General features: G+C 40.4%; 1 protein-coding gene and 1 long non-coding RNA gene across 6 annotated transcripts; one reads left to right on the forward strand and one right to left on the reverse strand.

Moving 5' to 3' along the window:
• Nucleotides 1-3,051: 3,051 nt before the first annotated feature.
• POU3F2 (POU class 3 homeobox 2) lies at nt 3,052-8,448 on the reverse strand. Its single transcript, XM_089665240.1, has one exon. It carries the CDS (start codon nt 8,345-8,347, stop codon nt 7,205-7,207), a length of 1,143 nt encoding a protein of 380 aa, XP_089521366.1. The 5' UTR covers nt 8,348-8,448; the 3' UTR covers nt 3,052-7,204.
• A 228-nt stretch (nt 8,449-8,676) lies between these two features.
• Nucleotides 8,677-111,037, forward strand: LOC149470365 (uncharacterized). 5 transcript variants are annotated; one of them, XR_016309145.1, is made up of 12 exons: nt 8,677-9,188; nt 42,478-42,647; nt 47,026-47,112; nt 47,539-47,619; nt 64,796-64,925; nt 65,008-65,132; nt 69,559-69,707; nt 84,149-84,227; nt 86,537-86,990; nt 90,466-90,669; nt 96,649-96,745; nt 110,555-111,037. It is a non-coding gene; the product is annotated as an uncharacterized LOC149470365 (long non-coding RNA). The 5 variants fall into 5 exon arrangements; XR_016309144.1 differs by lacking the exon at nt 86,537-86,990 and having other exon boundaries at nt 65,003-65,132; XR_016309142.1 differs by lacking the exon at nt 86,537-86,990.
• The last annotated feature ends 33,142 nt before the right edge of the window (nt 111,038-144,179 follow it).

A 144,179-nucleotide genomic window follows, 5' to 3' on the forward strand; every position in this document is an offset into this window, starting at 1 on the left:
TATAGTATTATAAATATATACACACACACACACACACACACACACACACACACATATATATATATTATTTGTGTGAATATATATATATATATATATATATATATATATATATATATATATATATATATATCACTCTTGTAGTTCAAGTAATCAGATGTACTCTTTTCATAAAGAAGTGTTTGATGAGATAAAGCCACTGGCTGTCGTCTCAAATCAAGTAGAAAACATTTCAATACACTAATTACTGTAATTAGAATAATAAGACTGCGTATATGGGGGAAGACAATGTGTACAAACAAGTGTATTTAATATATACTGTTAATCAGTGATGCGTGTGTGCTTGAATGTTTAGTGCAATACAAGTAACCTCAGCCCGCCCAGACAATCAAAGCCAAATTAGTTTGTTAATGGATGTTCTGCAGAAAGGCTGCAAACCGCAGGCTGGCCATGTGCGTGCAGCAGGTCCCCCACTGACCAGAAATCAGTTCTTTAATGGTTGCTCCTGGAAGGCTGGAAGGATGTAGTGGGGTGAGAGAGAAAACTGCACAGGATGGGGGATCCCATCAAACTGAAAAGAGAAAGCTGGGAAGAAAGTAACGTTCCATTGAACGCCGTCCAATTCACAGCGCGTTATGTGGCGCTGTCCAGCGTGCTGAAACTCTGGCGGTGCTGAAAGCCCGCTCTTGTGCAGGAGACTTTGGGCTTTCTTGGCTCGCTCTGCTGTGAACTGCTTAGAAATGGAATCTACTGCTTACTTTAGTAATTTGCACCTATTTTCTAGCACTTCATCACAAATGTGCCAGAGTATAAGGACAGTATAGTTAAAAGGTTATCTAGGTACACATATTGCATAGCTAAATGTATGTATTCACAGGTCATTTTATATCTATCTACATATATATATATATATATATATATATATATATATATATATATATATATATAATTTGGTATTTAGTAATTATAAAGTATGAGAAGATAATAATATAATACATGAATATTTAGTAAACTTTAATGCAGTAACGTTAGCCTGCAAATATTTAAAAAAAAAAAAAGAGGTGCTAGAACACTTGACCTATTTCTTAAGGCAGATAACCCTATTATTAATTGCTACAGGAATCTAGCTCATTTTATAATTTTTTTAATTTTATTTAACTACAGAAAGTTGTCTTTGCCAACGTTTTGAAAAACTCCTTATCAAATAACACGTCCCCATTGAATTCGTTTAAACGGATTTCTATGATACTTGGGGCAAATAATGTATATGCATTTTTTATGACAAACGCATTAAAACTGTAAAAATAAAATATACCATTTTTTTTCAAATGATCTATACATCTTACTAAATTTCTGGAACACAAATATGTCATTAAAATAGATTTATCATTATGACTGTTTTATTCTAGAGAACAGTTTTCTAGGCAACCGTTTTAAACCGTTTTGTGCTGTTTTGAAGCGGCCACCTGCCCATGTTGCATTGTCTTTAAAACACTCTATCTTATTAAATATGTAAGGGACACGTGAGTCTGTTTACTAACTACTTAATTTTCTCTGCCAGCTGCAAATAAAAAAAATGGCAGTTCATTTTTTTTACCTTTCCCATGTTATAAATATCTCTGTAAGCATAATATCAGTGCAACTGATTTTTTTTAAGCCATTAATACTAAGATATTAAAAACAAAAACAAACAAATAAAAAAAACACCAAAAAAGCTTGGTGTATTGCTGGGAAGAGAACAGACAGGCAGATTATGGTGGAGCAGAAGAAGAAGGTTCCTGTTTACTAACAACCTGCCCAAGGCATTAGCAGTGTTAAACATCTGTGACTACTGCTAACACTGCTAGGCTCAAATCCCAGGCTGGGGCCCTGCGTGCATTCACCAATGAAACAAAAGTCATCTTTGGGGGCTACTGCTGACATACAAATGGACTGTGCACACAGAGCGCCAGGAAATGTCATAATATGTGATGGGCACAACGTTACCCAGTTGTTACTCCTAGCCTAAAAATATTAGAAAAAAATTAAAACAGCACAAAATAAATCATAAAAGGGCATAGCTAAGAAATAACACAAATAGGATTTAAAAAAATACAAAAAAGAAAAAGCAACAAGAAAAGAGGAGAATGAAAGAGTAATGCACTGTGTTGACTACCCCCACTTCTGTTAAAGTATGTGAAAAGCTCCATGCGGGGCATACAATGAGCTCCAGGCAGCCATCAATCAAAGCCCTCATCTCAGCAAGGGGAGGCAGCAAGTGAAAGCCCCAAATTGAGGCCTCTGTCTTATCACTAGTCCACTGAAACGTCCTGCAGAGGGCACATGCAGCTTGTTTTCTGAACACTCTCTCCCTGGGATATTGACCACACCGTTCAGATCCATACTCAGCTTAAACATTTTTACCCATCAGCATGTCTGCGGTCACAAAACACTTCTTCTTTCTGTCACTTTTCTCCCAGACTATTGATGAGATCATTTAGCCAAATCTCAGACGCGTGTAGTATTGACTTGGAGTTAGAAAAGATGATCAAATATAATAACCCGCAAAATGCAGCTGCATTGGCTCCTCAGATCCCATCCATCAAATATTCCAAATATCTGAACATTCTGACTCATAGATAGATAGATAGATAGATAGATAGATAGATAGATAGATAGATAGATCTGTGCTCATCTGAAATCCATATTTAAAAATGCAATAAAATAATGAAAGAAATAGAATGGGTGGCCCTATTAGAGTAGCTTGCACCAGAAAAAACTTTTGAGATGACTTAAACTGCACATATATTGATTATTTTGCCTCCTGATCATCAATAGTTGCAATAGCTGCCAAATTCTAGGTCGGTTTTTAAAGCATGACTTATGTATGGATTTCTGTGCACAGTTACTATTATTTTGATTTATTTTGTATGCAATCGAAATTAAAATAACCCTACTCTACACGTTCATGTTTACCAGATGAACAGACAAAATAAGGATTCAATAAAAGCGTCAGGTTAATCTGCATTTTCTGGTTTTATGTAGATAATAAAATATTACTTTAACATAAATATATAAGGATATCTGTATTTTATTTCTCCCCACAAGCACATTCAAAATATACCAAAACAAATTGTTCCAGGAGTCTGAAAAAAATGTACATCTTTATATAGATTTCAGCCACCTATTTGTTCAAATTGACAGGAAAAAAAAATCCAGAAGATTTTTTTTTTGTTTTTAAAAGAAATAAATATACAGTGAGTCAGGCCACTTTAAAACGATATGAAAAATATTTCCCTGGGCAGCATAAAAAAACATAGACAAAATTAACGTTTAAACTATTTTTGCATTTTATAAGACACATTTTTAAACATATGTACATAGTTAGCTTTCGATGCCAGAAAGGCGTCCACCTAAACAACATTGGGATACCTAGAAAATTATCCATCCCCCCACCCTCCCCCCGATTCTAGCTAAACAATCAGAAACTGCTGTACCAGGCGCCCCCAAAAAAACTCTTCAGTGAAGTTTGTGATCAGCTGGAACGAATGGGTTAAATCGCCAAAGTTCTAGCGTTAGCGGTGCAGTCAGTTTAGGGTTAAATAGCAATTACAAGATAAATGTTATATGAATTGCATTAATGGGAAATTAATTTGTGACAACACTGATGCCAGTAGGCCGGTCTACTTTTAACGTTGCCTCTGTTTCGTGCCTTTGAAAGTAGGCGCTTTAAAAAAACGTTACAATGCAGTATGTGAAGCCTCGCTTCATCGCCTCTAAAGCCTTTGTTTTGAGGATGCTAGAGGTTTACCTCCAAGATAATGTCAAAGAATTCAGCTTTCTAGACAATAGGGTGAAAAGAGGCTGAAATGGGGAGATCTTTTGTCCCCACAGCCCTCCTACCACAATGGATAAAAGAAGACCATGACAACACAAACATCTGGCGAAATAAAATAGAAAAAAAAAACAAAAAAACAAAGTGAAAAAAAATCTTTGATCGGGGCTTTAAGAGTTTCAATGCAAAAGTGAAATGGCAATTTGAAAAACAAAAGAAAAATCAATCATGTCTGTAAAGGCAGATGCTATTGGTGGTGTACCTGGCTTCTTGGGTTCAAGGATTCAAATAATTAAAAAAAACAAACAATATTTTTGGCAATCTAAATTCCCAATTAATATGACTAATTACTGTAAAAGCAGAAGCTGGTAAAAGAGGGGTACCTGCCTTGTGTGCAAGGGTGCACTAGTTAGGTAATAATCCTGAAAACAACATTTCTGGGACTTTAAATTTACAAATGATATTACTAATTATTGTAAAAACAGAAGTTAAAAGAGGGATACCTGCCTTGTTGTGTGTAAGGATGCACTAGATAGATAATAATCTTGAAAACAACATTTCTGGAACTTTAAATTTACAAATGATATTACTAATTATTGTAAAAACAGAAGTTAAAAGAGGGATACCTGCCTTGTTGTGTGTAAGGATGCACTAGATAGATAATAATCTTGAAAACAACATTTATGGGACTTTAAATTCAAAATTATTATTACTAATTAATGTAAAAACAGAAGCTGTTAAAAGAGGGATACATGCCTTGTGTGCAAGGATGCACTAGATAGGTAATAATCTTGAAAACAACATTTCTGGAACTTTAAATTTACAATTAATATTACTAATCAATGTCAAAGCAGAAGCTGTGAAAAGAGGGGTACCTGCCTTGTGTGCAAGGATGCACTAGTTTGGTAATATTCCTGAAAACAACATTTCTGGGACTTTAAATTTACAAATAATATTACTAATTATTGTAAAAACAGAAGTTAAAAGAGGGGTACCTGCCTTGTGTGCAAGGATGCACTAGTTAAGTAATAATCCTGAAAACAACATTTCTGGGACTTTAAATTCACAATTAATATGACTACTTACTGTAAAAACAGAAGCTGTTAAAAGAGGGGTACTTGCCTTGTTGTGTGCAAGGATGTATTACTTAGGTAAACAATATTTCTTGGACTCTGGGATCACAATTAATATTAATATTTTCTGTAAAGGCAGAGGCTGGTTAAAGGAGGTGTACCTGGCTTGCTGAGTGCATGGATGCACTTGTTATGTATTATCTATAGAAAAGAATCTTTCTAGGGCTCTAAATTCACAGATAATATTAATAATTGCTATAAAGGCGGAAGCTGTTAAAGGAGGTGTACCTGGCTTGTTAGGTGCAAGCATGCACTTGCTATGTATAATCTAGAAAGTAATCTTTCAGGGACTCTAAATTCACAATTAATATTGATAATTGCTGTAAAGGCAGAGGCTGTGGAAATGAGGGGTGTAACTCGCTTGATGGGTGCAAGGATACACTAATTAGATATCATCTTGAACTTGCAGGTGTAACCTAGAAAGTAATCTTTCTGGGATCCTAAGTTCACAATTATTAGTGATCATTTCTGAAAAGGCAGGGACTATTTAATGGAGGTGCAATTGCCTTGTAGGGTGCATGGATTCACTAGTTAGGGTTAGTCTTGAAAACAAAACTTCTGGGACTCTAAGTTCACAAATAACAATTGCTGTGAAGGCAGGAGCTGTTTAAAGGTGTACCTGACTTGTTGGATGCAAGGATGCACTAGTTAGATACATCTTGAAAGCAATATTTGTGAGACTATAAACATTGACAAATAATTGCTGTAAAGGAAGAGGCTGTTTAAAGGACGAGTACCTGGCTTGTTGGGTGCATGGATGCACTAGTTAGAGATAATCTTGAAAACAATATCTCTGGGGTTGATTTTCTAAAACTGAAGAGTGCAAAATCTGGTGCCAATCAGCTTCTAACTTCAGCTTGTTCTATTAGGCTTTGACAATAAAACCTGAAAGCTGATTGGTTTCTTTGCAGGGTTGCACCAGATTTTGCACTCTCAAGTTTTAGTAAATCAAGCCCTCTGAGACTAAACATTGACCAAAAATAATTGCTGTAATAGAAGGGGCTATTTAAATGAGGTGTACCTGGTTTATTGGGTCTAAAGATGCACTAGTTAGAGATAATCTTGAAAACAATATTTCTGACACTATAACTTGACAGATACGAATGGCTGTAAAGGCAGAGGCTGTTTATAAGAGGTGTATCTGGCTTGTTAGGTGCAAGGATGCCCCCATTAAGTGTAATCTAGAATGGAATCTATCTGGGACCATAAGTTCCCAAACTTTAAAGGCATGACCTAGGGTTGACTGAATTATCTGAACCAATATTAAAAGAAGGAATATGAATAGAATTCAATTCAGGCCCTCCTAAGCACCAATCCCCAAGTGCATTATTTTGAAGCACGTTCTTGGTTACACTTAACCTCCTCTAGGACCTAAGGCCTCTTTGGTAAAACGATTCAATCAGAGGCTACATTGATTTTTCTCTCCCTTTCCATCCCTGTCTCAGCACTGGCTGAAAATGAAGTTTACTCAACATTTTAAAAAAAAGTAACGGATGAGGCTCTCCTTCAAAAACCCTAAGTGCAGTCTTGAAAAGTTGATGTCACTCAACATCAATGGTCTTCATGGTGTGCAATCTGGTATACCAGATAAGCAGCCTTCTGGAAAGGGGAAGTGTGGGAGGGTGAAAATAAAATGTACACTGATTTTAAAACACATTTTTGTTTATAACAAATGTCCACAAACAGGTAACAAAACAAAAAAGAGCACTAGAACATGGTGTCCTTAACCCAATGGTAAACTGAAATAAAAAGAAAAGAAATTGCTCCCTGTTTCAATGTGCCAGTCTATTATTGTTTTTTTTTTTTGGAGAAATAAATCTTCCTTGAAGGGTTCATGTAAACTTCAATTTCCTCGCAGTGCAATTTAGACTCATAAATATTGTCAATGTTGTAATCTGCTTTTGTTTGTTAAAGGGCTCCGCATTAAATACATACAGCAGCTAGAATCATCACTGAGCATCCTCATCACCACCATCCTCCCAGGGAATTAAAGCTAAATCTCGCTTTAACCAATGATTCTGTTGAACTGTATATCTGAGTGGCTTTTTTTTTTTTTTTGCTAGACATGAGCTCCTGACATGTTTTTTTGTGTATACTCACTTCTACTCCATTGGCTGGGTAGTCGCCTGCAAAAAGGTCAAAATACATCCTCACTACACCTGCTACCATTTAAGATAGTCCAGTGATGAGACGCTTTTGTTCTGGGCTAGTATCAAAAAAAGGGACAATCAAAAGTTCTAAGTGATGGATGGTGGAGGATTCACTGGACAGGAGTCTGAACCCCATGGTGTGGTGGTGTGTCTCTACTCCCCCCATATACATCCTCTGCCCCTGGGATAGTCCCTCCTGGTGGGGTCATCCTTTTCTCTTTCTGTCTCCTGTTACAAAACCAAACTCTGACCACCTCCTTTTCTAGCTGTAGACTGTCCGCCAGCGAGGTGATCTCCTGGGCAGATGGCTTGGGACACTTGAGGAAATGACTTTCCAGGGCCCCCTTGACGCTGACCTCAATGGAGGTCCTCTTTTTCCTTTTCCTCCCCTGAGCTGCTATCTTGTCTATGCTGGTGGGGCTTCCAGAAGACGAGTCCGCCTCTTCCAGCCACTTGTTCAACAAAGGCTTGAGCTTGCACATGTTCTTAAAGCTGAGTTGCAGGGCCTCAAACCTGCAGATGGTGGTCTGGGAGAAAACATTGCCATACAGGGTGCCCAGGGCCAGTCCAACGTCGGCCTGCGTAAATCCCAGTTTGATCCTCCTCTGTTTGAACTGCTTGGCGAACTGTTCCAGGTCGTCGGACGTCGGGGTGTCCTCGTCGGAGTGCTCGTGGTGTCCCTGGTGCTGAGAGTGCTGCTGCTGCTGCTGTTGCTGCTGTTGGGGTGGCTGCTGGTGGCCGTGGTCGCCGTGGTGCTCCTCGTGGGCGTCCCTCAGGCCGTGGTGGTGCATGCTTTGCCCGGATGCCGGGTTGATCATGCCGTTGACCGTGAAGGAAGGCTGCGAGTAGATGAGTCCTTGGCCGTTGGTGGAAGCCATGCTGGGCAGGTGGGCTGAGGTGGTGGTCCTCCATGGCCCGGCACTGTGGTGGTTCCCATGGGCTGGGTGGACCAGGTGAGGAGCTCTACCCTGGTGCTGGAGGTGCTCCTCTCTGCTGGGCTGAACGCTGGGCTTGATGTCCTGCTGGCCCAAGGGGCTGGTGGACCAGGGCGCTCCATCCCCGTGAGACAGAGCCGTGATCCACTGGTGTGCGTGGCTCAGAGGGTGCCCGTTGCTCTGCAGCGTGTAGTCGCTCTGGACCAGAGTCCCCGCATCCCTGTATCCCGAAGCCTGCTGCATGCCACCGGGCTCGGCGTGGACGATGGACGAGCCGGAGCTCAGCAGGTTGTAGTGGTTAGACGCTGTGGTCGCCATGACTCTCCGAGCCCGACTGATAGCACTGGTTAAAGGAGCCGTGCATTTGACAGCTCCTTCTCCTCGCCCCGGGCGCCCCTCTCTCTCTCTCTTCCCTCCGCTGTGTGTCTCTGCCCCTCCGCTCCCCTGCAGCAAGCTTGTGCCTGTGCACGCGTCCCCGGCACCGCCTCCCCCGCGCTCCCATTGGCTCCCTCCCCTTTGATTTACGTGGATACCATTAGCAACGCTGGGCAGCCGGCAGCGTCTATTGGTGGAGCCCCCCTCCGCTCTCCGCCCAGCCGTCATCCCAGGCTGCAGAGGCTGCTGCATCCACATGGAAGGAGTGCAAACAGAGGGGCGCTTTGTACATCGCACAGTCCTGCAAAGTAAAACAATCCCGGCCACGGAAACTTTCTTTGTCTTTCCCTGCCAGGAGCTGCAACTCTTACCTTGCTGGCCATTTCTGGGCGTCCCATCTCTGCAGAAACTTTCAATAAAATCCGGCCAGTTGCTGGGGATTGATCACTGCCAGATGGGTCGCCCTGGAAACGGCGAGCTTTTACCCCCCCCCAGCAATCATCATCAGCCCCACACACCCCTCCATATCTTCCAATCAATTCATAACGATTATAAAGATTTTACTTTCAGATTAGCTGTTGTGTCAGTAGGCACTGCGACAAGTCATCAGCGATGATGTCACTGGGATGAAGGGAAATGTCATTAGGAGAGCCCAGCCGTGGGCAGAGGACGCCGCTGCTGCTGCTGGTCATGATGATGCTGCTGATGCTGCTGCTGCTGATGGTCATAATGATGGTGATGGTGCTACCCAAGGATGGGATGAGCTCCCAGCAGGTGACCACATGTAAGCATTGAAGACTAGCTGCAAGTCAGAAAGGTCAACGGAGGAGTCAGGAGCCCCTAATGTCCACATATTGGCTTACTGGCTCAATCAATATTGCAGTGTAGGTGTGTGTGTGTGGGGGGGGGGGGGGGGGGGGGGACCTCCGATCTGTCTGTCCGTCTGTGTGTGTCGGTGTAGATGTTGATTCTCATAAGAATGACGAGCAGCGCTCCCTGGTCCCGGGGTATGACTAACTCCAATCTTCCTATCGGAGCTGCTTGTAATGATGTGTTTATTTCTCTATCGATCCGTGCAGTACACGCTGCCATTATGTGTTCCTACACCTTGATTAGTTATTGGCGATGCTGTGTCTCCACACTCTCTCTATCCACTCCATCAAGGCAGCGACGCTGAGCGGTAACCCCTAGCAACAGGATGCAGCCGGTTGCTATGGGCTACTGCGTGCTGGCAACGGGCTCACCGTTCCTGTGTGCTCTGATCGGATTCTGTGTATTGGTATGAATGTGTCAGAAAGGAATGGAGGTCGGATCAGGAAAATGAACAATTGTGTCATTAGGAAGATTGAGATCGGTGGGGAATGCACCATTCCATGCTAATTCGACTTTTCAGACTTTTTACAAGTGACCTATCGAAGTACTGTACCTATCACAGAACTTTTTGCTATTGGAGTGACCAGCAAAGAATAGTCGGTTGGGATCTGTGTACTAATAACTAGTTAGGGTCACTTTGCTACCTGATCAACACTCTTTGTACAATCAGATTTACCAAAATGATGTGATATAAGGACCTACCTTATTTGTTCAATAAGTTTTTATCCAATCAGGCATCCCCTTGCACTACATAGCTGTTGGGAGATCAAAAGGAGATTGTACAATCAGCTATCCCCTTGCACTAGATAGTTGCTGGGAGATCTAAAGGAGATTGTACAATCAGGTATGCCTTTGCATTACATAGGTGTTGGAAGATCTAAGGGAGATTGTACAATCAGGTATCCCCTTGCACTACATAGCTGTTGGGAGATAGAAAGGAGATTGTACAATCAGGTATCCCTTTGCACTACATAGGTGTTGGGAGATCTAAATGAGGTTGTACAATCAGGTATCCCCTTGCACTACATAGCTGTTGGGAGAGCTAATGGAGATTATACAATCAGGTATCCCTTTGCACTACATAGGTGTTAGGAGATTTAAATGAGGTTGTACAATCAGGTATCCCCTTGCACTACATAGCTGTTGGGAGAGCTAATGGAGATTATACAATCAGGTATCCGCTTGCACTACATAGCTGTTGGGAGATCTAAACGAGGTTGTACAATCAGGTATCCCCTTGCACTACGTAGCTGTTGGGAGTTCTAATGGAGATTATACAATCAGGTATCCCCTTGCACTACATAGCTGTTGGGAGATCGAAAGGAGATTGTACAATCAGATATCCCCCTTGCACTACATAGCTGTTGGGAGATCGAAAGGAGATTGTACAATCAGATATCCACTTGCACTACATAGCTGTTGGGAGATCTAAATGAGATTGTACAATCAGGTATCCCCTTGCACTACATAGCTTTTGGGAGATCGAAAGGAGATTGTACAATCAGATTTTTTCTAGTTCAGACTCTATGTAAATTTCTAAAATATTTATGGCAAAACTGAATCTGCTTTTATACTCAAGTTATTACCTCAATGTATATCATTGTCGGTGTGTGGTCTAATAAGATAAATGTGACCATACACTATACAGTTTGATAGATCTACCAGTGCAAGGGCCTTCTTATTGTCATACTGAATGTTTTAGATTTGTCCTCCTATTTGGTAAAATCTAAAAGAGATTGCACACTCACCCTGTACAGTGTATGAACAGCTAAATTATAGCACAAACAAGTGTTTGTCAACTAGATAAGCATCTATGGCCAGTAGCTGTCATCTTAATACTTTCTAGTGTCTTTACAGCTGTAATACATTCCATTAGGTTCCCAGTACAGCAATAATACTGCATTGCTAAATGGCCCGGGGAGGAGAGAGTTAAATGCGAGGCAGCCTGTAATCACTAATAGGTAAAGTACAATCACAGTGTCAGATAACATCAAGCAGAAGACTGTCAGGGGACTGTATCAATATCCTGCCTACTGAATGGAGAACAGTGCAGGCGGTGCACTGCATGAACTGGATACATTGCACTGCTCTGCATCTGCTTTCCAGCCATCCACTCCACATCATTCCAAAGATTGGGGTTTGGGATAGGAGCTCCAGAGTTTTAGGTACCTGATAGGCCAAGTTACTTGGTATTTTGCACGTGTTAGTTGTATTCTGCTACTTACTGCATGCTGCATGGCTCATATCTTGCTGGGTCAGAAACTGAAAAGGAAGTCTAACACAGCAATCCAGCAGAACAATAATAATAATAATAATAATTACTATTATTAGTAATATATTATACACAACCTAGGATATATATATATATATATATATATACACATACACACACTACATGCAGAATCTAGAAAGCTAAGTAACATAAGCAAAGTACTGACACTTAATTCACATACAGGGATACAATAGCAATTTCTGAATTGGTAAAATGTAGCATTTGCTTGCTTAGTCTCTCTCTTTCTCTCTCCCCCCCCTCTCTCTCTCTCTCTATGTATATATATATATATATATCGCTCAATGGTGGATCTAGATACTATAGATATCTATATTTAGCTAGGTATAGGTTATGTAGGTGGATCTAGGCACTATATAGGAATACTATCTAAATGTATCTAGATACAAAATATGATTCTCTAGGTGGATCTAGATACTTTATAGGTTTACTCTATAGAATTATCTAAAATACTATCTATTCATTATCTGGGTGGATCTAGATGCTGTGTAGGTATACCACCTAGATGAACATAGTTTATCTAGGTGGATCCAGATACTATATAGCTATACCATCTAAATGTATCTAGATATTATATAGGAATATCTATATGCAGCTAGATGTTATACAGGTTATGTAGTTGGATCTAGATACTATGTATGTAGGTGGATCTAGATACTATATAGGTCTACTATGTAAAGATACTATGTGTACATATCATTTAAGTTATGTAGGTTGATCTAGATAATATATAGGTATACTATTTAAATGTAACTAGATACTATATAGGTTATGCAGGTGCATGTAGATACTATATAAGTATGCTGTATATAAGATTACATAAATGTGTCTAGATACTATATAGTGGATGTAGATAATAAATAAGTATTCTGTATATAAGATTATATACATGGATCTAGATACTATATAATGGATGTAGTAGATAGTACATTAGTATACTGTATATAAGGTTATATAAATATATCTAAATACTATAAAGGTTATGTAGGTGGATGTAGATACTATATAAGTATACTGTATATAAGATTATATCAATGTGTCTGCATACTATGTACTGGATGTAGATAGTACATTAGTGTACTGTATATAAGGTTATATAAATATATCTAAATACTATAAAGGTTATGTAGGTGGATGTAGATACTATATAAGTATACTGTATATAAGATTATATCAATGTGTCTGCATACTATGTACTGGATGTAGATAGTACATTAGTGTACTGTATATACGAATATTTAAATGTATCTAGATACTGTACAGGTTATGCAGGTGGATGTTGATACTATAAAAGTATACTGCATCTAAAATTCTTTAAATGTATTTAGATACTATATAGGATCATCTAGTTGGATGCAGATACCATATAAGTATACTATTTATAAGTTGATCTCGATACTTATGTAGTTGGATGCAGATACTATGTAGGTTTACTATCCAGATATATATAGGGTTATCTCGGTGGAAGTAGATACGACATATGTTGTTACATTTTATCCTCAGCTTGTTATTCAGACTCTTCCTGAGTTCCCTACCAGTGGATTTAGTAGTGATCCCACACAGTGCTGTTTCTTGTAGAGGTCCTGTAACACACATGGGATTGAGATGAAGTAAATGTAAATGAGGTTTCAGTGAGAGAAGTCCTAGGAGGTGAATGACAGAGGGTTAGGTGCGCTATTAGTTGCTCTGGAGATCCAGGCTCCTCTCATGTCTATGGAAGGTGAAGGTGATGCTGTGCCTGGGATACACACTGCAGAGCTGGGTTCAGCTTTTCCATTCTTCAAAGCAGCTGTACAAATACCAGGGCTGTGCTCCATTTCAAATATCCCAGATTTCAAACAGCTCCTACAAAGCTTTCAACTAGTGCATTATGCCTTCTAACTAGCCCCGGATTTGTCAGATACTAATACACGGACAGACACATGCCTCCGTCTATATCATTTGTGGATTAGGTGTACTTCTAGCAAACGTGTACTAAGCTCATCTGTCATACATTTGTACATCACCTGCATACCAGAACTCATCAATGCAAAGCAGCCTCTGCTTAAAAACATAAAATGCTCCAAAGAACCAGTTAAAGGTATAATAAATATAGGCAGGCAACATGCATGTACTGTATGTGTAAGTCTATCTATCTATCTATCTATCTATCTATCTATCTATCTATCTATCTATCTATCTACCCTTCAAATACATATATATATATATTCTTAAATATTTACAACTATTACCAATGTTTCTTTTATAATATGAATACAATGTGCTTATGATATTAGTGACAATATTGCAACATAGTGGCATTATTTGTATATGCATTTTGTTTTTATATTTGTATATTTTCCAAACAAATGTAAATTTCCTTCTCTGGATTATGTGTACTATCTATCTATCTATCTATCTATCTATCTATCTATCTATCTATCTATTTATCTATCTATCTAAAATTATTTACAACTATTAACACATTTTCAGTTACAATCTAAACACAATGTTTATGCTATTGGTAACAAATATTTCGACATAGTGGCATTGTCTGTATATGAATTTTGTTTTTATATTTGTATATTTTCTAAACAAATGTAAATGTCCTACTCTGGGTTTTGTGATCTATCTATCTATCTATCTATCTATCTATCTATCTGTCTATCATCAATGTATTATCTATCTATCTATCTATCTATCTATCTATCTATCTATCTATCTATCATCAATGTATTATCTATCTATCTATCTATCTATCTATCTATCTATCTATCTATCTATCTATCTATCTATCATCAATGTATTATCTATCTATCTATCTATCTATCTATCTATCTATCTATCTATCTATCATCAATGTATTATCTATCTATCTATCTATCTATCTATCTATCTATCTATCTAACATCAATGTATTATCTATCTATCTATCTATCTATCTATCTATCTATCTATCTATCTATCTATCTGTCTATCTATCTAATCTATTTATCATGAACATAGTATCTATCTATCTATCTATCTATCTATCTATCTATCTATCTATCTATCATCAATGTATTATCTATCTATCTATCTATCTATCTATCTATCTATCTATCTATCTATCTATCTATCTATCTATCATCAATGTATTATCTATCTATCTATCTATCTATCTATCTATCTATCATCAATGTATTATCTATCTATCTATCTATCTATCTATCTATCTATCTATCTATCTATCTATCTATCATCAATGTATCATCTATCTATCTATCTATCTATCTATCTATCTATCTATCTATCTATCATCAATGTATTATCTATCTATCTATCTATCTATCTATCTATCTATCTATCTATCTATCTATCTATCATCAATGTATTATCTATCTATCTATCTATCTATCTATCTATCTATCTATCTATCTATCTATCTTAAATTATTTAAAACTATTAGCACATTTCCAGTTACAATATAAATACAATGCATATGCTATTGGTAACAAATTATTCAACATAATGGCATTGTCTGTATATGCATTTGTTTTTATATGTGTATTTTTTTCTAAACTAATTTAAAACTCCTAGTCTGGGTTAAAATAACCAAAGCACATCCATGCTGCTATAAATCATAATATGATAGGGCACACATGTTGATTGTGTACACCATTAGGTCATTGGATTTGTTCTTTTCATGTCTGCAGTGCACCCTCCAGACCATTCAGCCTACATCTCAGGGGATGACCTTTGTCTCTCTTTCAGATATTCTCACATAAGTTAAATTGTTAGATGCTTAAGTTGACAAATAATACTGCTTTAATAACAACTCAAACTGTCTCTGCTATAATGCATACAATCTGCTCCTTATATCATTTTCTGATGTGATCATGTAGCTTCATCATGTTTATTTAAATATATGTGTATATTTTCAAACCTATATTTAAAACGTATATATGTATAGTTTTCAAACATTTGCTAACATCACAAAACAATTAACTATGTTATAGAAGGAATATAGACAACTAATGACTTTCCTATTAAATGCACGACGCTTACTTCCTATGTGTATAAACATTTTAATATGTAGACATTTCAATATTTACTTGATGTAATTTTAGTCATCATACAACACAATTACTTTGTTTAACAAAACACCATAATGAAATAAAAAGTTTATGCACCCATCAAAAATATGTCACTATGTTTGCCAATAATGGCAGCTGCCAGGGTCTCTGTGAATATCCTGGCTGGTGGGGGTAGTTAAAACATTTGTTTTGTTCCGTGGATGTGCTGAAAAACAGATAGATTGAACTGCGAGGAATAAAGTGTGTTTTTTTTTTTTACAGAAGTTTCCATTAGTTTTGTATGTATCGTATATCCATTTTTGGTTCACTAACTCTGGATTGGTGAAGGAATGGGGTTGAGGCTTTAGTCGGTTTTTCAATGAAAATGAAGGTGTCTCTTTGTAATGCATATCACTGGACGCATTTAATGTAACTATTGTGGAGAGTGAATGTTGTGGTCTCCCCCACCCTTCCCCTTTTAACCTTCCCTGTATGAGCCATTCAATGTCACACACTCAGTGCATGTCTCCAGTCCTGTTCTTAGAAGACAAGGAGGCTGATTTGGTGCCTAAACCCAGCTTCTGAATGGGTGTTCAACTTTAAGGGCCAAAGGGACAAAACTGAGGCCCAGGCTTCACATTTGATTGCTTTAAAAAAATCCCTACTGCACAAAGAAGCAAAAGAAGCAGCTGGCTTCTCTAATGAAACAGCTAAGACTACAGTATAAGGGATACATTTATGACAGGCCTATGGTAACACTTGCTACTTGCTTTTCCCCAAGGCATATATAAAACACATTTCAATGGAAGAGAGTGAGAGAGAAAAAAAAAGTCTAAACAAAATGGGTATAAATGACTGATGCGTATCATAGCTCTTAACCGGTATTAAAACATATTTCCTATGCATATATGTATCAGTTTTTAAATTGCCCACTTTCCAGGTGATTCAGTGACAGGATATTTATTCCCATAAGACAAATAAACGGAGGATTTTAACTAAAGTTCCTAAAGTTACTTTGAATGTGTTCACCACTACCATTTTTCATTGCTGTAATTTCAGAGGCATCTGTATCTCATGCTTTGGTAGTCATATATGATTGTCTTGAAATGTATATATGAATCATAAAGATTCCTTTAAATCACAAATCACAAGGGTGATGTGTTTTGAGCTGTTGATATTAATGCTATAAGCCTTGCATTGATTTGAGATAAAGTCTGCTTGTAAGTTGGAAGGAAATAGGTAAACTTTACATTTTAAAACAAAGGGCAACGTTGTCTCCAAATATATTTTGCATATTGGTTGCAGTCACTAATCTCTTATTTTAAGCTCGCCTACCATAACATATTGCATATTGCTAGTTTAGCGTTACAGAGACTATATATAATTGTGTCACAATAGCTTTGAATTATGTTGTTGGTAGTATGATTTGATATTCCAATATTATCAACTTAATGTCATTTGTGATGCAGTATATGTCTAAATATTTCAAAATGGAGCATTACAAAATATTTAGAGAGAGATGAAATTGGAGTAGATTTATTCATAGCTGTTTTTTTTTTTTTTTTTTTTTTTATACTGTGTGACTTTCTTTGATTCTCTAGGTAACTGCAGGTTGGATTGGCCTATTGCTGTCAGTTCCCCCCAATTAATGTATATGTTGGAGCTGACTAATCTGCAGCTCTCTTGATATCACCGTGCACATTCAGGCATTATGTGTGCATGGTAATATACAAATTGTTTAAAGAAATAATAGAGGTGGGGCTATGCTTATACATTCCTCCACAGTTCATTATCTATTACTTGCTTTATTCTTATCCAAGAACTAATGCTTTGCTGTGTTTCTAATGTAGGCAGTGTATTTTCTTTTGCTTCTGAGAACCCATATAGCCATTTGGCTTCATCAGTTAGCCCTTGGTGACCAAATTACCTGTCTGCCAAGGTCATGGCTTAAAAATTCACATAGTGTGGATATGTGGATGTGGATATGTGGATGTGGATACCCTAGGTAACTTAATTTTCAAGAGGTCGAACTGAGCTTTATAAGTATATATATACACATTGGAATACATTTTTTTATCTTACTGTTCTATTTAGTACATTTTATGCAATGTTTGGAGAACCATTCACATCAATGTTTGCCCTTGAAGCTTACAATCTAGTGTTCCTACCCTGCTCATAAAACATTCATATACTAGATCCAGTCTAGTTAGAAATTATAACTATGCTGACAATATCTTAGACAAGCATATATTGTGTAAATGGCTAAAACAGTAGTTTTTATGCCAGAGACAGGAAAAGGTGTGTTGCTTTAGGGCCAGTTCACACATAATGCATTTCAGTTGCTTTTTTTCTGCATCCAAAATGCACAGAAAGTTGATTATATGGTTGTCAATGTCATAGTTCCCATCAGTGCTTGCAGTTCCACTGTGAGTGCGTTGGAGAAAAAAAAGTAGAACATGCTGCATTTTTTCTGCACAGAACTGCACTGGAACGTGGTAAAACACATAAAAAATGTACCGGAATGCATTGGAAAGCACCAAAATGCACTGGAACGCTCATGTCCCTATTTTAATTGAAGAAAAAGAGAGGGGAAAAAATGAACTGGAATGCATAAACAATGCACTGGAAAGCTTAAAAAATGAATCAAAAATGCACTGGAATGCGTAAAAATGTGCATGCGAAAACGCATCCGGAACGCATCTGGACTGCGTTTCTATAGTGTGAACCAACCCAATATAGAACCTTTTCTAAACCTGAATAGGTGTCTGACTCAAATGAAGGTTTAGTGGATCAATTTAAAAATTCTCCTTTGAAAATAATATCCAGAATGTTTATATCTAAGGCTATTGGGTATACTAAAGTGAAAAGTGTAGCTATCATTTGTAAGATCAGTTAGAAATCATAATGTCTGTGATGTGATGACTTTGTTGGTTTATCATCACCAAAAGTCTATTATCACAACTATTATATTTGGTGGTGTGTAGGTAATATACACCAACATGAACAGCTAAGGGTGAAGTAATGGGAATCTGTCATACTTCATCTCATTAAAGTGAATGTATAATATATTTTGATTGAGCATATACAGTATTTTGAGTTATCACAGTGTTTACTTTAAATTCATTTTTGATGAGAGAGGAATTTATAAATTATCTACCATTGGTAGCTCTTAGTGGCTCACTTAAATCTCACTACCTGTGCTATTGATATATCAGCCAAAGAAGGAATTAATTGTTTTCAGTGAGTTGTTTGAGTCATGGAGGCTGATTTACTAAAGCCATCGTGAATGTTCTGAAACCGAACAGAAGTGTAACTGTGCAAAATCATAATTCATTCATCAAACTTCAGATCAACCGCAGTGCAGTACACTCCACTCCAACAATAACCTAGGTGAGAAAAGATGTTAAGATGTGCACTTCACGCAGTTATATTGTGGTGCAGCTCTGTTTAAAATTGATTTCGAATGCAGGTACATGATTTTTTTGACTATTCATACCTGCATAAAGTACAAGTTGAACAGACTTATACATGTCTAAATAAACACAAGGGAAGCACCTGGATTCCAAAAAACATACAGAATGGGAGGCTGTTGCATGCGCAGTATGTGACTGGCAGTAGTATGGCTGATTTTTGCTTGCCAAAGCAACGTTTCATGGATTTCTTTGTAAATGCGTGGTGAGAAGGAGCAGTAAAGCACAACCACCGTTTAGTGTTGCAAAGCAGAAAGTATAGCTTGCGTATGTAACCAGCAAATATGGCTGCCCCATTAACATATATTTGCAAACTATACACTGAAACATATTTTTTAAAATATTTAAATGCATTGCTAAGAATTTTTACATTTTAAATTATACATTTTTAAATATTTACCTTTAAATTAGCCTAAAAGAATATTATGGTTTGGCATAACCCATGGTTTAACTGCTACTTCTTCAGTTGGTCTAATACTAAAACTCCCTTCATCCTCTACTCCAGAATGACAACAATTGCCATTCCCTAGCTGCAGATGTATGTACGCCAACTTAGCTACTTTTTTGTAGGGCCCATCCTGTTACCACAGCCTTATGAGACTACAAATGATATAGTGAAAGAACAATGCTACAGATGGGGCGCCCTGCTTACAGCACCTCAATGATTTATATTGAGTGTACATGCTATATCAGGAGAGCAATACATTTAAACGATAGTCTGTCTACATCTCAGCAGTTCTTGTAACACACTGCATTAATAATAAAGCAGCCACCCTCAAAGTATTCTTTTCTCTGATAACATATGATGTTCTTTAAAAGTTAATCAGTTCATAAGAAAAGAGGAAATGGATAATGATATTCACACTTAGAAAAAAAAACTGCTTGAAAGAAATCAATGTAATGAAGAGAACATTTGTAGTAATTTGTTGATAATTATCAGAATCACCAAATATTCGCAGAGGCTTTAACATTACGTGTTAAAAGAAAAGGAAAACATATTATTTTAATAGTCTGATATGCAAACTATCGACCATTCAATTACAAGGCTTAATAATGCATACATGATGTGATCTTGTTATTTAGACGAGGAGGTCTGCAATAATTCACTCTAAAAGACCGAGTGTGCTCTTACATCAAGTGAAAACCATTGCTGAGGACCAGGGGCCCCTGCCAAACTACAGTTAAGAGAATAAAAATTAATGGCTGAGAATCTGAGCGTTAAATTAACATTAATTATATGACCTGCCTGCTGGAAAGATTAAATTTCTTACGCCCTAATTAGATAACGTCTCCTCATACATCAAACAATTTCCATTTGCATTTTCAGATTTCTGTATTAAAATTCAGAGAGGGATTTCCTGCTCTGTTTTTCTTGTGTTTTGAGCCCAGAGAACAACAGGCTCGTCTTGTTATATCTCCTGGTTCCTGTGTGGATTGCGAGGTAATGCAGGCAGTGCAGTCCTGCTGTCCTCTGCTTATACCACCCTGGTGTATAAACTGGACCACTGCCATAGATTTTAATAGGGACATTTAACATATGCCAGCACAAGGGAGGAAGCATATAGTGTTTTGTATATTCCTGTAGGTGAGATCCTATAAGCTAATAAATAATACACTATGTGTAATTTGTACAACTCTCATTGTGCCATTTCAGACTTACCTGATAAAGTAAGGCCTCAAATCTATAGCAGTTATCAGGTATGGTCACATTTTAAGCAATATAGTATAAAATAATAATAATAATAGTAGTAGACCTTCCTACATAATTAGTCCTTAATGAACTGTACCAGAGACTGCAGGATTCAAAGTTAATTTGAAAAGTCTGTCTCCACCCATGTGCCTTAATATCTATCTATATATATATATATATATATATATGCAAAAAGCATACACATACACTCACACACAGTTAATTTGAAAATTCTATCTCCACCCATTTGCCTTAATATCTTTCTATACAGTCTCTCTCTCTCTCTCTCTCTCTCTCTCTCTCTCTCTCTCTCTCTATATCTGCATAAAGCACACACATACACATACACAATATAAAATAATGGTGGGTATGACACTAATAATATTTTTTATTTAAATGTGTGTTTGCGTATTAGGATGCTAGCCTTAGGTAGTATTTCTGATGGTAAAGACATGGCAAAAAAAAGGAGAAGAATGCAAGAAAGAAAAAAAACAAAGTCTTGCTTGGAAAATCCTGACAACATCTTTTGATAGAGCAGCCAGTTGACAGGTGGCCGTGTGTATTCTCGTATGTGATATAGCTATTTATGTGTTATATATAACTCATTGCTGTCTACTATATTGCTACAAAGGTGACAATTTTGCAGCTGCAATACCCTTTTAAGATACATCTCTTATTGTAACCCTTATACTTCAAGTAGAGAGATCATTTCTGTTATTTTGGTTTGGCTGTGGGCTGTTGCATGCCAGATAGTGACAGAACTATCAAGAGAGCAGGGACTCTCCATAGCTAGCTCCATGCTGGCTAGTCCCTCTTGTGGTTAGATTCACACTTTCTCTTTTCATTACAACTATCTATTTTGTGTGCCATTTTAGGGTACTTTAATTCACTTTTAAGTATGATTTAAGGTTCTATAAGGTTGGTTTTCTCTTAAAGAGAAACCATAGTTTTTTTTCATAGATAGGATTATTATTTACACATACTATTATCAAATGTATTAATGCCTTTAAAATAAAAAAAATGTTCCTAAGTATAATCTATACTTAGAAACATTTTTTTTTATTTTTATATTTCAATATTTTTATTGAAAAAGTGAGATACAATAACAAGAACAGAGAAACATTGCCCACCTACATGGTGAGTTGAGGCGCATAAACAGGTTCATGAATATATAGGTACATAAGAGGTATCAATCAGTGATGTTGTAAACAGGAAAATACAACCCCCATATGGAAGCAAATATTCCTTTAGTCAGTAAACATGGGCAGTTTCATATTACCATTTAACAAAATAAGGAGACCAGAAAAAAAAAATTAGATAACAACGGTCAAGTAAAAAAAAAAAAATCAAGAAAATAACAGAAGGGAAAAGAAAAAAAAAGAAAAAAAGGGGGGGGGGGGGCGAGAGGAAAGAAGAAGAGGAAAAAGGAAGAGAGAGGGTCAGCCTAAGTTTCATTAAATGATAGAGATATACCTAATCCATGGCTCCCATGTAACCTCAAATTTAGAAGTATTATTATTAACAATACTCGTAAATTTATAATTTCACATAATCCAATTGAGTTTTTGTTTGACCCAATCTAGCGGAATAGATGACTGTCTCCAACATCTAGCTATTGTAATTCGTGGTGCTAACAAAATATAAAGAATTAATTTAACCGATTTCTTAGGAATATCAGTGGGCAATAGATGAAATAGGGCTACAGTTGCAAGAAAAAGTATGTGAACCCCTTGGGATTACGTAGAGTTTCATGAATTGGGCATAAAATGTGCTCTGAACGTCATCTAAGTCACAACAATAGAAGAACACAGTCTGCTGAACATAATACTACACAAACATTAGATGTTGCCATGGTTTAATTGCATATAACATGTAAACATTCACAGTGCAGGGAGGAAAAAGTATGTGAGGCCCTAGCTTAATGACTTCTCCCAGAGCTAATTGGAGCCAGGAGTGAGCCAACCTTGACTCCAATCAGTGTGATGATATTGGATGTGTTGCTGACAGCTGTCCTGCCCTTAAAAAACACACACCTGTTTTGGGTTTACTAGTTTCAAGAAGCACTGTCTGATGTGAACCATGCCTCGCAGAAAAGGGCTCTCAGAAGACCTACGATCAAGAATTGTTGACTTGCATGAAGCTGGAAAGGGTTACAAAAGTATCTCCAAAAGCCTTGATGTTCATATCTCCACGGTAAGACAGACTGTCTACAAATGGAGAAAGTTTAGCACTGTTGCTACTCTCCCTAGGCGTGGTCATCCTGTAAAATGACTGCAAGAGCACAGTGCAGAATGCTGCATGAGGTAAAGAAGAATCCCAGAGTGTCATCTAAAGACCTACAGAAATCTCTGACACATGCTAACATTTTTGTTGACACATCTACAATAAGGAAAACATTAAACAAGAATGGAGTACATGGGAGGACACCACGGAGGAAGCCATTGCTGTCCAAAAAGAATATTGCAGCACGTTTGAAGTTTGCAAAAGAGCATCTGGATGTTCCACAGCACTACTGGCAAAATATACTGTGGACAGATGAAACCAAGATTGAATTGTTTGGGAAGAACACACAACACTATGTGTGGAGAAAAAAAGGCACAGCACACCAACATCAAAACCTCATCCCCACTGTAAAACATGGCGGAGGGAGCATCATGGGTTGGGGCTGCTTTGCTGCCTCAGGGCCTGGACGGATTGTTGTCATTGATGGGAAAATGAATTCCAGAGTTTATCAAGACATTTTGCAGGAAAACGTACGACCATCTGTCCGCCAACTGAAGCTCCGCAGAGGATGGGTGATGCAACAGGACAATGACCCAAAGCATACAAGTAATTCAACAAAACAATGGCTGCAACAGCACAGAATACGCCTTCTGGAGTGGCCCAGTCAGAGTCCTGACCTCAACCCGATTGAAATGCTGTGGCATGACCTTAAGAGAGCGATTCACACCAGATATCCCAAGAATATTGCTACACTGAAACAGTTTTGTGAAGAGGAGTGGTCCAAAATTATACCAGATTGTTGTGCAGGTCTGATCTACAACTACAGGAAACGTTTGGTTGAGGTTATTGCTGCCAAAGGAGGGTCAACCAGTTATTAAGTCCAAAGGTTCACATACTTTTTCCTCCCTGCACTGTGAATGTTTACATGTTATGTGCAATTAAACCATGGCAACATCTAATGTTTGTGTAGTATTATGTTCAGCAGACTGTGTTCTTCTATTGTTGTGACTTAGATGACGTTCAGAGCACATTTTATGCCCAATTCATGCAAAACTCCACGTAATCCCAAGGGGTTCACATACTTTTTGTTGCAACTGTACTTCAGATGTTATACGAATATTGATTCCCGTTACCGAATAAAGAAAATTAAACAGTCGGATCCAAAATCTATAAACCATCGGACAGTTCCACCATATATGGAGCATAGTGCCCTCCTGTCCTCAGTGTCGAAAGCAATTGGGTGACACGGATGGGTACATTTTAGCAAGACGTGTTGGAACTAGATACCAGTGAAGACGTGTTTTATAATTGGATTCGATAAGAGTAGTATTAATCGAAATTTTAGATAGGGTATTGGCCATAGTCCGCCAAGTGTCTAAGTCTAGTAAGCTATTTAAATCCCTTTCCCATTGAATCATATAACATAGCTTGCTAAGTGGATCAACAAGGGACGCATAGATAGTGGATAATCAACCTTTCATCCTCCCAGTAGCCCCACAGGAGATGTCTAGAGGGGTGAGAGCCATAGAGAAATGATGAAACAGGTGGAGGAGACTAGGTAATGATGTTCAAGGGTTAGATATATACATGAGAACATCATCAGAAACTAAGGCACATTTATGATTTCGTTGGCCACAGTGGATGCCATAAATAGTGGGATCAGAGCGGATAGCTATAGCAAGTGGTTTCATTTCCAAAGCAAAAAGTAAGGGGGAAAGGGGACAGCCCCACAGGGTCATACCATGCTCAATAGACAGAGAAGCTGATTTGTATCCACAAATGGAGATCTGAGCTGAAGGAGTAGAATAAAGAGCTCATATTAACCACTTGACCTCCAGAGGATTTACCCCCCTTAATGACCAGGCCTCTTTTTGCTACTCGGCGCTGCACTAATTCAACTGATAATTGCGCGGTCATGCAATGCTGCACCCAAACAAAATTTACGTCCTTTTTTTCACAAAACAGTTTGAAGAAAAACAATATTTTTTACTTTCAGCTATAAAAAATATATAGTAAACTCAATATATAAATAAATTTAGGCTAAAATGTATTCTGCTACATGATTTTGGTAAAAAAATCCCAATAAGTGTATATTGATTGCTTTGTGTGAAAGTTATAGCGTCTACAAACTATGGTATAGATACTGCAATTTACGCCATTTTTTTGCTATACAGCGCTGCGCTAGTTTAACGGACAATTGCGCGGTCATGCAATACTATACATAAATGAAATTTACATCCTTTTTTTTCCCACAAATTGAGCTTTCTTTCGGTGGTATTTGATCGCCTGTGCGTTTTTTTTTTGCGCTATAGTTACAAGCTTTTTTAAGCCTTGAGGAAAGTTGAATAATAAACCCCCTAACTGAAGCCTTATGGGCTGCCCAATTAATAGCCGGATTGGTATCATCTGCTTTGTTGCTTTCAAAGTACATTTGTAGATGTGAAGAAATATCCTGACAATAGGAAGCATTGCCCAAAATTAAGGCGCCAATGAGAACCGGTCCTACCATGGGTCCAGGAGAAAAGTGTTAGAAAAATCGGGTCGTGATCGGACCAAGCTGTGGAAAGAATTTTAGCAGTCTGGGGAGTGAGTGTGTATATACGAGGAATACAGTTGTGTTCAAAATAATAGCAGTATGTTGAAAAAAGTGAATAAAGTTCAAAATCCTTCTAATAGCTTTTATTTCTATACACACACATGCATTGGGAACACTACACATTCTATTCCAAATCAAAACATGAAGAAAAATATATCAAATTTGTGTTGTTCCTCTAAACAAATTTAAGAAAAGTGAATATTAGACTGTTCAAAAAAATAAGTGTTTGTATTCTTCTTTACAAACTCAAAACATTCACTATATAAACTGAAAAATGTTTGAAGATTTTGCTTTCCTTTGAATCACTTAATTAATATTTAGTTGTATAAGCACTGTTTCTGAGAACTGCTGTACATCTGTGTTGCATGGAGTCAACCAACTTCTGGCACCTGTGAACAGATATTCCAACCCAGGATGATTGGACTACATTCCACGGTTCTCTATTTCTTGGTTTTGCCTCAGAAACTGCATTTTTGATGTCACCCCACAAGTTTTCTATTAAATTAAGATCCGGGGATTGGGCTGGCCACTCCATAACGTCAATCTTGTTGGTCTGGAACCAAGATGTTGCACGTTTACTGGTGTGTTTGGGGTCGTTGTCTTGTTGGAACACCCATATCAAGGGCATTTCCTCTTTAGTATAAGACAGCATGACCTCTTCAAGTATTCTGATGTATTCAAACTGATACATGATCCCTGGTATGCGATAAATAGGCCCAACACCGTAGTATGAGAAACATCCCCATATCATGATGCTTGCGCAACCATGCTTCACTGTCTTCACAGTGTACTGTGGCTTGAATTCAGTGTTTGGGGGTCGTCTGACAAACTGTCTCCGGCCACTAGACCCAAAAAGAACAATCTTACTTTCATCAGTCCACAAAATGTTGCGTCATTTCTCATTAGGCCAGTCAATGTGCTCTTTGGCAAATTGTAACCTCTTCAGCACATGTCTTTTTTTTCAACAGTGGGACTTTGCGGGGGCTTCTTGCAGATAGTTTGGCTTCACATAGGGGTCTTCTAATTGTAGCAGTACTCACAGGTAACTTTAGCCCTTCTTTGATCTTCCTGGAGCTGATTGTTGGCTGAGTCCTTGCCATGTTGGCTATTCTTCTATGAACATGCCCCTTTCAATTAGTGATTCAATTACACAGAATCAGCAGCATGCATGTCATGACTGTTGGGTCTGTTGGATTTCTATTACTCTACTACACCTGCTAGTAAATTATTTGCCATGTAGAAATATCATTTCTACCAAAAACAGTGATTGATCAGCTTAGTGATGTCTGACTGCTATTATTTTGAACACAACTGTATACGATCAATACGAGAGTAGCAATTATGAGCCCTAGAGTAATGGGAATAATCTCGAGAGGTTGGGTTAGCTTCTCTCCAGGCATCAACAAAGTCGTAATGATATAGTAGCTGGACAAGCTTACGACTCTGTCTAGAAGGGAGCTGAAGCATGGCAGTTCGGGAGCGATCCAAAATCTGATCTAATGTTAAATTGGAATCACCAGCTAAGATAACATCGCCATCAAATTCCGAGGCCAATGAACTCAATAAAATATGAAAAAATTCCACCTGATTGGTATTTGGAGTGTAGTAAATCAAAAAAGTGAGTAGGTGTCCGCCCATGTGGCCTTTCACCAGAAGATAGCGTCCTTCCTGATCCCGGACAATTTTAGATTCAGTGAACGACAAACGGTGGGACAAGCAAAGGGCAACCCCTCGTTTCTTCTCTGTAGCATTAACAAAATAGCAAAGGGGATAGTCTTTGTGGACATATCATGGGGTAAAAGAAGGGGGAAAATTTGTCTCCTGTAGGGCTACAATTTTTAGCTAAAAAGTATGTGGCAGCATCTATATAGCTATAAATGCAGATGATTTTATTTTAAGTGTACCAGGGACAAGCTCTTTGATTAAAAAAATGCCTTCTCTCTGCAATACCTAATGATGTCAAACACCCATAGGACATCTGGTAGCCAAAATCCTTCTTAGCTGATTTGGCATTGCTGAGGTTCTTCTATTTGATATACAGTATGTGAAATGTAAATTTTAATAATCTTCATATAAAATGCATCATGCGGTTGTCATGTGCTCACTTTATTTAAGTGGCCTTATCTGTATGGTTAATAGCATGATACAAATGCAGCATGCCATTGGGCATAGTTGAATAATGCCTGTGAAATCAGAATTATTTTGAATGCAATGCTTTTAAACTGTGGCTTAAGGTACATGCAGGTGCTAACTGTGAATCTAACTTCAGAAGGCAATAAAGAGTACTTCCTAAAATGTGCAGCCATAATGCTGTCGAGCAATATTAGTGGCCTAATTTTTTCAGGCTCTTTAATTTGTGTTTGTTTTCAGAGTTGACAGCAGCATGAACTTGTTGACACAGAAATAGTTGCCCACTGTTAGCAGCAAACTACTGAAATATTTTTTTCCAATAAAACATCTCATCTACTTATTGCCATGGCTATTAATAAATTGGGGAATGATCCATTACTAGGAGGCCACAGGGCAAAATGGTGGTTGGGTCACATCTTCGAGAGACAAGACATAAAACATCTACTTTGTTTTCTGGCAATGGGCCTGTTATACACCCAGAACATTGGAAAGAGGTGGTGGAGTTGATAGCCAAGTTCTAATCATCCCAGACATAAAGTAGTGCAATGTCATCAGCAGCTCAAAATGTGCCCCATCCTTCTTCTTCATTCACATGTAATCCTGGTGTTGCCCCACAAACTGACATAGATGAATCAGCTGAATTATTTCAGCATAGTTTCAGTCACTTACTGTAGGATGCTGCACAGCAATTAATTGCATCTATGGTTTAGGAGGGGAGCATCAGGATTATAGAGGGAAGGGACAACAGGAAATTAATTTTCTGCAGCTGTAGCTTACTGCCAAGGTGGATCCAACAATGAGGAGGGTGGGAATGATGAACTCTCAGACTATACCTTGGTGCCAGAGATAGAAAAGGAGGAAAGTAAGGGAGAGGCACAACATCACTTGTGCTAGGAAAGGTAATGTGTGAAAATGGCACTATCCTTCTGTCTGTCATTTGGCAGAGAATATTTACACAGGTGCGTTTTCTGGTTTTGGTTCTGGTGATTCAGTGGTTCCTAGTTAAGTACTCTGACTTACGTGATCTGATAAGACAGGCCAGAAGAATGTGTACGCATGTCAGGCAGTCATACCTAGTTTGGTTGGCTTAAACTCAGCGGCAACTCAACCTGCCTGTAAACCACCTAAAACTCAATACACCCACAAGCTGGAACTCCACTTTGTCCATGCTTTAGTGGCTCAAAGGATCGGGTTTTTTTCACCATGTCTGTGGCGCAACCTACCGGATGTATGTGCCATTTTGTCAATGGTTGAAGAAACAACCATAATGGTGTGCCACAATGAGTTGATGATCAGTGACATGATCCATGCTCAAGCACACACTGTATGAAGGATATTCTGCTGTCTCAGGACCTTCTTTACCATGTCACTGTGAGGCAGCACCAGGCACAAGAGGAGGAGGGTTGTGAAGTCAGTGTTAATGAGGAGGAGGACATGGAGCAGGCTTCCAGGGTTCCAACCCTCCGTCAAATTATGGGAGTTTTTTGTGGGCGAGAGGAGATAGTAGATGACACTGTTGTCCTCAGTAACCCCAAAGAGTTGGGTTCCTCTGCCTCGAGAAATTTGATGCGAATGGGTTCATTCATGCTGTAGTGCCTGTGAAAGGAGCCCAGGATTTAGGCTATCGAGAGTAGGGGACCATTACCAGTTATTCACCCTTTAGGATAAACATTATAGAGCTGTTGTCCAGTGGTCCACACTCTCAATATGCCACATTTCATTTTTCTGAGGCTGTTTCTAAGTTGTAAAAACTTGTTTTGTAGGACAAATTGTTAATTTTTTCTGCAGGGTCAATCTTGTGTTGATCAATAATGTTTGCATTACAAAAAAGGTGCAACATTTAATGTTTCTTCATACAGCTCCTCAGTTTTTTCCTGGTTTGATGCAGACCAAATCATGCTGTTTGGCTCCATTTTTAAGCCAATTTCAGTACACTGCTTCATTCAAGAATTTTTGTAACTATAGTCTCTTTTAGATAGTGTAGCCTAACAATGATTCCTTCATTATAAAATGCCTGACCTTCCCCTCTGAAATGTCACATAAAAAAGGCTTAAAAACTGTTCATCAATAAAGAATATTTCTGTCTATCAAATCTCTATGATTTTCTGGCTTTTGGTATTGAAAAAGTACACTATACCCTTACTTGATAAAACATTCTTAGACTGGCCCTCTTAAATGATATCTTACCAAGAAACGATTACCTACTATATGTGAAATCTGTACAATTTGTGTTTCAGAAAAAGGGCACTTTAATGTTTTAATTCCAAATGAAATCTACCTGCTCCATCCTTCTGAAATTGCAACCTATTAAAAGGATAACATACTGTGCATCAAATCTACCCCTTTTTTCTGTCTTCTGTCTCAGAAGAAAAGGATACTATGTTTTTTTTTCCAAATTAAACCTGCCTGTTCTATCCCTCTGAAATGTCACCAAATTAAAAGGAAAATATCCTGTGAATAAAATACTTGCAATATTTTGGTCTTTTGTCTCAGAAAACATAAATTATAATCTTTTATTTCCAAATTTCCAGATGAAATTTGCCTGCCTCTAATTGCATCCTATTAAATAAATAAATAAATAAATATATATATGTATATATATATATATATATATATATATATATATATATATATATATAGTGCTTAACATTAATGAGTACACCCCTTTTGAAAAGTAAGATTGTAATCAATATATCAATGAACTCAAGAACAATTTCCATAATTTTGACAAAACTGAACATTATAGAACATTTGTTTAGCTCGTTACATGAAAGTAAGGTTAATAATATAACTTAGATTACAAAATCTTCAGTTTTACTCAAATGAATTGATGCAAAAATGAATACACCCCACAACAACAACTACTACATATAGTATTTTCTATGACCTCCATTATTTGTAAGGACAGCACCAAGTCTTCTAGGCATGGAATGAACAAGTTGGTGACATATTGCAACATCTTTTTCCATTCTTCAAGAACTACCTCTTTTAGAGCCTGGATGCTGGATGGAGAGTGATGCTCAACTTGACTCTTCAGAATTCCCCATTGGTGTTCGATTGGGTACAGATCTGGAGACATACTTTGCCACTGAATACCTTTCACCCTGTTCTTCTTCAGAAATGAAACAGTGGCCTTAGATGTGTGTTTTGGATCATTGTCATGTTGGAAAAGTGCATGATGACCAAGAGTACAAAGTGATGGTAGCATCTTCTCTTTCAATATAGAGCAGTACATCTGTGAATTCATGATACGATCAATGAAATGCAGCTCCCCGACACAATCAGCACTCATGCAGCCCCACAGAAGGATACTGGCACCACCATGTTTCACTGTAGGCACCATACATTTTCCTTTGTACTCCACACAATGCCAACACCAACGCCATACAGTTTTGAAGCCATCAGTTCCAAAAACATTTATCTTGGTCTCATCACTCCAGAGTACAAAGTTCCAGTAGTCTTCTTCTTTTTCAGCATGGGCCCTGGCAAATTGTAGGCAGGAATTTTTGTGCATGGGCTTTAGGAGAGGTTTCCTTCGTGGATGACACTCATGCATGCAATTCCTCTGCAGTGTACACCATATTGTGTCATGGGAAACAATCACCCCAATTTGGCTTTCTACTTGTTTAGCTAACTGTAGTGAAGTTGCATGGTGATTTTCTTCAACATTTCTCATCAGAAGATGCTCCTGTGGAGATGTTAACTTCTGTGGACAGCATGGATGTCTTTCTGAGATGGTTGCAGTTCCACCTTTTGTTAAATTTTTGCATTGCTTTTCCTAGAGTATTCTTACTGATAAGTAAGGCTTTGCTGATCTTCTTGTAGCTCTCACCTTTCTTGTGTAAAGAAATTATTTTCTTTCTCAGGCCTTGTGACATTTCTCTTCCATGTGGTTCCATTGCTGACAGCATCAAATGGTAAGGGGTTTTCTTTGTTAAGTAACACCCTTTTATAATCAACTGTCTGCTGGACACCTGTTTAATGAATATTTAGACTCACCTGTAGTTGAATTGTTGTTAATTAGGATTTTGTTGTCTAAAATTTAGCTTTGTTCCTACGACTTTCATTGGGGTGTATTGCTTTTTGCAACATGGTCTTGAATGAACTTGTTAAAAAAAATACCTTTTTGTGTGTGCAAATTAACAAAACTTGTTTGCAATCAATGGTCCACATTTGTGGGAGTATTTTGTAGTATAGTGTCCCATAAAAATGTTGATTCTGAAAGGAAAGTTTTTCTGACAAATCTGTTGTGGTATTCTCATTTATGCTGAACAATGTACATATATATATTATATATATATATATATATATATATATATATATATATATATATATACAGAGAGAGAGATCTACTGTGTGTCAAATCTGTGGAATTGTTCTGTTTTCTGTTTTACAAAAAAATGCACTGTCATTTTTTCATTTATAGTTGAAATCTGCCTGCTCTCTCTCTGAAATTACTTTTTAAATAAAAGGAGTACAAAATGTGCATCAAATATGTACGATTTTTTTGGCCTTTTGGTTTTTAATGGTTCTGAAAAAAATGTTACTTTCCTGATAATAAAATAAAATAGAAAACTATATTTTTTTATTTACAGAGGAAATTTTCCTGCTCTGTTCTTCTAAAATTGAATCCTATTAAAAAGATAACATGCTGTCATCAAATCTCTATAATTTTTCTGTCATCTGTCTCAGATAACAATTAAAAAAAATATTTTTTTATTTACAGATGAAATCTGCTTGCACTTGCCCGCTGATATTGCATCCTATTAAAATGAGTATATATTGTACATCAAATTGGTATAATGTTTCTGTCTGCTATTTTACACCAAAAAGACATTGTAATGTTTGATTTTCAAATACATTTGCCCACCTTCTACCTCTGAAATTGCATCCTTTTAAGAAGGTAACATCTTGTTAACAAAATCTTTCTTCTATCTTCTGTCTCAGAAAAAAAGACACTATACTTTTTTTTTATTTCCAGGTGAAATCTGCCTGTTTTTGCCCTGTGAAATTGCATCCTATTAAAAGGAGTATGTACTGTGCATTGAATCTGTACAATTATCTGTCTTCTATTCCAGAAAAAGGGCGCTATTATTTTTTATTTCCAGGTGAAATCTGCCTGATCTCCCTCTCTGACATTGCATCCTATTAAAAAGATGTGCAATATTACTGCATGACAAGGAAATGTTTTATTTCTAGATTCAATCTACCTGCCTTCTCCTTCCTTAACTGGAGATCAAATCTTTATTATATTTCTGTTTTCTGTCTCAGAAATAGACACTGTAATTTAATTTTCAAATTAAATCTAACTATTCTTTCTCTCTTTCTGAAACAGCATCCAAATAAAATGATAACATAATGAGCATCAACTCTGTACAATTTTTCTGTTTCAGAAAATTATTTATTTTTATTTCCAGAGCAAATCTGCCTGCTCCCTGCTTCTCAGCAAAAAACAGTAACATACTTATAATTATTCTGGACATTTTTTCTGACTCTGGGCTCTGAAAAAGTAGATTTTATTTAATAAATAAAGGTTACTTTACATAGTGTGCAGATATGAACAGTGTTTATGGCTGTATGTCTGAAATGACACTGGTCTCTCAATCTTTATTGGCAGTTTAAGAAAAATGCTGAAGTAAACACGTCAGTGCAATATTTCTGACTTTTGACTCAGATATAATAAACTGTCATTTTTCACAATAAAAACTCATCTATCCCTTTAAAATAAAAGCAGTGGCCAAGAAAAACTGCTTAAATAATCTGCAATGGTTCTATACAATATTTCTAGCTTCTGTCTTTGAAATAACACACTTTAATTGTTAATTCTTGATGATAAATGGCTCATCTCTCATACTTTGCTGTCCAGTGCCCAATCAAACTGTTCACATACTCTCCAGCTACCGTGCTGTATGTTTGGCTATTGTCTCTGCTAGATGGCACTGTCATTTTTATTTCAGAATAACAACTGCCTCATCTCTGGAATATGGGTTTGTGATTTTATCAACTTCAGCTCTTTGTATGTCCATCCAGAGAGTGAAGTGTTAAGCACACCCTCATGGATGCAGTAGCAGCCCTAAGCTTGTGCTTGTTTTGTTCAGCCAACTCATGTTTGTAAAGTAAAAGTGATCCAGGCAGCTATATAGCTGCCAGATCACTTTTACAGTGCAAACAGTTCAGATCCCCTGGCCGCCGCACCTGCTCCTCTATGGTTCCTGGACTCTCCCACACTTCTCTGTAGCCTTGGACCACATTGGAGGGCTTCAGGATGGTGAGTGAGAGGAGAACATCTGCAGTGAATAAAGCAGATGTGATGATGACTTAATAAAGAATAAAGATGTATCTGTCACCTGCCCAGTGCTATAATATGGGGGTTTGTTAACCCCCTAGTGATAGCAATAAAGTAAAAAAAAAAAACTAAACTCAACAAAAGTATAATAACATTTATTAGAAAAACAATTAAACATAAATGTCTGTTGCTCTGCACACATTTACAAATGCAAATGTGTGCACTGGGTGACCATGTGAACAACAATTGAGCCGTACATGTGGTATTTCTGCGAATGTCAGAGTTAGAGACAGATTCAGAGAGTTTGTTTAGTTTCATTTCAGATTACTTTTGTTTTGTCATATTCATTGGGTTAGAATTATTTGTTTTTGGAATTTGTTTTGTTTATTCAGATTTGTTTTATATATTCATTGTTCCAAATAAATTTGTATTTTCGGAAGTCATTTAGGAAGATTCGGGTTCATTCATTATGTTGTTATTTTGGTGACTTGCTTGTGACTTTGATGAAACTTGCTTGCAACTTCAATGTGACTTGCTTATGGCTTCGATGTTTTCTGGCTTTGGCCCATCATAACAATACAGAGCGTGACTCATATTATTGAACTTACAAAACCCTCTAAAGTCGCAAATGAACAAAATTAATGAATACAAATGAATTTGTTGTTTTAGTTATAATTTATTTCAGATTCATTGAAATTTGTTACTATTATGATACATCCAGATCTCCAAATAAAGAAAAATTTGACTGATTTTCAATTAGCAACTAAATTAATTGCACATGTCTAGTCAGAGTGAGAGCACACATTTTAGCACAACAGCTCTTAGTTAACTGTAAAAAATGGGCATGGTATTGTAAATGTTTATACTGAAATTCTTTTCATTGCATTTTTTTCCTGATAAACAGTTGCACAAATATTGTGCAACACAAAATATTACAACTACTCTCTTTTTATTCTACAGGTCCTCTGTTTCAGAAAACACATAATGTTCTGGGTTTTTAAATAATTATATGGCCAAAAATGCAGGTTTTTAAATGCATGCAAAACATTTTAAAAATCGTTCAACAGCCGAACTGGCCACAGTGCTATGAAACTTGTTTTTCCACTGTTTGACAATTTACATGAAGTTGATGGCTTTAGCTTTATTTCTTTCCAAGTATATACCTTCTGGTAGATTTAAGATCTAATGTGTCTGATACTCCTGCTGCTCAAATCTGCTTTTACTGCTACATAAAAACCTGTTGCCTTTGCAAAAACCACCTAAAAAAACCCTTTTTTTTTATTGGAAGTCGATCATACTGGGTTGCTGCTGTTGTATGTAAGCATTGAAATAATGTAAACGTAAACAATATTATCATTATGCATATCATTATCATTATATTGGGTTTGCAGCCAGCTAATCTAAAAATGTTCTAAGCAGGGGCGGACTGACCATTTGAGCACTCGGGCACTGCCCGAGGGCCCGGGGTCAGTAGGGGGCCCCATGAGATGCCCCTGGTACCTTTCATTGGCTTTTTCATAGGCTTTTTTGGGTGTGGGCAAGGACACAGGGGCCCCATGATCCCCTATTGCCCGGGGGCTCCATGAGTTGTCAGTCCACCCCTGATTCTAAGCAAACATTACAACCCAAGTGTATGCATACACATCTTTGTTTTCTATTGCACATGCTTAAATGTGAGTATTCCTGGCTTGCGGATTATTCTGGTTATTCTGACTCTGAATCTTTAGGTAAACATTTGGAGAAATCTTGTTGACTGATGGGATAGTACTATTTCTCATCTGCTGGCAAAAGAGGCTTAATTAGCATTGTGATAGACCAAGGGAACCCTGAGGAAAGCAATATTTCAGAGTGTATATTGTGTTGTGGTGTATGGTGTGCATGGCCTAATTGCTTTGTGTTGGAAGCAGGGGTGGATTGACCCATTGGGTTCTCGGGCACTGCCGGAGGGCCTGGTGCCAGTAGGGGACCCCATGAGAGGCTCCTGGGGATCAAGCCAGTGCCTGAACAATGCCAGTAATGCGCTCCACTCAGTGAGGTAAGCATCCTCAACCCAGTGAGGATTCCTGTCAGCTCCGCTTGCCTGTACTCTCTGCCTTCATATCTCTGGCTCTTCAGCTCAATCTCTTTATTAGTAATTGGTAGCTAGGACTGCCGGTGTCATAGGAAATCATTACATGCTTTTGCCAGTGTACAAACACTGCGTAGGGGAGGAAAGTAGCTGTAGAGCTGATCCTCCTCCCAGCTCTGCCCCCCAACTCCAACTTTCACACTTCCTTGCTCCTAAATCTCACTGGAAAGGCAGTATAACTTGAGGTCTTAAAGAGGACAGGGGGTGCTGACATAAGGGGGGGTGTCTTTCTGATCTCTGGATGTCTCTAAGGATGAGGAGAGCTGATATAAGGGAACTGTGAGCTAATGGGAGTCTCTAAGGAGGGGGGCTGACTGCAGATCTAATGGTTGGTGACCAACCATTAAATTAGCAGTCAGCAGCACCCCCCTATACAGACCCCCCAGGAGATCAGAGTCACCTTATATCAGCTCCAGGGATGGACTGACCATTCGGGGGTGGAGGTGGGAGAACAAATGGGGTGGCAGTTGCTAGGTGACAGTGGCCCAGTTACTAATGACAACCTAGACGTTACCGCACCTGCCAAGCCTCCCAGGAGGGCAGAATGATGTGATCCCCACCACCTGTAACCCTTATGATCAGTCATGAGCAAGCTAAGCTGAGACTCAGTGATCAGCTTCATAATCAGGAAGGTGGGGCTGCGTACCAAACCAGCAGCTGATGGAGCATTTCAGGCCCTTGAGGCCCCCAATGCCAACCACCAACTCTGGAGAAGAGATCAGCCAGAGTCTTGCACTGGGAAGGAGATCCCAGCTGACCCAGGCACCAATGGAGATCAGAGGCAGAGTACAGGGGGTTTGGTGGGGGGTATAATGGACTGGGGTTATCTAGGAGTGAGGGATGTGGGGGTGGGGGTCTTGTATTATCTAGGAGTGGGGAGGTTTAGTGGTTTTGGTGTTACCTAGGAATGGGGGATATACTGTAGTGGTTTTGGTGTTACCTAGGTGTGTGTGTGTGTGTTTGTGTGTGTGTGTGAAGGGGGGGGTATAGTGTTTTGGTGTTATCTAAGAGAGGGGGGGGGGGGTATAAGGGATCTGGTGTTATATAAGAGTGGTGGGTATAGGAGGATCTGGTGTTATCTAGGAGAGGGGAGTATAGGGGGTCTGGTGTTATCTAGGAGTGGGGGAATACAGGGGGTCTGGTGTTACCTAGGAGTGGGGGGTATAGTGGTTTGGGTGTTAACTAGGAGTGGGGGGGCATAGGAGGTCTGGTGTTATCTAGGAGTGGGGGTATTGTGGTTTTGGTGTTATCTAGGAGTGGGGGTTATAGTGGATCTGGTGTTATCTAGGAGTAGGGGGGGGGTCTGGTGTTACCTAGGAGTGGGTGGTATAGTGGTTCTGGTGTTATATAGGAGTGGATGGATGCAAGGAGTCTGGTGTTATCTAGGAGTGGACGTTTAGAGGGGCTGATGTTATCTATCAGTGGGGGATACAGTCTGGTGTTATATAAGAGTAGATGATACATCAGTTCTGGTGTTATCTGGGATTAGGGGGTCTACTAATCTGGTGTTATCTAATAATAGGGGCTACATGGGTTTTTATATTATCTTCTAGTAGGAGAATACAGGAAGTCTGGTGTTATCTGGGACTGTGGATACAGGAATCTGATATTATCTGGGATTGGAGGGGGAGAACATTTGTGAAGGGGATTAAGGGGGCCTAGTTGTATTTGTGAAGGGGTGTTCAGGAGGGTCTGGCATTATCTATGAGAGGGATCTGGTGCTATTTGCAAAGGGGTATTATTTGGAAGGTGAGAAGTCTATACATATACCTCTATCATTTTCTATATGACATCTTGCATTGTACACCGTAATGATGATCTAGCACACCTTGAATACTTGCACACACCTGTAGTGAGTGACAGACAGTCTGATGGTCTTTCTTTAATGAAAGTTTATTTTACTTTATTTTCTTAACTTATTAAACATTTATTTTGAGCATAGTGTGGAAAAATTCTGTGACAAATGTGTGTATTGTGGGCAGTGCAATATATAGGTGGGGTTTTGTGTGAGTGTGGCTTGAGCGTGGGCAGGGACACAGGGGGCCCCATGATCTCCTATTGCCCTGGTTGGAGGGGCTTAACAGAGGTATGATTAACCCCTTCCCACTTTGCTTAGGGACACATATATACGGCCGCTCTGCGTTAAAACCCAACTGCTGAGAGGACGTATATCTGCGTACAGCTGGCGTGAAGTGGAAAAATAAAAACTACTCACTGTAAATATAGCACCCATATACTACAATCCTTCATTACCCACAGAGCATGCCTTCATCACTGTACCACAAGCAAGAATTTTACAGACATAACCCTAACCTCAGCACCTGGAGCCTTGAAAAATGAATACCTACAGTGCTCTTGCACCTTGGCAAAGGGTGGGTGTGGTAAATTGCAATGGATATTGTGCATAGTCTAAAGAAACATGTCTAAGACTACTTGCAATACACACAGAACACATATGCCACAGTCCTACAAAAGACTCCTTACTGTACCAATAGTGAGAGCTTCACAATCACGCATAAACGTAAAAGATCCTCTTTAACAAAAAACAAACATGACTTGGGTGTCAGACCTTAGTTATCCACTTGCTGACTGTAATACACATATGTACGTTGTGGTTTGCAAGTGGGTTATGGCTGAAGATACACTATATTGCCAAAAGTATTGGGAAGCCTACCTTTACCCACACATGAACTTTGATGGTATCCCAGTCGTAGTCTGTAGGGTTTAATATTGAGTTGGCCCTCCCTTTGCAGCTATAACAGCTTCATCTCTTCTGGGAAGGCTGTCCACAAGGTTTAGGAGTGTGTCTATGGGAATGTTTGACCATTCTTCCAGAAGTACATTTGTGAGGGCAGGCATTGATGTCGGACTAGAAGGCCTGGATCGCAGTCTCTGCTCTTATTCATCCCAAAGGTGTTCTGTTGGGTTGAGGTCAGGACTCTGTGCAGGCCAGTCAAGTTCCTCCACCCCGAACCATCTCATCCATGTCTATATGGACCTTGCTTTGTGCACTGGGGCACAGTCATGTTGGAACAGGAAGAGGCCATCCCCAAACTGTTCCCACAAAGCTGGGAGCATGAAATTGTCCAAAACGTCTTGGTATGCTGATGCATTAAGAGTTCCCATCACTGGAACTAAGGATCCAAGCCCAACCCCTGAAAAACAACCCCACACCATAATCCCCCCCCACAAAACTTTACACTTGGCACAATGCAGTCATGCAAGTACTGTTCTCTTGGAAACTGCCAAAGCCAGACACGTCCATCAGATTGCCAGACAGAGAAGTGTGATTAGTCACTCCAGAGAACAGGTCTTCACTGCTCTAGTGGTGTTTTACACCACTGCATCCAACACTTTGCATTGTACTTAGTGATGTAAGGCTTGGATGCAGCTGCATGTCCATGGAAACCCATTCCATGAAGCTCTCTATGCATTGTTGTTGTGCTAATCTGAAGGCTACATGAAGTTTGAAGATCTTTAACTATTGACTCTGCAGACAGTTGGCGACTTCTGCGCACTTTGCGCTTCAGCATGCGCTGACTCCACTCTGTCATTTTACGTGGCCTACCACTTTGTTGGCTGAGTTGCTGTTGTTCCCAGTTGGTTCTGCTTTGTTATAATATCACTAACAGTCGACTGTGGAATATTTAGTAGCAAGGAAATTTCACAGATGGACTTATTGCACAGCTGGCAACCTATCACGGTACCACATTTGAATTCACTGAGCCCCTGAGAGTGACCCATTTGTTCACAAATGTTTGTAGAACCAGTTTGCATGCCTAGGTGCTTGATTTTAGACACCTGTAGTTATGGAGGTGATTGGAACACCTGAATCCAATGATTTGGAGAGGTGTCCCAATACTTTTGACAATATAATATGTACATATATATATATATATATATATATATATATATATATATATATCTCATGGATAAAAATAACATTACATTTTTTTTTCTTTTTCTTAGTAAATTTTAAATTTTGCATATTAAAATTTTGAATTTTCATAGGCAGCCATCAGGTGGAGCTGTTGACACATGACTTCTAAGCTTTTCTTCAAAGACTTGATACTGAGCTCAATAGCTCCACCTGACGTAACTCAAAGCAGTACCCTGTTTCCATTTCTTCTCTTTTCAGACAGCTCAGTATTAGAATTCTATCAAACCAAATGGAGAAATGAAATTATAAAGAAACCAGCTCAGTTGTGTCCCCCCTTTCTGTCCTACTTGTGTTTATATACGTAAACACAATTCTCAGGCTAGAGTCTGTGCAGTCCTCAGCACTGCAGCCTAAGCAGGGCTGAGCACCACCTATCATTGCCCAGTAACTTGCCAGCTGTACAGCACTGTACATGGCCTACCCATAATCCTATTGGGCTGAGACTTACCCCTGAATTGTTGTTCTCTGAGATTTCTGTACAGAAATTTAGTGAGGAGGGTTAGAAGGAAGGGTGCGTTTTGGGGATAGCTTCTATTTTAATTTCAGTATTTCTTTAAACTATAATGTGTTGATAAACAAAATACCCTTTTCTCCTAATTATTTCAAATTCAATGTCCACACCATAGACTGTGGTGTATTATGTTTCATAATTAAATCTGGCTGTCACTAAGTGTTTAAATTTCATTTAAAGTTTATTAAAATTGATCCTAATGGAAAGTCTTCAGCACATTACATTAATTGAGCCCTCTGTGCTTCCGATTATATTTTAAATCAACTTTTCACAGCATTAAAAGTGACAAAAATAACTATTATATAGATTATGTTAAAATCTAAATGATCAAGAATGACATTTGTTGAAATATACTACACTTAAGCCTGACATAAAAATAACCTTATTAGGGAAAGTAAAGGATAGTGTAATTTATGGAGCAGGATGGGCCTCAGCCAATAAAGATTATCAGCAAGGTTGAGGAAGCTTCCGAATGACACACATTCCTTACAAGGACAAAGAATTGTTACAAGAACTGCTGCTACCAACTCCTTAGATGTAACTAAAGCAGTATAAAGACACTGTGTAATACACATTTTAAAGCTTCATTATTTTTTAATGTAATACGTTCAATTTGATTTTGCGACACATATACAACAGCCACCTTGAGAGAGCAGGGTTTGCATTAACTAAGGTTTCTGAAGCAGACTAGGCGAATTAAGATATTTTACCGGGCAAAATGTGGAAAGCTGGATGCCAGCCACCTTCTACTAAAGTATCTGGAGCCAAATTGAGCATAAACATATCCAAACTCTTCTGATCTCAACTACCAGAGGTGTTCGGCCCTTCATCCTCAAATAGCCACTAAAATAAACTATAATGTATTTTTAGGCCTAATGGTTGGGTGAAGATGAAGGGCCCAATGCCTCTGGTGTTTGAGATCAGAAGAGCTTGGGTATGTTTCTGCTCAGTTTGGTTCCAGGAATTTTAGTGGTAGGCATCCCACTTTCTCCAGACAAGTTGATACATGACAGTGGTGGTATGTACCTGTATATGAGGCAGCTTCCACAAAGGGCAGATTTGGAGAACATGGAGAACATCTAAGAAGCACTTTTAGCAGTAATGGCTTACTAATAGGAGAACTATGGCTTTGTGGTTGTCAGTGGTGGAGGCCATGGGAAGGTGTAGAAATGGAGACATTCATATCGCAAGACAAAAGGTGATGCCACATAACTAACATTTAATCAACATGCAGAGTCATGTTCAGGACCTCTATGTCCATAGCTACAGAATAAAGCTTCACCTAAAAGACCTTCTGGAATTGATAGACCAAGACCAAATCCCAGTAGACCTCAAAGGGATCTTCAATGGATAATTGGGATCTCCTACTTATTTTGTAAGGCCCAGAAGATGTGACACCAACCCACCTAGAGATATTTTATGCTGCCTTACAGGCTACCAGCTCACATAGCGGGATTCTTCAGAAAAACAGCTCTGAAGGTTATATTTCTTATTATACAGTGAAAGTTAACCCTGAGTTACTGAGTGGCTAGGCACAGCCCCGAGGAACATATATCAAATCAAAAACAATTTTTTAAAAATGTAATTTGTCCTATTTTTTTAAACAGACTTTAAGTCATTTGAAGATAATATAACCTCTCTCTTTTACCTGCTTGTGGCTCGCATCACAATAACACCCCAAGAGGGCATAGATAATTCTCATTGCAGCAACTACAGATGGATCTTGCTCCTCATAGTTTTTAAAATGTATGCTTAAATTGGCTAACTGCCTTCTTCCTTTCCCTCCCTTGTTTGATCTAAACCTAGTAGGTTTCATCCCAGGTGAGAAAGCAAGAGATAATATAACTAAATGCTGAATCTCACCCACTGACCAACTAAATCCATACAACTTTCTCTCTACAGATGTCGATAAGAAATTTGACAGTGTGTTCTGGGATTATATGTCAGCAGCCCTTCAACATCCCGAGATAAAGTCTAAAACAAATTCTGATACTGGCACCTTACTTCATATTGCAAGCCTGAGTAAAGATCAATAGCTATATTACGGAGGTCTTCAACATCTGCATCAGAAGGTTTGTCCCTGTATCCCTTGATCTTCATACTGATACTGGAACCCTTTTTTAGACAAATAATGGCCAAACAAAATATTTATGGGCTGACTGTGGCTGGTAGGGAATATAAATGAATGGCCTTCGCAGATGACTTGTTATTCAGTCTCACACAGCCACCTATCACCTTCCCTAATTTGCTGAAAGCTCTGGAGGTCTTTCAACACACGTCATGAAAACAATTTACTAAGCAAGTTGTTTTAAATATTCTACTACCAGGGACAGCTGTCAATGACTACCAAATGTCCTCTTCACTTTAAAAATCCAAAAACCATCACATACCTGACCACACATTTGCCCTCCAACCTGTCAAATCCCTTTCTGCTCAATTTCATACAACTAAGAGATCCAATCTAATCCAACTCTGCATGGTTCTCTTAGTTTGGGAAAGTCACAATTCTCAACATGAATTTGGCAAGTAAAATTGCTTACCTACACACCTACACTTACCTAACACCTTCTTTGAAAGTGTTCAATATCTGTTTTGTACTTTTCTCTAGGGACAATCATGCTCCAGTCCTTGACAACCTAAAAACCCAAGGGAGGTAATGGACTCCCTGTTTAGTTCAAAGAAGGGTTTGAATCTCACTTGTAGGGATACAGACAGCAACGAAAACCTGACAGAGGGTCTAACCATTACCTCCTCTTTAAATTAAAAAAAGCGTAGTTGACTTTAGACATAGTTTGCATACTTCAAAGGTAACTCAACTAAAGTATGTAAGTGCTATGTCTACTTGCTATTTCCCTGTTTGAGATGTGAGCTCAGCTTAAAGTAGACCTAAACTTTAAAGTGTTACTAAACCCAGGATCCTGCATTCACTATATCTGGTCTCCCTCAGTACACACAACATCAAAATGCAATTACCGTATTTCGCACTCCATAAGACGCACCTAGATTTTAGAGTCGGAAAACAAGAAAAAAAATATTCTGAAGCAACGGACTGCAGACATAGTACAGGAAATGACCAGAGACTCTGGACATACTACAGGAGATGACCAGAGACTGCGGACACAGTGCAGGAGATGACCAGAGACTGCGGACACAGTACAGGAGATGACCAGAGACTGCGAACACGGTACAGGAGATGACCAGAGACTGCGGACACAGTACAGGAGATGACCAGAGACTGCAGACACAGTACAGGAGATGACCAGAGACTGTGGACACAGTACAGGAGATGACCAGAGACTGTGGACACGGTACAGGGGATGACCAGAGACTGTGGACACAGTACAGGAAATGAGCAGAGACTGCGGACACAGTACAGGAGATGACCAGAGACTGCAGACACAGTACAGGAAATGAGCAGAGACTGTGGACACAGTACAGGAAATGAGCAGAGACTGTGGACACAGTACAGGAGATGACCAGAGACTGCGGACACAGTACAGGAGATGACCAGAGGCTGCAGACACAGTACAGGAGATGGACCAGAGACTGCGGACACAGTAAAGGAGATGACCAGAGACTGCGGACACAGTACAGGGAATGACCAGAGGCTGTGGACATAGTACAGGGAATGACCAGAGGCTGTGGACATAGTACAGATGACCAGAGACTGCAGACAGTACAGGGGATGACCAGAGACTGCGGACCTTTGGGGAGGGAGGGGGAGTGGGTACCTGAATTTGACAGGTTCCCTGCTCCCACTTCCGCGCAGTTGTTCTTCCCTCTTCTTCCTGCGCCGGCTTCTGTGACAGCCGGGTGCCGACTGAGCATGCGCAAGAAGCGCTGCGCTTTGTGAATGGGCTTCACATGACTTGTCATGTGTCCCAGAAGACACTGGACCATTCACAAAGCGCAGCGCTTCTCGCGCATGAGTGGTGGGCACCTGGCTGTCACAGAAGCTGGCGCGGGAAGACTGCAGCGCTGGAGCAAGGAACAGGTAAGGTCCTGCAGGAAAGAAGAGCTGAGCGGCCGGCCCGATATTCTGACATGGTGGCAGCAGAAATACCGGACCGGCCGCTTTATATTCGCTCCATAAGACGCACTGACATTCCCCCTCTTTTTTGGGGGAAAAAAGTGTGTCTTATGGAGCGAAAAATACGGTATTTTAGTAAATATAAACTGCTAAATACCTTTTCTCATCAGCAGTTAGAGCAGTCTTGTGACTTCAGTAGAGCACTGGTTAAAACTTGTAAGAGGAGTTTTCTTTCTGCTCTAGGAGGATGTGAAACCTCTGACCCTCTGTCTGGACAGTGCTGATTGGCCCTGTGCTGATCACATGCACTCTCCCAAGAAAAAAAAACCGTCTCTAGCAATACACACCAAACTGACCATGTGCATGTGACTACAGATTCAGTCTGTTTCAGGTGTTAATTTAAACAAGAGGAGGGACAGAGACAAAACGATCAAAGAGCCTTTTTACACAATGCAGAGGATTAACCCCTTAGGTTCCACAGTGAGTATGTCAAGCGTGCTTTACTGCATATACAGACTGATTTTACTGTTGTGGGTTTAGTAACACTTTAACTCAGGGCTTGAAATTTCCACTCGCCTGCTCGCCAATGGTGAGATGGAAATTATGGTGGGGGCGAATGTGTCCCCCAGGACCGCCTTGCTGAGCAGGCTCGTAGCTCAGGCCGGATCTGTAATTGGCACTGGCAGCCATCAGACTGCTCAATAGCTGAGCGCAGTGAAAGCAAAGCAAGGAGTGTGTGCTGTGCTCTCTGCCTCCCCCTAGAGTGCAGTACCCGGATCTGTGAGTGAATAACGAAGTACTGCAACTTTTTATGGGTGGGGGGTTTGTGTGTGTACATGTGTGTGTATGTTTGTGTATGCATGTACAATTGTACATGTGTCTGTGTGTATGTACATGTGTGTATCTGTACATGTGTCTGCGTGTATGTACATGTACTGTATGTGTGTGTGTACATGTCTCTGTGTGTGTGTACATGTGTCTGTGTGTGTGTGCATGTACATGTGTTTGTGTGTATGTACGTACATGTGTCTGTGTATGTATTTACATGTGTCTGTATGTACATGTGCCTGTGCGTGTGTATTTCTGTGTATGTATACACACACGCATCTGTGTGTATGTGTGTCTGTACGTGCCTTTGTGTGTATACATGTGTCTGTATGTGTGTGTGTGTACATGTGTCTCTGAGCGTGTGTGTACATGTTTCTGTGTGTGTATTTGTGTGTATGTACATGTCTGTGTGTGTGTACAGGTGTCTGTTTGTGTGTGTTTGTTGGTGGCGAGTAACTCTAAGGCCTGGCTAGTAGCTCAGGACTTAAAATGTTAAGCCCTGCTTTAACTGAATAACATTTATTCTGTTAGGGCACTGTGTATCATATAAAATTGCTATTTTTAAACAAATCAAATTCTTGTTTTTACTTTTCTGTCAGTTGTTCCCTCTCAGTGCTGCTTATCCCCTGAAACCTCTTTGCAGGATTTTTCTGCCTGCATACTGTACATATGCTCAAGTGATGGCTGCATAGCATTTCTCAGGGCAGGTTTTCTAATATTAAAAACAGTGGCCCAAGCCTGCATAATGTTTGCTGAAACATCAACCTTATTGGAAGCCTGTGTGACAAGGTGACAATACAGGAGCACAGTTGGGAAACTGAAGCAGGGTGTTGCCTTCCTAGAACAGGAAGTGCCTGTACAAGGACTTTTATGGCAGGACCTTCAGGTATTATTAAATGCTGAAGATTTAAAAATATTGCATATTATTTGTGAAATTAAATTAACTTTAATTAGTTTATTTTTGCCCTTCCTGCCCACGCCATTACCATGCTAATGAAAGTCTAAAATAAAACCCTTCTGTTGCAAATAAATACCCTATTTTAGATGAAGTGATGTAATCACTGGCTCTCTGTGCTTCTCTGTTCAACTCAAGCAGATCATAGCTGGTGGGAGGCACCCTGTCTCCTTTCAGATGCTCTCAGTTTTGATTCAAGCAGCAGGCTGGCTCGTGGCAGGAGTTGTGCAAATATTAAAATGTCTTAGACTCTATTCACATTAGTGGAAATCGTGCAGCTTTGGTGTGACTTTGATCCCACTTTACATCCTCTTGACCAAGGTCACATCAAAAGTGTCACCAACTAGTGCAGGCACCTTTTCAAAATTGCTGAGACTTAAAATTGCACCAGTTTGAGTGGGTGCCATTGAAAAGAATAAGTTGGACATCAAATCGCATGACAAGATGCACAAGTGTGAATGAAGCCATAATGGGCAGGTGTCAGTCTGGAGGAGTGTTTTGCTGAAACTCTGTGATTGAAAGAACTAAAATCCAATGAATGCAGGCCAGGGACAGTCAGGCTGAGATGGACTAGGCTAAGTGATGCTGTATGTCTTTCATCCAGTAATTGAGGCAAGCTTTCTTTGATTTCTTGCAGCTTCTATTGCACACTGTGAGCCATTAGAAATTAGACTAAGCATTTTCAGTACAGGAGAAGAGTCTGCACAACGGCACAAAGCTGAAGGTAAGTCTGGAGTTCAGTTTTAACATGTTGCAGTGTAAATTAGATTTTAGTGGTTGGGTTAACAAACATTTTAAAATTCAGTTTCCATTACCTTTTTTGGATATATTTATTTCTAGCTAGAATATATAGTGTGAAATATCCAGCTTTGCCTGGTACACATACATTTGCAGTTCTAACAAGTCACAATGAATCCAAAAGCATACTGCAACCACAGTTTATTGTGACCTATTTGTTGCTGAATTTTGAGTTTTGCCTCTAGTCATGTTCTCATTTTAAAAAAATAACCTCTTGAGGCTCAAGGATTTTCCTGAGGTGGGAATTTTTGCCTGCTTAGTTATTCTATATTTGCTTTTAAATTTTAGTCAGATCATATTTGAAGTACAAAAGGTTCTGATTGTTTTCACTATTTGAGTGCTGTCTTTGTAGAGATCAACTTCTCACTGTGATAAATGCATGATGTGGACACCTAACTGTGTTTGTGAACCTATTTCATCTATGGCTTACAGGGTAAGTGTACCTTTAAATTGGCACTAAACTCTGGTTTGAAAAAAACATTCTATTCAGCCACGCATTCTTAACTTACAAAAGTACCTTCTATTGCTTCCATTCTCTTGCTGGTGTGATCTGACTCCTTGTTAGATGGTGGCTACGTTCATTCTCCATGATCTCACTGTATGCAGGAGTGCAGCCATCATCTATTGCAGGGGTGGGCAAACTTTTTGACTTGAGGGCCGCAATGGGTTCATATATTGGACCCGGGGGCCGGACCAAGAGTAGATGAATGATGTGTATGTGTCATCCATAGTAAGTATAGTAATATTCCCCCATAGTAAGCATAGTAATTAATCCCCCATATAGTAATTCATCCCCCATAGTAATTCATCCCCCATATAGTAATTCATCCCCCCTATAGTAATTCATCCCCCATAGTAATTCATCCCCCATATAGTAATTCATCCCCATATAGTAATTCATCCCCCATATAGTAATTCATCCCCCCTATAGTAATTCATCCCCCATAGTAATTCATCCCCCATATAGTAATTCATCCCCCCTATAGTAATTCATCCCCCATAGTAATTCATCCCCCATAGTAATTCATCCCCCATATAGTAATTCATCCCCCATATAGTAATTCATCCCTCATAGTAATTCATCCCCCATATAGTAATTCATCCCTCATATAGTAATTCATCCCCCATAGTAATTCATCCCCCATATAGTAATTCATCCCCCATATAGTAATTCATCCCCCATAGTAATTCATCCCCCATATAGTAATTCATCCCCCATATAGTAATTCATCCCCCATAGTAATTCATCCCCCATAGTAATTCATCCCCCATATAGTAATTCATCCCCCATAGTAATTCATCCCCCATATAGTAATTCATCCCCCATAGTAATTCATCCCCCATATAGTAATTCATCCCCCATAGTAATTCATCCCCCATAGTAATTCATCCCCCATATAGTAATTCATCCCCCATATAGTAATTCATCCCCCATATAGTAATTCATCCCCCATAGTAATTCATCCCCCATATAGTAATTCATCCCCCATATAGTAATTCATCCCTCATAGTAATTCATCCCCCATATAGTAATTCATCCCTCATATAGTAATTCATCCCCCATAGTAATTCATCCCCCATATAGTAATTCATCCCCCATATAGTAATTCATCCCCCATAGTAATTCATCCCCCATATAGTAATTCATCCCCCATATAGTAATTCATCCCCCATAGTAATTCATCCCCCATAGTAATTCATCCCCCATATAGTAATTCATCCCCCATATAGTAATTCATCCCCCATAGTAATTCATCCCCCATATAGTAATTCATCCCCCATAGTAATTCATCCCCCATAGTAATTCATCCCCCATATAGTAATTCATCCCCCATATAGTAATTCATCCCCCATAGTAATTCATCCCCCCTATAGTAATTCATCCCCCCTATAGTAATTTATCCCCCATAGTAATTCATCCCCCATATAGTAATTCATCCCCCCTATAGTAATTCATCCCCCCTATAGTAATTCATCCCCCATATAGTAATTCATCCCCCATAGTAATTCATCCCCCCTATAGTAATTCATCCCCCCTATAGTAATTCATCCCCCATAGTAATTCATCCCCCATATAGTAATTCATCCCCCATATAGTAATTCATCCCCCATAGTAATTCATCCCCCATAGTAATTCATCCCCCATATAGTAATTCATCCCCCCTATAGTAATTCATCCCCCCTATAGTAATTCATTCCCCATATTAATTCATTCCCCATATTAAGTCCCCAAGCCCCCCCTGTGTCAATTCACTTACCTTTGCTCCGCGCGTTCCTCTCGCTGTGTTCCCGCGCCGTTCCGGTGTAGCATGAAAATCTGTCTCCTATGAGGATCTGTCCCCCTCGACGTATCTGCGCATGTGCCAGTTTCAGGCATTAGCAGCAGATCGGCGATCTCCGGCACATGCGCAGATACGTCGAGGGGGACAGATCCTCATAGGAGACAGATTTTCATGCTACACCGGTCTTCAGGGCGGACTGTGAGAGCAGCCTAGCTCCCCTCACGTTCTTCACGCTGCCCCGCCTACACACATCCTGACAGCCATCCTGACAGTATCACGCTCCGCGGGCCGGATTAAAAGGTCCGCGGGCCGTAGTTTGCCCATTGCTGATCTATTGCTTGGTTTCAAGATGAATTAGGGACTATGGACTATGGAATTTAGAGCAGTGCACATGACCACAACTAACATTCACTGCTTGTTCCAAAAAACAAAAGTGAGAGAGAAAGAGATAGGTTTGGGAGCCATAGAGAACATTACATAGAGGTAAAAAAAGGCAATAAGGACCATTTCAATGAAAAACATCTTACAGGGCCATTAGGTAGTAGATCCATTTTGAAGATCAAGGATATTGTTTATTGTCACATTTAATAAAAAAACACTATTCTTACAATTTACTCAGTAAAAAATTAAATGTTAGAATTTACTTAACTTTGAAGCAGGGCCAGATCTAGCCTGTCTGATAAGGGGGTGCAGTAAAAAACATCAGGGGGGCAGAGGATGTGAGGTCAACAGGGCAGTGTATAGAAGTCTGTAGGGCAGTGTACAGGAGAGCCAGCAGGGCAGAGAGATAAGGACAGCAGTTTGTCGGGCAGAGTACAGAGGCCTTTAGTTTGTAGGGCAGGTTACAGCAGGTTATGAAGGCAGTGTACAAGGCTTGGCAGGGCAGTGTACAGGGGCTCAGCATGACAGAGGATGAGAGGTCAGCATGGGAGTGTACAAGACTCAGTAGGGCAGTGTACAGGCGGTCAGTAGGGGACAAAATAGGGGTCAGCAGGGCAGAGGATGGGAGATCAGCAGGGGACTGTGCAAGAGTCAGTGGGGCAGTATACAGAGGTTCAATAGAGCTACAGGATAGGGGTCACAAGGCAGAGGAAGGGAGCTCAGCAGGGATTATCAGGACAAAGACAGGGCAGCAGGGCAGGAAAAAGGAGTCAGCAGGACAGAGGACAGTGGTAAGAAGGGCAGTGTACAGGGGTCAGCAGGATGAAGGACAGAGGTCAGCAGGGCAGGGTACAGAGGGTCAGCAGGGTAGAGGACAGGGGTCAGAAAAGGAGAGGACAGGGTCAGAACTGCAACATAGCAGCCAGCTATACACTGCAGATCGAGGCTGTGTCTGTAAGGGAATCCAATTTCAGCAATGTGTTGAGTGGGGAGAAGGAGACCTATTGACTGCCCTGTGTGTGGTGTCAGGACAAGGTTGTCTAGCTCCCAGGGTGAAGATAACAAACTAAGCCCCCTCATGTGTAAGCATCATGTCAAAAAAGAAAAAAGAGAATGAATCTGCATGCCCCCGAAGCACAACATCTGTCTGCATGACAAAATTCTCCCCAAACAACAATGCAAAAATTCCCCCTCCTCCCAGTATAAACCCCCATCCCAGCAAAAATCTTTGCCCCCCCAATCCCGCCTCCAATGGCCCCTAATTCCCTCTAATTCCCTCATTCTAGCACAAATCTCCCTCACCCAAAAAATCATCCCTCCATGTACACATCCACCTTCCTCTCAAATTTCCCATCCAAGCACTAATCTCCAAATCCCCCCCCCCAGTCCCCCCTCTTAACCCAAATTCCCTCACCACCTCCTAGCACAAATCCCCCCCAATCCCCCTTCTTGCACAAATCCCCCACTACTCACCCCTCCTAGCACTATTCCCACCTCCTAGCATAAACCCCCCCAATCCCCCCTTCTAGCACAAATCCCTCCAGCTAATTCCTCCTCCTAGCGCAAATCCCCCCCATTCCCCCATCCTAGCACAATCCCCCCTTCTAGTACAAATCTCCTCGCTAATCCCCCCTCCTTGCACAAATCCCCCTCTAATCCCCTCTCCTATCACAAACCCCCCCATCCCCCTTCTAGCACAAATCCCCACCCCCTCCTCCAAATCCCCATCCTCCAATCCCCTCCCTATGACACATTCCTCTAAATTCCTACTCCTAGCACAACCCCTTCCAAAGTACCCTTCCCGGCACAGATCCTCTCCCTTTCCAAATCCTCTTCCCCCACTTAACCCAAATCCCCCGCCTCCTCTTAGCACAAATAGGCACAAAAATTTCCCTCATGCCCCCTCGTAGTTTAAATCCCCCCAAATCCTTTTCATAGAAGATATCCCCCCCCCCTTAATCGCCATTACCCTTTCCTGCACAGATAGCACCTTCTCATCCCAAGCACAAATGACTGTTTCCTCCCACACCTCCCCCCTCATTATGTACAATTTGCCTGTAAGCCCCCCCCCACCCCATCCTCCCAACTTACAGTCTGGAGGAGTGGTGCTATGCTCTGCTCCCTCCTCCTGTCAGAAAAGAGCTGCTCTATATACTGTAGCTGATGACACAGGATCGCTCTGACCATGGGGCTGTACACAGTTTCATTATCCGCCCCTATCTACATTTACTGCTGTTGGACATAAGCGGTCCTTGGAGGAGATAGGGGCAGATATTGAAACTGTGTACAGTCCAATGGATGGAGCGATTCTGTGTCATCAGCTATATGAAGCAGCTCTGTTCTGACAGGAGGGGGCAGAGCACAGAACCGCTACTCCTTGCTCTCTTATCACTTTCTGGACTTAACTGCTCCAGGCTTCCTTTCCTTTGTACTGGCTCTGAGTGTGGGGATCGGGGGGAAGGAGCACCCCAGCACCCCCCTCTTGATCCGGCCATGCTTTGAAGAAAAAGCACTTTACCATTTTCTTTGTGTACCAGGGGTCACATGTCTATTATCTCAGGTTCTCCAAACTTGCTTTAAAATGAACTGAACTGGACTACAAAAATAAGCAATATGGTAAAATGTCCCACCATTTAAACTGTTTTTACCAACATCCCAATATATGTAGACCAAGAAAAACTAGAATTGTTCCCCAGGGACTTAGAATGGCAAAAACCACAATGAGTGTACAAAAAATATAAAACAATGTTTATTGCAAAAGATTAACATGATGAAAAGATTTGATGTAGTAAACAGTAGTACAATGATTCCTATATCACATACAGAACATATACTATGTGCATAAAACCTGACAGTTTGAAATACATCAACTGGTAAATGGGTAGGCAGCCCAAAAACACTTGTACAGTGATGTTGTTCAGACAATACCAACGCGTTTCGGAACTCTTATTTCCTTCTTCCGGGACTAAATGTGTCAAGTCTAAAACATAACAACGTATCAAATAAGTGTGAACAATATAATCCATAATATCATTTTACAAGTATGTAAGAAAAAGCTGATTGCTCAAACACTTACAAATTGCACCACATAGGATAATAAGTAACAGGTATTCATAGAAAATAGAATGAGGATGCTCTGCAGATGACACCTCAGGGAGAGGGCAGGCAGAAATGCCCCAGTGAGCCATCCACCAGTGAGGACCACATGGCAACAGCCAATAAGGGAATCTAGCAAGTATAATACAGGCCTTAGATAAAAAAGTCTAATATTTATTGTTTGGCACATAAAAATAATGTATGGCTCGAGCAAATAGGTTGTTGGCATAGGGGCTCAACTGAAATATGTACTGTAGTAAAATGGGAAAATGAGTCCAACTCAGATAGAGGTAACAAAAGATACATGTGTGAGCCCATATACAAACAAACTCACCCCTCCAGAAAGGGAGCGTACAAGAATATAAGAATATTATATAGTGCTCACTAGAGATGAGCGAATTATTCAAAAATTCGGTTCGGCTGATTCGCCGAATTCGCCGAATAAATTCGCTTCGAGCCGAATATATTCGCTGCGAATTTAACTTATAAAAAGGGTGTTTCTAGGCTTCAGAGAGCCTTTATATTAGTGCAGAACACTGTACCTTTAATTTAAATGCCCTTGGAGTCTGCTGGGGAAGAGAAATAATACTGTCAGTCAGTATGACATGCAGATGAGTGCCGTCGATCTTAGAATCACCGCACACTTTACTCATTTGGGCAGTCACGGGGCCAAAACCAGAGTGTGGAGCCACAGTGTGGCGGTGGAGGCAGCAGCAATGGGAGGCTATACAGCACCCTATGACAAAATGGAACCCACCAGCAGTGTGAGGAGACCTGAAAGTGGCACATGGCAGAGTGTGGCGATGGAGACAGCAGCAATGGGAGGCCGTACAGGGACCCATGACACACTCTGGACCTGGCAGCAGCATGAGGAGGCGGTACAGGGGCCCATGACAGATTACGGGCCTGGCAGCAGCATGAGGAGTCGGTACGGGGGCCCATGGCAGATTATGGGCCTGGCAGCAGCATGAGGAGGCGGTACAGGGGCCCATGGCAGAGTGGTGGAGCGTAAGCAGCTAAAATTGAAGGCCATACAGAGGCCTATGTTAAAAAGTCCCCCCAGCAGCAGCGTGGGGAGACGACTATCAAGAGTCCAATAGCAGAGTGGCGGAGCAGAAGCAGCTTCAATTGAAGGCCATACACAGGCCTAGGTTTAAAAGTCCCTCACAGTTAATTCCAATAACGAACTCTACTCCTCCGTGCAATCTACTTACGAGACCCTGGGCAGGTCTGGGTCCAATTTGTGGTAGAGACTGGTTTTGTTCAGCCATGCTTGAGCGAGTAATAACAGGTCTGTGCTGCCCTTTGGTGTCTGGCTTAATGCGCACAACACTGAACGTCCCAGCGTTTGTCAACGATTTGCCGTTAAGTGATGCAAACCCGCTGAACCACGTTCATGAGGAGCCGGTACAGGGGGCCATGAATCAGTATGGACCTGGCAGCAGCATGAGCAGACGACAGAGGCACATGGCGCAGGGTGGCGGTGTAGGCAGCATTATTCTGAAGCCATACACAGGCCTAGGTTAAAAAGCGGAAGCCGTCAGCAGCGTGAGCAGACGACAGAGACACATGGCGCAGGGTGGCGGTGGATGCAGCAGTATTCGGAAGCCAAACACAGGCCTCGGTTAAAAAGCGGAAGCCGTCAGCAGCGTGAGCAGACGACAGAGGCACATGGCGCAGGGTGGCAGTGGAGGCAGCAGCAATGGAAGCCCATACAGCAACCTATCACAAAATGGAACCCACCAACAGTGTAAGGAGACCTGAAAGTGGCACATGGCAGAGTCTGGCGATGAAGTCAGCAGCAATGGGAGGCCATACAGGGACCCATGACACACTCTGGACCTGGCAGCAGCAAGAGGAGGCGGTACAGGGGCCCATGGCAGAGTGGCGAAGCGTAAGCAGCTTAAATTGAAGGCCATACAGAGGCCTATGTTAAAAAGTCCCCCCAGCAGCAGTGTGGGGAGACGACTATCAAGAGTCCAATGGCAGAGTGGCGGAGCAGAAGCAGCTTCAATTGAAGGCCATACACAGGCCTAGGTTAAAAAGTCCCCCCAGCAGCAGCGTGGGGAGACGACTATCAAGAGTCCAATGGCAGAGTGGCGGAGCGGAAGCAGCTTCAATTGAAGGCCATACACAGGCCTAGGTTAAAAAGTCCCCCCAGCAGCAGTGTGGGGAGACGACTATCAAGAGTCCAATGGCTGAGTGGCGATCCGGGAAGTCAGCGTTGTGATTGCAGATGCAATGCAGAAATTTTATGAGGTAATGCCGTGGGTGCGAAGAAGATCATATACCGTCGTACTTCCATCCATAAGACGGAACAACCTGCGAACCGGGAGCTTTATTGCCCTGACCCGCTGAGCAGCTTCTGGGATACCCAAGAGTTTGGCTTCTGTGGGGAATATGGTTGAAAACTGAAACTTAAAGGCATGTTGACGGAAGGGCACCAGTGTCAGTGCTCCGGAGGGAATATAGCTTCAAAGCTGACACTTAAAGGTATATCGACGGTCAGAGACCACAGGAAGTGGAGCTTGCGTCTTAAATCGACTGAATGTGGCAGACGTGAAACGTCTACGGGCCGTATATGAAACGGGTTGTTCCTCTTTCTGGAATAAGTGTTGGAAATGGCCACTCTTTTTGGTGTGGCGTTTTGTCTATTTAATTCCGATAACGGACTCTACTCCTCCGTGCAATCTAGTTACGAGACCCTGGGCAGGTCTGGGTCCAATTTGTGGTAGAGACTGGTTTTGTTCAGCCATGCTTGAGCGAGTAATAACAGGTCTGTGCTGCCCTTTGGTGTCTGGCTTAATGCGCACAACACTGAACGTCCCAGCATTTGTCAACGATTTGCCGTTAAGTGATGCAAACCCGCTGAACCACGTTCATGAGGAGCCGGTACAGGGGGCCATGAATCAGTATGGACCTGGCAGCAGTGTGAGGAGACCCGAAAGTGGCACATGGCGCATGGTGGCGGTGTAGGCAGCAGTATTTGGAAGACATACACAGGACTAGTTTAAAAAGCGGAAGCCGTCAGCAGCGTGAGCAGACGACAGAGGCACATGGCGCAGGGTGGCGGTGGAGGCAGCAGTATTCGGAAGCCATACACAGGCCTAGGTTAAAAAGCGGAAGCCGTCAGCAGCGTGAGCAGACGACAGAGGCACATGGCGCAGGGTGGCGGTGGAGGCAGCAGTATTCGGAAGCCATACACAGGCCTAGGTTTAAAACTGGAACCCAGCAGCGTGAGCAGACGACAAAGACGCACATGGCAGAGGATGGATCTGGCAGCAGTATGAGAAGGCGGTACAGGGGCCCGTGGCACAGTGTGGTGATGGGGGCTACAGCAACTGGATGCCAGAAAGTGGCCGATAGGGCTATATACTGCATGGAATTATAAAGTTGTAAAGACAGCGGCCTATAAGGCTATACACATTATAACAATCATGACTTGATTGACCATTGGCCTATAAGGCTATACACAGCATGAATATCATGACTTATTCTGAGAGTGGTTTGGAAGGCTATATACAAAAAGTAATTCATGAGCTGTCCGGACAGCGGACAATAAGTACATATATACAAATCAATTCATCAGCTGTCCAGCCAGCGGCCTCAAAGGCGACACATATAGAAAGCAATTCATGAGCTGTTCAGACAGCGGCCTCTAAGGCGACAGATATACAAAGCAATTCCCGAGATGTTCAGGGAGCGGCCTGAACGGCTAGGTTATTACTAAATATATTTTTGTGGCCAAACATCGGCCTATAAATAGATGTCTACACAGTGACAAAAAATTATGTCACCAGACAGCGGCCCCTAAGGCGACAGATATACAAAGCAATTCCCGCGAGCGCACAGGGCCCACAGTGTCTGAGGATGGACGTTGGCGCAGAAAGGCAGAGACCAACTGACTATATAGGTGGTTTTTATAGTACTTTATTTTGGCCTCCCTCTCAGCAGGTGTGAAAAAGGCCACCATTTTTGAACGGTAGCGAGGGTCCAACAAGGTGGACAGCCAAAAGTCATCCCTCTGTCTGATGGTTATTATTCGGCTGTCGCTACGCAAGCAACCGAGCATGCTATGGGCCATTTGTGCCAAGGAATGCGAGGGACTCCCTGCCTCCATCTCCACAGCATACTGCCACGGTGCGTCTGGGTCCTCTGTCTCCTCCTCCTCTACCAGATGCTCCTGCTCCTCCACTCCTGTCCGCTGAGTGGAAAAACCACCCATTTCACTCAATAATTCCTGAGCACCAATGTCCTCCTCTACCTCCTCCTCTTCTTCCTGTCCTGCCCCCACAGGGGTCATGTGGCGTTGAGATCTGTGCGCCACGTCTACCGCACCCTGACCAGCCATTGTTAACAGCATTTGTTCCAGGACGTGCAACAGAGGAATGACGTCGTTCATCCCATAGTCCTGCCAACTCACGAATAGCGTGGCCTCCTCAAAGGGCCTGAGCAAGCGGCAGGTGTCACGCATGAGCTGCCAATGGCTGACATCTAAGTTACACAGGGGAGTACCTTTATCCGCTTGTAACATCAGGAAATCGGTGATGGCCTTTCGCTGTTCGTAAAGGCGGTCTAACATATGTAGGGTTGAATTCCACCTTGTTGCAACGTCGCAGATCAGGCGATGCTGTGGAATTCCGTTCTGCCGCTGCAGCTCAAGGAGGGTGTGCTTTGCGGTGTAGGAATGGCTGAAATGCATGCAAAGTTTACGTGACATTTTAAGGATGTCTTGCAATGGGATGGTGGATTTTAGGAACCGCTTGACAACCAGATTGAACACGTGAGCCATGCATGGCGCATGGCACAACCTTCCTTGACGCAGAGCAGACACCATGTTCTTTCCGTTGTCGGTCAACATGGTTCCGATTTTCAGTTTGCGCGGAGACAGCCATCTGTCGATTTCTCTGTTCATTACACTCAGAAGTTCCTCCCCTGTGTGACTACGTTCGCCAAGGCATACCAGGTGCAGCACAGCGTGACACCGTTGCGCCCTGCACATGTGATATGCCGGTCGGGTAATGGGACTTGGCACGGGGGTGGCGGCTGAGGACACGGCGGAAGAAGAGGTGGTAGAGGCGGACATCTTTGCTGGACCAAGGACGTGCAAACGTGGAGGCAAAAGCGGCGTGACCTGTCCAAGTTGCTGGTGCGGCTGTGCCGGCACCACGTTCACCCAGTGGGCCGTAAATGACATGTACTGTCCCTGACCGTAGTTACAGCTCCACACGTCGGCGCTGCCGTGCACTTTGGCAGAGACCGACATGCTCAAAGACTGGCCCACCATCTCTTCTACAAGTGAATGCAGGGCTGGCACTGCCTTTTTGGCGAAGAAATGCCGGCTTGGCACTCTCCACCACGGCTCGGCACAAGCCATCATTTCTCGGAAAGGTGCTGAGTCCACCACTTGGAAAGGGAGGGACTGCAGCACCAGCAACTTGGACAGGAGGACGTTCAGCTTCTGCACCGTCGGGTGCGTGCTCGCAAACTGTTGTCTCTTGGAAACGGATTCCAAGAAAGACTGCTGACGGAATCCGTGAAGAGGAGTAGCAGGAGAAGAAGCATCTGAACGAGCGGAAGATGCCAACGAGCGACAACTCCCCTCAGCAGAGGTGTTGGAGCCTTGACTGGCTGATAGAGGGCGATTGACGTCGGGTGACGGAGCAAGTAACGGAGCGGGTGATGGAGCGGGGGCTGGGGCAGGCAGAACCGCCGTATCTTTATCACGGTTTTCCCAGGCCACCGAATGGCGACGCTGCATATGCTGACGCAACGCTGTAGTCCCAACATTGGCCCCCTGGCCACGCTTGACTTTCTGGCCACATAGTCGACATACGGCTACGTTTACTTCCTCGGGCGGCTTGACGAAAAATTGCCACACCGCCGAGTAGGAAACTTTGCCCCCGCTACTCCTCACTGGCTGACTGCTACTTCCTCCGTGCACACCGGCACCACTACTGGCCGTGGTGGTAGGCTGCAGTGGAGCTGGTGCTCTACTCCGTGGCCGTTTGGCTCCACTGACACTGCTGCGACCCTGCTGCCTCCTGGGCAACCCACCGACTGTTTTGCTTGCTGGCAAGCTGGCACCCTCTTCTCCTGATGATGCGGAAGCAATAGCCTGATGACGACGAGGCTGCCAAGTGCGATCAGCCTCATCATCATCAATTAGGGTCTCCGCCTCACTACTAGCCCCCTCGGCTGCGTGTGGGTCAGGAGACAGACCTGTCTCTAGACCGGCTACCGAGCCACTCTCCTCGCCAGTACTTCTTCGCCTGGCTGCTGAAGAGGCGGATGTCTCCCCCCGTTCCTGACCGCCCTCTGTTAGCTCTTCCTCACTGTACAGTGGGGCTGAGCCCACAGCATGCGATACTTCGCTTGGTGAGGGAACACCAAAGGACAGGGGCAGGTCGAGGACACGTGATTTCAGTGGGCTTGCTCCCGGGCCATGCCAACTAACGGTTGTGTCTGACGTACCCACCGACCGTTGGCTGTAGGTGTCAGAGGTGACCTGGGAAGAGGAAGACGACCGAGTCAACCAATCGATGACGGCAGGGTTGTCGGTGGAGACACGACCGCTGGATGACACCGGGAGCACTGGCCTCTGGCTGCGACTAATGCTGCCTCGACCCCTTCCTCTGCTGCCACGTCTGCTCGCTCCTGAAACATTGCCTCCTCTGCCACTCCTCTGCGTGTTGTCTGACATACTCTTTAATTCAATAAGCACCCCAAAAATAAAAACGGATTTAACTCTTTGAACGTACAATAGTGGTTGTGAAGCAGAAAGTCAGTTTATTTAGCACAATCGGTCAATTGCAGCTTGCCGTTGGCTGGAAACTGTACGTTTATGTCACTGGAATGCACTAATCACCCAAAAAATATTACCGCCACCCGGCGTGTAAATGGATCTAACTCTTTGAACGTACAATAGTGGTTGTGAAGCAGAAAGTCAGTTTATTTAGCACAATCGGTCAATTGCAGCTTGCCGTTGGCTGGAAACTGTACGTTTGTGTCACTGGAATGCACTAATCACCCAAAAAATATTACCGCCAGCCAGTGTGTAAATGGATTTAACTCTTTGAACGTACAATAGTGGTTGTGAAGCAGAAAGTCAGTTTATTGTACACAATCGGTCAATTGCAGCTTGCCGTTGGCTGGAAACTGTACGTTTATGTCACTGGAATGCACTAATCACCCAAAAAATATTACCGCCAGCCGGTGTGTAAATGGATTTAACTCTTTGAACGTACAATAGTGGTTGTGAAGCAGAAAGTCAGTTTATTGTACACAATCGGTCAATTGCAGCTTGCCGTTGGCTGGAAACTGTACGTTTATGTCACTGGAATGCACTAATCACCCAAAAAATATTACCGCCACCCGGCGTGTAAATGGATCTAACTCTTTGAACGTACAATAGTGGTTGTGAAGCAGAAAGTCAGTTTATTTAGCACAATCGGTCAATTGCAGCTTGCCGTTGGCTGGAAACTGTATGTTTATGTCACTGGAATGCACTAATCACCCAAAAAATATTACCGCCACCCGGCGTGTATATGGATTTAACTCTTTGAACGTACAATAGTGGTTGTGAAGCAGAAAGTCAGTTTATTTAGCACAATCGGTCAATTGCAGCTTGCCGTTGGCTGGAAACTGTACGTTTATGTCACTGGAATGCACTAATCACCCAAAAAATATTACCGCCACCCGGCGTGTAAATGGATCTAACTCTTTGAACGTACAATAGTGGTTGTGAAGCAGAAAGTCAGTTTATTTAGCACAATCGGTCAATTGCAGCTTGCCGTTGGCTGGAAACTGTACGTTTATGTCACTGGAATGCACTAATCACCCAAAAAATATTACCGCCACCCGGCGTGTATATGGATTTAACTCTTTGAACGTACAATAGTGGTTGTGAAGCAGAAAGTCAGTTTATTTAGCACAATCGGTCAATTGCAGCTTGCCGTTGGCTGGAAACTGTACGTTAGGTCACAAGAATGCACTAATCACCCAAAAAATATTACCGCCAGCCGGCGTGTAAATGGATTTAACTCTTTGAACGTACAATAGTGGTTGTGAAGCAGAAAGTCAGTTTATTTAGCACAAGCGGTCAATTGCAGCTTGCCGTTGGCTGGAAAATGTACGTTTATGTCACTGGAATGCACTAATCACCCAAAAAATATTACCGCCAGCCGGCGTGTAAATGGATTTAACTCTTTGAACGTACAATAGTGGTTGTGAAGCAGAATGTCAGTTTATTTAGCACAATCGGTCAATTGCAGCTTGCCGTTGGCTGGAAACTGTACGTTTGTGTCACTGGAATGCACTAATCACCCAAAAAATATTACCGCCACCCGGCGTGTATATGGATTTAACTCTTTGAACGTACAATAGTGGTTGTGAAGCAGAAAGTCAGTTTATTTAGCACAATCGGTCAATTGCAGCTTGCCGTTGGCTGGAAACTGTACATTTATGTCACTGGAATGCACTAATCACCCAAAAAATATTACCGCCACCCGGCGTGTATATGGATTTAACTCTTTGAACGTACAATAGTGGTTGTGAAGCAGAAAGTCAGTTTATTGTACACAATCGGTCAATTGCAGCTTGCCGTTGGCTGGAAACTGTACGTTTATGTCACTGGAATGCAATAATCACCCAAAAAATATTACCGCCACCCGGCGTGTAAATGGATCTAACTCTTTGAACGTACAATAGTGGTTGTGAAGCAGAAAGTCAGTTTATTTAGCACAATCGGTCAATTGCAGCTTGCCGTTGGCTGGAAACTGTACGTTTATGTCACTGGAATGCACTAATCACTCAAAAAATATTACCGCCACCCGGCGTGTATATGGATTTAACTCTTTGAACGTACAATAGTGGTTGTGAAGCAGAAAGTCAGTTTATTTAGCACAATCGGTCAATTGCAGCTTGCCGTTGGCTGGAAACTGTACGTTTATGTCACTGGAATGCACTAATCACCCAAAAAATATTACCGCCACCCGGCGTGTAAATGGATCTAACTCTTTGAACGTACAATAGTGGTTGTGAAGCAGAAAGTCAGTTTATTGTACACAATTGGTCAATTGCAGCTTGCCGTTGGCTGGAAACTGTACGTTTCTGTCACTGGAATGCACTAATCACCCAAAAAATATTACCGCCAGCCGGTGTGTAAATGGATTTAACTCTTTGAACGTACAATAGTGGTTGTGAAGCAGAAAGTCAGTTTATTTAGCACAATTGGTCAATTGCAGCTTGCCGTTGGCTGGAAACTGTACGTTTATGTCACTGGAATGCACTAATCACCCAAAAAATATTACCGCCACCCGGCGTGTAAATGGATCTAACTCTTTGAACGTACAATAGTGGTTGTGAAGCAGAAAGTCAGTTTATTTAGCACAATCGGTCAATTGCAGCTTGCCGTTGGCTGGAAACTGTACGTTTGTGTCACTGGAATGCACTAATCACCCAAAAAATATTACCGCCAGCCGGCGTGTAAATGGATTTAACTCTTTGAACGTACAATAGTGGTTGTGAAGCAGAAAGTCAGTTTATTTTGCACAATCGGCAAACTGCAGCACCAACTGTGCACGACAGCCACCAAAAAAAAAAGGGTGTATGTCACTTAAAATTTTCAATTCTTTGATAGCTGTGGCCCTAAGTAACGATTCTGTGTCCCTGAGTAACGATTCTGTATCCCTGAGTAACGATTCTGTGGCCCTAAAGTCTCTCTGGCCCTAACTCTGTCCCTTAATACACACAGGTCTGTCTCTCTTGAATGACCGGAGGCTAATGGAGAATTCTAAGATGGCCGTGATTTATAGTGCTGGCTGGCTGCTGATTGGCTAAGGCGATCACATGTCATGAATGCATTATGGGTCAGCGCGCCTTGTCTGCGCGCCTTCCCAGAGATCCCCGCCCCATCTTCTCTGTCCATTTTCTCCGTGGCCACACATGTCGCCGCCATTTTTGGGAAAATTCGATTCGTGCATCCGAAGTTTGCTAATCTTCGGATTCGTCGCGAATAGAATTTTTCCAAATCTTCGGAACGAATTCCACTTCGTCATGTTCGATTCGCTCATCTCTAGTGCTCACCAAGTGCCCGAGATCTAGTATAAATAGTAGTAATCTAATGCTCGCTCACTAATAAATAACTGTCCCTGTTTGACGCCAAAAGTGGTAAATAATTAAGTGTATGAATTCTCTCCCCATATTGCTGCAGAAGCAGCATCATGGCTGCAATTGGTGGTCCCCTGGCCCCACAAACACGCGGTACCGCCCCACCCACTCGGGCACTGAAGCCACGAGGCAATGCAATGTCATGCGCATGCATGGCGAGTCACCACGTGCACGCAGGGATGCTTGCATGCCCAGCCAGCCACAGCCCAGCGAGGACACAACTGACACACCCAGCAGTCCAAAGGCAAGGGCACTGACACCTCCTGGGTGTCAAATTAAAGGATAAATTCACCTTTTGAAAAAAAAATGCACAATTTATTGCAGGTAAAAATAATTTGCTTTTATTATTTTTTTTCTAAGGAGTCTGCAGAGCATTGCACCCACAGTCAGCAGATCACAGGCGCTATGTGAGGCTCCTGCAGACTCTTAGGATAGCTGTCTGCCTGTACCTTGAAAGCAGGAAGATTAATGAACTATGCAAGCACTTGCAGGTGCCCTTGTAGTTCTTTGAGAACTACAAATCGTCAGCCACAATGAGCCCCACACAGCTGTGCTGTTTTTAAATTGTGACAGCGTGTGTGGGGAGACAATCCCCTATCTGCTGTCACAGGGAGAGGAAGGATCGAGGAGGAGGGGGAGAATGCTGAACTGCTGAACTTGTCTAGTGAAGTCCAAGTGGAACATCTGCTTCAACACCATGCAGTAATGAACTTCATGTGCAAACCCATCATCGACAATTAGAAATCTTAACACAGTAAAAACTTCACATAGAGAGGTATATTTCAGTAAGCATGTATTAGCCTGGCACCTTATTAAGGTCATTCTCTTCTCCCTTTATCAGCCAGGTCTCCCATAAATGAATAGTGTCTAACAAATAAAAAATAAAAAAGGCTATTGTATGTGCAACCAAAATATGACTGTGTGTGGACAGCCAGCTGACAATTACAGGTGATTCACACTGAAGATATAAAATGAAAACCAAAAACGTTCAGCGATATTCAAAATTCTCTCAATAAATAAAGTGTAAATAGCAGATATAAGCAGAGAAACAGATAATAGATAATATGTGACATCTGAATACAAACTTGCAATTGCACAGCGAACATCACAGAGAACTGTGCCATGCAACAAGCAAAACAAAAAGTACAATGTGAAAAGAAAACCATATACTGCAGTCCCCCCGAAAAAACCCTAAACAAAACACTACGACCAAATTTCCAGATTGTGTATAAATATAATGACAATCCACACAGTAATCTTCTAGGTAAACTTTTTCTGTGTCAGAAACACATAATCTTTTTTAAAACACTCTTACTGTGCTCAAAACCAGTGCTCTCCCAACTTATTGGCACAAGGAAGAGTTGGGAGAATACTTGTTTTCAGCACTGCATTAGGTACATGTTATTGAAATGGAGCCTATAAGGGATTGTAAAAGACTGCCTATGTAGTCAGTATAATATTGCTTCATGTTTAATGTGAAAAAATATCATACAACGTATTGTTTTTTTTAGTCTTCAAAAGCTGCATGAGGTAAGTGATTTTGCACAAGTGGCTTATAAGAGATTAAATACTGTATAGACATTCTATACAATATTTTTTTATTTTTAACGTGAAAAAAAAAAAAAAATACTGTGTTTTTCTTACCATCAAAAGCTGTATAAAGTTTGTGTGGTTTGCTAGTGCAGCCTATGCAGCAGTCTATGGAGTTTACTGATGAAGTCACATGACAGTGACGCAACGCGTTGGACGTAAGCGAAGGCAGATGACTCAGAAATAAGGAAGTTCATGCTACGATCTCCTGTTCTGTAAAGTGAGTTGTTTTATCTTGAATGTAAGTGCAGTATTTTAATAAATATCGGAAGTTTTATTGATTGTGTGGTTTGCTAGTGCAGCCTATGCAGCAGTCTATGGAGTTTACTGATGAAGTCACATGACAGTGGCGCAACGCGTTGGACGTAAGCGAAGGCAGATGACTCAGAAATAAGGAAGTTCATGCTACGATCTTCTGTTCTGTAAAGTGAGTTGTTTTATCTTGAATGTAAGTGCAATATTTTAATAAATATCGGAAGTTTTATTGATTTACTACACTATATGAGGCGTATTTTCTTTTGGGAGAGGTCACTATTACTAACCTAAACGGTGGAACCCTTAAGGCTACCCTAACATCTATCAAAGGAGAGGAGTGGACAGTCCCTAGTGTTTGGAGGAAATAGTTATCAACAAAAGAGATATTTCAATAAACACGCAGTTTTACATGCCTTGGAGGTGAGAGTTCTGAGAGCACAGAGGTGGCACTATAATATATTAAATTCACGTGAAGCACGGGTCCTCATTTTGCGGTGTTGGATCATTATTTGGAATTGAATGAACTTTATATATTATATTTATTTATTTATGAGCACTTTGTTATGAGTTCACTCACTATGATTGTTCAGTATTTGATAGGCTGATGTTGATTTTATCATTCACAATTTTGCTACCAGCAGCGCTGCATCACACAACATTAATATTCAAAGTTTATATAATATCCCTTTGTTTTTACAGTGTTAAAATAAATGTTATAATTTTTTTCCTTAAAACCTGCATGAGGCATGGGATTTGATTAAGGTGCAAATTAGGGAACTGTAGATATCAGAAAGTAAACCCTTTATTCTGGGAGAGGAACTACAAATTCGTTCATAAAATTATTTAGGAGAGGTAGGGATAAGGGCATTTCTAGAGGCATAAAAATGTCTAATCTGAAGGTATCACCAATATTCCAGTTGAGGAGTGCTTTAAACGAAACGAAGACTGATCCGTCCTGTAATGCAGCCAGTGTGACCACTTAGTTTTCCACCAAGTAAATTGTTGGTCCTAAGGAAACACCTTTGTAAACCCAAGGAAATTAATGGCAAGGCTGGAGAAGCCATTCCAAATTTGGATTTGCATCTGGACTGGAGGGGGACAGACTGGGAAACCAAAGTATTGTGAGAGCCCAATGCTTTGTACAATATAGAAGAAGACCAAAACCAGGGAGGTAGTTTGGGCGTATCGAGCAGGCCTCAAATCTGATCCATGGCACCTTGGTGCTGTCGATATGCCACTGGGCCCTCTGTGTTGAGAGAGGTAAAAAAATGTGTTTTGCATATCTAGGATGTTTGTCCTGCCAAATAAATCTAATAATATCAAGTTGGAATTTGTCTATAAATTGTTTAGCTATTATAACAGAAAGTGCTTGGAATATATATGAGTTTAGGTAGTGCATTCTTCTTAATTGCAGTGACTCTCCTGAGAAAAAATATAGAGTAGGATTTCCACAACTTAATTGTATTACGAAGATGGGTGACACAGGGCAGTGCTCTAAACTCCAGGACTTCCCCCATCCTCTGGAACTCTCTACCCCAATCCATCAGACTGTCACCTACCCTCCTCACCTTCAGGCGCACGCTGAAAACCCATCTCTTCAGGGAAGCCTACCCCACCCTCACCTAACAGCCGATCTCCTCCACTCCTCCTACCACTCCATCCCCCACAGCCACTTCCTCCTGTACCACTATCCCCTCCCTTCTAGATTGTAAGCTTGAAAGAGCAGGCCCCTTTATCCATCGTGTATTGTTTTGTTACTGTATTGTCTCATGTACTGTCCCCCACTATAATGTACAGCGCTGAACAAACCTTTTGGTGCTATATAAATACTGTATAATAATAATAAACTGAAAAAGATTGGAAATGTGAGGGGTCAAATGTGCACCAAGGTAGGGTAATAACTGTGTGGCCCAATTATTATTATAATTATTATATTATTATACAGGAATTATATAGCGCCAACAGTTTGCGCAGCACTTTACAAATGAAGGTAGACATTACAGTTACAATACAATTTGGTACAAGAGGAAACAGAGGGCCCTGCTCGTTAGAGCTTACAATCTAGGAGGAAGGGTTGAGTGATAGAAAAGATAATAGCTGTGGGGGGATGAGCTGATGGAGGAGATAAAAGGCAGTTTACTAGTTAGAAGCAGGATAGGCTTCTTTAAAGAGGTTTTAAGGGATCATCTAAAAGTGGATAGACTAGGAGATAGACAGACAGATTGGGCTAGGGAGTTCGATAGGATGGAAGAAGCTCGGGAGAAGTCCTGTAGGCAAGCAAGGGAGGAGGTGACACAGGAACTAGAGAGCAGAAGGTCAAGGGGAGCGGTTTGGTTGATATTTTGAGATCAGGTTGGATATGTAGCTGGGGGCAGAGTTATGGATGGCTTTGTAATTTGTTGTTAGTATTTTGAATACTAACAACAACTTAACCACATGCCGCCCAGCCACTGTAGACATGCATGGCTGGGCAAACCACGTTTTAAAACGTCTGTTTGCAAAACAGGTAGGGGGCGCGCGCGAGGCACGCCACCGCCCTACCTGTCCAGCCGATCACAGCCAGCGGATGTCAGTCGCCGGTTCACAGCTGGTCATTACCGGTTGTGTCCCACTGATTAGCGGCAATCACTGACAGAGAGCAGGGCTGCAGTAGCTCTGCTTTCTGTCAGTTCCCTGACAGCTCCTGACATGCTGAGCCAGAGAGAAGAGTTTATCTCTCCCGATCAGCGTGTCCCCTGTGCAGTACACACCCCCGCCCCCTAGTAAAACACTCCCCTCACACAGTTAACCCTATCAGTAAATAAAAAAGTTAACCCCTTCCTCCCCAGTGCCATTAGTACAGTGTCAGTGTTTTTTTTTGCACTGATCACTGTATTGGTGTCACTGGGGATGTCAGTGACCCCAAGTCAGTTCCCCCCCAGTGTCAGAATGTCCGCCGCAGTCCCGCCATAAGTCACTGATCGCTGCCATAAGTCGCTGATCGCCGCCATTATTAGTATAAAAAAAAATAAAAAATCCCAGTTTCTTTCCCGCCATTTGTAAACTCTATACTTTCACGTAAACCAATTAATTTACACGTATTGGTTTTTTTTTTTTAGCAAAGACTTGTCGCAGAATGCATTTGGCCGAAATTTATGACGAAATTTGATTTTTAAATTTTTTTTACTGGACATGTTTTATAGCAAAAAGTCCAAAATATTGTTTTTTTTTCTCAAAATTGTCAGCCTTTTTTTTTATAGTGCAAAAAATAAAAAACGCACAGGCGATCAAATACCCCTGAAAGAAAGCTTTATTTGTGTGAAAAAAAGGACATAAATTTCATTTATGTACCATACTGCATGACCGCGCAATTGTCCATTAAACTAGCACAGCGCTGTATAGCAAAAAAAATGGCGTAAATTGCAGTATCTATACCATAGTTTGTAGACACTATAATTTTCACACAAAGCAATCAATATACACTTATTGGGATTTTTTTTTTACCAAAAACATGTAGCCGGATACATTTTGGCCTAAATTTATAACTAACTTTGAGTTTACTATATATTTTTTATAGCTGAAAGTAAAAAATATCGTTTTTCTTCAAACTTTTTGGTCTTTTTTTGTTTATAACGTGAAAAATAAAAAGCGCACAGGTGATCAAATACCACCGAAAGAAAGCTCTATTTGTGTGAAAAAAGGACGTAAATTTTGTTTGGATGCAGCATTGCATGACCGCGCAATTATCAGTTGAATTAGTGTAGCGCCGAGTAGCAAAAAGAGGCCTGGTCATTAAGGGGGGTAAATCCTCAGGAGGGCAAGTGGTTAAATGAAATGGGGAACAGTCTTTTCAAAGCTTTACAGTGTGGCAGGCTTTAGCTTTATTCTTTGGGAGTAGTAAGACTTAAACATAAAAATATAGCTTTTAGATCTGGTGTGACTACTACTTCCACTGCTCAATACTGGCCTAGTAGTTTTGAAAAAAAAAAAAATCAGGCACTGCAACTAAAACTACCTAGAAAAACCTTTTATTCAAGTTTAAAAAATCAGGTTGGGGTGCTGCTATATATAAGTCAAGCTAAATTTAAATTAAAAAAAAAACAATAACAGATGCAAAATATGTGATGTCCTGTTCTTCAATACTGCATACAGATATTGGTCATTCCCCAAGCATGTAATAGCCCTAAAAAATGCATAAAAATGAGGACCCTCTGCCTGCTGAACAATATTTAGGAAAACATATTTTGAATTGGTACACATACCACATGGCATTGCCCAGCTCTCCATGGCTTTTGACAATCCCTTCCTTTGATTTCAATAGGGTTCAGATTCAAGTTTGCAATTTCTAATAGTTAATATGAGTTCAATGAATGGCTCATAAATCCATAAATTCAATCCAGACATACTTCCTCATCACTAATAATCATCTTCCTGTTTTGAAAAGAGTGTATTTTTTGTGCCAAATCTGACAGTTCATATTTACACAAAAAAAGGAAGACCGTAAATAAAGTAAATGTAGTGGATATCTTAGCTTAGTGATATCTTGCATTGGTTTCTTGATGCTTCTATAGGTATTTCTCCCAGTTTGATTGCTATGTTATTATTATTTTTTCCCCTAGAACTAAAATGAAGCTCTTGTCAAACTCTTTACCAGAAGCACCCGACTATTACATCCTGATGTTGGATGGCAACAATCTGCTTTTATCTCGCTACAAGTTAACACTCATCAGTTTCTATTCTACTTCGACAACTTGACAAGCTAATTCAGGTAGTCATAAGATGTGGATTCTCTGAGTAGAGCTGCAAAAAAAGCGTAATAAATGTACTGACACTTTTATTAAGACTAGTGCTTTCATTTTATCAAGTGAACTTTTGCTTTTTTAGGCTTTTTGTTTTGGAAAAAAATAACGTTACTGACAATGATCAAAAATGTTAGCTTGCTATATTTGATAGGTGCACTAAATGAACTTAAAGTTTATATAGTATGAACAGTACTATATGAACAGTAAAGCATGCTTGTTATACTCAATGTGAAACATAAGGGGTTAATCCTCCACAATGTGTAAAAAGGATGTTTAATCCTGTCTTCTCTGATCCTCCTCTTTTTCTACTGTCCCCAATCTATCTGCTGATAGTACAGAGCCCCATGAGTCACTCTGCACATGCTCAGTTTATTTTGTATTGCTGTAGAATTGATTTTTCTTTGGGAAAGTGCATGTGATCAGCACAGAGCCAATCAGCACTGTCCAGACAGAGGGTCAAGGGGTATGCAGCCTCATACGACAGTTAGAGGAGAGTGAAAACTCCTCCTACAAGATTAACTAGTGCTTGGATAGACACTGATAGAGGTCACCAGACTGCTATATACTGCTGATGAGAAAAGGTATTTAGCAGTTTATATTTACTAAAATAATTGCATTTCCATGTCCTGTATACTGTGGGCGACCAGATATAGTGAATGCAGGTGTGCAAAGAAACAAACAGAGGGCACACAGGCCTAGTGCATTACTTTGTAAAAATGAGATTTATTGAGTAAAAAGTAGTATACTCACAAAAGAATAAAATCAAAGGCACATCACAAGAAAGACAGCATGGTCCAATCTCCCTAGATGGTAGCTATTAGGGGATTGTAGACCTCCAAATAGTTGATGCGTTTGGAGGCAGAACCTCTTCCTCAGAGCCCAGTGAATGCAGGTTCCTGGGTTAAGTAACACTTTGAGGCTTAAGCATATCTAAAGAACAAATATGCAATTTATGTGGTGCCTGCATTAGTTGTATTATTTTCTTGCAATTTTTTCCTTTTCATCTGGATTTATTTCCAGCAGCACATTGCTTGTTCTATAGTCACAATGCTCATTCATTGTACTGTATCTATGAATAAGCAGTGTGGTCACTCGGAGATTTTTTGGAACTACAGAATACCCCTTCACCTCTTCTCCATAACACAGGGGAGGTGTTTTGTAGTCCACAAAGAGAGCTGTGTTAACTGATTATAGTCAGCAGAGACAGAGTGAACCTGCAATTCTGACACAAGATATCTGACAGGGTTAACAGATATTATTGCATTTTTTGGACAGGTATAACAAAATGTTTACTGATAAGTATGCTTAGGTAGAAAATACAGGAAGGTGTGTACCTACAAGATTTCTGAAGGGATCAACAAGTATTTTTTGCACTTATTCAGCAAATATAACAAAACCACTTCTTTGGTTTAATTAACTTAACATGAGGAAGCAAAAAGGAGAAGTTCATAGTTGGGATTTACCTACACTTAATATGCACCCACAAGAGCCAGGGTCAAGTACATTCCACTGAGTTTAACTGGCAAATAATGAATTATAGTAGTGTTAAAATATGCACCATTGCTCAGATGCGTGAGACTTCTATGCTATCAAAACTCTTCAATTCATCATTATATTCAGTTTGTAGAACAAACTCTTGTTTAGCTGCTGAGACGTATTCATATTTTTTATTTTGTAATACATATATCTGAACTCAGGTTGTGAAACTTTACTAAATTAGTGACAACTCAGCTTCTTATAAATGTGATAGAAAACATAGTGAATATCGTGATGGCGATATGTCCACATAGAAGCATGATCTGGGACTAGGACCTAAACATTGGTAATGTTCATTTTTAGGACCTAATTGAATTTTCAGTTTAAATACATTCCAGGTGCATAAAAATATGTTTTTAATGCCTTACAGTTTGTTTTCTTACTAAAGCAGTCAAAGCTGGAGTAGAAAGGCACATCCCCTGCCAGCAGCTGCAGAGTGGGGCTCCTGGTCTCTGCAGGGAAGCAGTGGTCTTTCTACAGAGGTCTGAAGCGCTCCCTGTTCAGTCAGACCCATATCTCTGCAATCAGCAAACCTCATGCTCCCTGCCATTTGGAGAGATCTGACTCTGCCTCAGCAAGAGGCATGTCAGACCTCTTCAGTGTGACCCCTACTACCCCACAGGGACCAAGGGCCCCATTCTGCAGTATGGTGGCAGGACACCGCTTATAAGACTTTTAAAACATTTTGTTTAAATGCACCTAAAATGCATTTAGCTGAAAATTCAATTGGGCTTTAAAGTATACATGTACTGAAAGAAATACAAAGAATGCCATTGCCGAGCTTCTAAAAGTGCTATGTGCCTGGTTGCCTTTGCCATCAGTACTTTCTAAGCCACCAACTGGAGCAAGAATGCAACTATTGAGGTCAGAAGAAAGACAAAAGAACTAACCAAAAGAGACAATAGAACGAATAGACTGTTGACTCAAAAAAGTTAGACTGGGGGTCAGCATGACCCATAGGCAAGTAAAACATTTAAGCAACAGTAGCCTACATGGAAACTCAGTAAAAGTGTCACAACTTGTATGATCAAGTAGGAAAGATCTAGACAGATACAAATCTATTAATTATACAGGGCTCAAGTAATGCCATCTTGTCAGTACATTATATGAACATACATTGATTTGCCATATGAGTACGTTTCCTCTGATGCACAGGACAGTTATTACCAGATTAAGTCTGAGGATAATCACAGATATTAGTTGACAATCATCTAATGATGCTGAAATTTGTAGGACTGGGTAACATGTCTATGGAATTCTGCATTTCTCAGCAGAAATCCTAGTAAAAATGCATTGAAAAAGAGGTATTAATGAACATACTGTGTTCAAAAGTCCTATCATCTTTAAATTTCAAACATTTCAGTAATTTTGTATAAGACATGAAAACAAAGCACCTTAGAACATATTACAAAACAATACAAATTTACAAATATATGGAATTTATTGGTACAAAATGTTTCACGCGTTTTAAAACCATTTTCCTTGATTAGGTCAGTAGGCTATACATCGCAGACCCAGCATACACAATCAACAACTTACATATTTTTCAACTGTGTAGCACTATTTAAACTACAGAGTGGTCAATGCATTTTGCATGTTCCCATTTTCAGGACCATGGTGATATAGGCACCACAACAAAAATACAGTAAATAAATTGACACTCAATATCGAAAAGAGGAAAATTTTCCCCAAAACAAAGGAATATCGTCTCATCTATCTATTCATATAGCTAATAAATGCATAGATACCATAGTATAAATACATGAGTAGGCTAGCACAGTCTTATTCACCTTATCTATCTATCTATCTATCTATCTATCTATCTATCTATCTATCATCAATGTATTATCTATCTATCTATCTATCTATCTATCTATCTATCTATCTATCTATCTATCATCAATGTATTATCTATCTATCTATCTATCTATCTATCTATCTATCTATCTATCATCAATGTATTATCTATCTATCTATCTACCTATCTACCTATCTATCTATCTATCTATCTATCTATCTATCTATCTATCTATCATCAATGTATTATCTATCTATCTATCTATCTATCTATCTATCTATCTATCTATCTATCTATCTATCTATCATCAATGTATTATCTATCTATCTATCTATCTATCTATCTATCTATCTATCTATCTATCATCAATGTATTATCTATCTATCTATCTATCTATCTATCTATCTATCTATCTATCTCTCTTATACTTACATTAAACATATCTATATAAACCTATATAAATCTATAAAAACCTGATCCAGCATTAGCGCAAGGGCACATCTGGCCACATATCCCAGGAACCCACATATAGAGGCAGCTACCGGCCTTTACCTAAACAGGGCCCCGGGTGTCCTATCAGTGAATGAATCACCAGATGCAGCCATATGTACTTCAGGATACTCAGCAGTCTTATCTAGACACAATATGAAAGGCCCCCTGAATATGGCTTCTTTGAAATATACAAAATCCAAATTAAATGCAAACTGGATGGACATTCATTCATTTAGCATAGCTGCAATGTTTCCTGGACCACATAATAATTTAACAGCTGATTATACAGTATGAACTGCCTTGCTCTTTAAAGCATCAGCCCACCCAAAAGTAATCATATACTCTATACTGTATATAGGTGAAACATAATGGTCATTTATATTGTCCCTGCAGAAATCTGTTCTTGACCACTTGGCAGTTTTGGAAATTCCTGCCCATCCTTGTATTTTCCACACCTCCCATTGCATTCTCTATGATATGAAATACATTTTAAAAGTCATCAGGGAAGTGGGAACCATTCATATTGGCCATAGCACATGTGCAAATTCAGGATCTCAAGCCCATCTTTCTTAATAAACATGTCCCCAAGCTATTGTTGGGTGGTTTAACTTTCCAGTATCTACCAAAAACTTCAATATCAATGTAGGTTGGAGTTATTCTTTACTTTTAGATGCAAAGGAAAGTAAAATATTCTATGAAAGATAAGAAACAAACACATTTTTTATGTCAAGCAAATGTTTTGTTTTCAGAATAATTTATACAAACTCACCCTTGTCAGTATGTTCTGGAAGAAATTTTAAACATTTTTAATTTTTTTTTTAAATCCAGTAAATAGGTATTTTAATAAAGGGGCAGAAAGGGCACCTAGCCAAGCCAGTAACCTGTTCTGAACATGCAAGAGTTAAAATCAGCACTTCTTTTTAATCAGACCCCAATGCATTATAATCAAGAAAGGACTGTGAGTTGGTGTCTTTTTTTGCATAAGATATTCTGCTTCACAACAGGGGGCCCTACCCTGATGTGTCTGGAAGAAAAAGAAGCCTTGTCTCATACATCAGATTGTCAGATGCTCAATGAGATTGAATCATGTACCATTAGACAATCACAATCAACGTGTAGTGCTCATTGTGTACGAGGCTTCCTATGTTTATGTGGATTTCAGAGAAAAAAAAAACATAAAGGGAATAAAATGGGCCAGGTAAGTCACAAAGTAAAACTAGAAAAATGAAATAAAGTTGTATTACTTAAATCTTACTTTCATAACATAATTTTAACATGGAGGCGGTTGTATTTCAAATGCATTGTAAACTGAAGGGCTAGGTATTAAATATGCAAGGGCATGTTCTCAGGAATGTCTTTAAAACATTTTATTGTCGGAACGTTTTTTATTTAGAACTGATATTAAATTGCAGCGTATCCCTTATATAGTGTATATAAACTCAAAAATGCTATATTTTTCAGCTTACCAGTCCTTACATGTGGTGTCTGCATTTGTTTTATTTTTTTTTCTCTCATTATTATGCTCCATTTTTTGCCTGACGATCCTGCCATTAGCATACTTCCTGTCTTAGGACAATGACAATGCTCAATCACTGTATTGTACTTCTGGAGGAGCAGCATCATGTCATTATAGGACAGGAAGTATGTCGGAACTACAGAACACCTTCAGCTATTTATATCTCCATGACACAGGGGATGTGTTCCGCAGTCCACAGAGGGATATGGGAACTGGGTTAGGTAATTACAGTCAGGAGAAACAGAGAGTGCAGAAAGTTCTGACATAAGATATCTAAGAGATCAACAGATATGTATTGCACTTATTAAACAGATATAACAAAATGCTTTTATGGTATATTCAACAGACCAAAAGGAAGCATGTAAGAGAAGTTCCCTGTTACATTTACATGTGCAGAGGAATGTATAGTATTTTCAATTTGTTTTTAGATAAATATAACAGATATAATTGTTTTAAATCAATATATACTCAGTCACTTCTCAGCCTTTTAGTGTGACATGGTGGTTGTGCTTTACTACTCCTTCTCACAATACAAGTTGATAAGCCATCTGATTTAAAAACAATGCATTTCCTGTGTGGCTGAGATTTTGGTACATTTTTTATTATTATTATTATTATTATTATTATACAGGATTTATATAACGCGAACAGTTTGCTCAGCGCTTTACAATATAACGGGAGACGATACAGCAACAATACAGTTCAATACAAGAAGGTTAGGAGGGCCCTGATACTTGGAGCTTACACTCTAAGATAGTTGAAGCTAAACTCTAGGCAGATGTAAAATGTATTTTTAAAATAAAAGCAGTGTATGTACAGTACATGAATTTTACTGAGTATCAACCTCTTGAAGTCCCTGTACAGCAGGACTGGAGTGTGAGAGGAAGACGTTGCCCAATGAGCCAACCAGTTAATGTGTTGACAAGAAGCATGCTGATAGGAAGGGTGTAGGCAGGTGTAGGTTGACCTTCCTACACAGGTGGCGTTGTTGCAACCACTTTGCAGGGAGAGTGGAGGACAAGAGGAATATACATGACTCTTAGACCTCCGTACGTGTCGGTGGGCTGCAGTCTGACTGGACGCTAACACCTGGATGACCCCTTAGACCACGGGTGTCAAATTGGTGGCCCTCCAGCTGTTGCCAAGCTACAAGTCCCATGAGGCACTGTAAGACTGACAGTTACAAGCATGACTCCCAAAGGCAGCAGCATGAAAGGAGCTGGAGGGCCTCCAGTTTGAGACACCAGCCATAGACCATCTTTAGGAAGGGCAGTGCTTTTAAAAGCACTGAAACACTGCAGTTGGTGCACAATTAGTGTGCGGCTAGGTCAGGGACAGGAACCTGTTGAATAGGGAAAGAGTGCCTAGCAGTAGGGAGAGGTTCCAGAGGAGGAGGGACAGCATTGGGACTGTCATCAGAGCTACTTTGGGGAATCATTCTGGTACTAATACCTTGCTGCCTACTGCTTCTCAGCTGCTGTCAGTCTCATTGCATCACTCTCTGCAAGTACTGTACAGGGGCGGACTGACAATTCATGGAGCCCCCGGGAAATAGGGGATCATGGGGCCCCTGTGTCCTTGCCCAAACTCAAAAAAGCCTATGAAAAAAGTACCAGGGGCATCTCATGGGGCCCCCTACTGACCCCGGGCCCTCGGGCAGTACCCGAGTTTCCAAATGGTCAGTCCGCCCCTGGTACAGTACAACCTTCTGTGAGTGCCACTGCAGTTCTGAGCAGCTTCATAAACTCTGTTACTGTATGTTGGAAGTTCTTGTTGACAATACACCTCCTGCAATTTCAACCAGTGTGTGTGCCATTCCTTCACTCTGGGGTGCATACCACCTGGCCTCCCCCCTACAGCTTACAAAGGAGAGCAGAGGGACAGAGAATTGATAAAAAATAACTGTAGTTAACCTAATGTGCACCATAGATTCCTCTTTGAATAACATTGGTTGCAGACTTTATCACTGCCCCAGCCTTAATAGTTTTTACTGCCTGATGCTAACAGATTACTGCACACTGCATGCCCCAGTCCATGGCTGTAGAGAATTCTAACCTATCTGTCTCCCTGAACCACTGCCCTTCATGGCTTAGACTCTAAAAAATGCCTGGTTCTGCCTGAAGTCAGCCATAGATGGGTCAAATCTTGGCCGATTCAGCAGGATTGATTGATCAACTTGGGTACAACCAGCTTGCCAGATTTTACATGTGATTATTGCTAGTGGCTGTTATAGAAAACAATGGCTCCATGGGAGGGATTCCACCATCAACACTGACTGTGGTTGAAGGAAAGATATCCACTCCATTTATGGCCAGCCTAAGCCAAGCAAGATTTATCCTCATCTCATATGCAAATGAGAATTGTAGACTAAGGCTGGCCATACATTATACAATTATCTGGAGATTTGTGGTTTAGATTTACCAAAAACCATATAATAGGAGGACAAACCTAAACAACACTTTCAGTTTTATCCAATTAGGCAGGCCCTTGCACTACACAGTTGAAGGTAAATCTAAAGGAAATTGGGCAGAAAATTGGAAGATAATTGTATAATGTATGGCCAGCCATAGTCATAAGAGTTTTATTCTGGTAGTTAAAAAGTATGTTACTGAAGCACTTGGCAGGAAAGTGCAGGGTATCTTGCACTGTAGCAGGACACATGGACTACCAGGGTTGCTATGAGTTTTCCCAGGATGCGGAGCTCAGTCTCCAAAGGTAAGGATGCATTTTATATTATGCAAAACCAAACAAAATAAACACTGATTTCAGCCTTCCTTCAGATTCTAAATATACAGCATGGATTGGCATGCAATTGCATTCTACTTATAGCATGAGAATACCTTCTGTGACTCATTTGCCTGGGTTTATTGCTTGGTATTTTGCCTGGAATAAGCTATCTGAAAAAAGTGCAAAAGCTTTTCTTTACTACATGTGGGATATTCTGCAGTTCCAGTTCTCTAAAGACTAGACTATCTCTTCACTGACTTTATTGGGCGTGCATGGAAATATCCTAGTCTCCAAAACCTGTGGTCGATTCCAGTTTAGCCAGTTATAGAAGGATTAGCAACTATGATGTATTTAGCACTGATCTTCTTTATTAGAAAACCCAGCATGCTTTGCAAAATGACCTCTATGTAGGGATGAGGTTTGGGTTAAACTCTACCATGAATTGAGGCAAATCTTGCAGGTTTGAGATTTCTGGTCCTGTGGACTATTGTGCAGATTTAACACCAAAGAAATCCTGCACTGAGAGTGTACAAAAAAAATCGAAAATTGAAAAATCCAAAGACAGCAGCACTCACTGTATCCGCACATATCATTACAAAGTAAATACACCAAAGGACTGTGTTGCTCTGTCTATTAATACATACATCAATGAATCTAAAGCCCCGTACACGTGATGAGAATATTGGATGAACGATCGCCCATTTTTTTTCGCCTGCTAGTCTCACATCGAAAGTGAAAAGGTTACTAAAGATATGAAAATTCTCCTATGAAAGAAAAGAATTTCGAAAGGGATGTCATGTATTGTATTTGTATTGTATTTTCGGATGACTACTGTACTGATTAAACAAGAAAAATGTTTGCGCTTGTCCCTTCGGATATTGTTGCACGAATTGCCTTGATCGGCTCTCGAAAGCTGTGTACTAATGATCCGATTATGGGACGATCAGTCCTCGTACGAAAATTTTCGTACAAATTTCTTTTAGTGTGTACGGGGCATAATAATAAAGTGCATAAAACAATTTGCATCATAATTAATGAATGAATCAATCAATCCACAATTCATAAGAACACTCAAACAATGAATAAATAAATGAATGAGTTCATAAAGTTCATAGATAGGTGCTTTATATGTGCGTGTGGAAATACCCAGTAAAATCTTGTGCCTCCAATATTCACCAAAGTGTGCGCCACCAAGAGGGATATCAGAGCCTCTTACCAGAATGTAAGACATCTATGAAAAGAAGGTCATACACTGCTTAAGGGAGAGAACCCCTTAATGGATGGATGGATGGATGGATCACAACTCAGCTCCAGTCTGGGGTCTGCCAGCATACCAAGTAGCCATATATACCTTCACTCCAGTGTTCCTTAAATCGCCATCTCACACCATTGATGGGGCAATATGCTCGCAGGGAGAATCAATCCAAGTGACCACATGTAAAAGAAGGGGATCACTCATTGCACAGTATTAAAACCAATTTTATTAAAATCAAGGTATCTACTCATATGAAAGAGAAGTAACAAGGCATATCACATATACAGCATTGAGCGCTCTGGTCGGTATGATGACATCATCACTGTAGCCCTGAACGAAACCGGTGACGTCATCACGCCTGCCTGGGTGTTTGATGCTGTATTTGTATCATGCCTTGTTACTTCTCTTACATGTGAGTAGATGCCTTGTTTTTAATAAAACTGGTTTAATACTGCACAATGAGTGATCCCTTTCCTTTTACATGTGGTCACTTGGATTGATTCTCCTTCCGAGCATGTTGTCCCATATACTATGCTGATTTGCCTGAGAATATTTTTAAAATATAATGCACTGCATGGCTATACTCATACTGTATATGTGGTAGCATGGAAGTGGGCCTTATTCTGTGCTGCCACAGGTATAAGTTGATGTTTTGTGTGCTCATTGGTGCACCGCCGCCACTGTTACTGTGCTGTCTCTCACAACTCCTGGTCACGGAATGATGATTGGCAGCTAGTAGATTAAACCCTTGATGTGATCATTGTGGCTGCCAATTGCAGTGATAACATGATTGGGAAGCCCACTGTTTAACATTTAGTTTCTTTTCCATGGTCTAATTCCCTCAGTTCACTTGCTATCAATTGGATATGCATATGCGTTACATTGTTGTAATCATAATCAGTGTTAGAAATACTAACTATAGCAATTTTGCCATGATTGTCAGTGCAACGCACAATGTTGCCACTTCATCCTCAGTTGTTTGTAGCCACTATTTTCAAAACTGGAGAGCAAGTTTAAAATTTTTTTACTTTAAATGATTGTTCCAGCTTCAATCACATATTGGAAATATATACATTGATCTATCTGGTATAATATGTATAGTATTTATTAAGAAAATTAAAATAAGATTTGAATGTCATTAATGGACAAGGTTCACTGTGGTCTAAGACATGGCAAAAGATTTCTTAGTGTTTAATAAAATACATAGATGATTTAAATAAAAAAAAAATATCCATACATATCTAGTATCCCCATGTATATCAAGAGTAGGAAAATGTATTTATATATTTATTTTTTGGGTGGTGGGTCATGGTAATGGCAAGAAATAAATAGCTACATTTAGGAATATTTTACTATTTTGGACAGCTTTTTCTTTAATAATGAAATACAATCAGGGGATAGCTAATAACATTTTCAAGCAACTGAAGTTTTAACGTATCCTGAAAAAGACAAAATGTAGTACATCTGGATACACAAAGTGGCAGTAAAGATATGTACATTTTTCTAACACATGATAAGATCACAAAACTGGATTGAGGTGTTAAAGGGTATCTCCACCTTTGTAAATGGAAAAACAAACAAATAAAAATGTTCTTCCTAACAGCCATGGCTTCCTACCATTTGTCAGCACAGTCATGTGACAACTCTGGCAAATGAGGGTCTTTTCTTTTGTCCTGGAAGTAAGAAGAGACTCTAAATGGTTAGCGCTGTCACACGACTGTGCTGACCAATGACCGGGAGCCATTGTACAGATTATGCTCCTGCACAGCTTCAGGGCTTGTGTATAGAGTTTTCAAGTGTGTAGATCTGCACACTGGTAACCGTGGGCAGTGGAAATTTGAAAGCAAAAACAGATGTGCAGTGGAGAAAGAAGCAGCAGGGAGGACATTAATAATTATTATTTATTCACTTACAAAGTTGGAGAAACCCTTTAAGGTTTTTTTTTATTTAACTTTCTGCATTAAGGGGTTAATTCCCTCCTCCCCCCCAAGCATGATATTTTATTTAACCACTTGCTTACCGGGCACTTTTACCCCCTTCCTTTCCAGGCCAATTTTGAGGTGGCACTGGTGGGCATTGTTGAGGAGGCACTGATGATGCTGCACTGATAGGCAGCACTTATGGGCACTGATAGGCAGCACTGATGGGTACTGTAAGGTGGCACTGATGGGCAACACTGATGGGCACTGATATCTGGCACTGATAGGTGACACTGACGGGTGGCGCTGACTGACGGCACTGACTGACAGCCTTGACTAGCAGCACTGACTGATGGCAATGACTGGAGGCACTGATAGGCACTGATGGGTGGCACTGCTGAGGGCACTGCTGGGGGGCACTGTTTGGCACTGGTGGGTGGCACTGCTGGGCACTGCTGGGTGGCACTGCTGGGCAGCCTTGCAGGGCACTGATCATCAGGGCACTGATCACCAATGCCCTGATGATCAGTGCCTATCACTTCTGTGACAGCTGCTGGTTATCCGCAGTTCTTTCCTTACACTGTGACAGTGTGAGGAAAGTGCAACCGATAACCAGCAACAGTATTTACTCAGTTGTTCACGTGGTAAAAGGCCGCTGTGATTGTCCTTTTACCTCATCGCGTGATCAGCTGTGTCCGTACGACACGGAGATCACGGAGCTAGCCGGGTGCTTGCCTGTGGGGTCACGTTCTGGGAAGATGTCATATGACACCCTCCCAGAACTGGGTAATCACGCTGTAGTCATTCGGCTATAGCGTGGATATCAAATGGTTTTAAAGGATTTGTGTATTTTTGCTCTTTGAGCAAGGTGTATTTTTAAAGTTGCATGTCCCTCATGGCAGGTCCAGCTTCCTATGCCTTTTTTTAACAGTAGTTTGTCTGTTAGGCCTAAAAAGTGAACACATAATTATAAAAAAGTATAAAAAAGTTTCTTAAAAATGTATTTTACTATTAAATCTGCAATTTTTGGTGCAATTTTGAGATTTGTACCTAATCAAAAATGTCCTTTTCCCAAAGTAACAGGCTCACTTGATAACACACTGCTTCCCCCACTGCCCAGTTTCCAATTGAAAGATCTATGTGTAAGTTTAAAGGGATAGTTCACATTCACCAAAGAACTGCCTACGCATGAAAGGGATCATCTGTGGATAAAAACAAACTGTGTGTCTCTGACCATAGTTGAATAATGTCCTTGCTATAGGTGTAGGCCATTTATGTACCTCATGAAGCGTGACTGGAATACTCCCAGGACTTTGCTAGGACATTGTAAGTGAGGCCTAGTCATTACTGCTCACCCCCTGATGTAGTAGCTCTGAGCTCAGTGTTTGAGAGTTCACTCCTGTGATGGTGGAGGTGAGCAGTAATGACTAGACCTCACTTTGCAACATCCTGGGAAGTATTCCAATCAGGCTTTATGAGGTACATAATTAGCCTACACATATAGCAAGGGCACTATTCAACTTTAGTCAGAGTCGAACATTCTGTTTTTATCTACAGACACCCCTTATCTGCATAGGCAGTTTTTTCGTAAAGGTGAACTACTCTTTAAGGTCTGGTCAAAGCATACTGAAGGGGCTAAAGACCTTCCTCCTGGTGACAATGCTTGGGCCTGGCAATAAGCTGCTCAGGCATCAAGTCCTGTTTCATGGGAGGAAGAGTAGGGTCAGATGCTTCCTCATATCTAGACTTACTGGGTATTTCATATGACTATAGGAAAGCAAATGGGCTGATAGGGGAATACAAAGAAGGTAGCAGCAGGGAGACTATGAAATAAAGCTGTTTCTTTGCAATGAAGGGACAAAAAATAGGCTTGCTTTAACCACTTCAAGTCCGGACACTTTCACCCCCTTCCAGTCCAGGACAATTTTCAGCTTTCAGTGCTATCACAGATTGAATGACAACTGCACAGTCATGCAACACTGTACCAATATGAAATTTTTAGCATTTTTTTGAGACAGATAAAACTTTATTTTGGTGGTATTTATTCACCACCGGGATTTTTATTTTTTTGCTATATAAATGAAAAAGTCCACAAATTTTGAAAAAAAAAGTGTTTTTCTTATAAATTTTTGCAAATAAATAATCTTTCTTCGTTAATCTTGGCCAAAATGTATTCAGCTATTTTTTTAGTAAAAAAAAATAAAATAACCCAAATTAGTTTATAACCAAAAAGTTTAATTTTTCAACATTTTTTTTATTTTTTTTTTTATATTATTATTTATGCTTTTTTTTTTAACATACTGTCACCCTAGCAGTACAGTGTCACCATAGTTACACTGTAATACTTGTGCAGGGTGATAAAGATTTTTTTTTCTTTTTTACAGTGATTTCTTTTACACCCATAAAGGCTTTAAAACCAATCATTTCTCCTTCTCTCTGGCTGCATTCTTGCAGCCATTGAGAAATACTGTGAGAGCTGTGATTGGTCACAGCTTTTCACATGGTACAAAGCTGTTGTGAATAGCCTTGAACCATGTGACCTCTGTGATCATTCACAGATTTCACAAGTAGTAAGCAATGATGTCAGGAAGTGACATCTTGTTTACTAGTATTCATGTGATTACTGATTGGCCAATCAGGGATCACATGAATCAGGACCTCACACAGAGGTCCTGTACAGCGACCGGTGTTGTGCTGTGTCCCGAGGACATAGCGGGCACCGATCGTGGTGCCGCACGCTCTCAGACAGCGCACACAGGCAGTGATTGCAGGTGACATTTAGAAACGTCAACCCGCTTCGGCAGCGCTCCCGTCCCGCCATTTATCTACATGGGGCGGACGGGAAGTGGTTAATTATATGTGTTTTTGTATATATGACTTTTTCCCATGTTTTATTTAAAGAGAAAGTATTTAGTCTTCCTTCTCTATACATTATGCTAATTTGGTGTTGAGCTTTTTTTCACTTATCTGCTTCACCAGACACAGGCGCATTGTAAATAAATGACACATTTTTGAGGGAAAAGTGGTTATTTTATGTTTTTTGTATGTTTATTAATATTTATTTAATTTGTTAATATTATTTATATATTTTTATATCTATTTAGCACTCTTACAAATTATTTTGTGCTGTTTGTGTTGATTATATAAATTATGTTTTTTTGTAGGTCTGACCTACAGTGGATGCATTGCTCTTTAGTGAGACACCCAGATGTGAAGAAGTACTAGAATTATTGACAGTTAGTGGTAAGCATTAGCAATTAGCAAATGCATTCTCTGTTACTATGATTAATGATGATGACATTATGTTACTGAGGAAGAGTAGCCCCCATTAGAACTGTGACTGATGAAGGCACAGGAAGAAATGTCCAACACCAGGGCACTCAGATCCTGGCAACCTCTGTATTCAGTCTATGTTCAATAGGATTTCTTAGAACCCTTGGGATACAGATGTTACAGAAGTAATGATCTGATGAAGTGAGTTCATATTCAGTGATTTTTAAGTTATTTTAAACTGGATTAAACTGTGCATTTATTTATCTGCCTATAGTATTATAATGTTTATTATGAATATTTTTTGGACTTATCATTGGTAGCTTATAGGGGGCTTCTGACGTTTCCTAAAGAAGTAAGAACCATACTTAAAGGACAAGTTCACTTTTGAGAGCATGCTGCATGTTCCACTTGTTTTTAGGGTGGAACATGCAACATTTTCCCACTCCTGCAGCTGCTGCCCACTCTGCAGCATCTAGTGATAGCTAGAAGGGGGTCTCCCCCCCCACCGCTAGCTGGCACTAATTAAAAAAATGTGGCGCTGTCCGTCGTAGTTCTGTGAATAGAAAACAAGTACAAACAGCCTTGTCATTCTCAATGAACTACCATGGCGGTGTTGAGCGCTTTGGTAGTTCATTGTCTCTTCTTGTTAGAGCATATCTGCCTGCTTGTACGAGGTATGAGCAGACAGATACACTGGCAAAGTCTTCAGGAGTCCTGCATGGCACCTGCGCTCTACTGATCGTGGGTGTAATGCCTAATAGGCTCCAAGTGAAAAAAAAAATAAATGCACATTTTTTTCACCTGCAAAAAGATGTGCATTTATTATTTTTTTTTGAAAGGTGAACTGGCAGGTGAGGCAAACTAAAACCTCCACACTGCACCCAGTAGGAGATAGGGTGAAATGTTAGGAAAACGGGTGACAGGTATTTTAACCACTTGAGTCCCATTTGTTTACATGTTTTAATCACTTGCCCTCCAGAGGATTTACCCCCTTCCTGACCAGGCCATTTTTTGCTTTACGGCGCTGCGTTATTTTAACTGACAATTGCGAGGTCATGCAATGCTGCACCAAAATGACATTTGCGTCCTTTTTTTCCCATAAATAGAGCTTTCTTTTGGTGGTATTTGATCGCCTGTGCTTATTTTTTATTGTTTGCACTATAAAAAAAAAGAACAGCAATTTTGAGAAAAAAAAATATTTTTGAACTTTTTGCTATTAAACATGTCCAATACGAAAATTTAAAGAAACCCTAAATTTCATCATACATTTAGGCCAAAATGTATTCTGCTACATGTCTTTGCTAAAAAAAAATCCCAATACATTTAAATTAATTGGTTTATGTGAAAGTTATTGCGTTTACAAATGGCGGTATACAGGGTATATACTGGGATTTTTTAAATTTTGTTTAATTATTATAAGTAATGGCAGCATTCAGCAACTTTTAGCGGGGCATTCTGACACTGGGGGGGAACTGACTTGGTGTCACTGACATCCCCAGTGACACCAATACAGTAATCGGTGCTAATAAAAACTCTAATAAACATAGTGAGCGCTAAAAGCAAAAAAGCAGCCACAGCATCAAAAAGGATACCAAAAACCTTGCAAAACTCAGAGTGTAAAAGATGCGGCGCTAAATACAAATAATTATGAACAATCATAGAAAGTGTCTAATAACCACAGTGTCAATATAGTTGTTGCTAATATATGGTGAACATATATCAAGTGACTAGTGTGATTATATATATTTTCCGTCACTAACAAAGTGACACACGGTGTAAAATAACAGTCTTAGTGAAAACGTGGGAGATGAAAAACCCTCTCCATCAGAGTGCTTCTTCCAAGTTGTGATAATGAAAAAGTGAAGGCTGTGCACTCACCAGATGCACAGTGTAACTGCGCATTTAGAGACAAATTTCTCTATTGGATCCGCTGATGATTCCTAGAGATATGGATCCGGTCTGGTCAGGTATTCATCACCCCGCTCTAATACTGCTGGTAATCCTTTTTCTCTCCTTTAACAGGCTCTCTGGGTAATGAGTGGCTCACCAAGGGCCTTTGACCATATTCATCAATCACCTAAATGGCACAACACAATTTGTGTGGTGACCTTTCTTTAGAGCACAGTCCTCACTGTCCAGACCATGAAAGGATGAGTTGGCTGTGTTTTTCTTCCCAGGCCAAATAGATTCTGGTCCTCCCTTGACTCAACAATTATCCTGTAGAATGTCGTAGCCTGTTTCAGCTTAAACTATATATTTTCTTTTTTTTTTTTTTTGAGGATGCTCTGGAGGAGGGGTGAAACGTGTCAACGTAATTCCCGGTTCTGGCAAGGTCTTTGTGGCGTCACGTCCGAAGATATAGTTTAAGCTGAGACAGGCTACGACATTCTACAGGATAATTGTTGAGTCAAGGGAGGACCAGAATCTATTTGGCCTGGGAAGAAAAACACAGCCAACTCATCCTTTCATGGTCTGGACAGTGAGGACTGTGCTCTAAAGAAAGGTCACCACACAAATTGTGTTGTGCCATTTAGGTGATTGATGAATATGGTCAAAGGCCCTTGGTGAGCCACTCATTACCCAGAGAGCCTGTTAAAGGAGAGAAAAAGGATTACCAGCAGTATTAGAGCGGGGTGATGAATACCTGACCAGACTGGATCCATATCTCTAGGAATCATCAGCGGATCCAATAGAGAAATTTGTCTCTAAATGCACAGTTACACTGTGCATCTGGTGAGTGCACAGCCTTCACTTTTTCATTATCACAACTTGGAAGAAGCACTCTGATGGAGAGGGATTTTCATCTCCCACGTTTTCACTAAGACTGTTATTTTACACCGTGTGTCACTTTGTTAGTGACGGAAAATATATATAATCACACTAGTCACTTGATATATGTTCACCATATATTAGCAACGACTATATTGACACTGTGGTTATTAGACACTTTCTATGATTGTTCATAATTATTTGTATTTAGCGCCGCATCTTTTACACTCTGAGTTTTGCAAGGTGCTAATAAAAAGCACTGACACTGTACTATTGGCACTGGGCAGGAAGGGGTTAACATGTGGGGCAATCAGTTAACAGTGTGCCGTGTGGGTTTTACTGTGGGGCTGTGTGTTAGTGCTTCACTGTAAGCACACTGCTGTGCTATGCACAGCCATGCAAAGCAGTGTGCAGGAGCGGACAGGGGAGAGAACTGTTTTGTTTTCAAACAGTTCTCCCCCCCATCAGAGATGCTCAGCACCCAGTGATTGACAGCCACGTCCGCAAATGGCGGCTTGGGTAGGGCATATATATATATGTGATTTTGTGCACCCATGCTGCCCTGTCGCAGTACTTCTGCTATAGGGCGGATGGGAAGTGGTTAAAAATCATTTTAGGGCTGAAGATTACAGAACCCCCCCCAAAACATTATATATTCTTGACAATAAATTGTTGATAGTTCCATTTATACACGTTTGTGCATATTTTAGTGCAATGGGTTATGAAATGCAAAATTTCAGTAAAAAATGTATTTGTGGTCACATTAATACAATTTATTACCCAATTTTCTGGTAAAATATAGAACAAGAGGTTCTGCCGAGTAAATAGCTACCCAACCTTAAAATTGCGTGCGCCAATGAAATGGTTAAAAACCATTTTTCATAGGGAACACTTTTTTTTTACTTTGAAAAGCAACTTTATTAGAACAAATTGAACAGGAAAACAATATATAACATTCAAACAACAAACAATGATGGAAAAAATATAAGAAAAAAAAAGAGAAAAAAAGGGGATAAGTAATGCGGATAAGTAAAGGAAACAAAATAAAGACAGAAACCAAATCAAAGCCCCTGAGTTGGGGCATAATAAACATCAACATGCTCACGGTACACTGAGAACAAAAGTATAAGGCAACAACATACAGATACAGGCTTGATCGTGATGGCATTACAACGGAAAAAAAAAATCCAACACAATGCAGGAACAGAACTCCAAGTAGGGCCACAAGGTCACAATGAAACAACAACGAACAAGGTAGGGAATTGAGGGCAAGACCTTCACAATATACTGTACAATGGATTGCCCCAAGCCAGGGGCAGACTGACAATTCATGGGGCCCCCGGGCAATAGGGGATCATGGGGCCCCTGTGTCCTTGCCCAAACTCAAAAAAGCCTATGAAAAAGGTACCAGGGGCATCTCATGGGGCCCCCTACTGACCCTGGGCCCTCGGGCAGTGCCCGAGTTTCCAAATGGTCAGTCCGCCCCTGCCCCAAGCTTCATAGGGAACACTTTAAAAGCCCCTACAGGTCACCAGTTTAGAGGTACACAGGAGCTCTGGTGCTAAAATTTTTGCCCTCACTGTGGTGATACATAACATATGTAGGGCATTCGCCGTTTTCCTACGTAGGTGACCTAACACGTGTTTTTGTATGTGTGTGTGTAGGGGCTCTAAATGTTTTTTTTAAGTGTCTGTTTAAATGTTTTAAACTTTTTTTTTTACATTACTTTATTGCTATCACATAGGGGACCAATAGCCCCTATGTGATAGCATACAGATGACAGGTTCCCTTTATGAAACATCTGGGGTCTCTACTCCACTGCAGCTGCCTATGGTTGCACCAGTCTTGATTGCAATGCTTTAACAGTAATGTATATGAAGATTTGCTGCAAGAAATTGCAGATATACTGTATATACAGATGTACTATATATAACTTGGGAAATAAGTACTGTTGCACGAGGAATGAGACCACCACCAGGGCTGAAAACAATCAGTGATTCTTAAGAGTCAGCCTTTCATACACTGATAGATGTTTGCAGTTTTTCATATCCACTCGAGACTCAGAAAGATTTTTGCAGATGAGTCTGAATATATGCCCATGTGCAGCAGTTGCGGGTTAAAGTATTTTATCAAAATGAATGAACAAGGAACCAAGAAAGTAATAAATATGGGGTTTTTTTGCGTTGATTAGAGCATGCAACCTTCACTTTGTTGTTGCAATTATACTATATATATTATTATATCGGGGCTCCATTTCTCTAAACATTGGCTCTTTTACCCCCAGTTTTCCAATATGTGGTCAGGGAATGGAGATGTAAGTTGCTTTCTCCGTAGGCCAGTGCACTGATAAAGAGATTGAGACCACTTATCCATTTACTTTGCAAAGTGAATACGTTGTTCAGCTTGTTTTTTTTAAATAAAAGGCTAGAACAATCAATATGGCTCTCCCTTTTCACTTTCTCATGCTAGATTAGAGATTCATAATCCTGTCTAGGATCAAAGCGAATATATAGTGGCTTTGTCTATATTTTCTTTTTTATTATTGTGAGGACAAAAAAAAATTGAAGACCTTGGGCATATAAAGTATTCCCCCAAAAATGTACTTAAAGACTGCCCTTAAAGTATTAACCCGCTGGTATTATACCCCCTCTAGACTACACATCATGTTCCCAGAGACGTCCCATCTTTGCTTCCGGGTTGTGGCCTAACTGGCACCCTTGTACATACATTTTGGGCCTGTCCAGGCCTTTCACTGATATGGAGTAAGATCTCTGCAGTGGCCTCTGCTGTGGTTGATGCCCAGGTGCATTTGTCTATGCAGACTTGCCTACTGGGAGCCCATATCCTGGGAATACAAACTGAGGCTATGAGGCTGATTCACACCATCTGTGTCTCAGCCCTATGGGCCATTGCCCTTCACTGGAAATTACTTACGGTTCCATTGGCTTCAATTTTACGAAGAGTCGATGCGGTGATGCTCATGGGACGTAGTCACTTTACGTTACTGGATAGGATGCACTTATTTGATAAAAAATGGGATGTTTGGAAAACTCATAGACATTTACTGGCTGTCCAATGATTATTCATGCTTTAATTGATGGTGTCTTTCTGTTGGTGGTTTTATTGCTCTGCCTACCTCCCTGCCTACCTTGCTCATGTACTTAACTATGTTCTACATAACTGTACTTATGTGAAATGAATATTACAGATGTGCCTTCGTTTTCTGTTGTATGTTATACCTTATGCTATGAAGCTGTTTTTGCAGCCTACTTCTTAATAAATAAAAACGTTTGTAAACAAAACAAAAATGTACTTAAAGTGGTAGTAAACTTGTTTTTTAACTTTTACCTACAGGTAAGCTTATAATAAAGCGTACCTGTAGGTTAAAATGATTATCTCCTAAATGTGCACTGTATTAAAGATATTCTCTCTTTTTTAGAGCTGGCGAATTCGCTCTGAAGGAATGGCATACTCGTGACACTTTTTCAGAGTACTGTGTCTTGGCCTGGGACTCCCACGATAGTGACATCGTCGCCGCCTGGCTTGTCAGGCGGCGGAAGCTCGCAACCCCGGAAGGAAGAGCAGGCGAAGATGGAAGCCTCTGCAGTGGTGACAGCGTGCCACTGGAGGGCTTCTTTTTAGGGTAAGTTTTACATAATGTATGCATACTAGTACATTATGACATTACCTTGCAGGGGACTTTTTTTTTCTGCAGTTTACTGTCACTTTAAGTACTTTAGTTAGCTGTCATATTGACAGTCAGGTCCTTCTTTTTGCTACAGGAGTGCAGATAGAAGTTTCTATGTCAGCCTTTTTCAACTAGGGTGCTGTGGCACCCTTAGGTGCCTTTTGGGTTCATCAGAGGCCTTGGTAAAATGTCTAAAAATTGCCTCAAATTGCCATACAATTGTAAACAAGCCAGCAAGTGGATCAATACTGCCTTCATGCCACAGGTTTTAATTGTGCAGTATTACAACCTTGGGCACTGTGCAGGTCAGTTGCTGGCATCCTAACAACTGATGATGTCAAAGGTTGGTAAGGGGGATATGGAGCACCTGAGGATGTCCTTGTTTGCCCCTCTTTGTAAACACTGGGTTATCTGAATGTGGGAGAGAAACAGAGGAAGTACTAGTCAATACCAGTGTGCAAAGATGTATTTGCTTGGCAAAAAGTACAAAAATAAATCAGCTCTGATGTTGGGTGCTCTATGTGTGTCAATGTCACTGCATTATGTAAAGTTATTATTTTATTTTTTTTACATTTTAGAATGGGGTGCATCTAGATTGTGCATTATTTTATATACACAAAGCATATATACAGTATATATATATATATATTTAGAAATTAAATAAAAAATTTCCCCAAACCATTATAATTTCCCCCTACGCTCTGTGCACTTTGGGCCTGAAAATGAATGGGTAGAATAAAGATGCATTACTGCAACTGGAGCTTGGGACTTTGAGAGTTTCCCATACTCCTTTTCCCACTGATGAATTACTTAATTTGTTCTATGAAAAACATTTTAACTTCTGTTTCCTACTTAATAAGACTTCTTTCTAAGGTGACATCTTCCTTTGTGACAGACTTTTGAGAGGTGGAAAGGTGTATTTAGTTAAAATATATAAAAAGAAAAGAGTAACTTTAAATAAATGGTGACTGTAATTAGAATCCAAACTAGACAAAGAAAATTGGAAGATGATTGTTGAACTGCTTATCTTCAGTTCTTGCAGAATACAGTTTTTGATACTGACAAACACCCTAAGACTTTCCATATGTTTGGTGGTGCAGTTCCAATAGTCCACAGTGGTAATTTAGATTCTATTTTGTTATTGTTTAATTTAGTTCACAACTATTACAAATTGTAGTGCATACATTGCTTAAAAGCAAAATAGGTTAAAGTGTACCTAAAGCCAAAAATATATATATTTTTATTTTGGTTGGAAAGAGTTAAAACATTGGGCAGGTTTTTATTGCTGCCTGTGTTTACCTTCTCTTTGTCCTAGTAACCATTGTCACTAGGACCAGAAGGGGAAATAAAAAAAAAAGGCTGTTACAAAAACAAGAAGCAGAAATCTTCCAATGGGGACATTTGGTTTAGTGACAACGGTCTAAGAAATAATTTTACCTTACCATGAAGAGATCTCTTCTCATTTACTGGTGTGTTTTCACAGAAAGCAACAGCAAATCTCTCCAATGAGACAGACAGCAATAAATAAATCAATCTAAAAATAAATAAATCTTGACAGGGGGTTTATCTGTTCTCTATCACGTGCAAAATATAGAAAAAAGTTTTGGCTTTAGATACTCATTAACATTTTGTCATACAACCAATCACTAATTATCTATCAACATCTGTGTTCTACCAACAAGACAGTTAAAACAAGCTTCTTATGCCAGTGCTTTGCTATTCAGAGGAGGAAATGGTCAGAGTAAGTCTGTGGACACTTTCTTTCTTCAACGTTGTACGTCTGTGGTTTTACCCTGTTTATTTATTGGATGCTTGCTTTTTTGCCACCTGCTACCTTATTATCTCTGCCCTTTAGCTGTCTGGATCAATTAGTTTAATTTAATGCTGACATTGCTTTTCTTCATTGTTTGCTGCATTACTAGTGAGTGAATCTTGAACAACACTGTAACAATTTAAAATGATTCTAAGGCTCAAGTTTTTTCTACCTTCATGTATTGTATGCATGTGTCTTATGAACGCATAGAGGAGTAGCTCAGCGATGAGCATGCAGTGGTGTCCTCAGGGCGAGTGACTTTCTCTGGGGGCACTGCTTGAGGGGGAGGAGCCCGGAGCACTGACGGGGACCTGAAAAGAAGAGGATCTGGGCTGCTCTGTGCAAAATCACTGCACAGAGAAGGTAAGTATAGGCATGTTTTCTTTAAAAAAAAAAAAGCTTTAGTGTCACTTTAAATAAACTACGACAGCTAGCTAACAAAACCAAAACTGAATTTACTTCTGTGAATATTTCTGTAAAACTGCAACACAATTACATAAACTGTAGTTAAAATATGCTTGTATATATTTCTGTCACAAATGCATACAATGAACACATTTCTTGCAAACAGCTACCTACAAATCACATTAAATACATTTAAATGCTATCTGGATGTGTATGTGACTTTAACAAACACAACAAATGAACTTACAGGAATATGTGTATCAAAGGGAAAATGGAGGAGACTTTCACTGATGTTCTTCAGGAAGCTAAAATGGCTTCAGTGGTAGATGTAAAATCTTTACTAACAAGACACTCCCTATTCTTTTTGAAAGGAATAATTATAAACAGGTGCAGTTGCAGTGAACACCCAATAGATCACTCCCTACTCAACACAATGATGATATACAGAACACTTTCCTTCCGCAAAGATGTACATTTTACCTATGTTATCAGTTTTTCTATGCCTATCCTGCTTTACTTTTGATAAGATCATAAAGATGCTCTTTAGCCAAGCTCACCTGTCATTTGGCTGGAGTTAAGAGAGTTAGATTTATGCAGAGGTTTTGTGTTGACTGTATGGACAGTCCATAAAAATGCAAGCTGATTGAGGCTGTCTATAAAGCCAGTGAAAATATATATATCCATAAAAATATTGATTCCCCACCTGCTGCTTTTAAGTATAAATCAGCTACAGTGTTCTATTCACATGTATTGTTAGTAGCTTCTCAACATGTATAGATCTGTGTTTCTTGTGCAGTCATTCACAGTGTGGTCAATGTTAAACCATATGATCTCTAAAATATCATTCAGCATCCTTGGTGCAAATTAGATAAACATTACATATCTGATCAATATGGAATATATATATAGAGCCTAATATCACTGGGAGATGTCCATAAAACTTTTGATCTGAATTAATTTTTCTTGGGTCACTGTCTGCAAGAAAGAAAAAAAAACATACAATTTCACTAGAGTAGAGTAAATAACCATTTCCTGGAAGTGTCACAATGCACCTGATCACTCCTAAGCCCTCTTACATTTCTGTTGGCTCATCACTGTAATGGGATACTTTCTGAAAATGTGTGAGCGCTGGAAAGGGAAAGGCAAGCTCCGTCACTTGCAGAAAGTACAAAACCTTTGGTCAGAATGGGCAAGAACCTTCATTTAATGTGAAACAATCATTTTAGAGAACATGAAAATGTCTTTGCTCAATTTTTATTTTAATAGTTTACAGGTTTATAAATAGATGTTTTATACAGTATTGTGAAAACGTAGGTACACCCCAAGACCCTTCCCAACTATAAATCTGTTTCTTGGTGTACACAATGTACAGGGATATGGAAAATGCCAGTGACATAAACACACACAGACATTGAACTGGATCCTTATGATAATGAGCCAAAGCACACTAGCAAATCCACCAAGGAATAGTTCAAAATAATTCGATGTAAGGTTATGGAGTGGCCTAGTCAAAGCCCTGTTTTGAATGCCATTGAAGTTTTGTGGGAAGAGGGGGGAAGGAAGGAAATGAAATGGGCAGGTAATGCAAGAAAACCCACAAAGGTCTTGCAACTGAAGTAAATTTGCATGGCGGGGTAGGCACAAATTTCATAGATTAGCAGGCAGTTAGGAAACAACCTACAAGAAATTGTGTTTCCTTAAAGGGACAATGTCATTGTCTGTACTTTTGTACAGTATACCATTACATCCATTGATATTTTTGCTGAAAAAATAATTGATAAAGAGAATTTTGCTCGTGTTTTTTTTATCGAGAATACTTAAAGTGGTTCCAAAGGTAGAAGGTTTTTTTTTTCACCTTAATACATTCTATGGATTAAGGTAGAAAACCTCTCAATACAGCTCTTCCCAGCCCTCCCTAAATACTTACCTGAGCCTCATCTCGATCCACTGATGTTCACAAGGGTAGCAGCTCTCTCAGCTCTCTCTTCTCCTCATTGGACAGAGAGGAAGCAGTGGAAGCCATTGATTCTTGCTGCTGTCAATCATAGCATGTGAAGAGAGAGTGGGGAGCACATAGAGCCAGCTCGGCAGTGAACAGGGATGAATGCCTCCATAGCAAGCGACTTGCTATGGGTCACACGGCAGGGGGGAGGGCCCAGGAGCGCCTGCAGGGGGACCCCTGAAGAAGAGAAATAAAAGTTAGTCCTTTGCAGCAACTTTAATGACCACCTATTTGCAACTGATTAAAAAAGATAGTTACATCTTACATCTTAAAGAGAGGCAGTGGGCTGTTCCTTTGTGGCACTCAGCAGTTCATGTAACCTTCTCTAGTCTGCTGTTACGGTAGATATTATAGAATAGGTATAAAATAAGCTATTGATCTAGCTAGGAGCTTGCCACTTGCTGGCTGCAAGTAGTACATTTAAATATTAGTATTTCATTTTTAAATGAGTAACATAAATAAATACCAATTTTAAAATACCGGTATGTATTTTTAAATAAATTACTCAATTATGGACTGTGTATTATACATGGATATCATATCTGCTGTTAGTACCTGGTCTATGTTAGTTTTTCATGTACGTTTTGCAATTAGGTCTTTTATTAAAAAAATAGTAAATAAAGATAATCTTAAAAAATAAAAGTTTTCTAAATCTACATGTACAGTTTGTGGTGTTCTTGCTTGGAAGCTAATTAAAACATTGTTTTCCTAAAGTAAGAAACACATAAAAACATATATTATTGAGTATGAACAGTCCACTGGCTATATTGCATGATTTATTTTTAAAAGCTTTGAAAAGAGACTACCTCAATTGTATACGCGGAGGCCAGTATCTGTCCTCTGGCTGCCATAATTCCTAACATGGCTAAAGCAAGCCTGTCTGCTTGTTCTGAACTTCTCTAAATCTTGTCATGGGTTTTTAAACAGGAAAATAATTGCTTCTCTAGGCAAACAGAACTTATGAATGGCTTCCTTAACTGGCAGTAAATCAAGGCAGCCCCAATGTGGACATCATGTCCTTCTGACCCCTACAGACACACTATGTGCAGCATGCAAAATGTGCTCTCTAAAGACTTTCCTTTCTTCTGGAGATGTCTGTCTGTGTCATATTCTTCTTCTAGCACCATTTCCCTGTAAGGTGCATACTGTCGTATTTGTTTGGAAAGCGTGACACTATTATTTGGATTTGTAACGGCCGTGGCATCTGGATAGTACTGGGAGGTCTACTTGGAATAACTGCTCACTGAAGTTGCAAAGACATATAATTAGACAGTATGTGATAAAAAATTGTCAACTGTGAATAACTGAAAACATGTGTTTAATTTTGACCTACTAATACTTTTTCTATAGTTCTACCATGGCCTCAGTCAAAATTTAGATGCATCTCTCTGGATACAATGGCTATTTCAAGAGTGTATACAGTATGCTTATTTCATATTAAGGGCTTGGAACACAGGTGTCTTTGGACTTGTTTCCCTTAAGATGCAGCACATACACAGTAACATATAGAACAATGGTCTGTAGGTGTGATGCATCTCCTGTATCTGCTGTTGTTGGTCTGAATCATAGCTAAGAAGCTATTCTGTTCACTATTCAGCTTAGTAGAACAGAAAATCCATAATACTGTAGAGAAATACAACTCTTTTTGACGTTCTGCTTTGAACTGTTTTTTTTTTTCACCCATCTCTTCTCTTTTTTTTCCTCTACAATCCAGATTGGCCATTGTGTCAAAGACAACCATGTGTATAATGCCAAAAGAGTAATTCAAGGCAGCAGTTCTACAAAAGTGCAGCTTCAGCACTAATATTAAGGTAAGTTCAGTTTTTGAAGGGTAAATTATATCTAGAGCCACCAAATATTGCCCAAAGAACCAGAAGAACATTAGGTAAAGTATATGTGGTTTGTATTTCCCATTTTTGTTTTCCCATCTGTTTTGTATGTTTATGGTGTCAAAGAAACCACAGCACTAAAAACTATTATAAATGCACCAAATGTTTACTGCTGCTCACATCGAATGTGTTTCCACATGTACAAGAACATACTAATATCATATAAATACTGCCATACAGTAATATATAGAACAAAATTGGGCCCAACGCTCACAGTAATAATATATTGTGGTATCCTTTAAAATAATAAAACAATATATATCAATGTGATCTTCATTGGAAAAAAAAATATATACAGTATGTGCTCCTCATTAAAAAAAAATACATCGAATCGTTGTCCCAATTGATGAAAATAAAAGTTCATATATTGTCCTTAAAAATCTTATGTCCGTGTTTTTAATCAGTGAAATCTTTCTTCACAATTTTATTATCCACCATACACCGTGCAATCCCACCACCTCCACCACCATTTTAATTATTCAGTTTTTAGCCTTTTATATTTTGTATATGAATTGTGCAGTTGGTTCCTTTTATTGGTTTTATACGGATTATATATGTGATGGATATGTATTTTGCACGAGTTTTTTAAATGGAGTTGACATTTTTAATGTATTTTTTAGGGTGATTTTTACCCAATTTTTGACTCGGTGGGTGTTTTTGAGAAGCCTTTTTTTGGATGGAAAATTAATTCTTGCCTGAACGATTCTGTTTGGCCTAGATATAAACATATTTTTATAGTGTAGGCTGATATTTTTGGATTTTTTTAATTCACTTTACCTTTTACCATCATTGTTAATGTACTGCTATGTTTGATTTCCATTCTGGACGACTACTAAAATATGGCCACCATTTAGTGCTGGTAACCATGGCTATAGAGTACAATAAAATGGACAACCTTTAGAATGGCAATATAAACCAGCCTTTTTCAACCATGGTGCCCAGGTACCCTGGAGTGCCTTGAAGTTTCTTCTGTGGTGCCTTTGCAAAATGCCTAAAAATAGCACACAAATTGTATACAAATCAGCAGGTTAATCAAGCCTGCCTTTAGGTTACACAAAGCTATAGGTTTTTCTTTGTGCACCATCACAACCTTCTAGCCGCTGGTGTCCTATCAACCAATGATGCCATCAGTTGATATGGAGCATGTTGGCCACATGCATGGCATCCTTGTTTGACCCTCTCAGTAATGGGGTCAAATTAGCTGAGTGATAGAGAGAAACTGAGGGAGAATAGAAACATTGGAATACTATTCAGTATCTGTGTGCAAAAGTGTATTTGCTTTGGACAAATAAATACCCTCTAACGTTGGGAGTCCTACATGTGTGGTGTTGCTGTATTAGGTAAAATATTTCGAATGGTTTTTTACATTTTAGAATGTGGTGCCTTGAGACTGTCCATAATTTTAAAGGGTGCCTCAAGATTGTTCATAACTTTAAAGGGTGCCTTGACTGAAAAAAGGTTGAGAAACACTGATAGAGACTATTAGAAAATGGCCACCAGACTTCTGCAAGATGTCAGCTAGACGCAGCTCCATGGATCATAACTGGTGCATCTACTGTATATATAAAGGACACATTTCTTTCTGCACACTTTGACCCCTGATGAGTGCGAAACACGTTGGGTGGAGTTAGAGTGCTGGCATCAGGACACGGCATGGAATGTATGCAGCAGCCAGATTTGTAAGTTCTGGTGGCTGCTATTTATTTTTAAGTGCTTTACACTGGATTGTTTCTACTAATACTACACTATGAGAGATATGCCTGGCTTTGATCAATGAGAATTTATTCCACACAGTTGCGCTACTTACCTGTTTACCCTGGGTGGTGGAATCTTGACCAGTGTCATACCCAACGAGGTATCTGCTTAAAGGGACAGCATCCAGAGGAGAAGTGGTGTTGCCTGGTGACCCCACTAAGCTCTTGTGCTGCTTATGATTACGCAGCCACATGTTCTACTGAGTGCAGAGTGTTGGCAACTGCACTGTGGAAATTTACAGTTCACTTTTTTGATCCAGATAGAAACAGAAGAGAAGCACCACATTTTATATGAATTGGTGGAATCACTATCGTTACCTTTGCATGGACTGATTGTCATTTATCACTTTAATTAATTGGACTTCACAAATTAATTATACAATTTTTATTTTCAAGTTTTTATTTATTTATTGATGGATTAATATTGTTTTATATTTATTGCATTATCTTAGGTTATTTAATATTTTTTCTATTAATGCTTTAGGCACTGCACTTTTGTATTTATTCAGAAATAAGATATACCTGTGCTCTTTTCCCAATCACTAGCATATGTATACAATCAATCTAAAGGGGTGTGAACACATGGTAACACTAGAAATTCTGAACCTGCTGCACACTGCTACATACCCTTTCTAGCAAAGTTTACAATGAAAAAACAGGGATTTTTGGTTCACACATTTTGCAATACATGTTTAAACTGACCAACTGCATCAAAGTAATCCCTCTATGGCCAGTCCCTTACCTACTCTGAAAAATGCAAATGCTACAGTGGATATAGTGCCAATATGGGACAGATAGACAGGTTAGGAGAGATCTGTAGGTTCAGGTCTGGCCACTGATCTCAGTGCAATAGAAATTAGATATATCTGTGCTCAGATCCCAATAGTTTATACATGTATACAATCTATTGTTACCATGTGGTCACACCCCTTTAGCACCTGATGGATTGTATACATGTGCAAGCTATTGAGATTTGAGCACAGGTATTTACAGCATTTTTTTGATGTGGGAAAACATATCAATGTTTGCTGGCAGCTCATGAGAAAAAAAGCTATCTATAGGCAGCAAAGGAGTAATTTTCGGTTTTTAATTTTTGTAAAGTTCTAACAATATTGCCCTGCTTAGCTTTGTATCGTCAATTTACCATCACCCCTGGATGCGCTTCTGCAACCATTTCTATCCATGTACAAATAATCTCATCAAAGCCAATAGATCTTAAATTGTAAATTAAGCATCTATGGGGTGCTGTGTCAAATGCCATAGGGAACTCTAGATACAGCATGTCCACAGGCCTTTGTCCAAATTACAGCTCATTTCCACATAGAATGATAAAAATTTACTTCATATACCTCAGAAATTAAACAAAGCAAACTTTAATCCAGCATAAGCCTGTTAGGTATTCCCATCAGTGAGTTGCAGAGACAGGGACAGGAAAACTGCTTCAGTTTTGACCTGAAAACTCATCTCATATGTGGCGTCCTCTGTAACCTGAAACTCAGACAGTGTAATTTTATTTATTACAGGTATTTGTATAGTGACGTCAATTTATGCAGCATTTTACACATATATATTATAAATTCACATCAGTCCCTGCCCTCAAGGAACTTACAATCTAAGGTCCCTAACTCACATCCATACAGATATTAAGGCCAATTTAGACAGGAGCCAAATTACCTACCAGCATGTCTTTGGAGTGTGGGAGGAAACGAAAATACCCAAAGGAAACCCACTCAGGCACAGGGAGAATATGCAAACTCCAGTCAGGTAGTGTCATCATTGGGATTTGAACCACTGACTCTAGTGCTGCTAGGCAGAAGTGCTAAACGCTTAACCACTGTGGTAATCGCTACACAACTACAGACTATCACAGAGAGAACACCAGTATAGATTATTAACTGGGAACATGTACTGCATTGCTAACTGGAGAGCTTAAAGCTTGGGGAGGATTACTATACCCAGTATGAAATTAGAAGTAGTGATGAGCGAGTTGTCCCAAATTTAGTTTGCTGATATTCGCCAAACCCAACCTGAAATCTGAAAACCCTAAGCAAGCCCTGGAACCACACTGAAGTTTATAGGAGCCAAATCTTTTTAAGGCCAATTTGCAATTGCTAAACAAAAGGGCATGGGTAGTTGCTAAAGGGTTGTTAAAGGGTTAGTTCACCTTTACCAAAAAGCTGCCCATGCAGGTAAGGGGTGCCAGTAGATAAAACAAGCTGTGCAGGCTTGACTTAAGTTGGATAATTGCCTTGCTATAGGTTTAGGCCATTTACATACTGCCCCCCCCCCCAAAGCCTGGCAAAAAAACTCCCACAAATGAATGTTGCTAAGACACTCCCAGTTTTTACTGGTCACCTCCACCATCACTGGAGTGAGCTCTCAAACCCCTGTGCATGTGGGGTCCACTATCTCCTTGATCACATCACCACTGAGCTCAGAGTTACTGCAACAGGGGAGAGAAAGCACATGTGAGTGAGATTGAATCAGCTGGGAGTGTCTTAGCAACATGCCAGCAACAAGGCAGGACAGGATGATGTCATCTTTGTAAGTTTTTCAGCCAGTCTTCAGAAGGTATGTAAATGGCCTACACCTATGGCAAAGGTTATATGTAACTTTAGACCACTGCACGGTTTGTTATTATCTACAAGTGTCCCCTACCCTCATAGACAGTTTTTTTTTAATAAGGGTAAGCTAACCCTTTAAAGGGCAATTTTAAAATACACAATTCATTTTAATAAGATGCCTGAAACCTGCACATGAGGTGGCATGCTTGTAGAATGTACTACAACAAAAGTGACATTGAGAGAAAAAAACTATGGCCATTACACTTCCCAGCTAGCCATTTTTAGATATTGTGGGACATTATATTTTTGACATTGCAAGACATTATTTTTTTAACATGGTAATGAGCAAATCTGCTTTGGTTTGATTCGAGGGCAGGTTTGGTGAACACATCCAAAAATGTTTAAACTAGTCTTTCTCTGTTTTCCATGCTAATAGTCAAGGAGTTGCAAAACAAAGGGCATGGGGAGCCAGGGTGAACATGTAGCAATGCATTTTTAAAAAATACCTTTTGACATTGAGCAGCTTTTTTGATAATGCTGACAGTGAAACATTAAAAATGTAAAATCTCTTAAATAACATGCTTGGGGGAAACCGTAAACCTGCCTGGGAAGTAGCTTACCTCTATGTACTAAAGCAAAAGTGACTTTTACAAAGGAAAAAAATACCATTTAAATCGTCAATCACCAAATGACATTGACATTTTGTAAACGAAGCATCCAGGGGTTCCCTTCATCTTTACCAGACCCTTATCCTAGATGAGGGCCTGGAAGAGATTGTAAGAGGGAACTTAGGATAAAAACACTGTGTGGGGTTGCCCGAAATCCTTGATGAGGGTTAATATGGATTTTAAAGGGGACCCCACAAAAAAAAAGGTTTGGGGTCTCCTCTAAAATTCACATGATGTTATTGAGGGACTGCACACAGAAATATCATAGGGTTCCTCTAAAAATCCATACCAGACCCTATTCCTTGATAAAGGTCTGATATGAATGTAATGCAAACAAAAACAACAACAAAAAAACAACAATATGGGGTTTTAGTATGAATTTTAAGGGAGCATCCCATTCATAAAACAAGCAAAAAAAGTATGAGGTACCCCCAAAATCCATAACAGAAATTTAGCTATTTTTGCATTATTAGTATCACATTTTCCAGCATTGTACAGTAAATTAATTAATTTGATGAGTTATACCCCAACAACCCGCTAACAAAAACCCCAATACCCATGTATGATAATCCTGCTCCGGACCGACTGCCACAACAGCTGACAGCTTCTGGAATTACTGCTGAATGTAAACAAGCTGGTGAAGCTGCCTGGTGTCATTGACCAAGTATGGCTGTAACCATACTTGGTCAGTAGTGTCACTTGGTATTGGCATCTCCTGGATGTCTTGTTTACTATGTGAAACAAGCTGGTGGGTGAGCCAGGAGTCCTTGATGGTGGTAACATTACCACTAAATGAATCAATAAATGAATTCTTGCAGCAGCAGCCAGAGATTCAGGTGGTTAAACAGGCCAGATCTGCTCATTTAGTTTGCCCACTCAGCAGACTAGAGTTTGGGTTGAATTCTCTGTAAAACTGAACTCAAACTCATCCTCTATCTACCAGTAGCTGTGGATGTTTGAGAGAAACTTCCAGCAGTTTAAGGTTGTCGCAAAAAGAACACCAGTATAAGATGGGAAAACGAGCACTCATAGGCTGACTGGAGAAACTTCTTGGATTTAACATATCCAGCATGAATCTACCAGCAGCTGTTGATAGTAGAAAAATCTTCCAGATAAAAAGAGAACAGCTGAACAGAACATGACCACTCTCCTGAGGTGGAGAGCAAAAAAACAGAGAATTGTTGGTTGTGGGGGGGGGGTTATCATTTGTCATTTTTCTATAAGGGCTGCCTGGTGGCAAGGCAGCATAGCCAGGATAGGCTATAAAAGGTGTGACATGATCAATTCTTATTTGGCATCTTTGAACATCATTGTCATGCCAATCTCTATACAGCAGCGATATGCATAAAGGAAATAATCAATAGTAAGGGAAAAGTACAACTCATGTTGCAGCCCTTACAATATTGAAATGACCACACGGTGAACATTTAATCAGTTCTAAATGTAAGATCTTAAGTTATTTACAAATGACAACCATTGTTACTCAGGAAATATATTTAAAGAGATATCAAATACTTAGAATAACTGATTTATCAGAAAAATGTAATACAAGTGCCTACTACTCTACCTACTGCTGATAGTCAGCAGTCTTCCATGACATACCGTGCTGGTCATCTCATGATGACACAATTGAAACTAACTACATTAATACATTAGCATGAAGAGATATAATTTAACAGCAATATGCCCTGTCTGGACATTTGATTAAATCTCTGCCATTCCCTTAACTGGCTGGATGAATTTATAGGAGTGATCCTAATGCCTCATTATGAAGCAATGCTTTAAATATGAGCTAAGTTTCTGTTCTTTTCACAGTATGATCTAGATAGCCGATTAATCTTTTTTATTGTTATTCAGCTTTCCATTTGAATCTCTTACAGCATTTATGTCATTTGAATATGTATTTTTTGCCATTTCTATTAATTTGTTTTAAAACTACCTTGTCACGCAGTCAAAAAAACTGAAAAGTTCTTATTGCTTGATTAACTTTGGTGATGATTTCCTACAATTTTTAACTGTCTTTTTGGTTTTGAAAAAAGAGGGTTATTGAAACAGAAACAAAGTAAGAAAAAACATTAACAGAAATCACATCACTGCTGTCACAATAAGCAGGAAATTGTGATTGTTAGTGAGAAATGGATGTGATTCAAGCATTAGGAGTGATATAATAACTTTGCTTACACAATTTTAATGCAGCTTCTACATGTTTGAAGGCTTTTAAGCGTCAACATTTTAGAGATGAGTAACACTCCAAAGCCAGTCCGATAGCATGGCCAAAATGTTGTTTTATCCACGTGACAGAAAGGGTTAGAGATGCGTAACATTCAAAAGCCAGTTGGATAGCATGGCCAAAATGTTGTTTTATCTGTGTGAACAAATGGGAGTGAATGAGACAATATTTGGCTTCCACAAAAATGAAAAGGCACAAGTCTATTATTTATATTGATTTACAATGCAATCCAACAGCACAATAAAGCTTTAAACACTCTTGTCCCACATAAAGATAAAAAAAATTTTTGCTTGTGTAGGATGTGTGGTTACCCACTTGCCCTCCAGAGGATTTACCCCCCTTCCTGACCAGGCCATTTTTTGCGATACAACGCTGTGTTAATATAACTGACAATTGCGCGGTCATACAATGCTGCACCCAAATGAAATTTATGTAATTTTTTTCCCCACAAATAGAGCTTTCTGTCGGTGGTATTTGATCGTCTCTGCAGTTTTTATTTTTTCCACTATAAAAATAAAAGTCTGACAATTTTGAGAAAAAAAACAATATTTTTGAATTTTTGCTATTAAACGTGTCCAGTAAATGTAAAAAAACAAATTTGGTCATAAATTTAGGCAAAAATGTATTCTGCTACATGTCTTCGCTAAAAAAAAATCCCAATATGTTTAAATTAATTGGTTTACATGAAAGTTATAGCGTCTACAAATGGCAGATACTGGAATTTTTTTTTTATACTAGTAATGGCAGCGATCAGTGACTTATAGCACAACTGCAGGACTGTAGTGGGCATTCTGACACTGGGGGGAACTGACTAACTGTCACTGACATCCCCAGTGACACCTGTACAATGATCAGTGCTAAAAAAGCACTAATGCTGTACTAATGACACTGGGCAGGAAGGGTTTAACATTTGGGGCGATCAAAGGGTTAACTCTATACTGTGTTTTACTGTGTGCTGTGTGTGTGTTCTACTGTGTAAGCACATTGCTTTGTATTGCTTTGCTATGCAGAGCAATGCAAAGCAATGTTCAGGAGCTGACAGGGGAGAGATCTGTATTGTTTACATACAGATCTATCCCCCGTCGGTGATACTCGGCGATCGGGAATCAGTGGCCGGGACCCGGTGATCGACAGGTGAGGCTGCCAATGGCGGCACGGGTAGGGCGCATGCGTGGCTCGTGCACGCCCACTACCCAGGAGTGCGAAATCATGTCTACTGTATACACGTGATTTTGCACAACAGTGCCACCCTGTAGCAGTATTTCTGCTATAGGGCAGCGGAAAAACAGTTAATCAATCACTAATTGGTAAGGTAGCTGATCTGGCAGATGCTGTGACTGTGTATCTAGCTCTTTAGCTCCTTATAAAACCTATGCTCTTTGGTTGTGTGAAAGGTTCAGCAATACAAGTTTTATCATCCTAAGATACATTGTTTGACCTGTGTCCCAGTCCACTTTCATTGTAATATATTCTCAGCTACATTACATGAAGCTCATGCCACATTCCAGAATTCCATACCTGGAAGCTGCTACCAAAATGCAGGGGAAGTTGCAGCTCTAGCACTCCTACCTGTTTATCCCTTTTTCAATAAATCCACCATTGGCTACAATTACAGGAATCAGCAGCTGTGAATGAAATGTTAAGAGCTTTATCATAGTATCTTCATGGTTTTACTGCAGCTGGATTTATACTTTCTGTCTTCTTAGGTCTATTATCTTGTACTGCTCCTCTTCTGCTCCAGGCACCTGATAATTGTTTTAGTTTTTAGTTTTGCAACTAGTATAAGCAGCAACAATTCTCTTTTTCATATCAATTAGTAAGTTATGGACACTGGATAGGGGGAGATTAGTGTATGGCTTGTAGCACTGGCAAGTCTAGTAAAGTAGATGTAAACCCTTACCAAATGTCTGGCAGATAGCAGGTAGCAGATATTGTTTAATCACTGGATAATATGTAAGCAGCTTGGTTAGGCTGCAGTTTAGCAGTGAGGGAGCAATATGTTTACCCTCCCTCTTTTTCTCCCATGCTAAGAGGACCATTCAAACCCAGGGGCGGACTGACCATTTGGAAACTCGGGCACTGCCCAAGGGCCCGGGGTCAGTAGGGGCCCCATGAGATGCCCCTGGTACCTTTTCCATAGGCTTTTTTGAGTTTGGGCAAGGGCACAGGGGCCTCATGATCCCCTATTGCCCGGGGGCCCCATGAGTTGTCAGTCTTCCCCTGGTGGTGGGTGTACTGTAGCACATTGCGCATGTGCTCATTTCTGTGTGTTTTTCATTTTATTGGGCTGCCCTACACTTGACAAATGTGACAAGGAAGCTCAAGTATCTTTTTGAGCTTTGTTTAACTGTGCATTTTGTGTTTTTCACACGCAAAACTGTGCATCTTCTTACCGCATTTGAGGTGCCATTAACAATTAATTACACCGAAAGCTTGTCATATGTTTTTTATATCAGTATCACAAGATATTTATGAAGACAAAAATGCAAATAAAAATAATCACTCTAAGTAATATAAGTAATATTATCATGTTAAAGTTTGTATGTGATCTGAATTGTTGGGATATCTACTTTTAACAAACTATGCTTAAGGTCTTTGAAATGCAGTGCCTGGGTACGTTTTTTTAATATTTTCTGTCTGTGTTCATGAATCTGGACCAATATCTGTCTGCAACCCCTGATTGATAGCCAGCTCTTCAATTGTCAATACCTTAGCTACTTTTTTCTATTAATTGGATTTTTATTATTTTTTTAGATAACTTTTGGATAACTTTCAGCTTGGGACGATAAAACTATGTTATGCAAATGATCATGACAATCTATTCAAGAGCTGCCTTATTCCACAGCATCCTTAAAAAAACATGTCAGAACACTGTGGACCCAAAATATAGCACACCCCTCACCCCAGGTTCACTGCAACACTCTTCTGTGTCTCCATATACTACATTTCCCAAAAATAGCCTATACCACTTCGACATAGTTTGGTAAAAATTGGCCAGAACCAGGACAGTATGTGAACATGATTAGACAGAATAGGCTAAAATGTGGAAACACAAACAAGGCACTGAACTTGAGGAAGGAGAATGTTTTCTATAGTTCCTCACCAAGTATGAATCATTTTTTTCCACAGTCACAAAGAATTAAGAACAGTAGGGGAGGAAAAGGAGTAAGAAAAACAGTATGAAAAAGAAGTGTTTGTGTTGGGGGAGAAGTTTCTCATTAGAAATATTTGGCTCAGCACCTTCTACCTTCATGTGGGAGCACCTCTGCAGCTCTTCTTTTAGGGTTGCCTATCATTTTTTTTTTACTGACCTGATTTGATGAAGGGTGGGCAGCCTATGGCCATACTCCTCTACACCTAATTTTGCTACCTGGCCTTCCCCTTGGCCATAGGATTTACCCTTTGAATTTAATGCCACCTGTCCATCCCCCCGTGTTGTGAAAGAGCAGGCAGCCTATGGCAGCAGCAATTTTAATGATTAAGGCTAAATATTAAAAATGCAATAACATGCCTGGGGTGCCCATAACCTGTGTATGTTTACAATGCTTACAACCTACTACTGTAAAACTGGCATTTACAAAAAAAAAGCCACTAAGATTTTGAGTAAATGACAACTTTGGCCGCATTATTCTGTTTGTAAACAAAACCGGGGATTCCGAGACCTTTATCCTAGGTGAGGTGAGGGTCTAGTATGGATGTTGATGGGGAACACCACACAAAAAAACAAATTCTGTACTAGAGTCTTCAACACTGGTATAGATTTTAAACAGGAAATCCATGCAAAAAAAATGTGGACCCCCCTCAGAGTTCATACCCAGACACTCATCTGAACATGCAAGCTGGCAGGTCAGGAAAAGAGGGGGAAGCAAGCATACACATCCCTCCTGAACCATGCACTTAACATGAGGAAGGTACCTTGTCAACAGGGACCTTGGCCAGTGGTTGTGGGGGGGTCTGCTGGAGGGGGCTTATTGGAATAAGGAAATACCCTATAAAAAAGGGGAGCTCCAAAGTTTTTGACAAGTCCTTTATTAAAAATAAACCCCCCCGAATAATTCCACAGTGTACATCCATTCTCAATCACAACAAACATGGCTGCTGGCACCTGCTGCCATCTTAATAACCATAAACAGCAGAATAGGGAAGCTGTTATGTTCAGTAATGTTAAAAAATGCTACTGTATATGAGATTTGACTCCCACCAAATCACTACTGTAAATCGATGCCTATTTTATTGTTAAATATATTGTGGCTTTATGAATACGCCATATTTGCCTAGAATGTGATGCAATTTTAATGTTTTAAACAATTTTTTCCTAATAAATGTATGAATTTTAATTCATAAGGTTTAGGTGTACATTGTATACTAATCTAGGTGCGCCTTAAAGTCCAACATATAGTGGTTTCCTTTATTATTTATTACACAATTTGAAAACATATTATAACATTTTGTGATGAAATATTATTTGTAATTACCAGGAACCTCCGTATTTGTTATTCTCAATCCATATACCATTGCTTCACTGATTACTTTAAAGATATAAATCAGACACATTGGGGTTTATTTACTAAAGCTGGAGAGTCCAAAATCAGCCTCCCTTCTGCATAGAAACCAATCAGCTTCTAACCTCAGCTTGTTCAATGAAGCTTTGGCAATGAAACCTGGAAGCTGATTGGTTTCTATGCAGAAGGGAGTCTGATTTTGGACTCTCCAGCTTTAGTAAATAAACCCCATTGTGTTTTTATATCTCCTTATATGCCATTTTGAATTTCAAAGTATACGGTGGGATGGAGATAACTTGATGTGTTTTTCAGACAGCTAGATCTGCTTCATCAGGAAGAAAGGAGGTAGATATCAATGAACTCTACTTTCTACTAAAATAAAAAAAAATGTCCAGCCAGCCAGTATTCCCATGCAAGACTATGCATACTTGTTAATAATGTACTGATGCACTTGGACATTGTATTTACATAGTAACAGACATTTTTGAGCTAACCCACAAGAAATTGTAGTGCTTGAGCTTTCTGAGATACAAAGATCGTACAAAGAGATGCTCCGTCACAGTTTGTTTAAATATGAATGACTATAATGTCCACCTTCAAGCTCAAAAGGTTTGAACAGGGGCAGACTGACAACTCATGGGACCCCCAACTGGCTATCACAGAGGTCACATGACCTAAAAGCCCTCCTCCGCCTCATGGCTTTTAGAACTCTTAATGGACTAGAAGGCAGCTGGCATGAAGGGGTGAAAGCGTTAATAAACCCAGGACCCTGCATTCACTATATCCTATATCCATGGAATAGAGCACTGGAAGGCTTTGTTTAGATCAGCAAATTACAACAAAAAAACTTGACATGTTTCACGTGATTTTGCATTTCCGGGTAGGGGTCATTCGTGGCCGTGGCTGTCAATCACCGGGTCCCAGCTGGTGATTACTCGCCAGTGCCAGTGATTACTGAGGATCTCCGACGGGGAGGAGAACTGTTTTGTTTACTAACAGTTCTCCTCCCTGTCAGCTTGGGCACACTGTTCTGGGCACACATTGAAGCACACAGACACTGCCCCATTGTAAAACACACCCAGCGCACAGTTAACCCTTTGATTGCCCCTCAAGTTAACCCCTTCCTTCCCTGTGCCATTAGTACAGTGTCAGTGCTTTTTTTTTAGCACTATCTGTTTTGCTGTTACTGATCCCCTGCCTGGTTTCTAATTTAATATCTTAAATGTTGGTGTCACTGGGGATGTCCAGTGAAATTAAGTCAGTTCCCCCAGTGTCAGAATGTCCACTGCAGTCCCGCTATAAGTTGCTGATAGCTGCCATTACTTGTAAAAGTTAAAAAAATAAATAAATCTCAATATATATACCTCCATTTGTAAACGCTATAACTTTCACGTAAACCAATTAATTTACATGTATTGGGATTTTTTTTTAGCAAAGAAATGTAAAAGAATACATATTGGCCTAAATTTATGAAGACATTTGATTTTTTAAATTTTTTTACTGGACATGTTTAATAGCAAATAGTCAAAAATATTGTTTTTTCTCAAAATTGACGATTTTGTTTTTATAGTGCAAAAAATAAAAACTACACAGGCAATAAAATACCACCAAAAGAAAGCTCTATTTGTGGGGATAAAAGGACATAAATTTAATTTGAGTGCAGCATTGCATAACCACGCAGTTGTCTGTTAAAATTACACAGCGCCATGATGCAAAAAATGGCCTGGTCAGGAAGGGGGGTAAATCCTCAGAAGGGCAAGTGGTTAATATAGCATGTTGCTACTACAAAGGCATTCCAACTAAGAGTCATCTACTAAACTCTCGTATATATGACATAAGTAAAGACAGATGTAGAAAGTCTGATACATAGAATTTGTTTACATGCATCCTATAATAAACTATTGCTTTTGCAGAGAATGTTATGATTATCATGTAACAATTACTGATCGCATGCAATTGTTTTGAAAAAAATATTTGAGATGTTTTACTTTATTTTGTTCTCTATTGTTTCAGGTTTGCTTTTTGAAAAGGAGGCAATAGGAGATATTTTATCTGATGAATTTTTCTACTTTTTGTAAATGGGTCAATTACTGTTTGATGCAGTTGGTTTGACTGAATGACCTTAATTACTTTCTGTTCTGTATATGAGTTTAGTATGTTAATAAAGCTTTCCCATTCTCCAAAAAAAGTTTTACCTTTCTGTCTTTGCACGGCAATGTTTCTTTTCCATCTGTTTTGAATACATATTTTATTGTTTTTAAGAAAAGAAAATGAAAGATGAAGGTTTTGTATTAAACTATTTTTGAAGCATGAACGTCAAAAATAATGCATTTAATTATTCACTTTCTTTTCTTGTTTACCTCAGTATACTCCATTTGTATGAAAAAGGAGGACTTGGGAAATGTTTAAGGAGATAGTTGTATACCCTGTTTTATTTTTATTGGGCACATGAATTTGTATTTTTATTTTGTGATTAAAAGTGTAAAACCCCTCAAAGCAGTATTAAACGTCTGTACAAACTAACCATTTTTTTTTTAATTTCAGATAACCTATCTTGCATCTTATTGAGTAATTGGACAGAAATGTGGCAGTTAAGATATTAAATTAGAAACCAGGCAGGGGATCAGTAACAGCAAAACAGATAGTGTGTAGAATTTAGTAGACAGACAAACTAAAAATAGAAAAAAATATGAGTAGGGTTGGTCAGTTAAAAAATTATAGATCTTCTTTAAAGTAGAACAATGCTCTGCACTAAGAATCTGTGCATTCTGGCAGCTGGAATCACAAGTGGTCTGGACATTTCTTTTGTCATTTAATTGCACAACCAATGATAATATGTGGCTAGGAGCAGATAATCACCCATAGATGCAAATTGTCTCTGTTCAGGACTGACCATCTGCCCCTAACTACAGTACAATGATGATGACATTGGGTCATAGTTAAGTTAGTAAATGATAGGTTAGGTCTAACCAGTTAGGTTAGGTCATGAAGCAGGTTGTATGCAGGTACACATTTGGGTAACCTGGAATGATTTCAGTGTTTCAAACTTACTAAAACTGATGCCATTGACACGAGCCTAAAGCTCCAAGTTTGCTTTTGAGGAATATGTAAACCTATTCACTAAAAGTTTCACTTTAAATGTTTTTGAATCTTCATTCAAGCTTTCATTAAAGTAATACTCGTCATCCTCCAATAAAGGTCTTTGTTCCGGCACTTCCTGTTTTTTTTCTCCTGCATTGTCACCCTGTTACAAAAGCGTCTGATGGAGACTATGATTGACTATTTCAACACACCCTATATATCGTTTACTGTTGTCAATAGGGATGAGGTTTGGATTCAGGTTGAACATACATTTGATCTGAACCCCAGCTGTTTGAAGTTTGGGAAAATGGCAAATCAATGTGGCCATTCTCAGCCATATATACCAACTACTATTAATTAATTTCCTGGCCTTTGAATTGTGGGAAGGTGGTCTAAAGGGGTCTGTATTGGAGACTTTACCTTTGTATCAGCCTACTCCCTAAAAAAGCCAGGGTTCACAGTGCACATCAGCATTTTTCAGTGTGTGTTGAAGATTTGGAGTAGATAGGGAGAGAAGACAGAATGTTTGCAGGGAGTGATAAATGCTACTGCTGTATAGTGCTGAAAAGTAATAAATACATTGCAATAAACAGTACTGTATTCTGGTACATTGGTGCATTGTGGTGAATTGAAATGGAGTCAAATACATCATCTTTTCACCCCCCCCCCCACACCGTGTATCCCTCACAGTGCACAGACCCAACAGACCTTTTAAGCCTGAATTTTTATGTGTGCTAGCAGTAACTTCAGTTGCTGTTCAGCTGCTGTCCCATTTCCTCCCACCATGCAGTATTTTTGGTATTTTATTGGAATTTCTATGTCTTTCAGTTAGGTTTAAAACAAATCACAAAATATAATTTGTAAGGTTGCGGTTTAGTGTTTTTGCGGTTGGGAACGGTGTTTTAGTGGTTGGCTTAACTATTTTAGGTTTTTGTTATTTGAGAGAGGTATATTTTATTTTAATATCTTTACTAAGGGGTCCTTTTTTTCAGGGTTAGTAGCGTAAACTTGTTCTAGAAATAAGTAAAGCTGCCTTTTGGTTGCAGCACATCACCACATGATGGTGCAGTTTAATGCACAATCACCACACAGGTAAGTTCACAAAATCACCACATTCTTAAAGTGTTACTAAACCCAGGACCCTGCATCCACTATATCAGGTCTCCCACAGTACACAGAACATGGAAATGCAATTATTTTTGTAAATTTAAACTGCTAAAAACCTTTTCTCATCATCAGTTAGAGCAGTTTTGAGACTTCTATCAGTGTCCATCTGAGCTGGTTAAGGCTTGTAGGAGGAGTTTTCATTCTCCTCCACTGCCCTCTGAGATTGCATAACCCCTGACCTTTTTATACAATGTAGATGATTAACCCCTAGGTTCCACAGTGAGTATAACAAGCATGCTTTACTGCATATACAGACTGACTTTACTGTTGTGGGTTTAGTAACACTTTAAACAATTAATAGGGGGAAACAAGGTCAGTTTTATCATGAAATGAAGATGAGAGTGTATCAAAACCTAAGTTGTCTGCAATCACATGGTTAAGACACTGCCTCCGACTACTGTCTGCAGCCTGGCCTGCCTGTTGTGGTTGGAAAATGAATTAAAAACACCACAGAGGCACACACTACTACTGCTGCTCCTTCCTTCAGGGATCTGAGGATTGAAGGGTGAGAGGGGATGCTGACTCTGTCTGGAAATGCAGCCAACAGATTCTCCTGCAGCACTTCCTAATGGCCTTCTACACCTGCTTACACATAGTGTGCATGGAGTCTGTACAATATTTCCAGATGTTGTCTCAGAAATAATACACTGCTTTGTTTCACAATAAAACCTGCCTTTTCTCCCCAACTGGAATTGCAGCCTGATAAAGCTGCTTAATACTGTACATTGACTGTACAATATTTCTATATATAGTCTAATAAATAATACAGTCATTTTTTTTCATTATAAAGCCAGCCTCATCTCTCCCTCTTACATTGTGGCCAAATAAAGCTGCCTACATCCTGCAAAGTGGCTGTACATGGCTGGCTATTGTCTCTAAAATATTACATTCTAGATTTTATTTAATAGTGAAAAGGTTTTCTCTCCTTCTTACATTCTGTCCTATTAAAACGTGTTATATACTGTGCACTGATGTTTCAAAGAAGATGCAAATCTTGGTGAATTTAGGTGTGGTTGGAGGGAAGACTTTTTACATGTGATTGCTGCTGATGTGTGTCCAACAGCCTATTTACAATTACAATCATAACAGGCAGAATGTGCGCTTTAAGTAGAACTATTTTATAATTTTTTGCTGCCTGCAGTTTGTTTCTTTTCATAGTTTGTCACTAAGTCCATATGCATTTCACTGCTAAGTGGGTTCAGTGTATTCTCATAGGACATGTTTCCCAAATGTTGCTTGTTGCTATTTTTTTTTAAATTTAAAATTTTAATGTGTAATGGAGTTACATTTTATTTTGAACAGAATATCAATGCTTTATTCCAAGCAAGATTATTTCAATGATACTGTATATTCCTCTGTGGCAGCAAAAAAGACACTTCTGTCCTGCTTTTAATTCAGGTGATTTAATTGCTTGAAACTAATCCACTAACAGCCTTGCCATCCCTGCTCCTGTATTCACTTAAAAGGTTTTATGAGTAAATTAAAAATGTACGGTAATTAAAAAATAAGTTAAAATAAAAAAAGCTAATCTATAAATAGTCTAAAAAATGTAAACATACAAACAAATCAGCAGAAAATGCCAAAATGGTTGGGTCTGGATTAGACATGTTCACGCTAGAAATTTAAATTTTGTTTCATTTTGGATGTATTTGTTCATTGAAGAGTTTTGTTTTGTCATATTCGCAATGTTGAACCAATTTGTTTTTGGGATTTTTATTAGTTATATTTGGAATTAAGTTAATATATTCACTGGTCTGGGTGGATCAAAAAATTTAGCAATTTTTTCAGAAGAGTGCTATATATTTCAGGTGGATTCGATATATAATGGAACTATTCAGCTTCATATTTTCGGATGCAGCAGAATAAATAATGCAAAATTTGGCAGCCACAAATTTTTCAAACCTAAGAATTGCATTAGACTGTGGAACTCAACTGACTGTGACAATTCCAAATTCAATTCAAATCACAAATTTACTTGAATCCAAATGATCAAATTAATTTTAAGATTTAATTAATTTCCCCATGGGTCTAAACTACTATTGAATCAATGAGTCAATGAATGTTTTTCGAATGAAACAAATACATTTGTTAATTTTTGTTATAACTTTTTCTAGATTTGTTTTCATTCATTACTATGTCCATTTGGAGATTCGTATACATCAATATCTCTGAAAATCTAATTCTTTTCCAACAAAAATAATTTTATTACATTGGCTTTTCACTCATTTTAATAGTATTAAATCTGTGTCACAGATCAGCAATAAAGTAGATCTGCTTCCTGTGGTTGTATTAGCTTGTGGTGTCTCTTTGATTTTTACAACATACTATATTCTAAAACTGGAAGATATTACTGTCTCTGGAACTCACCTGCTGGTGTTCATAGCACCTACAGGTTAAGTCCCTGCCCATTCTATCAATTAAGCTTACTATTTAGCTGTGCTCAGTCCAACACTTGTTGCCCAAGCATTAGGTTTATTTCCCAGCCCCAGTTCATGGTATTTCCTGCATTCCTATTTCTCTGTTTACTCCATTTACTACACTTATTCGGTGGGCACTCTGACCTTTGGCCTGTCCTCATTTTTTATATTGGCTGTCAACTGGGTACAATGCTCTGATTCAATCCCTCTTCCGCTGCCAACTGCACAGTTGTGTCTAAGTGCCACAACTTGGTACACACACCAGTAATGTCCATTACTTGAGCAGTGGTCTGGAGTGTGTCCTTAGACTTTTCTTTTACGGATAACACCCTCTCAAGCCAGGGGCATATCTACCATGAGGCAGAGAAGGTGTTTGCCTTGGGTGGCATTTTTCAGGGGGGTGGCACCACCCCATGGAAGAAGGGACACACATTGCCATGGCCACTGAAAAGGCAGTATCACCGGGCCTCCTGTAAGGGGCTTAAGCCCTGTCAGTCCAAGAGGGGAACCCGGGCAGCTGACAAGACCATTTGCAGCTGCAAAGCTACATTCATTTTCACAGTCTCCTGTCATTTTCTTACAGAGCCGGCTCAGTGATCTGATATTAGCTGCATTCTTCACTCTTCTCTCCCAGTCTGACTCGTTCATGTTCCCTTCTATTTACCTCTGATTGTAACTTTGTTTCTCAGCCTTCTTCCTTCCAGATTTTTGCCCTACTCACTCTCTCTCTCCGATATTGTCCCCCTTCCCACATTTCTGCAATGAGGTTCCAATCTTTCTCCCTGATATATCTGGTGGTGTCTTGGTGTCTTCCTGCTGTCCTTCACTCCTGTACTCGTTCCATCTAATTCATCCTGTCACCTGTCTTCTCTGTTCTTTCCCCCTTCACTCTGCCTCCCTGACACAGTTACAGCTGACTAGCTGAATTCTGTAGATGTAGATGTCTTTTTATCTTCTCCCAGCACAGCTTATTGTTATTTATGTGATTGGGCTTCCCACTCTTCTCCCCAGTCTGGTTCCTTCACTGCTTCCAACCTCTCATTCCTCTATTCTAAACAATTTTGCTTCTTCTTCCTGCTACACTGTCATCATCTGTTCCCTCTGTAAATCAAAGTATCACTGCTCAACTCCTATTTAACTGTTTACTAACTGATCTAGTCAGGGGCATATTTACTGTGAGGAAAATAAGGCATTACCCCTGGGTGGCATTTTTTGTGGGAGGCACCGCCCCCTGGAAGAGGGGACTCACGTGGCAGGTGACAGAAGATGGGGACCAGGTCAGGCACTGCCTGAGCTCCACCATGGGATCTCAGAGAGGCTGAGGGTGTAGGTAGAGACCAACTCTTGTTCCTGCACAAGGGCAACACTGGGAATAGCTGGTGATTTTTCATTCTGGAGAGGGGCAAGTGAGTGCTGGAAGAAAGCATCTCTCTGTGGCTCTGGGGATGGCCGGCTGCTTTTCCTCTGTCTCTCCTCTTTTTTTTATTTGGGAGGGGCGCCCGATTTTTGGGTTATCTAGGGCAGCACAAAAACAAATTACAACATGGATATAACACTGAAGGCCCACTATCCAATATTTCAGCTACAATCTGGTTCTTTCCTGGCCTTTTCACCTAATGACCCATTAGGCTGTCTCTACTCTCATCTAAAAGTTGGTATTCCATGGTGCCCTCAGTAGTCCAGTGTAGTTTTTTTTTTTGCTTTTTCTTTTTTTGCTGCAAGGCATATTGCTACTATTTACCTTTTAGTCATTTAACTGTTCTCTTGACTGACTGTTATTAAATCATCCTTTTGATTTTTATTGCTACACTATACATTTTTTTTTCTGTACTGGATAAACTCTTTTTACTTGATGGCTTTAATAAGAGAAATCTCATCATTGATCTGCTTCACTACTCTGTTGTATGTGTAAATTAATATTTTGTCTTCTACATGCATGTGAAGGCTAATATTATGAGGTTGCTTCTTGTACAATTCCTGTCTGAGCACTCCTGGAAGTTGAGACAGGGTCTGCAAGGGTGATGGAAAGGCACAAGTGCCAGGGTGCCGACACTGCGGACTGGAACCTGACAGTGCTAAGATACAGGGAGCAGAAGTACAGCTGGTAGCACACTTAGGATGTGCCAAGTTCAGTTAAAGGTGGAGTAGAGTCCCAAGCCAGGTCTACTAGCATCCAAGTGGGAAGACATCAAGTTGTAGGCAGGATCAGAATTAGAAACAAGCAAAGGCTGGCAATGAGCAGGCCATGAGGTATGAATTCACTATGCAGGAACATAGTGAGTAACTCCACATGTGCATGTGCATGCCTATACATGCTAGCAACGATACATGTACACTTAGACTTATATACCCACAAAAATGTGCACTCTTATGCACATGCATATTAGCCTGACAGCTGGTAAAATGTTCCTGAAACATTTGAAACACCAGTAGCCACCTTTTCCATGATTCTATTAATGTTCTCCCTCCATATTGTCAGAAGAGCCCAAGAATGCAGTTGAAGACAAATCCAAAATCTGTTCTACATCAGAGAACCATGTACATATAATGCCAAAAAATTCCCCTTTTGGCCTTTATCAACTCTGCAAGGCCAGTGACTGAGCTGACAGCCTTATCTTGCAAGGATAAAGGGGGATAAAATAGAATTTAGGCTTTTAAAAAAATAGTACCCAGGTTTCATTGTCATCCATGTATGTGTTTGCTGCAACAACACAGGGATGGCATTATAAGAAAATAAAATACTACCTTATCTTGCAAAACTTTAGCCTATCATACAACTTTACACCTTGTTTTTTAATAAAGGGCAATTACTAAAAGTAATGGAATCTATGGAAAATGGGGGGGTGCTTTGGTGCACAGAGCTGTACCGCACCAGTATGTGGGAATGTGCTACACACAAAAGGCAGCTTTGCCTGTGTCAGAAACAAGTATCAAACCAAAGATACATTGAGGGAAGGCAGTCTTGCCTCCAGTGCGGTGGATCCAGACACCAGATTTACTAAATGTAATGGCAGCTATGGCAGACATAAGTGAAAAGGGGGTGCTTTGGTGCACACAACTGTACTGCACAATTATGCAATGATGTGCTACGCACAAAGGGCAGCTTTTCCTGTGTTAAGGACAAATCTCAAACAAAGCCTCCTTGTTGGAGGCTGGTGAGCCTATACCCTTAGCCCCCCCCCTACAGATATGTTTACAGTGCAGTGCATCAAGACACCTTCAGGAAATGCAGCAAAGAGCTTCTTTGCCATACACGTGTGACACTTTTTGCTCCATAGTGGATAGTGACAATAGATCACTGCAGGTATTCCCCTTGTATCAGGGAGGGGTGTGATTTCCCTCCTCCTCACTGCCAGCACCCTAAATACTTTTCCTATTCATAACTCCCAAGACTGCAACACTCCTCCTCTTCAAAGGGATGTACAAACCAAGGATTTTCTTTTTTGTTTAGGGAGTAGCTAGATATATAATACACTGTTAATTGGGCAACTATGTGGCAAATGAGATTTATTGTTGATAAATGTAAGGTTCTGCACTTGGGGGCTAAGAATATGCATGCATCATACATACTAGAAGGAGTACAACTGTGGGAATCAATGGTGGAGAAGGATCTGGGAGTTCTGGTAGAACACAAGCTTAATAATGCCAAGCTGCGGTTTCTAAACAAGCAAAATCCTCTCTTGTATTAGAAGAGGTATAGACTTCAGAGAGAGAGATATCATTTTACCCTTGTACAAATCATTAGTAACATCTCATCTGGAATATGTAGTTCAATTTTGGGCACCAATTCACAAAAAGAACACTGGGGAACTGGAGAAAGTAGAGAAGAGCAACAAAACTGATAAGAGGCATGGATGAGCTCAGATATGAGGAAAGATTAGAGGAACTGAATTTATTCTCTCTTGAGAAGAGGAGATTAAGGGGGGATATGATCAACATGTATAAATACATCAGTGGTTCATATAGTGAACTCAGTGTAGAGCTATTCACCCTGAGGTCATTACAGAGGTCAAGGGGGCACTCTTTACGTCTGGAGGTAAAGAAATTTAATCTCCAAACATGGAAAGGTTTCTTCACAGTGTGAGCTGTGAAAATGTGGAATAGATTCCCTCGAGAGTTGGTTCTGGCCAGCTCAGTGGATTGCTTTAAAAAAGAACTGGATTCTTTCTTAGATACACAGAATATAAGTGGATACTAACATTTATTGGTAAAATTGATCCAGGGAATATCCGATTTCCTCTGGGGGGATCAGGAAGGAATTTTTTCTCCTGCAGAAGCAAATTGGATCATGCTTGCTGTTTTTTTTGCCTTCCTCTGGATCAACTGTGGGTATAGGATTATAACTTTTATTTTTTTTTAATGGTAGAACTGGATGGACTTTTGTCTTTTTTCAGCCAGACTATGTAACTATATATTTGTACATACTGTTAAAAAACCCTAGAACCTTCACATGCAGAAACTAAGCTTCTGACTTAAGGCCTGCCTGCTCCTTTGTCACAGTAAAATAAATTTAAAAATGCCTTCACAAAATAGAAGGGTAGGCTATCTATAGCTGTAAGAGTAACATAGTAATTTTGTCTACTTCCTGTCCTTTTCCCTGGTCACAAGATCCCTTCTCCCCATTTGCCTTCCCATTCCCTTGTGCCATGGAAGGGTGGATAACTTATGGCAGTAGGTTTTCCCCCTGCAGCTCTGCCTCCAGTGGTCATCATCATAAATGCTAAAAAGAGTTTCTTTCTCTTCAAAGTGCCTCAGCGTGTGCTCCCTCTGGTATGGTGGGAGAAAATCCTCTTGTACTGGGGAGGAGTGAATTGCCCCCCTTAAACAACCCAAAATTTGCTCCTCCTCCTCACTGCCAGTACCTCAACCCACCAGAGGTCTTTGAAAGTCTGTGAACTGGTTCTGGGGATAACATGCCTAAAATTCCACTGACCCCTTCATAGTCAGTCGCTCAAAAATTGGGAATATGGCATGGTTAGCTGAAAGGGGAAGGCAGAGGAAAAGGACACTTTAGCAGTCCAAATAAATGGCTGAAATGCATGCTCTTAATTAGATGCAGGTGGAAAAGGGTGCATTAGAAGTCAATATAAAATGGTCAATATGCACCCAAGTGGAGGAGGAAGAGAAAGAGGAAATGGGCACATTTGCAGTCAAAAACAATAGTTGTTATGACAGGAGGTCAGGAAGAACTAAGGGAGGTGTTCAGGATGGGAGGTATATTTGTCCCAGGTTCATGCTCTACACCGACTGTTTCTCCTTTTGTGTTGTGTAGTGAGCCTGTTTGGCTTACTGATGAATTAATGAGGTCAGCTGTAGTAGGTTAAGGGCTCTTGGCTCTATAAAACGCCCAGGCTGCTTAGGGAGAATGCTCCAACCTGGAACCAGTTTGCGGTGCTGGACAGACTGGGGAGCAACCAAACATTACTGTGGGGAGAGTAAATCCGTGTGATCTTGGACTGGGAGATGCTCTGTGTGAACACCCTGTGTCTGAGCAGAGATAGGCTGTAGCCAGACCGGTAGATAGGAACCTGTGTTTGCAGTTAGATGCCCGGAGTAGCTAGGCTTTATCTTCTGTTTTTGTATTTTTTTTCTGTTTTGAATATATGCACCTTGTGTTCGCCAGACAAAGCACAATTTTCTTCACCAAGATCCTGCTGTCGTGCTGAGCCTCTTTCACTGTGCTCTGACTCATCCAGGGGGTCAAGCACAACCTGCTACTGGGCTAATCCCTCACAGCACCCATGAGAAGGAGAAGGAGGAGAAGAAGGAAAAGGGCCAGGACTTTTCCACTAGATCATATAGGAAAGCCTAAAGCAAAAAGAAATTGGACAACAAAAAGGTTTTGCACTTTTGAATAGTAGGAGGAGAAAAATGCTGCATTAGCAAGCCCAAACAAAAAATGGCTACTATGCACCCTTGAGGTGGAGGCAGAAAAGAGCCCTTTATCAGGACTCTAAAAGAAAATGGTTGCTAATGAGGAGGAGGAGTATGTACTTTTAGCTGCTGATATGCCTCCTGTTTCCTCATATATTTGGCAGCCAAATGGCATGTACACTTACAACGGCTGTTACTCTGCAGGCAGAGGCTGCAGAACACAACAGTGCTGTTAACAGCACATACAGTGAAAAAAGGCCCACACTACAGAGCTATTTTAATTTTCTGGATTTGCAAATGCACACACACTGTCCCGACTCTAGACAATTTCTATGAAATACATACACAGAGTCTATATTTCAAATATTTTGGGAATAATTGGGGATACAGGAATGGGAGGTGGTTCAGGGAATTTTTGAGCACTCTGTTATGTCATTTTTTATAAATCTTTAAAGCAACGTCTTACTGCCCCTCCCCCCCAAAAAAGAAGCTCACAAACTATACTATATAACTGTTTTGCCTCTGTCCAATTCGTATGAAGTTGAGGGCTTTAGCTTTATTTTTTTTAAAGAGCACACATTCCTATAGCTTTTAAATATTTTGTGACTGCTATTTCCACGGTTCAATTAAGGCTGACCTGAAAATGCTATGCAGCCATTGCTGAAGGGCATGCATGTATGCATGAAGTGACAGCAAGGAGACTTCAGGCTACCTTAGAAAGACAATTGTTTTCACAGTGCATTAGAAGACTTAGGCTCGGTTCACACCAGTACGACTTTATCTAAGAGATGTGAATGCAAATAGTGTAGGAACTGTTTTCAAAGTCACTGTAATTTGAGTAACACCAATTTAAACTGTTCCATTGCCACAAATAGGGTGCCACTTGTCATGTGACATTGAACTGTCAAGTTGAATGACAAGTCTCACTGGTGTGAACCAGGGATAAATGTTATTCAGATAGATCCAAACCTAATCACTAACATTTCATATACGCCTTTACATTTTAAGATTTTAGAAGTTGTTTTCACAATTTTAAATCTCCTTAATGCCTGAAGGTAAAACAAATCTTACTGCCTGCAAGCAGTTTTTCAAGTTTGGTATGCATTAGCAAAACTGTACATGTATCCAGATAAGTCATACCTAGTTTTTTTCAGGATAAATTGGGCCTTTATTTGGTGGTAAACAGTAATAAACATCTCCACATTTTTCATTGTCAAAGGAAAACTGGGCCAAAATAGTGATTTCTAAAACAAATGATCTGTATATTTCTTACCATTACCATGATCTACCACTGAAAAAATAATGAATTATCCTACTCCTGATGTTCATATATGTGCATATTATTTGTTGTTTGTACCCACAGTAGCGTCAAGAAACCATATTGCACACTAAAAAAAAAACCTTTTGTTTTACCAATCCTACCTAACATGTATGGCCATGACCTTTGACTCCAAGTTTTGCCCTAAATTCTGACCTTTATCCCTTACTGTAATCTTAACCTTGACACTGACTAGCCTTGACCTAGCTCCAATCTTGCTCTTTTACCTGAATTATTATTATTACTTTTTTACATGCAGATTTTTTTCTATATTCTTCTCTGTATAGGAGAAGATACAATGATACAATGTATTTTTATGTATTTTTTTCTCCATTCAGGGGAGAAAGAGCGTACAGGGTCAAGTGTTACTGATTAATCACTGTAATAGCCAATCACAGAATATCACAGTGGTTACAAGTGAGATCTGGTCCTCCCAGCACTTAATCATTAGTACAAGACCAGGAGCTGTTTAACAGATTGGTCTCCATGCAGAGTTTTCTATGGAGCACACTTCCACCACAAACACTGGTGCACATAAGTGTGGTGCCTCTGAAAATGAGCCACTTCTGCAATTCTGGTGGTATCAGGTTAAAATAATATCTGATAATTCTACCATAAAGGTCCTTGTAAAGTGCCTCTGGTTAAGGGGTGAAAATTGTTTCCTAACTGTGCTGCTGCACTGTCAACTGGTCACATATTTCACCAGCATGGTGCACAGTTGTCACTATCAGAAAGGCATTTCAGACCAATGATGTGCATCTGACTCTAGTGTGAGTGCAGGTAGATTGGAAGAGGGTGAAACAGCCTGGAGGAGTTATGTCAGCACTGAAAAAAACAGATGAAAACAATATTTTATATGAAAAAACATGCCAATTGTTTAAGATATGCAAAGCTTTAGCAAACTAAAACCAGTTAGGGTTTAGATTTACATTAAAGTGGTAATAAACCCAAAATTAAACATTCTCTATATTGCAGCTTACCAATTCTTAGATGTGATGGCTGCATTAGTTTTCTTTTTTAGTCTTTTTGTGTTCTGTTTTTGTCTGGTGTTTTTCAAAAGCACCAACTCTCCAGCAGAATGAATCAGTTTACATGGATGAGACAAACCATTCAACACTCGCAGGGGTGATTAAATGATCATCTTTTATTTATTCATGTAAAACCTTTATCCCAAAAGGGAAAAATCTGTTTGCTGTTACTGGTTATAAAGTGTGAGCTGGAGCTGGGCTTCAATTTGTTAGTGTATCTGTCGTTGCTCCTGCATCCAGAGTTGGGTCTCAGAAATACTGGAGATGTGTTACTGGCCAGATCACGGGGGAAAAAAGCCAAGGAAAAAATGGAGCCACCACCTCTAATGAGTGGTAATCTGCAATATAATACATTTTTAGGTTTGGGTTTAACACCACTTTAATTTAGTGTGTGCACCTACTTCAGGTGAACACTGTAGTATCATTTACAAATGTTACTGTTTTAATTAACAAGGGAATGTACACAGATATGAGCAAGTGTGCTGTATGTTCCAGCAATGCCTTATATCCCCAGTATAAGAATGTCTCATGAGATAACACATGTAGCTGGGGAGTGAAGAATGTTTACAGGGTGTGGTGATATCACATACTGCCATATGGCTAGTACAAAATGTAACTATTACCTTTTTTCTGGTATGCCTGTATTACCCACTGTGTCCAATAGTAAATGTACTTTTACTGCTGTTTGCTATGTTCTCTGTCTACAATTATCTATAGTTATCTGCCATTGACATTTGAGTGTTCCATCAACACAGTGCTGTTGCATTTTACTTTGCACTTTAGCCTGAAGGTTTCCTTTCATCAGCCATTGAGTATTGACTATGTTTTCACATAAAATTAATGGGTCCCTTCTTTTTCAAATTAGAGGCATCCACTGCTGTGTTTCATTTTTGCTGAAAAAGTGGGATTGATTTACTGAAGGAATAGAGCAAATTCACTTTGCAAAGTGATCTTTGGCTAAGCTTACTGAATGCACAAATGTGCAAGGAAAATGAAAAATACTAGGGTTTGTGCTTATATGTGAATGAATGATTGAAGTTAGCAAATATTTATCTCATTCACTAAACTAATTGAAAATTTACTTTGCAAAGTGATCATGCTTTACACCTTTACCAAAATCAACTGGCGGGCTGATCAATAGACATGTGCAGATCAGAAAAAATTGCTTAGTTTTGGATAAATTTGTTATGTTAGTAAATTAATTTTGTGGGTTCATTTTGGAATTCGCCTAGTTTCATTTAGTTTATAAATATTTTAAGAACAATTTGAAATTGAATCGGTCAAAAATTTATCGATCAATCCAAATTCTGTGTGAAGAATAGCTGTTAAAGTGGAGCTCCAGCCAAAAGGGAAAATTCTGCTTTACGGACTGCTCCCCCGCTACCCATTAAGGATTGGCACCTTTGGGGAGCGGGGGGGGGATCAGGTATCCGAATATAACAGGTACCCACTCCCACTTCTGGTCTGGTCCTACCTCCCTCCCTCCCTGTAGTCTTTTGGGATACATGACAGGTCACAGAAGACTACAGGACCATTCATGAAGTGCAGCGTTACTCGCGTATGCACAATGGGTACCAGGCTGTGAAGCCGCAAGCTATCATAGCCAGGTGCCCACACTGAAGATGCCGGCCTCCTGGAATACAGGACGGCCAGTGAAACAAACTGTGCGGGACACACCGAGGGGCAGGTAAATGGCTGTTTTTTAAAAGTAGGCAGCTACAGTTTTTGTAGCTGCTGACTTTTATTTTTTGATAGGTTGAGTAGAACTCTGCTTTAACCACTTGCCGACTGCAGATAGCAGAATGACGGCTTCACCACGGCCGACCATTTCTGGGAGAGCATCATATGACGACCTCCCAGAACGCGCCCTCCCGCGCGCCCCCGGGGGCGTGCTTCCAATAGTTTTCATGATCGCTATGTCCTATGGACACAGCTGATCATGTGATGTGGTAAAAGGCCAATCACAGCGGCCTTTTACCACGTGATCAGCCGTGTCCAAGGACACAGCAGATCACCAGTAAATGCAGTTGCTGGTTATCGGCTGCACTTTCCTCACGCTGTCAAAGCATGAGGAAAGTACTGCCGATAACCAGCAATTGTTAGAGGATGGATCGGTACCGATTATCAGTGCCCTGATGATCAGTGCCACCCACCAGTGCCACCCACAAGTGCCCAGCAGTGCCACCCACCAGTGCCACCCATCAGTGCCAAGCAGTGCTGCCCACAAGTGCCCAGCAGTGCCACCCATCAGTGCCCAGCAGTGCCACCAGTCAGTGCCCAGCAGTGGCGCAAGTCAGTGCCACACATCAGTGCCGCCTATCAGTGCCCATCATTGTTGCATATGAATGCCAGCTCATCAGTGCCACCTATCAGTGCCGCCTATCCGTGCCACCTCATCAGTGCCATCTATCAGTGCCCATCAGTGCTTTCTATCAGTGCAGCCTCATCAACGCACATCAGTGAAGGAGAAAAATTGCCTGTTTGCAAAATGTTATGATAGAAACAAAGAAAAACTTTTTGTTTTTTGAAATGTTTGCTCTTTTTTTGTTTATAGCGCAAAAAAAAAACACCCAGCGGCAAGTAAATACCACCAAAAGAAAGCTTTATTTGTGTGAAAAAAAATTCTAAAAATTTCATATGGGTACAGTGTTTCATGACCACGCAATTGTCATTCAAATTGTGACAGTGCTGAAAGCTGAAAATTGGCCTGGGGGTATAAGTGCCTGGTAGCCAAGTGATTAAGGAGCGGGCTATAAAGGGGGTTTTCCCACTGATAGCCGAATGTAAAAAAAAAAGAATTGCCAGCAATGAAAAATTAAGGAAAAAAAACGGTGTGGGGTCCCCTCCAATACCTACCACGCCAAAATGTAATTGACCGGGGCATGCTGGGTTAATGTCACAAGGGGGCGGATTCATCTGGGTGGCTCCACCTCTTTATTATTTAAGAGATGTCAGATGGTGGGAGCCTTCGTTGGGTGCAGAGCCTCTTTTTTGGGGGGCTTGGCGGCTAGCGTTCATCATGATTGGATCTACTCCGGGGGACATTTATTTTTTGTTTTTTTTAATAAAGGACTTGTCAAAAACTTTTTTTTTTTACACTTGTTATACTTTTTTGATGACTGAGTAGGGGTTCCAGATTCCTATAAGCCCCCTGTCAGACCCCCACAACCACCACCCAGCATTGTGGGGAAGAGGCCCTTGTACCCGTGCTTTGGAGGGAGCCCCCCTAACCCAAAGCACCCCCCATGTTGAGTGCATGGGGCCTGGTATGGTTCAGGAGGGGAGGGGCGCTCGCTCGCCCCCCTTCCCTGACCTGCCAGACTGCATGCTTGGATAAGGGTCTGGTAGGGATTTGGGGGGCCTGGTATGGATAGGAGGGGGGACCCTATGCCATTTTTATTCTTAATTTATTATTGCTGGCAATTCTTTTTTTTTGCATTCAGCTGTCAGTGGAGAAACCACTGACAGCTGATGAGTCATTATTATTATTATACAGTATTTATATAGCGCCAAAAAGTTTGCTCAGCGCTGTACAGTATAGTGAGGGACAGTACATGAGACAATACAGTGACAATACAATACACGAGGGGTTCGAGGGCCCTGCTCTTTGGAGCTTACAATCTAGGAGGGAGACATCCATACCAGGCCCTTCGGTTGTTAAGGATGTGGCAGTTGGCTTCCTGGCCCACTCCTTAAAAACCAGCTATTCTTCTCACAGAATTTCATTGGGTTGATACATTTTCGCCCGATTCAAATTCAAATTGTTCTGAAAATTTGGAATTCATTAGAAAACGAATAAACAAAATGAAACAATTTTAACAAAATTCACTACTATTTGGAAATTTAAACACATCCGAATGCCCGAATAACTAAAAATGCATCCAAATTTAGATTCGGACCAAAACGAATTGCACATGTCTACTGAACAAAAGAAATCCAAAAGATTCCTTAAAACACATGAAACAGCACAAACGGACTAATGCCCATGCTGGGCTATTGTATTCTGACCACCCCTGGTGGCGTCTGTCAGAATGGCCAAGCATTGACTGCTTCTGATTGAATGCTGTTCAGCCAAAAACTTTCTAGCTAGGCTCCTTCGACAAGTATATAGCCAATATATGTATTAATGCTGCTCAAGATAGAGAGAATCCCAATCTCCAAGCACAACTCCTCCTGTAGGTGCTAGTCCAGCTCGTGTGCTGCATAGATGAGAACAAAGCACGTCCGATCGGCTGCATTCCAAACAATCCACTTTATTGAACCAAGATAAAACCAATACAGACAGTGGAAATACAGTGGGGGACTGGCAGGTAAACACATTTCACGCTAAAGACAGCGCTTATTCATTACCCATTGGCCCTTAAATGCCAGGATAGTAGAAGCACCCACCAAATGACCCTTTTCTGGAAAGTACTCCAAAGTATTAGCTAAGGGGGCATGGTGAGTATTTTGCAGATCTTATTTATTGCAACAAGTTTTTGAAAAATGAAGAAAGAAAACAAAAAATAATTTTTATCTTTTCTTTTTCAACACCCCGTGATGAAAATGTTATCTGAAAAATACTCACTATGCCTCTTATCAAATTCCTTGGGGTGTCTACTTTTCAAAAAGGGGTCATTTGAGGGGGTGTTTGCACTAGCCTGGCATTTTTAGGGTAATGAATTAGCATGAAATACGTTTACCTGCCAGTCCCCCACTGTAAGCAGCCCATGGGCTGTCCCTTGTTCTTGAGTATATAGCCAACCTAAGACTTTTTGTAGCTACAGGGTTACAAATGATGATCCTTTTCATATTACAACAATGAGATCGCTGAGGTATTGATAATGAAAGAAGCTTGTTACATTTGCCCACCAGTTTGAGAAAGAACAAAAAACACAATTTTCTTTAAAACAAAACAGTATACTAAAATCTTTGCTATATATATATATATATATATATATATATATATATATATATATATATAGTTAGTTTACCTAAAGAAGATTGTTTTCTTTCTCTGCAAAACAGGAGTTTCACTTTTGGTGTTTGCATTACATTAACTTTTGGGAAGTATTAGTGAAAGCATGTAACTGTGCTGAATGATATGCTAATTACAGTGAAATACATCAAACACTGGCGTACAATTGTCTTTGAAGGTTTAAGCTTACCACTAATTTAAGCCAGCAAGATTACCCTTTGCTGCACACAGTAGCCTGTTCATTTAAAAATAAAGAATATTCTTTTGTTGGAGATTGTTTAAGTAAAACCTGTCTCTAACACAGATACAGAAAAAGACATTTTAAATGGACGTGTGAGTGCCATCAGGTGCTAACTGGTGCTTTTCACTCTAAAACCACTATGGCAAGAAGTCCTGGCAACCCCCCAAACCACCATCATCATACCACTAAAGTGTTATTAAACCCACAACAGTAAAATCAGTCTGTATATGCAGTAGAGCATGCTTATTAAACTCACTGTGGAACCTAAGGGGTTAATTCTCCACATTGTGTAAAAAGGATGTTTGATCCTGTCTTCTCTGATCATCCCCTTCTTCTACTGTCCCCAATACATCTGCTGATAGAAAAGAGCCTTGGGGGCAAGCTGCACATGCTCAGTTTGGTGTGTATTGCTAGAGAGTTTCTTTTTCTTGGGAGAGTGCTTAAAAGTTTTCAAAGGCTTGATGGCACACTTGTCTTCTACAATATACACAACTTTATTGTTGATGATGAATAGCGATGGGCAAATCTGCCTAGGTTTGATTCACCAAGGGTTTGCTAAATCTCATTTAAAATAAAGAGGTTGAGTTTTAATAAAGAGAAATAGACTGTGCACTTTGCAAGTGCAGTTTCACATGTTTTCCCCAGAACGTACAGCGTTACTAAGCCCACAACAGTAAAATCGGTCTGTATGTGCAGTACAGCATGCTTGTTATACTCACTGTGGAACCTAAAGGGTAATCCTCTGCATTGTGTAAAAAGGATGTTTGATCCTGTTTTCTCTAATCCTCCCCTTCATCTACTGTCCCCAATCAATTTACTGATAGAAAAGAGCCTTGGGGGCAAGCTGCGCATGTTCAGTTTGGGGTGTATTGCTAGACAGGTTTTTTTTTTCTTTGGAGAGTGCATGTGATCAGCACAGGGCCAATCAGCACTGTCCATACAGAGGTCAGGCTACCTGCATCTTCCTACAAGAGAATGAAAACTCCTCCTATAAGCTTTAACCAGTGACCTTCTGGACACTTTAATACAGGAGTCTCAGCAACCTAGAGTTAGGCACCTTGCTTTGAATTGCAGGATTCATCAGGACATTGATGATTATTTACTAAAACTGAAAAGTGCAAAATCTGGTGAATCTCTGTATAGAAACCAATCAGCTTCCGGGTTTTATTGCCAAAGTTTAATTGAACAAGTTGAAATTAGTAGCTGATTGGCTACCATTCGCAGCTGTACAAGATTCTGAGTGCTCCAGTGTTAGTAAATCTACCCCTGTGTGTCAGCATCAAGCTGACTTTGGTGTCCGTTTATGACACAGAGAATAGCTGCGATTCAACAGATCTCAGCTATTCTCTGGTCATTCACAGTTTATGACACTCAGGAGATCATGTCAGCCCTTCTCTGGAGATCTGTGTTCTCCCTCCAGATTCTCCAGCCCAGAGCTAGAGAATCAGAGGGACCGCAAACTAAGCAGAGATAATTTACCTCTGTTACAGTAAACTGATCTTTTACTATAATCTCGAGAGATTATAGTAAAATGAGCCGTTTTTCAGAGTTTGTAGACCGTTCTCCAGCGTTTGGAGACCGTTCTCCCTTCGTTCGGAGAACTGCTTCATACAAGGCATTCACAGGAGAACTGTGTTCTCCGAGAATGCCGGAGAACTGAGCAGCGATCTATTACCGCTGGTTCACAAACGGACACTTAAATGCTGTAATCTTCCTAATGTGGGAACTCAAGGTTCAGAGCACCCTGCAGCAGTGGTTTACTAAGTGGAAAGCACCTAGTATCTAATCTTCCATTCAATCGTCAGTTTCATTTGCCATTGTTAGTGACAGTTTACTGTACCAAAGGAAACAAAATATTAATGCTGAACTCCAGGATGAGCAAATGTTGTCTAAATGTAGGAGGCATGTGTATTATTACAGGAATTATGATGTGCTTTGTGTATTTCTTTCCAAAGCTCTGCTCTATGTACAGGTAAATGTGTAGCTCAGTGATGATGTCATTGCTATTTTTATGTTACCATCTGGGCTTTCCAAGTCATGGATGCACACAAAGTGGATTTACAACCTCTGTGGCTAATGAGGAATATCAATTCAAGTTTTGGGCCTGGAGTTCAGCTTTAAAGAAAAAGAGGCTTTACACAGGAAAGCAATGTAATATTAGTAGCTAAAGTACTTCTTCATGTAATGCAGACTTAAAGGGAACCTAAGCTTTGCCCATGCAAACAACTGGTCTGCTCAATGCCAGTAGGGATGTAAGAACGCTCGCACATCAACTTAGTATACTATAGTGGCATGTTAGTTTTCTTTTTCTAGAGACTTATAGGCCATGGACATATTTGATCAAGGTGACCACACAGGAGACCTCACCCCAGGGGTGGACTGACAACTCATGGGGCCCCCTGGGCAATAGGGGATCATGGGGCCCCTGTGTCCTTGCCCAAACTCAAAAAAGCCTATGAAAAAGGTACCAGGGGCATCTCATGGGGCCCCCTACTGACCCCGGGCCCTCGGGCAGTGCCCGAGTTTCCAAATGGTCAGTCTGCCCCTGCCTAACCCATGTTTTTATATTTAGAAGTCGGGCCCAGGAGATGTCATTTGGTCATTTGGTGCAAATGAGTGTCAGGAGCAGGATTTTCTTTTGGTGGGGATCATTCATCATGATTCAGTGGATGATGTAATTGCAATGGATTTACATCTCAGGGGTTTTTTTTATTTTTATTAAAGGACATGTCAAAACGTGTGTGGTCATTATTTACTTTTTTTTTTTTTTTTTAAAGTGGTACCCTTTACTCCATCACATGGAAGGTTGGTATCTGAGGGTCCTCTTATCTTAAAGGGGGTTTTCCAATAAGGCCCCTTATCCACAGACACCCTCATGTTAAGGGAATGGGACCTGCTATGGTTAAGAAGGGCACACACTTAAAGTGGTTTTAAACATAAAATCTGAAAAAGGTACTTATTTATATATTGTCTACTGACCTCTCTCCAATGCACCAAGTGTCATTTCTCTATGCTGTCTCATTCCTTTGTTATCAGTATAAGGCACTTTTGACAAGTTTTCCTGACACCAAGAGCTAAAAAGGTGACAGGGGAGGTACCTCCAGCACACAGACTGTGATTGACAGCCTCAACTCTGTTACTGTGTGCTGTGTTACGGTGGGTGCGTGCCTTCCCTTTAATCAGCTCTCAGAGATCTTGTACAATGTATAACTCTAGCTCTCTGCCCCCTGTTTTGTGAGTCTGTAAAAAATCCTTTCATCTTGAGTTTTACAAGGATGTACAAGACGATTGGCTAAAAATAAACAGGTACAACGTATGTAAGAGGATTTGTTTCATCTCTATGTATCACCTGAGGCCATTCACTTCACTGAGTATAGATACGCCGTTACAACCACTTTAATCAGGCAGGCTGAATGCTCAGGTAAGGGTCTGATATGGGTTTTAGAGGGAGCTTACTTTTTTTTCTTGTCTGTTTATGTAGGTATGCTGTATCTATTTTTTTTTTATGGGTGAAACCCGTGCCTTTTTTTTGTTGGGGCCCCCATTAACATCTATATCAGACACGCATATAGGATAAGGGTTTGATCATTTGGAAACTTGGGCACTGCCCGAGGGCCCGGGGTCAGTAGGGGGCCCCATGAGATGCCCCTGGTACCTTTTTCATAGGCCTTTTTGAGTTTGGGCAAGGACACAGGGGCCCCATGATCCCCTATTGCCCGATGGCCCTATGAGTTGTCAGTCCGCCCCTGGGTTTGATATAGATGAAGGGAATTCCCACTCACTTTGGGTACAGTCAGAAGTAAGCAGCAAGGAGCTGTCATTTACCAGCAATTTAAATCTAATTTTTTATTTGCAAATTTGCTGTAGTACTTTGTATACATCATATAGATGCACCACTTACAGGCAGGTAATTTAACTGCTTAAGGACCGTCCTATAGCATATATACTGCTACAGGGTGGCACCTGTGCGCAAAATCACAAACATTTGCGTGATTTTGCATTTCTGGGTTGGAGACGTGCATGAGCCATGCGCATGCCCTACCCGCGCTGCCATTTGCGGCCATGGATGTCAATCACCGGGTCCCACCTGGTAATTACCCGCCAGTGCCCGAGCATCTCTGACGGGGAGGAAGATTGTTTGTCAGCTCGAGCACTCTGCTTGGGATGGCTATGCACAGTACAGCCATTCCGATCAGTGTGCTTACAGTGAAGAACACACCCACTCGCCACCTAGTAAAACACTTCCAGCACATAGTTAACCCTTTGATTGCCCCTCACATTAAACCCTTCCTGCCCAGTGCCATTAGTACAGTGTCAGTGTTTTTTTAGCACTGATCACTATATTGGTGTCACTGGAGATGTCAGTGATACCAAGTTAGTTCTCCCCAATGTCAGAATGTCCGCCACAGTCCCGCAGTCTCGCTAAAAGTCACTGATCGCCGCTATTTCTAGTAGAAAAAAAAATCCCATTATCTATACAGCCATTTGTAAACACTATAACTTTCACGTAATTTACATGTATTGGGATTTTTGTTTGGCAAAAGCATGTAGCAGAATACATTTTGGCATAAATTTATGACAATTTGATTTTTTTAAATTTTTTTACTGGACATGTTTAATAGCAAAAAGTCAAAAATACAGTTTTTTTTCTCAAAATTGTTTTTTTTTTTTTGGTTATAGCACAAAAAAAAAATGCACAGGCAATCAAATACCACTGAAAGAAAGCTCAGTTTGTGGGAAAAAAGATGTAAATTTCATCTGGGTGTACCGTTGCATGACCGTGCAATTGTCAGTTAAAATAACGCAGCGCCATAACGCAAAAAATGGCCTGGTCATGAAGGGGGGGGGGGAATCCTCAGGAGGGCAAATGGTTAAAGACATTTTAAATTTTTAATGTTTTATGTTAAGCATGATTAGATTGCTACTCCCTGCCAAGCAGAATTTAAAAACATTTTGTTTTGCTTTGGTACACAGGCAAGTGCCCACCGCCCCGTTTCACTTGTCAATCTTACCTATTATCCTAGAAAATGGCCATTACTGGCTTTTACATTTTAGCTCCTATTGACTTCAATGTGGTTCAGAACTTCAGTAGAGTTTCCCAAACCCACTTCGAACCAAACCCAGGTACTTTTGGTACATCACTAGTCTAAGATTGGTTGCTTTGTGTGCGTACGGGAGAAAAAGCAGGGTGACCAGAACATTGACCTTTTAATTCATACATTAGCCTTGCAGCAGAATGAGGGACAGTAGGTGTCATGCTACTTTAAGCCAAAGTCCAGTGGCACTGGAATCTCCAATAAACACTCTTTTCGTTAGGCCAGGGTTTCTTTTTGAGAATATTTATAAATCACTAGCCTGAAAAACTTTGTGTTCTGAAAACTGTTTTTGTTCATTCATGCATTGATATTGTTCAGTATATATATTTTATATATATTTTTTGTACTACTGGCCTTTTTATATTTTTCTCCACATTTACATTGCCCTGAAAGTACAGCTATCCTTTAAAGTACAGCACTTGAACTGATTTGAAAGTATAGGACAAGAAAGCAGGATGCCTGGCAGATCAAGCATACACAGCTTGCTGGCAGTACAAGTATAAAGTTACAGATTATACTGCTTTTGTTTCTGAACTACGATCCTAATACCATGAGGCTATAAGAATCTGACAGGTTTATACATTCGCTAGTGGTTGGCAATCCCCTGAATTTCTATACATTTTTAACTGCTATTGATAACAAACTTACACCCTCTTATCTCTACTGGTGTGAGGTCTGGCACTTCTTCAAAGGATATACTGTAGTATACTGTAGTATATTGGAACTCACAATTTTAGGAACATTGCTCTTAACAATTTGTATTCTGTACGGGTCATCTTGAAGAAAGATCCTCTTAACGGCTTGAAAAGGTGCATTTTTAAGACATTCTTGGTTGTCATGGACTTGCACAGCATGTTTACTCTTCTCATTTCCAAATAGACTATACACCATGACCACTGCTTCATCTCAGTGAAGCAGAAAACAAGGCTTATCCTGCACTAGAAAAGCTGCCGTCTCTGGGTTGCATGTTGGCACACTAAAAGTTGAGACCCCAACAACACCCTTGCCTCCTATTGGAGCACAGATTATGACTGATAATGAGCAAACTGTTTTTTACACCCGATTCTTACTGAATCTGGCTGATTTATGGTGGATGCTCATCAGAACTCCTTGGCTGTTTATGTTCCTTAAAGTGCACAGTGATGTTTTTCTGGATCATAGGTCCTCCCACACATCATTTGTGACTTTAGTCACCAGCTGAATGGATCACTAGGTGAGCATGCCTTATATTGATGACACAGAACACTAATGTATGGATGTGCTACATCATCTAGTCATAACATTCCAAAGAGGACCCCATTACCAGTTAAGTTGACGCTGATTATATAATTTAGCAACGTGTCCTACAAAAAAGATTGTGGGCTTGGTTTTAAGGTTTTGTTCCTCATAAACATGGTGAAAAAAAGTCAAAATTGCACAGGCTAAGCAATGTCATGCGATCATCCTGCTAAAAGACATAAAGCAAGATTTGACCAGGTGCTATTTAAGATTGCACAACATTCTCTATTTTAGTTAGGAATTAAATTAAAAAAGCTTTTCATTCCAATCAGAAACAAAATACCTGTGTGGAAGAAAAATGGAGATAATGCTCTAAACTGCCAATGGCTCTCTGAACTGAGCACAGAGAGATTAGGTGATCTTTACACGTAACCTTTAACTTGCTGACTATACACCTGTGAATAAAACAAACTGTCACCCCTTTGTAAGCAGATAGACCATCTACCCTGTACATGGAAAAGCATGCACTCTGACATCAGTCGAGTCTCAAATACACAGTCTTTGGTTTTATTTGGCTTTCCCATTACATGTTCAATCTCTTGGCTACTATACTGTTACAATCAGATAATGATAATGAACGTGAGTAAATGCATCCTCCAGTGTCTCTGTGGATATTGTACTAGCATGGTCTCGGATCTCACTTTTCAGCCACAATGTAGGCTTACCTTTTTTTGGAAACATAAAACCCACGTGGTGCACCCTTTCTAGTGTATTCTCATGCAATTAGTTCTGACAAAAACCTTGTTAAATTTTCAGGATTTCCTTTCACCAGAGCAATAATTGTGCATGGTTCGATATCACAATGTTGCTCTGTTTTACAATATGTCTGGTGTAAATAAAAAAAAATCATAAACAGACATAATATTTTTGCAGTTTAGAAAGTGATATGCAATAAAGTTGTATAACTGTACTGTTATCTACTAGTTTATCATTATGTGGAAATAATTTGATTTAATAAAGTAAATTACAGGCAGATTTTTTTTACCATTCAGAAAATATTACAGCCTACCATGTAGTCAGTTAACCAGTTCCTGACCACTATATAGCTAAATGACGGCTACAGCACAGTCATCTAGTCCTGGGAGGGTGTCCATGGATGTCCTCCTAGGACCACATCCCCACGTGCCCCCTGGGGCATGCACCGGGCGCTCTCTGTGATTGCTGTGTCCTTCAGGGCACAACTGATGATGGATTCAGGTAAAGGGCCAATCCGAGTGGCCTTTTACTATATGATCAGCTGTGTCCAATTACAGCTGATCCAGTGTAAATAGGAAATGCAGGTTATCGGCAGTCCTCTCCTCAGGCTGACAGGGGACATCTACACTGAACATCAGGGCACTGATCATAAGTGCCCTGATGATCAGTGTAGCCCCATCAGTGCCCATCAGTGCGACTAATAGTGCCCATCAGTGCTTTGTATCAGGGCCCATCTGTGCTGGCTATCAGTGCCCATCAGTGCTGGCTATCAGTACCCATAATGAAATATATATAAAGTATATCCATGCTGAGAAACAAGAATACTTGTAAAGCAGCTACTTATATAATTGTGATACCAATTGCCAATACAATATATCCAAAAAATAATATGTAACAAATAAATACTCAAAAATAAATAAAGTGCAAATATCCAAATAAATATTCCAAAAACACATAAAGTGCATAAACAAATTAAATGTGTGAGTTAGCGAGCGCACCATATAAAGCTGCTGATACACAAAAAGGAACCACAAAACCTTTCTAAGAATATGACATAAAAATGGGGTGTGCAGCGCTATACAAATAAAACACACTGTCACAAGTATGACAAAATATGACAAAAAGTCCTATAAACTGAATGATATACAGTCCAAGGTAATATGATATCAGTCCAATAAGGTATATTCCAGTGATGGAGTATAAATGACTTCAGTCCAAATGGGTATATTCCAGCATCCTAACATGAAGGTGTAGAAAAATTGCCCACTCACCGGAAGTGCAATTTAATGTGCACATAGAAATTCCATGAAGCCGGAAGTCCCGTGAAGGTACAGCCTGATGATAAAGGTGTCCTCTGGTGGTAAATGGGGTGACGGCTGCCAGAGATGATGGTCTGGACCTATATCCCAAATTCTCCTGCCTGAGTGGACTCCTAGAATGCTGGGCTGAGATGTGAAGGCTCAGTGCCAGGTAATAGAGATGAAAACGCTCATGGTGTAGTATTATGAGATGTATTTATTAAGTATAAATCATTATGATAAAACAGTAAACGTACAGGGTTAAAGTACCTATACAAATATAGTGTGAATGAGCTCTTTGAATGCACTGACCAGTGGGTAAAAAATGGCATCACCCCTACAGGAGACGTGTTATTACACGAAGCGCGTCTAGGAGGAGCCTCTGCACGCCTTGACGTTACGCCACCGGATCAGGAGGTCCGGTGGCCATCATTTTTTACCCACTGGTCAGTGCATTCAAAGAGCTCATTCACACTATATTTGTATAGGTACCTTAACCCTGTACGTTTACTGTTTTATCATAATGATTTATACTTAATAAATACATCTCATAATACTACACCATGAGCGTTTTCATCTCTATTACCTGGCACTGAGCCTTCACATCTCAGCCCAGCATTCTAGGAGTCCACCCAGGCAGGAGAATTTGGGATATAGGTCCAGACCATAATCTCTGGCAGCCGTCACCCCATTTACCACCAGAGGACACCTTTATCATCAGGCTGTACCTTCACGGGACTTCCGGCTTCAAGGAATTTCTATGTGCACATTAAATTGCACTTCCGGTGAGTGGGCAATTTTTCTACACATTCATGTTAGGATGCTGGAATATACCCATTTGGACTGAAGTCATTTATACTCCATCACTGGAATATACCTTATTGGACTGATATCATATTACCTTGGACTGTATATCATTCAGTTTATAGGACTTTTTGTCATATTTTGTCATACTTGTGACAGTGTGTTTTATTTGTATAGCGCTGCAGACCCCATATACAAATTAAAGTGCATAAACATACAGTGCAAATAGCAAATTAAGTATAAGTAGTTCATCATTGATGTGTAAACCAAGTAAGTCCAATATCAAAGTGCTTGAGGAAAAGCGATCCACTACTGTGCAACTAGTCACTCTTGAGATGTACAGCGATGTGATAAAATCCAACACCAAGTACACACTGTTGTCTGGCGTCTCTTACCAGAAATGGTGGACCAGTACACTATAAATGGTCAAATGCACCCATTAAATTCCTCCACAGATACCAACAGCTCGACATAGAGATTCCCCACCCCAAACGTTCATCAGCAGTGAAAGATAAAAAGATGCACTTCATGGTGAAGTAGGAATAAAAAGTCTTCACACCATTTATTTAAGTTAACAAGCAATTTCCAACAACACTTGATACAGAGTGAACAGATATTCATTAAAAGTAAAAGAAGCTTCACAAGACGAAAATACACCAATCACCATTGGCATAGAGCATGATGACATCACGTACAGCCCACTCCCAGCATGTTTCATCCAGACCATTCCCCGAAGACGTCATCACTATACATCTCAAGAGTGGCTTTTTTCACAGTAGTGGATCGCTTTTCCTTAAGCACTTTGATATTGGACTTGGTTTACTCATTTATGATGAACTATTTGCACTTAATTTGCTATTTGCACTGTGTGTTTATGCACTTTAATATGTTAATGCACTTTATATGTTTTTGAAGATTTATTTGGATATTTTCACTTTATCTTATTTTTTATTTATTTAATATTATTTAACGCTGCTTTTTTTTAGGTATACAGTATTATTAGTACCCATCAGTGTTGGCTCTCAGTTCCTCCTCAGTGCTGGCTATCAATGCTCATCAGTACTGGCTGTCAGTGCCCATCAGTGCTGCCTATCAATGCCCATCAGTGCCGCCTACCAGTGCCCATCAGTACCGCATATCGGTGCATCCTCATCAGTGCCTCCTCAAGAAAACTTTTTTTTTCACTATTTTTGGTCTTTTTTTTGTTTGTTTAGCAAAAAACAAAAACCCCAGTGGTGATTAAATGCCATTTGTCTAAAAAAAATTATAAACATTTTGTTTGAGTATAGTGTTTCATGACCTCGCAATTGTCATTAAAAATGTGACAGTGCTGAAAATTGGCCTGGACGGGATGGAGGTAAAAGTGTCCGATAGGCAAGTGGTAAAAACAGATAAAGCTATGTATGCGTACATATAATGCAACAGGTTATTGTAAAATAAAGGAACTAGAGATGTGAATGTACTTTATAAAGGAAATTTCCAAGAAAATAAAACTGCTTAGTTTATAGTGGAGGGTATTTTAGATTGTACTGTATGTACCTTGGTAGTTTCAAAAACTCTAGGCATGCATGTTTTTTATGTTGCTGTCACTTCACAAAAGAACATCTAGCTCTTCAAAATGCTTACCTATGCTTCCTTGTTTATGGTTTGGCTTTGTAAGTCCTTGGACTTTAGGTCTAGTTGAATAGTTAAAGCTGAATTCCAGCTGAACTCCTGACACAAATTAATGTAGCTCATCATTCAGTGTATGTTTTAAAATATAACTAGTATACTGTATATGCCTGAATTTGACTTGGTTTTAGTGTCTTGCAGTCCCTGTACAGTAGCAGTCAGACTGGGAGAGGAGGAAGCAACACAAAGCAAGTGTACTTAAGTGAAAGATGCATGCTGATAGGGGGAGAGAGATGAGTGACAGAGAGATGAGCTTATCACTTTGCCAATTCTCCTTTTATTACAAAGTCACTAACTGGGAGAGGGACAAGACCTTTAAAGTGATAACAAACCCTTACATAAGCCCACTGAAGTGGCTGGCCTCAGGTGATACAGTGATGAAGTCCTCCTACATAAGCTATACCTGTATGTCTGCAACCCTATTGCCTCCTCTAAAGTACACAGAGCATATGGTATTTCTCAGCTTTCAGGCAGGGGAAGGGGATCTGATGTCACACACTGCACAGCACAGAACAGAGAGTTGAGTGTAATCTGACCACTGAGTGGAAGGAATGAACACACCCTCCTCAGCACATTCTCATAGAGAAACATGCACATCTGCAATAGTCAATCACCTGCTGTGTTCTGAGGGCAGGTTGTCACCATAATTTGTATGGTGTAGGAGAAAATGCAAATTGCAGGGAAAAGTGAGAACAGCCAGGAACCACACTAGGTGCAGCAGGTAAACTTTATTTGAACATGTGCTTTGTTAATTCTTCCTCTCAATGGTTTACAACCACTTTAAGTGTTACTTAATTGCAGTAGAAAAACAAATCAGGTCTTTTGCCCTGCCACATCTGGTTTTTGCTTTGTGGAATAGCTGTGTACATTTTAGGACTGTGTGGACAGAAATATAAATCCTCTAAATAAAATAGCTATTGTATGTGTATTTTATGTGTTTATTTAGCTGTTTGTCTGGAGTTCAGCTTTAAATGGCAGGACAAAAGCTCTGTGGAAACTACAGTAGGTTCTGTTACATAGATAATTGAAAAATTGAATGAGTTGCTATTGTGCAGTACCTTGCCTAATAACTAGTCCTTTTCAGAGCAGCATTTAAAGCAATAATTTGCAAATAACACTTTCTTCTCCTGGGTGGGTATATTAATTCTCCACAGTATCTATGGAGGGAGCCATGGTAGTCATCAAGGCTGTACTGCAACAATGTCTGCCTTTTTTTTTACTGATGAAAGATACATTTGTTTTTTTCTTTCAATTCTGCTCACAAGAAGTACAAGGCCACTGCATTTAGGAAGATTATTATTATTATTATACAGTACTTATAAAACGCCAATAGTTCACTCAGCGCTGTACATTACAAAGGGGGACAGAACATGTGACAGAACAATACCAATACAATGCAAAACATGAGGGGATCGAGGGCCCTGCTCTTTCGAGCTTACAATCTAGAAGGGATGGGATAGTGGTACAGGAGGAGATAGCTGTGGGGCATGGAGTGGTAGGAAGAGTGGAGGAGGTCAGCAAGTTAGCAGGGGGTGAGGTAGGCTTCCCTGAAGAGATGGGTTTTCAGGGTGCGCCTAAAGGAGAGGAGAGTAGGTGATAATCTGATGGGTTGGGGAAGGGAGTTCCAGAGGATGAGTGACACCCTGGAGAAGTCCTGGAGGCGGGCATGGGAGGAGGAGACCAGGCAACTAGAGAGAAGGAGGTCTTGTGAGGAGCGGAGTGTCGTGCTGGGCGGTACTTGGATATTAGGTCAGTGATGTAGTTCGGGGCAGTATGGTGGACAGCTTTGTACGTCAGTGTTAGGATTTTAAATTTGATCCGTTGCGCAATCGGAAGCCAGTGGAGGGATTGGCAGAGGGGGGTGGCGGAAATGGAGCGGTTGGAAAGGTGAATGAGTCTGGCAGCCGTATTCAGGATCGACTGAAGCGGGGATAGCCAGCGGCGAGGCAGGCCAGTGAGGAGGGAGTTGCAGTAGTCGAGTCGTGATATGATGAGGGAGTGGATGAGCTGTTTAGTGGTTTCTGGGGTTAGGAACGTGCGGATTTTGGCGATGTTGCGGAGGTGGAGTCTGCACGAGTTTGTTAAAGATTGGACTTGGGGCTGGAAGGATAGGTTGGAGTCCAGAATGACACCAAGTACTCTGGCCTGCAGAGCGGGTTTGATATTGGCGTTGTTGGATGTGATGTAGAAGTCAATGGGGGGTGGGGTTCGGGCTGGGGGGAAGACAAGGAGCTCAGTTTTGGAGAGATTCAGTTTAAGGAAGTGGAGCGACATCCAATCTGATATGTCGCTCAGTAGGTGTGTGATTTGGGCAGAGACCGAGGGGGTGAGGTGGGGGGTTGAGAGATAGATTTGTGTGTCGTCGGCATAGAGGTGGTAGTTGAAGCCGTGAGAGTGTATGAGTTGGCCAAGGGAGGAGGTGTAGATGGAGAAGAGAAGGGGCCCAAGGACAGAGCCTTGAGGGACCCCAACAGAGAGGGGGAGTGAGGGGGAGGTGGTAGCATTGTAGGTAACGCTGAAAGAGCGTTGTGACAGGTAGGATGAGAGCCAGGAGAGAGCAGAATCTCTGAGGCCGAGGGAGTGTAGTATTTTGAGGAGGAGGGGGTGGTCAACTGTGTCGAAGGCCGCAGAGAGGTCAAGGAGTAGGAGCACTGAATAGTGGCCATTAGCTTTGGCGGTTAGAAGGTCGTTGGAGAGTTTGAGTAAGGCGGTTTCGGTGGAGTGTAGGGGGCGGAAGCCAGACTGTAGGGGATCGAGGAGGTTGTTGTTGTTGAGGTGAGAGCATAGGCAGGTGTAGACGAGGAGCTCGAGGAGTTTAGATGTAAGTGGGAGCAGGGAGATGGGTCTGAGGTTGTTCGGGTCATTGGGGTCCAGGGAGGACTTTTTAAGTATGGGGGTGATGTGTGCATGCTTCAGTGGGGAGGGGAAAGTGCCGGAGGAGAGGGTGAGATTAAAGATGTGGGTGAGGGAGCGTAGGATGGAGGGGGAGGGAGGTCGTAGGAATTGTGAGGGGATAGGATCGAGGGGGCAGGTGGTGAGGCGGGCATCAGAGAGGATCTTGGAGACTTCCTCGATGGTAGTAAGGTCAAAGGTGTGGAGTGTTGGGGGAGCTTCAGTATGAGGAATGTAGGGTGGGGTGGGAGTGGAGGTCAGAGCAGTGGTGGGGCCGTGGGAGAGGGGTGATGAGGGGGTAGCTGAGTGAGGGGGAACGGGGTTGGAGGGAGTTTGAGCAGTGACGAAGTCCCTGCGGGTAATGTTGAGGGGGAGGGGGGATGAGGGGGTAGCTGTGTGAGAGGGGACGGGTTGAGAGGGGGTGTGAGTTGCGGCAATGTCCTTGCGAATTGTGTCAATCTTGTTTTTGAAGTGATTGGCAATCTCAAGGGCGGTGAGTGAGGTGCTGGGTGGAGGTGGGGGTGGAGAGAGTAGAGAGTTGAAGGTGGAGAAGAGTCGGCGAGGATTGGAGGAGAGGGCCTTGATGAGGGTCAGGAAGTAGGCTTGTTTGGCTGCGTGGAGGGAGGAGGTGTAGGTGCGGAAGGCAGATTTGTAGCAGGTGAAAGCTTGTTGGGATTTTGTTTTGCACCATAGTCGCTCCAGGGCACGACTGCGTCGTTTGAGGGTTTTGGTGTGATCAGTCTGCCAGGGCTGGAGCGGTCGGAGTCTGATGTTGCGTGTGGTTAAAGGCGCTAGTGAGTCAAGGGCTGCTGACAGCGCGTTGTTGTAGGCAGTCATAGCCAAGTCGGGGCAGGACAGGGGGAGGATGCGGTCGTGGAGTTGATCAGCTGCAGAGTGGAGGGAGGCAGGGTTAAGGTTGCGGAGGTTACGGCTGGTAGTAGTGTGACATTTGGAGGGGTAGGCGTTGGAGGACGAGGAGATAGAGAAGGTGATCAGGTTGTGGTCAGAGAGAGGGAAGGGGGTGTTAGTGAGGTTGTGGGGAGCGCAGCGGTTGGAGAAGACAAGATCAAGGATATTACCGTCGGAGTGGGTGGTGGATTGTATGCACTGTGCAAGTGCAAAGGAGGAGGTTAAGTGGAGGAGACGGGCTGTGTCTGGGTTGTCAAGGTTGACAGGGATGTTGAAATCCCCAAGAATGATGGTGGGTAGCTCAGAGGAGAGGAAGAAGGGTAGCCAGGAGGAAAAGTCATCCAGGAAGCGGGGTATGGATCCAGGAGGCCGGTATATCACAGCAATCTTCAGGGGGGTTGGGGAGAATAGTCGGACGCAGTGGGCCTCAAAGGAGGAGAAGGATAGGGAGGGGGGGTTTGGGAGGACTCGGAAGGTGCTCTGCGGTGACAGGAGCAGACCAACCCCACCACCTTTACGACCGTTAGGTCTGGGTGAGTGGGTCCAGGTGAGACCTCCATAGGAGAGTGCAGCAGGGGAGGTAGAGTCAGTGGGCTGGATCCAGGTTTCTGTGATCGCCAGGAGGTTGAGGGAGCGGGAAACAAAGAGGTCGTGGATGGCGGTAAGCTTGTTGCACACCGATCGGGTGTTCAGGAGTGCACATGAAAACGGAAGATTACCAGTTATTTTCTGTACTTACTAAAACTATTCTTAGCCTAAAAATTGAAAATGAATAAAGCCACTACATCTAAGGAATTGCAAGCTCCAATATTATATTTTTTGCCCTTGGCTTTATTTATCCTTTAACCACTTTACTGCCATGTATGGTGGTTTTACACACGTGTGACTGTTGGCTTTTGAATGAAAGTGAT

This window comes from Staurois parvus, unplaced genomic scaffold (assembly GCF_062004578.1).
Source record: "Staurois parvus isolate SC_StPar_1 unplaced genomic scaffold, SC_StPar_1.0 ptg000048l, whole genome shotgun sequence".
NCBI classification, from domain to species: Eukaryota; Metazoa; Chordata; class Amphibia; order Anura; family Ranidae; genus Staurois; species Staurois parvus.

Excerpts from the sequence above, each read along its gene's own strand:
- POU3F2 (XM_089665240.1), bottom strand. The coding sequence starts at position 8,347 with ATGGCGACCACAGCGTCTAACCACTACAACCTGCTGAGCTCCGGCTCG.